Source organism: Vanessa atalanta, chromosome 26, assembly GCF_905147765.1.
Source record: "Vanessa atalanta chromosome 26, ilVanAtal1.2, whole genome shotgun sequence".
Classification (NCBI taxonomy): Eukaryota; Metazoa; Arthropoda; class Insecta; order Lepidoptera; family Nymphalidae; genus Vanessa; species Vanessa atalanta.
In genome coordinates, this window is record NC_061896.1 from 5,813,295 (window position 1) to 5,957,473 (window position 144,179).

At 34.4% G+C, this 144,179-nt stretch overlaps 1 protein-coding gene across 1 annotated transcript; it reads right to left on the minus strand.

Annotated features, from left to right (window-relative positions):
- Positions 1-9,172: 9,172 nt before the first annotated feature.
- LOC125073965 (nephrin-like) lies at positions 9,173-89,826 on the minus strand. The gene is made up of 21 exons (XM_047685096.1): positions 89,574-89,826; positions 60,156-60,288; positions 53,146-53,259; positions 47,886-47,971; positions 46,558-46,671; positions 44,308-44,429; positions 44,045-44,102; positions 31,135-31,286; positions 26,873-27,017; positions 26,155-26,285; positions 25,199-25,352; positions 18,850-18,944; positions 16,872-16,962; positions 15,107-15,220; positions 13,884-13,996; positions 13,246-13,423; positions 12,422-12,550; positions 12,052-12,141; positions 11,284-11,657; positions 10,639-10,861; positions 9,173-9,369 (listed from the first exon to the last, which is right to left on the minus strand). Exons 1-21 carry the CDS (start codon positions 89,668-89,670, stop codon positions 9,278-9,280), a joined length of 2,805 nt encoding a protein of 934 aa, XP_047541052.1. The 5' UTR covers positions 89,671-89,826; the 3' UTR covers positions 9,173-9,277.
- Between the last annotated feature and the right edge of the window lie 54,353 nt (positions 89,827-144,179).

Here is a 144,179-nt window from a genome sequence, read left to right on the forward strand (position 1 = left end):
TTTACACTTACTTTTAGTATGGAAAGTTACGATAATAATGAAGAGCATGCTGACGTCATTATTTTTAAAACCAATATGGTGCACTGGAATCCGTCATATACCTACTTTATAATTTGTGATTGCTGATTACCGACATAAATTACAAGAATTGTCATATAGTATCGTCGTGGTTAATCGCCTGATACCTCCGCTATGAACCCTGTACCAGAAGTTCATACCGACGATCGGCGTTCCGCTGATCTATCGCAGTCGCCGTCATATATTATAAAAACTTTAAAGTAAAATATACAGCATTGTTCGTAATAGATTAACTACTAGTGGTTTTTGGACGATGGTAATCGTAGTTTTAATTAATCTTAATTAAAAACGAATCAAAAGAGCTTGAATGAGCCTAATTAAATGAAGTTTTCAATTATATTTGTTTGAGTTTCATTCGAAGTCATATAATGATGTCCTTGTGAATTTAAAACCTTGCGTACGCCCTGAGATCCAGTTGGATATTTTTAATCTGTGTTAAAAAAAAGTCGCCTTTCCGGTTGTTTATAATCCTGCGATTAATACTTCTATAAGTAAATAAAACAGGAATGAAAATATCGACTTAGGGTTCCGGAGATGTACCAGAAAATAAATTGTTTCGTCTGAATCTTTTTATGTTTGGGAAATTATTGAATATTTTATAAATAAATAAATATTGGACAACATCACATACATTACTCTGATCCCAATGTAAGTAGCTAAAGTTCTTGCGTTATGGAAAATCAGAAGTAATGACTGTACCACAAATACCCAGACCCAAGACTACATAGAAAACTAATGAACTTTTTCTACGTCGTCTCGGCCGGGAGTCGAACCCGGGGCCTCGGAATGGCGTACCCATGAAAACCGGTGTACACACTTCTCGACCACGGAGGTCGTCAACTTTAATTCTTATATAAAGTAAATAGACAAACGGGCTACCTGATGGTAAGAGCTTACCACTGACCCTAGACTTTAGCACTGTAATAAATATTAACCGTCCCATACATCTCCGAGATGACTTAGTGGTTAGAACACGTGCATCTTAACCGATGATTGCGGGTTCAAACCAAGGGAAGCACCGCTAAACTTCATGTCCTTGATTTGTGTATATAATTCATCTCGTACTCAGCAGTAAAGATGAACATCGTGAGGAAACTTGCAGGTGTATACCTGCAACATGTGTATCCACCAATCCACATTGGAGCAGCAGGGTGGAATAGATCCCAATCCTTCTCCTCAAAGGAGAGGAGGCCTTAGCTCAGCAGTGGATCATTTACATTTTACTTGACATCGCCAATGCGCTTCAGTCTTAAAAACTGAGATGTAATATTTTTTGTACCCACTTTTTGGGTAACTAATAAATTTAAATCGTTCAAAATGTGCAATTATATAAAAAATATCACAAGGGAACCATAAAAAATAAATCAAAATAAAGTGACAGTCGACAAAACCTGATTCTTAAAAAGAAACAAAAACTGCGCTACTGCGATCGGAGCACCATGTATAGTGGTCGGATATCATCAATTTCCATATTTAATGTGAAAAATATTCGCTTTACAACCGGTATAATTTTATTTGCTTAGTGATTAAAAGTTCTATAATAACTTAATTTTACTAACCGGTGTAAGTTAGGGATGTCGGACATGGAATTTTACAAATAATAAACTATTTTACATTAGCAGCCAGTAAATTTCCCACTGCTGGGCTAAGGCCTCCTCTCCCTTTGAGGAGAAGGTTTGGAGCATAATCCACCACGCTGCTCGAATGCGGGTTGGTAGAACACGCATGTGGCAGAATTTCGTTGAAATTAGACACATGCAGGTTTCCTCACGATGTTTTCCTTCACCGCCGAGCACGAGATGAATTATAAACACAAATTAAACACATGAAATTCAGTGATGCTTGCCTGGGTTTGAACCCGAAATCATCGGTTAAGATGCACGTATTCTAACCACTGGGCCATCTCGGCTCTCAATAAACTATAGTTCTTTACTAATATTATGTATTTGAACAAACCACGTAACTGATTCTTTATCCTGTACGTAAATTTCTAGTTACTATAACTTTTGATAGACCGATTCAGATGACATAGAGATTAAACGCTACCTTAGTGTAATTTAATATAATGCATTCAAAAAGCCTCTTAACTTAACTTTACTTTATACTACTGAGTTTCTATACTGATTTTCTTGCCGGTTCTTTTCGGTAGAATCTACATTCCGAACCGGTGGTAGCTTTACTTTAAAAAGTTTGTTAAGTGATGATTCAAAAGTGCTTGTAAAAGCCTACTTGAATAAAGTATATTTTGATTTTGATTTTTGACTTTATAGTACACCACACTAGTGTTGCATATCGATAGTCCACTATCGATAGACAATCGATTGTCTATCGATACTGTTGTCACGTGTCAATACTATCGATAGTCCAGCCAGACAGCGCCACAGAGAGGAATTAAATAAATACAACTTAGATCCAGCCTTAATAAAAGACGCGTACAATCTTGGCGACCTTATCGCTACAGCGATCTCTTCCAGGCAAACAACAGCCTCTGTTGCCAAATTAAAAAAAAAGTTAAAGAACGCCTGTACGAAAGGTTATTATACAATTAGTGAGTTTATGATTCAACACAACACCTTGGGACTGAAATGATCGCCTTCTGGCTATTCCTTTTCAAATTAAAAAAAAAACCCGCTGAGTTTCTTTAGACGGTTCTTTTCAGGTCAGGGTATTTTCTTTTCCGAACCAGTGGTAGCGTTAAATTTGACTATCAACAAGTAAATCTAATGCTTCTATATTGAATAAACGAATTGACTGGCTATGTATGGACTATTACCTGGGCACACATTACCGACTAGGGATAGTAGCTGTTTAGATCATTTTATTTTAAAAATTAATAAGAAAATAATTACTGCACACATAGCTGTTCTAAATACCAGCGTTACAGACCACTCTATGATTTTTCTACAATTAAAAAAACTTAAATATAAATCTTCCACTCCACCCACTAAAACGATAATTGATTTTAAGGAATCACTGAACAGTCTCACGAGAAAGAATTTACCGAGCTTGCTTTTATCTAATGACCCAAATATTATAATTAACACATTGATTAGAGAAATTAAAGATTCAATACAAGAAAATACTAAAGTTGTAAATATTCCTAGAGATAAACGTCCTATTAAACCATGGATTACTCCTGGTATTTTAAGGTGCATTAAAAACAGAAACAAAATGCAACAAAGATTGAAGTCTAATCCAAATAATGACATATTAAAAATTACCTATAAAAGATATCGCAACTTTTGTAATAACCTCATCAAAAAATTAAAGAGAGACTATGATAGAGATCAGTTAATTAAGTCTTCTAAAAATTCTAAAATGCTGTGGAATAACATTAAAGGCATAGCCAACTTGACTAACTCGAAGGTTGATAATTCTAATTTATTAAACATAAAACATTCCCCGGATGCATCGGTTAACCATATAAATAGCTATTTCGCAAATATAGGAAAAAATCTTGCGGAGGAATTAGCTGTGCGTAATAATGACAAGCAACAATACAGTTGTACTTTTAATACATCTCGCTCCCAAACATCATCCTTTGCCTTGATGGAAACTTTTAAAGAAGAAGTAAGCGATGCACTTATGAGCCTTAAGTCTGACAGTGCTCCTGGCTGGGACAATATAACAACAAAATTTTTAAAATTAGCCAAGGACGAGATTGTACCTATACTTTGTCACTTATTTAACTTGTGTTTCTATAAAGGTATTTTTCCATCATCTCTAAAACGGGCCATTATTACTCCAGTGCACAAGGGTGGAGACAGATATGATGTGAATAACTATAGGCCGATATCAGTATTGCCTGCGATATCGAAAATTTTTGAAAAATTGTTAAACAGACGATTAATAAATTATCTGAACAAGTTTGGGCTTATATCTAATTCACAATTCGGATTTAGACATGGTAAATCTACGGAAGATGCTGTAGCTGGTCTATGTTCTCTACTTGTCGATCAATTAGACAAAAAACAAAAATGTCTATGTGTATTCTTAGATTTAAAAAAGGCCTTTGACACTGTTTCTGTCCCCATCCTTGTTCACAAGTTGGAGAGGAATGGCATTAGAGGTACTCCATTAAAACTTTTTTCAGATTATTTAACGGATCGACAACAGATGGTAAGGATAGGACAGTACATCAGTAAAGAAACAACAATATCGTACGGCGTTCCGCAAGGCAGCATTTTAGGACCGACCCTATTCTTGTTGTATATTAATGATTTATGTAACTTAGAACTACAGAACGGGCGGGTTTTCTGCTATGCTGATGACACAGCCATAGTGTTTACCGGAAATTCCTGGGATGAAGTTAAAAAGCGTAGTGAACTGGATCTTGCCAAAATAGCTTATTGGCTAAAAAATAATCTGCTTACACTAAATGCTAATAAAACAAATTATATCTGTTTTTCCATAAAAAACAACATGCAGCCAAAACCAGATTTCTCCATTAAAATCCATTCTTGTGGATTCACAGACACGGTAAACTGTTCTTGTCCAGTAATTAATAAGGTCCCTTATACTAAATATCTTGGAATCACTATTGACCAAAGATTATCCTGGCATTTCCAGATTGAACAGGTAGCTGGCAGAGTGAGAAAATTAACATATATTTTTAAAATCTTGAGGCATGTTGCCTCGGCTGAGTTGTTGTCTAAAATATATCTAGCATTGGCGCAATCCATTATAACATATTGCATACCAATATGGGGAGGAGCAGTACAATCCAAATTTATTGAGATTGAAAGGTCACAGCGAAATTTATTAAAAGTAATGAATTATAAGACATATAGATTTCCTACCATCGAGTTATACAAAATATGTAACGTTCTAACTGTTCGACAGCTCTATGTGCTAAGGTCAATATTATCATTACATAAAACAATCAATTACGTTCCAACTACCTCTAACAAAAGAAGAAATATGTTCAACATTCCGACGTTGCCCACAAACACAGCTTTTGCACGGAAGCAAAACTCGAAAACTTCAATCCATTTGTATAATAAAATAAATAAAAAACTAAATTTCTACCCGTTGAAATACTTCGAGTGTAAAAAACTTTTAACTAATTGGTTGAGAGAACTTACCTATGATGAGACCGAAGCCCTGCTTTGAGTGCACACTCACACACACTCAAACACAAACACACACACACACACACACACACACACACACACACACACACACACACACACACACACACACACACACACACACACACACACACACACACACACACACAAATAGCTACATACAAACATACATATAGATATAGTTGTTCCTAAATAATCATTTATTTTTTCATTTTCTTTATTTTGAATTGTTAAACTGTTAAGTAAGAGCTGAATGTATTTTTGATATGGAAGAGCGAGATCTCCTGATACAGGTATTTTGATACTTACTAGGAGATCTCAAAACCACTTGTAACTAGCTCATTAAGAAACGAAATAAAGATTATTATTATTATTATTATATTTGAGTTTGAGTTCGAGTTTGAATCTATACTAATATTATACATTCGAAAGTAACTCGGTCTGACCGTACCAAACCATTTGATGCCGAATTTGATGATATTTGGTATGAAGCAAGATTGTACTCCAAGAAAACAAAGGCTACTTTTAATGCCAATATCATACATACCAACCGCGAAAAAGCGGCGGCAGTAACTAGTATTACATAAATTGTTCCAATACATAATTAAAGTGAGTTAAGTCTCCCTACTTTGTTTGTTACTATTTATCGCAAAAACCACTGAATAGAATTTGAAGAAACTTTATAATAATATTGTTTATATATCATAATAACACATAGGCTATTTATAAAGATAATTAATAAAAAAATATTTATTATTATTATTTATTTATTTTATATTACTCTGATCCTAATGTAAGTAGCTGAAGCACTTGTGTTATGGAAAATCAGAAGTAATGACTGTACCACAAACACCCAGACCCAAACCAATATAGAAAACTAATGAACTTTTTCTACCTCGACTCGACCGGGAATCGAACCCGGGACGGAATGGCGTACCCATGAAAACCGGTGTACACAATACTCGACCACGGAGGTCGATATTGTTTAAATTGTCCAATATATATCAATGTGACAAGTAAGTCTGAAGCTAACTCGAACTTCAAGCAAGGACATAGGCTACTTTTTATGCTTAATACCTGACAACCAAAACCTAAAACGCATGCGAAGCCGCGTCAGTAAACTAGTAAATTATAAAACGAATTCCTTCCGCCATTTCGTTGTCATTGGAGTAGAAATCAAGATGACATATTTTTTCTCCAATAAAACTCTCTGTCTCTGCACCATAGAGCAAAGAACGTGATTACATTTAAATATATATGAAACCAGAAAGTAACCAGTCACGCCGTTCCCGTGAAACATCAATACGGATCTAATATTAAATTCTTTCGTCCTTTGAACAAAAATAGAATGGAATTTAGCCATGTACTGAACCAATGGAAATGCAAACAGCATTCAAAGAATACCAGAAGCTCGTAAAAGGTTTTTAAAACATATGTATGTCACGTCGAATACAAAAGTTATAACCGCGCGCTATTGGGACGAATATTGGTCAAAGTATTTCGAAAATGAGCTGAATGTTACTCTCGAGCGAAAGAGCGTTAACAAAGAAATAAATAACAATAACTGTCCGAGATTGGCAGACAATGGGGTTGTTTTAGTGGACTTTTTAGGATTTTTTCATGTAATAGGTTGGTGGAAAATGGACCACCTGATGATCATCACCGTTCCTACGCATTGGCGCTGTAAGAAATAATAACTATACCACTAAAGCAACGAGACAGATTTCCTCGAGTGCGAGATCATATGTTACCTTGTGGAACTGAGACACGCGAAATCCCCCCGCTAATTGTAGCGTCGGCAAACTCGCGTCAAGGCTCGCGATTTGAAATGACAATCATATTATACTGGAAACTAAACATTCATACACGCTCTTTACATACATTACTTGGTGCTAGGACTTTGTGAAACCCCGTCTGAGCAAATACCGCCCACTCATCAGATATTTGCAAACTGTATTAGTATTGATGTGTTCCGGTTTGAAGGGTGACTCAGCAAGGCACAAGGGACAACTTGGTTCCCAAGGTTGGTGGCGAATTGGCGATGTAAGGAATGGTTTAAAATTCTTAAAGCTCCAATGTTTTTGTTCGGTGATAAACGAAATTGAATTTACTTTAAGTGCGCGCTTATATCAAATTATAGATATGATTTGATTCAGTTAGTTGTCAAGTGGTCTATTTCAAATATTATATGTCAATTGAACAACTATTAATTTCGTGATAACAAACAATTACGATTAAAACAATTTGACAGCTGGTAAACCACTACACTTCAGTTCCAACAACACTCCACTTCCGACGGCGTCAATATTTCCCCAACAAACTCATCAAATATACAAATAAAGATTCGAGTGTAAATCTTTGATTTGAAAATCACTAACTCTTTAAGTTTGTTTGTGTGTCTGTTTGTCCGATGTTATCATAAAAACGAATAAAAAATACAATAATATATTAATATTTCTTCCACCAGATGGCCGATTTCCCTCCCCCTAAGAACGACAAATCAATAAATAAATTATAGGAATAAATATTTTTTTGGATATCAAAAATTAAACAAATATGACAAAATTCAAATCTTTTATTAGAATAAACTAAACATGTTTGATATATAGTTATAACAGAACAAATTTCTCTTGATTTTATATAATTCTAACATTCAATCTTAATTTCTATATGGCAACATTTATTTTTTCTTAATAAAAATTAAAGTATTTAAACATCTCTAACTTCACCCGGTAATGTTTGGTGTTATTAACAAAAATACATGTCGTTTTCGTAATACGAGAATCTGTATTCGCTTTTGATTTTGTATTCGACTTTATTGCTTCACTATAATGTTCGCGCTCCATCTCTCTTTTATAATCTGAGGTATTTACATTATAATTTATATACATTGCAACATTGATAGTTTAAAAATTTACTTTTAATTACACACTTTAGTCCCAACTTTGGAAATTCGATATTAATTTAATTAATATTTTAAATCAGTCTCAATAATTTAGGGCGGAAAAAATAAATTAAAAAAAAAAAAGTTATGTATCAGTATTATTCAACATTAATGTCACATGATAATAAAGTTTTGAAAAAAGATACTTATAAAGTATTGAACATTTTTTTATTACATCCTCTGGAGATAAGGAGAAAGATCGCTTCTTGTATTAAAAAAAAAAAAAAATTATCATCAGATATTTCACCGCCAAGCTGCAATACTTATTAGGGCCGTGTTTCGGTTTGAATGGTAAGTGAGCCAGGTAGCCATCTCCTGGTTACGTCATCGACCGATCGCCGTTACTTTTCATTCCGTTTGAATATAAAACTACCTATTCACACCACAGATACGCCGATATATATATTGAGAACTAAGGTGTTACGGTCCTCGTGTCTGTAGTTCACTGACTTACTTACCCTTCCTGATACCCTGTTTGTCGGTAGAATAGGTGATGAGTAGTGGTAGTGTTGGGCCATATTGCATACCGTCTAGGTAGGTCTGATCATCACATTTTATCATATAACAAAAGTTGTTAGTATTGTGTTTCGTTTAAACAGTTTAACAGTTTAACTACAGGCACGAGGGACATAACATCTTAGTTCTCAAGATTGGTGGCGCATTGGCGATGTAAGGAGTGGTTAATATTCCATACACCACCAATCAGTTGACGCCATTTGCTTGTATGCCAACCTTAGTATTAATAGTTCAATGGTATATGAAGTGTATAGCGATGTGAAGGTCGTTTTGGCTTTACCCAAATCCTAGGGGGATTTGGAGGGGAAAATAAATATCTTAGTAATTCCTTGCAAGGAACTAAAAAACAGCTACCGAGTTTATCATTGGTACCAAAAGATTGTTCATCATTTAAACATTCTTAAAAAGCCGTTTAATTTTGTCATGTGACAATAATTGTTAAAAAAAAAAAAAAAACAATATTCCGTTTCACTTACAGATAATAAATAAATCATTTATCATATCTTAAAATAATAATCTTAAATTTGAACACATTTATCGATTAATGAACTTGCCCCATCACGCGAGTCACTAAAAATCACGCCGAATCTTTCACTAAGTCAATTTTAATACCTTAAAACTTTGTCTCTAGACTGTCGTCAGTTATACCTCATCTGCATTCCGAATCACTGACTATAATCTTAACGTTGCTTACTTCAGACCTCATCGCCGGTCGATTCATATTTAATTGTGTGCAGCTTCCTGTTAAACGAACAGATTAAAAAGTAGTTTCAAATACAAAGAAGGAAATTGAAGTTGCTCTACGATTATTTAGCAGGATTATATATGTGAAAATAAATTCAAAGTAAAAACAAGTTTTTATTTAAATGCGCTAAAAAGAAAAAAATAAACTTTTACACTAAAATTTTTACTGTTACTGCATTTAGTGGGGATGAGAATGTTGAGAGGAATGTGTGGTGTCACGCGAATGGATAGAGTAAAGAATGAGTACATAAGAGGAAGTTTGAAAGTGGCACCGATAGCCGAGAAGTTATGTGGAAGGCGGCTATCATGGTATGGGCATGTTATGCGGAGGAATGAGAAACATATTGTAAAGGTCTTGAGCATGAACGTGGATGAATATAGAGGAAGGGGACGACCAATGAAAAGATGGATGGATTGTGTGAAAGATGATATGGCTGGAAATGTTACGTGTGTGATGATGTCAGATAGGGAAGTATGGAAGAAGACATGCTGCGCCGACCCCAAATAAATTGAGATAAGGGCAGGAGAATGTTGATGATGTTAACGTCATGTCCCATTTGACATAATTTATATGATATAAAAACTTGTCGCTAGATTTAAGTACTCATATTTACTTAAGTTTTAAAATTTTCATCGATACCATTATTTACATCAAATTACTCGTTAATCTACACAAGTAAATCTCGATACTCATAACTATAATCTTGATACCATATGAAGGATCGCTTTAAAAATAAAATTAGTCCGCCATCTTGGATATGCCACCATGTTGGATTTAGACTGACGTCACACAGTTAACCATGCATTCTCGTCCGAACTGAACGTGTATACAAAATTTCAGCTCAATCGTTTAAAGATGTCTGCTTCTAAATTGAGTTGGCAGATTTCACTCAAACATACAAGTAAGTTAGAAGCTTGTAAAAATTCTGTGTGGATTAAAGCTTATATTGCTATTTTATTTATATTAAATATATTCAGATCGTTTGAGAATAATTCAATGAAAATGTTTTCATAAAGTAATGTTAAATCAATTGTAATAATTAATATATATAAAATATATATAGTTGTACGTTTGTATACAATAGCAAAAGTGTAGTAACTTCTGTTAATTTCGAATTAGCTTTGTTTTTTTTAATAATGTAGAAGGAAAATTCATAGGAAAGGAGGGGTAGTACACCAATGACAAAAGTCACGTGAGATGAGAGGAAAGTTTGTTAAAAGTCTAAAATGTTTGGTATTTTCGAGACGTTTCTTAAAACAACTCACCGGTATTTCGTTCTAGAAAGTTCTTGCTGAAGTAAGCGCTATTGCTGTCAGCGTTGACCCGTACTGGGGGCGAAGCGCCGCGATTATTTGTCGCGAGTGAACGAGACTCCGATCTAAAGGGCTCCCGTTCAGGTTTCGGCCATGAACAGAGGGGGTTTCTGGTGATGGAACCGTAAAAAGCTGGTGGATACGGTTCTAGTGGCACACATTGCTCCATTGGTAGCTGAAAAGATGGATCTTTTAGTAAACAATTATACAATTTGAATTAAGCCTGCATCTTGAATGAGCCTATAAAAGTGTACACTTTTTTAAATGTCATAGAATGTGTTCATAGTAAACATTTGACTTCATGATTTAAAAAAAAAATACGGCATGTGAAACCAATAAATATATTTATTAACTATTTTTTTTAAATTATTAATTATGTTTTTTTATGCACATTATATTCACATCAAGATAAAATAAAATATTTCGTTACAAACGGCAGTCTTATCGCAGTTCTTCCAGGCAACTTTATGGCAGAGGAAATGGTCTAAAGGCGGCATATTTGTACGAGTTTATAATATATAACCAAGATATATATTATTGTGAATGTATCACCAGTATATACATATTTATGTCTTACATACATACAAAAATACTTACCAAACCGCTCGTGTTTAAAGGTAAAGAGTTCTTATATTTTAACCAGTTTTCGTAAACTTTATCACACGGCGTGTGGCACTCGTTACCAACATTTGGCATTGTGCCCAACGTTGGTCTAAAGCTGTGTATACTCGGGCCCATGTTGGGCATGTGTAGGCCGTGATATTGGTGTCCTCGGAAGTCCATTGGACGGACTTGGACGTATTGTCCGCAAGGTTCATTACGCTCGTATTGGCGTTCATAATTCATGTCAAAATTTTCGGTATCTGTCTTTGAAAGTAAGGGTCTTATCGCGCTATAATCCGTGGCGGATGATTTTGTAGAACAATTATCACTTATTTTGCTTTCTACTGGTATTATATCTGGATTTTTATCTGAAATATATTGAATACATATACAAATATAGTACAGGAAACTACGAAATAATATAAAATATGGAGACATTGTTTTAGGAAATATTAATTTTAATTAAGAAAACACTGTTGGCAACATTATTTTTTTGGTCAGATGTGATTTGCACATAAAATCATATAAAATATTTTTATTAAAGATTATCCATACAGTTTCATATAACCTTTATTGTATCAGTAAAAAAAACCTGGACATCAGAAGTTGGTGATGTTTAATAATTGAAATAATCCCCAAGCCATCTCCTCTAAAAGAGACCTTAGCCCAGCAATGGAACTTTAACAAGCTCCTACTTTCCCTTAATTTACAATACTAATATGACAATTCAATATATTTTTCACCATTAAGGATATTACTCACCCAGACTATCAATACTTTCACATTCCTTCGAATCCGTAAGCGGTGTATCCAGTATTGAATCCTGTTTTCGTCTTTGCTTTTCATTTTCATCTACAAAATAATATATCTATACTAATATTATAAATGCAAAGGTAACTCTGTCTGTTACGATTTCACGGTTAAATTACTGACGTGAATTTGTATACCTAAAACGACTATCACACGAGCAAAGCCGCGGCGAAAACTAATGATCTATATAACCTTGTGTTCAGTAATATATAATTTTGAACAGAAGATTTATTAAATAGCGAAGTTCAAAGAAGTATTTCTAAGAATAATATCAGCGGTTTAAGTCGAGAGGATCAGCTGAATTAAATGCAAGTTTAATTACCGTTATTTTTGGCGCAGTATTTCCAGCAGAAGACGAAAGCAGACACAGCTGTGAGGGCTGCGACGCCGGCTACGGTGCACAGGACCGTGACTAAAATTGTAGTTAATTCCACGCGAACCGGTAACGTAGCTAAAATAAAATGTTACCAGTATAAAATAATTTTGTAAGATTTAATTTGTTGTTGCGAAATCTTTTAATTTCATCTTGACTGTGTATGTTATTTTATTTTATTAGACCATTACTGCAACACTTTAGATTAAAATCTCTCTATTGATTGGCTAATTAAACTCAAGACCGCCATAATTAGTTCTATGGAGTATTCTATAATATTTTCATAAATTATGGTCTATTCTTTTAAGGCGATAAGTGACTAGTTGGTCTAGTGGTTAGACAAGGCCGCAAGTACCGAGGTTCTGTGTTCAAACACAAGGTCAGGTCGATAAAAAGTACGCACCCGTGCCTCGAATATCGCGTAAAGTAGTCGTTCCTGATGTTCTCCTCTAAAACCTAAATATTATCACAAGCCCGTAACTTTGCATATTTGATAAAAACTGGAACATGGAATAATCTAGAATCTAGAAAAATCTTTGACAGTTCCATAATTGTTATAAAAATTTGGAAAGAAATAACTAACTACTTCTTAACTTAGTGCAAGTGCAAATTTCATAAAAACTCCAGTCGAGTTGTTTGTCCAGAAATTTTATCGGCCCAATCCTGTGTTTCAACCCAAAATCGCGGCATCTGCAGCCTTATAATTTAGTTACTAAACCAACGGCCAATAAACAATTATTATAGAAAAACAAATAAATTTTTAAAATATTAACCCGTTTGTCGCTGTGGGTGTTTCAACAAGCTCGATGAAAGGGTAAAGGGCTCACTGGGCCCCTTTCCATTGTACGCTCGTACGGTCATGTCTACATCGCTGGAAAGACCCCAAACCGCAAATTGTGGTTCTTCGCTGCTCATGTTGCGTAACAGAGAGCCTGTCACCATGTCAAATACCTGATGAGGGTTAATTTTTTTTTTAAATATTTTTTTACTGACAAGGTATAAAGCGTATTATACATCAAAGGCTACTAAGTCTCCAAATAAACTCAGCGGGAGGTTTTATAAATTCATTTCGAATTAGATAAAGGAATACAAAGTTACACCCCTAATTAGACGTTTCGTAAAACAAAAAAATAAAAGTTTCTTGTTTAATTTAGTTAATTTCAGTATTCGGTAGCAGGAATTTAGGAATTAAAATTGTCATATTTGTTGGCTGTTCCCGGATACTACGGCTCAAATCAAAAGTTTAAGAACGAACGGTATTGACCTAAAAATTGTTCTTGTGTCAATAATAAATTGTCAAATATTATCGAAATACTCTAGGGGTAGGACTAGCAACTATAACACCAACACTTAAGACCTTGGGCAAGTAGTTATAGATATATTCTGTATATTTTATTTGCAAATCGTTTACCTGCAGTAGAAAATCTTGCTTCAGTCCGCCATCATGTCCAGCCTCGCAAATGAGTAGCAAAGATTCGTGCGTTACGTTACTTATGGCACAGTTCTTTACTGGAGAAGGTTTTTCTACAACGAAAATGTATTTATTATTTATAGCAGTACATTAAATATGACTACGTGAAAATCTGAAAAATTAAAAAAAAAAATACTAAACAAATACGTTTTATCATGTATTCATATTTTTATAATTTACTTGGTGGTAGGGCTTTTAGCAAGCCCGTCCTGGTAGGTACCGCCCACTCATCAGATATTCTACCGCCAAACAGCAGTACTCTTAGTATTGTTGTGTTCCGGTTTGAAGGGTGAGTGAGTCAGTGTAAATACAGGCACAAGGGACATAACATCTTAGTTCCTAAGGTTGGTGGCGCATTGGTGATGTAAGGAATGGTTAATATTTCTTACAATGCCATTGTCTATGGGCGGTGGTGACCACCTGTAAACGTCAAATACGATACGGATTTATATTGTCGACTCAAAAATAATTTTATAACGATCTATAATTGTGGAAAGGTTTCGATCGGGTCTGTCGTAGACCTGCTCGAAGTTTTTTTTATGTATCTATGACAACGCACATATAAGATAAATATAAAGTTGAGTAAGATGCAATCCAAATAAAAAAGGACTCATTGTGACAAGTGTCGTCCTCACTTATGCTGTTGCGGGTGGTTAGTTGAAAAAGTATTTATATTGTTCTGTTCTAATTGATCTGACAATCGAAGGAAACCAGCCTACACAGGACATATAATAGTGTACAAGTGTGTCCGCAAACTCAGGTACACTCTTTATCCCCTCACTTTCGTAATTCGACAGGACGGTAAATCCGACACAACAGATTAAGTTCAGGTGCAAGACCAACGGCTTTACGTGCGTACCACGGCACAGGAGTCTATATATTTCTAGCTTGAGGACTCCGAGCTGTTACTAAGAACTTTTCGGCAGACAGAACCCATAATTTTTTCCGCCCTCCATGGGATTTGAACCAAGAACCTCAGGATCTGTGGCCTTGATAATATAACATTGTTTAACTAATCGCCTCTTGTACGACACTATAGTTAAAGCCATAAATATTTAAACTATTTACGATATGAAATAAAATATTCTTCGCGATTCTAACAGTAAATTAACTTGACTACTGTGTTGTTGAAAGTTTATACATTTATATAAACCCATACAAACCTGCTGGTACGATGTGGAACAAGCAAGTCGTTGCCTGTCGACCAACTGAGTTCATCCCGGCACATTGCACCCATCCGTAGTCAGTCGAAGTGTTAACCATGTACACGTATCTACCTAAACATTCACATTGTTATAGATGTGCGTTTTTATACATTGTGCTATTTTTTAAGAAAGGTAATAAGTCTTGATGGAAAGATGTTGTAATAATTACATGGAGTTGCTACAACCTTAAAATAATTATTTACATTTTACATTTCTCTTAATTTTATAGATTCAAGCAGGTCAGTTAGTCAATCATGTCAGAGAGAGCCGAGATGGTCCAGTGGTTAGAACGCGTGCATCTTAACCGGTGATTTTGGGTTCAAACCCAGGCAAGCACCACTGAATTTTCATGTGCTTAATTTTTATAATTCATCTCGTGCTCGGCGGTGAAGGAAAACATCGTGAAGAAATATGTGTATTCCACCAACCCGCATTGGATCAGCGTGGTGGAATATGCTCCAAACCTTCTCTTCAAAGGGAGAGGCCTTATCCCAGCAACAGTGGGATATTTACAGGCTGTTAATGTAAGCAGGTCAGTGTTATTGTGTTTCGGTTTGAAGGATGAGTGAGCCGGTGTAACTAAAGGCACACGGTACATAATGTGTTAGTTCCAAGGTTGGTAGGGCATTAATGATGTAAAGGATGGTTAATATATATTTTAGTGCCAATGTCTATGAGCGGTGGTAGCCACTTACCACCAGGATGCCCATTTGCTGCCTATATAAAAATATATTGAAATAGAACTAAAGGGATCTAAATTAAATGATTTGAAAGTTTATAACTAGTTTTCATGTCCTTTATTTCGCGGGTCGTTATCTGTCGTCAAGACAAACATGTAAAGTAATTATTGTGAAGGTAATTAAATAAAATTTATATTAAAATTAGGTATTATGACATAGCTTTATGAACTAAAATGGGCGAATTTCGACCACACGCGATACTAGATTATTTTAAAGTATTAATCACAATAAATTCTAATGAAGTGGACTTTAAAAAACAATGATGAATATCACGCTTTAACAAAGGATAACCTTGACGTATATAACAATTTTATATCTAAAATATATAGCTTTAAGCTTATATTTAAAGTTTATTTGTTGCTGAAATTAATTTTGTTATTTTATAAAAAAAAAAATATATATATATAATTTGCTTGTATATATTTTTTACAACCTAAAGTCATTGTTGTGTGATAAATATAGCTATCATTATTAATATTGTATGTTAAATCTAATATTAAATTCCAGGAAGGAAATATTAACTCAAAGTAAAATGTATAAATCTTATTTAAAGAAAATGCGTATTTTTTTTATTAATCAATGTTAAATTAATAAATATTTAACATTAAGCATTAAAAGAATAAAGAATTAATTCCTATTCTTATTAGCGTAGTGATACATATATGTAATATATACATGTGTACATCTGTTTGTTCCATGTGAGTTCCTTAAACATTCCCGTACACTCCGATAATATGTGGTCTTAGTCCTGAACAATAAATGTTTAAAATAACGCGTTAGACATATTTCATTATATATTAGAAATTAATTATTTATTTATAAAATTAAATACTGCTCATAATATGTCATTGCTCGAGATTAAATAAAAATAATTAATTTATCTTGGAGGTTGTAACAACTCTATGCTATTCTAATCTTCTCGGCAACTTTAGGTAAATTAGATGTACTTATTTAGATCACAGGTTATTTGTGTAATGGCTCACCAAGGCTGCCTAGTTGTTGTGCGCTGAACGCATTAAGCTCATGCTTCGTATGACTCGTACTGTTAAACCACCATTTGTATGTTATAGGTTCCTGGTACAATGAAAAAAAAGGTTAAACATTTTTAACATATGAAATGATACATATGAGTTTTTGAATTTAATAATATTAGTAATTCCTAATCTAATGGTAACCATTATTTAAAAAAAAAAGAAAACATTGTTTTAAATAGGGATGCATCCGATGGGGTACATGTCAGTCACCTCCTCGTGGTGTACCCTGGGCAACGGGGCCGGCTTGAGCTTGCTCGTCGGCCACGGCTAAGACTGGCGGGAGGGATGCCGCGGGGCTGCTCCTGGTACGTCCCTGATCGGCGTCAGGGTGGACCATGTGAGTGGCCTCGTTGGCTAGGAGGGAGTGGGAGGGCTCGCTACTCGAGCCTCCCAGGTGTTTTACACCGGCGGTTTGCGGCGGAGCCTACCATCTTATCCGCCGCAGGGCGTCAGCTTCGTTGACGCCCAGCCTCCAGTGGCGGACTCGGGGGAGTTCGCCACATTTCCGCGTGGAGGATGAGGGGGAAGGCGCGCACTAGGCGCGCTTTCCATGAATATTCAGCCGCCTTACGGCGGCTGCCGCTAGTGGGGTCGTGGTTGCATGCCCTTGGCGATCCCGTGGCCTCACCACTCGGCGGCATGGTGGAAACCCGAGGATGGTTTTAGTGGGTAGGACAGGGCATTAGCACTAGCGTGCCCTGGCACGGGGCATTAGTTCCCGGTTGAGTCCCACATACCCGTCCCGGTCCCCCGACCGGGCGGCATGCGTAAATGCATTTCCTCCTCGTTAAACAAAAAAAAAAAAAGGGATGCATCCGATACCGTCACCGATATATCAGCGATGCAGCAGGTTTTCCGATATATCAGTATCGGCGATATTTTTCTGGCCGATACAACGATACTGTTCAAATTACATGTTTTAAAAAGTAATGTAAACGCGCCTCTTATTTTGTCATTTTCGTTGCAAACGAGATAATACTTTGTTTTTTAAACAAAAATTTGATTAATGGTTTTTTAGCTACTAACTCTTAATACTGAACCTTAATTACTGAGCTTAATTACCAATATTCACTTTCCAAGTCTAACGTTTTATTTTAATATATTTTTTTTAAATAAAAACAATCAATCAACATCTCTAGTTACATTTATTTTACCTTTATTTAATTTCGATAAGTGTATCGGTATCGGAATCGGTATCGCCGATATTTCTCTAAGAGTATCGGTATCGGTATCGTATCGGCAAAAAGGCGTATCGATGCATCCCTGGTTTTAAACTATTAATATGGTTTCTAAGTCCCCAAAAATTATCTATCGACATTGAGACAATTTTTATCGACATCTTTAGCCCATATAAACCTAGATTTCATTGGCATAGATTTTCAAAAATGATTTCATTGTTTACAGGCGTTTAATTTGAGACTGAATATTTTTGACAGTAGATAAGGCTTTTACTCTCTAAATACCTCTGTCTGTAGATATTCATTACAGAAATATTTGGTGACAAATATTGCCTATTTTAAGAACTCAATTCAATTATCGCGATTGCTTTGAATTGTACCAATAGAGCTAAGATTATCTCGCCAATGTTTCGTTGGTTGGAAAACACACGAAATACATTGATCGGTAATAAAAATAAATTTTATTTTGAATACAAACTTAAAAGCAAAAATATATCTTTGTTTAAGAAAAATATAACGTGTCCGCTTCCAGAAGGACGACATTGAAACTAAATCCGTATGTTAACTGTCTTGCAATTGTGTTATATTGCCACGAAAAAGCAACAGACAGATAGAGTTAATATCACATTTACAATATTAGTACAGATGACCGATGAACACAGATTACAAAAATTGACCTATTATATTGATAACTATACTTATTTGGGTCAAGCAAATAATAAGAATTATTTAATTGTACATATACCTACCCGAGGGTTAGCGTCAAGGTCACAGTCGATTTCCAAAGTTTCTCCGCGGCCTGCTCGTATCGTCGCTATTTTATCTGACTTACATTTAGGGCTATCTGTGAATTCAAGATTTTATTAAAGTATATAGAAAATATTAATTATATATTAATATTAAAATTGGATTGGAAGGAATACTTTAGTTAGGGGTGATATGTATCCGGGCCCAGTGGGTAGAACGCGTGCATCTTAACCGATCATTTCGGGTTCAAACCCAGGCAAGTACCACTGAATTTTCATGTGCTTAATTTGTGTTTATAATTCATGTCGTGCTCGGCGGAGGAGAAGGTTTGGAGCAAATTCCAACACGCTGCTCCAATGCGGGTTGGTGGAATACACATGTGGCAGAATTTCGTTGAAATTAGACACATGCAGGTTTCCTCACGATGTTTTCCTTCACCGCCGAGCACGAGATGAATTATAAATACAAATTAGTCTCACTATGAAATACAGCAGTCCCGAGTATATTATGTTTGGCCGAATTATTGATTAATTTTATCTTGGACAGAGGCACGTGTCGTGGTTACGAAAAATCATTTTGTGATACCAAAAAGTATGAGCGTGATTCAAAGCCGAGTATTGTGAAACTATAATAAGGGTCTATATCGTTCGAGAATTTATTTGTTCATTAAAATATTAAGTTAATTTATATGTGATGAGTGGGTGGTACCGTCTGTATAGATACCACCCACTGATCGCAAACCATGTATTTTTGTATTCCAGTTCGAATGGGGAGAAGTTGCTAACTCGTGTAAAGCAAATTCATGTATTTCTACACTTAAATTCAACCTTGAAATCGCTGCGTTCAAAAGAAGTTTTATTTTAAAAAAAGAACAGTTAAAGAATCTTTTTCCATTTACAGTGAGATGTAATAGCTCTAAAAAAACCCACTTCAAAGGAAACTCAAGTACGACCAGAGTATATTAGGTTTACATGAGGCCACTCTAACAGAACAGGGAAGTTGTCACGAGCCACGAGTAAAAAGCTATTGACTTCAGCGGTGCAATAAAAGCATTTTGGAAGTAAATACAACGCGAGGAATGAACGGGAACTGAATGTGAACTCGGTTTTATATATCAGCTAGTTTAAGCGGTATGCTTTTTCCAGAACTTTCGGTAGTTTTCGAATATGGAATTACAATTTTTAACTAACCGTTGAGATGTTTTTATTTCTTGTATGTATATGCGTACCCGGCGCGCGCGCTCAGCGTACGGTCGCGTTGTTGTACCGAGTTGTGACATTATTTGCGGAATAATGGTTCAGTGTAAAAAATGCAAACTTTTTGTCTCACTATCCAAAGATGATATAGTAAAATGTAAAGGTGTATGTGAATCTATTTTCCACAGAAAATGTGTAAACAAACAAATTTTACAAACTCAAATCTGTGAGGAATGCCAAAAAACTAAGCCTGTATGCTCTGCTGAGGATCCCAATACAATAATAAATCCTAATGAGTCATCAGGCGAGAAAATATTGGCCGAACTTAATAAAAAACTGGAGGTAATTTATAAGTTAGAGAAGAAAATAGAAGATCTGACTAATTCTGTTGAGTTCTATGCTGAAATGTATCAAACACTGCTACAATATAAAGAGGATTCTCAGAAAAAAATAAAATTACTGGACCAAAAAAACATCTACCTAGAAAAGTGTAACAAGGCGTTAGAAGAAAGAGTACAGGAGTTAGAAGTGCGAGAAAAAGAAAAAAACATTGAAATACATGGATTAGAGAAGCACAGCAATGAAAATACAGTAGTATTAGTAAAAGAATTAGCTAAGAAGTTAGACCTAAGCCCACATGATATTGAAGATGCACAGAGGGTAGGACAAGATAAGCCAGGCGTTACAAAGCCAAAGACTATATTAGTTACGCTGCGCTCTAAAAGTGCACGCAACATGTGGCTGTTAGCAAAGAAAGGAAATAAGATGACGAATAATACAGTATACAGTAATGGCAGCGATAAACGTATTTACATAAATGAAGTTTTACCGAAGTTTAAACGCCAACTATTATGGAGTGTAAGAAATAAACTAAAACCTAAAGGATATCAATATATTTGGGTTCAAAATCTTAATATTCTAGTTAAAAAAAATAATGAAGAGAAAAAGATTTATAATATACGGTCGGAAGATGATTTAAAAAAATTTGACGACATTAAATAAAAATATTCGCCCATTAGGCAGCGTATACACACAACGTGATTTCCTAACATAAACATTCGATTCTGAAGATATTTTTTTAAATGATTTTTCCTTTAAAAGATATGACAACATAACAACTTTAAACATTGATTTAACCCAAAATATTGAACGCATACATATTTTTCACCTAAATATACGGTCACTTAGAAAACATTTTAATGAGTTACTGGTCTTACTGGATAAAAATTTGTACGAAATCGACATATTAATATTAACTGAAATCAACATAAAAAAGGATGAGCTACTTTTTTATCAGATATCCGGATATAATACATTTATACATACAAGAGAAACATCTAGAGGAGGGGGCATACTAATATATTCAAAAGAGGAATTAAACTTTTACGTTCATAAGCCTTATACAGAAGCCGTAGAAACACTTCATGGACATCTTAGGATCGGGAAAAATGTAACGCATATAATAGGTATATATAGACCACCTAGCACTAATAAATCAGTATTCATACACCAATTAGAGACAATCTTAAAATCAATACCGGGACGCGACAACGTTATTGTGATTGGCGATACTAATATAAACATCTTAAACAACATAGTAAGCCCAACAATAACAAACTACAAAAACACCTTGTGTGGACACGGTTTACAATGTGTAATACCGAGCGACGTAGCAACGCGCGAAGCAATCGCGGACGGCCAGCGTGAGACATCGTGTTTGGATCATGTGTGGGTGCGAGCGAGACGCAGCGAGTGCGGCGCGGCGCCGGTGGCGTACGTCCTTGAGGCGCGCGTCTCCGATCACCATGCAGTGGGATTAGTGTTAGATTTGCTCGCGCATAGCAATAAAAAAATACCAGTGAAGTGTAACGAAGTGCGGAAAGTTATAAGTGACGTGCGTGTTAAACAAAAACTCGATGAGTATGATTGGTCGCAGTTACTCACAATCGAATGTCCTTTAGTTTTGTACAAAACTTTGTGTTTAGTTTTTGAACATATTTATAAAGAAAGTACAGATATTATTAATATGCGAAAGAAAATAATAAGGCAACCTTGGATAGATAAACATTTATACTCTTTATTACTGCGTAGGGATTATTTATTTAGAATATGGAAAGAAGAACCTAAGAATATGTGTAAGAGATTAGAATATACGAAATTTAGAAACAGGGTAACTAAAATATTAAATAATGCAAAAAATAAATATAGACAGATGGAAATAAAAAAATGTAACGGGGACACTAGAAAAATATGGGAAAATATTAATTTATGGCTGGGTCGGAATAAAATTAGTTTAGATGATATTATATTGAGATATTTAGGTAAACAAAATAGTATTAGTCAAATCTGTACAAATTTTTCTAGAACATTTACACAAGAAATACAAAACATTAAACATATATGTAATAAAAAATTTTTAGATAGGAATAATTATGTGATTTGTAGTGAAGTTAGTTTTAGATATAATAAAGTAAGTGCTCTAGATATTGAAAAAATCATTAACGCTTTGTCGTGTGAGAAATCACCCGGCTTAGACGGAATACGGGTGCAAGATGTTAAGTATATACGTAAACAATTGAGTCCTATTATAGCCAACTTTATTAATATGTCCATGTCAAAAAGTATTTATCCCGATGAGTTAAAGAGCGCAATAATACGACCTATATACAAGTCTGGTAGCCATTTAGATTGCGTTAACTATAGGCCTATAGCAATTTTGTCCGTAATTGATAAAATCTTTGAGAAAACAATTGTTGGACAGATAAGTAATTTTTTAGAACACCATAAAGTGTTGACTGATACACAGCATGGCTTTAGGAAAGGGCGCAACACTGTTTCTGCCTTATCAGAATTTGCAGAATACACTAATGAATGCTTACACTCTGGTAAACAGATAATAAGCATTTTTATAGATTATAAAAAAGCATTCGATACCTTAGACCATAATATCTTACTGCAAGCGATGGATGAATGCGGAATACGCGGCCCTGTCAATGATTGGCTCAAAAAGTACTTAACTGGTAGGAAGATACGAACGATGGTCGCCGGTGTGTATGGTGATGAAGCGCCTGTGAATCTCGGTGTGCCGACCGGCTCCGTGTTCGGGCCGGTCGGCTACATTATGCATGTTAACAGTGTGTCTAATATTGTCAATAAATGTCGGGTGTTCATGTATGCAGATGATATGTGTTTAATGTATGCGTCAAAAGATATAACTGAAGTTCAAAAATATATACAGGAGGACTTCGACAATATCTGCAAATGGGCACATGACAATGGAATCATATTAAATAACGAAAAAACTAAATGTATGCATATATACTCGCCATATAATCTGAGAGCTAAGTACGTTGAGTCACAATATCTTACTGTAGTAGGTCACACGTATGATTGTTTACATAACAACAAATTAAACTGCAACTGTATAAAACTACAATATGTAGATAGATTTAAGTATTTAGGCCTAAACATCGATAGTAATTTCAACTGGAGGATACATGTAAATGATGTTTGTAGCAGGTTAAGATCAGTATTATGCAAACTTTATCAATTAAATTCGGTATTAAATAAACATACTTTAAGGATCGTATACTTTGCGCTTGCTGACTCGTTGATAAGTTACGGATTAATTGTATACGGGCGAACGTTTATGACGTATATAAAGGACGTTAAGAATTTACAAATAAGACTGATCAAGTTCCTAGTAAGTAAAAAAGATAAGGATAATTGTAATAAGGATTATGAAAAACTCTTTAGTGTTTGTAAAATTTTACCGATTGAAAAAAAAATTGAATATTTAATAGGATTAGAGTATTATTACAATAAAGAATATAAAATACCGATAAAAAATGTATACAATACCCGGAATGTGGAAAAGAATAAATTAGTACAACCAAAATTAAGAAATTATTATGGAGAGAGATTGTCAGCATATATTGTACCTAAAGTATTTAATAAAATTGATATGTTAAGGAAAAACGATAAAATAAGTAGGCAAATGTTAAAAAGAAAACTTAGGGACTTGTTTCTCAATGACGAAAACCTGTCGTCATCGTGAAACAAGACCGCAGTGAACTTTATAATATTAAAAATAAGTTATAGTGTTGATTTACTTTTAAGTTTTTAAGAAGAAGATGTTATGTTTTATTTTATTTATTTTTTTTAATTTTATTATGAACCATTATTTTTGTATTCTAAACAAAATGAGCGCGTCTCACCGTCAAGCCTAATAGCTTGGTGAGAACAAACAAAATTGCTAACAATATTGTATTATTACTAAGAAATAAAAAAAAAAAAAAAAAAAAAAAAAAAAAAAAAAAAAAAAAAAAAAAAAAAAAAAAAAAAGTTTTAGATAGACCGACGTTTATTTACATTTGCGTACTTTTTATTCTGGACGGATAATATTTAGTGTTTAAGTTTTTAGGCCGAGCCGAGATGGCCCAATGGTTAGAACGCGTGCATCTTAGTCGATGATTTCGGGTTCAAACCCAGGCAGGCACCACTAAATTTCATGTGGTTATTTTTTGTTTGTAATTCTTCTGAGCAAACATCGTGAGGAAACCTGCATGTCTTATTTCAATGAAATTGTTTCACAAGTATACATCCACAACCCGCATTGGATCAGCGAGGTGGAATAAGCTCCAAAACTTATCCTCAGAAGGACGAGGCCTTAGCCCTGCAGTGGGATATATATAAGCTTTTATAATATTTAAAAATAGAACATCACTGTTGAAATTTTTTTTAACTTTTGTACTCAGGATGATGAGATCTAACGATATTTCATACATATACATTCAACTTTGTTTAGACATTTGAAGGTAAGGAGGAATCAAAAATCAACTAAAAATATACTTGATTCAGGTAGGTTTTAACAAACAATTTTGGACCTTCATTTAACAAACCATATTAAGTGAAGCCACCACCGTTTTGGAATGCAGATTCTACCGAGAAGAACCGGCAAGAAACTCTTTTTCAACATTTAAAATACAAAGTTACGTTAGCTAAACAAAATTATATATGTTTATAATATATCCTGCCTTCAAGTCAACAAAATATTATTTTGCAACAGTATTATTTCTACATTATTAAAAAGTAGAAACACTATAAAGAATTTAACACATATATGAGCCTTGAAAACTCTGATTGACATACTTACACTTTACATCCAGCACGAGAGCTTTGCTGGAGCCTTCGCCCAGCGCGTTCCGCGCGACGCACACGTACGCGCCCGCCGCCCGGCGCGACACGCTCTGCAGCACGAGGCTCTGGTTGGCCACCACTATGCCAGCCCCACCTCGAACAGTCTGACCCTGACACGGGGAATCTCATATTTGTTAATTTACACGTGTTCATTAACAGAATAATTAAATTATGATTGTACTGTAATCGTATTAATTATTCAAATAGGACACTAAGTGATATGTAATATAATGTACTACGCGCTAAATGGAAACATTTCCGGTTAATCCTCGCGATTTGTAGCTCAAATTTTGTTTTTATACCTTTTATATAAAAACCTCTAAATTCACCAATGGGCAAAGGGTATTTATTCCATCACCATACACCATACATCACTAGGAGCCTTAACCGAAAATGACTGATTCCTAGGTAAGGAGAATTGAGGTTACGTATGCTTAATTAGTATTTATAATACGCAAATCATTGTAAGGAAATCTGCGTTGGATAAAAATCTGTTACATTTGAATCCTCGAATCTGTCAGTATGGTAGAATAAGCTCCAAAATTATCCTCATAGAACTGGTCTCCTATAGCAACCAGTAGGAAATTTACGGCTGATACTTTTATTTTACATGAAGTTTTCCTCGCAATGTTTTCCTACACAGCTGATGACGATGAATTATAATATACCTAGATCTAACGCACAACAGCAACACTTAGAATTATTGTGTTCCGGTCTGAAGGGGGAATATGCCAGTGTACAGGCACAAGGGATATAACATTTTAGTTTCCAGTTGTCTATAGGCCCTTTTGACCGTACGTACTTATATGGTAGGTGAATAAAAAATCAGGCGCCCTTGACTGGATTAGGTCGCTATCTAACATTTAAACTCACACAACTGATATTAGAAGATAGTTTAATTGCTGAACTTACATTATGCGTGAAATAAACTTGCGTGTGCCACGGATTGGCACGCACCATGCAATCCAAGTAAACGTCGGAACCTTCCACCACTTTCGACGCGTCCAAATTTGCTCCAAGCACTAACTTGACCACGGGCAAATCTAAGAAAAATATATATAGTTACCATTTAAACTGCAATAGACTTATTATTTTGGATCAATTGTTATATTTTTTTATTAAATTGAAAATTGTTACCGATTATGACTATCCTGCCGCCAAGCAACAATGGCACACAACATAACAACAATAGCACAAGTTTGCTACTCCTGTTACTCGACTGCATAGCGTCAATAACTCTGGGGCAGTGTATACGGTTCTACAATGGGATCCCAGAAAGCGTTCAAAATGCCTTTGTTGCCAAATTAAAAAAAAAAAGTTAAAGAACGCTTGTGTGATAGCACACCTTGGAAATGAAATGATCACCTCCTGGATATTACTTTTCATATTGAATATTTGTGAGTAATAGAATTGACGAAATAAAATTGCCCATGAGTTTCTTACACGGGTTCTTCTCAGGTCAGGGTGTTTCCTTTTCCGAACCGGTGGTAGTGTTTAATTTGACAATCAATAAGTAATCCTTCTATATTTAATAAATGAATGTGTGTTGAGTTTTACCTGAAATTGTTGTGTTCCTGTGTGAAAGATTAATGAAGTATCCCACAAGATGTTTTATAAAAGATATCCTTACGTTGTATTTCAAGCTGGAAGCCGTCCTCCCTTACAGCGCGTGGTTGTCCCGGCTGTGTGGCTCGGCAGGAGATCACCCTTCCCGCATCCTCTACGCTGGGCACGAAGCTGAGCGTACTACTCGTCACGTTCCTGTCCAGAGACGTCTGGTGGAACAGAAGATAAAATATTTAAAGCAACAGCTTGTACATGTTTCAGTCCTTAAATTGTGACGCTCTCTGGTTGTACAAACATGCACATATTAATACGTAAATCCGAATTATATTACATTGTATATGCACAAGAAGTAAGGATAAGCTTATATCGCCAAGACTCCGCAAAGCCAATAAATCCTTCTTGGGGCAAGGTATACGTTTCTTTAATAAAAATCCGCTGACATTTTTAACTTTGCCGTTTCATTAATTCAAATCATGTTAAAAAAATACGTTGGTAAAGAAGGTATATTATTCAATACAAGGTTATACAGATGATAAAAAAGCGTGGAGTTAATACTCGTTGACTTCAATTAATTAACTAACATGTATTCTTAGAAAAGAGTTCGAAAAGAGTACGAATTCTTATTCGTTGAAAAAGAGTTTCTTGCCGGTTCTTCTCGGTAGAATCTACATTCCGAAGCGGTGGTAGCTTTACTTTAAATAGTTTGTGAAATGACGATTCAAAAGTGCTTGTAAAGGCCTACTTGAATAAAGTATATTTTGATTTTGATTGAGAAAATATACAAAAAAGCACATACGATACCACTGTGGAAATGTGATCTCTATATGAAACTAAGTCCTTTCTGCTGTCTGTACGCTTGGATCTTAAACTATGCAACGGATTTTAAAGCGATTTTTACTAATAAATAGAGAGATTCAAGTTATTTCATCAATAATAGTAGAGAAGAGTCGAGAATTTCAACTAACTTTCCTAGGCGGAAAAAAATATGATGTTTTTTTTTAAAACGTTTGTTGTTCCATTTAAAAGTTGTTTATACTATAGATACTTATTGTATCCGTGTGAAGCTAGGACGGGTAGATAGATGTCTAATAAACATGTCTAATTGCTAAGCAAAATCTGCCTGTTCTCTTTTGAGGACATGTAGGTTATTTCACCAAGCTGCCCCAATGCAGTGTTGAATACATATTAAGCCTTCCGATCATCCGACATCCGACATTACTTATGATATTTTTCTTTACCGAAATACGTGATGAATTAGAAATATTATTTAAGCGTAAGAAAACTTAGTGGAGCCCCAGTAACTATAGGTACAAGGGCCAAAACATCTTAGTCCTCAAGATTGGTGGCACATGTAAGGAATGGGTAAAATTTCTTGCAGCACCATTGTCTATGGGTGGTGACCACTGACAATCAGTTTTACTACATTTCCTCGGCCACATATTTTATTATAAAAAAGCTTTCCCCGATTTGCAGCCGCAATCCTTTAACCACTATACTATCTCGGCAAATATAACCATTTAAATTTATTTGATTTTAATAAACTTACATTGACGGAGATTATGATTCAAAGGTCACAATATTGAACAATAAAATAACTTTTGGCACATTAAATAAATAAATAAATATTGGACAACATCACATACATTACTCTGATCCCAATGTAAGTAGCTAAAGTGTTACGGAAAATCAGAAGTAACGACGGTGCCACAAACACCCAGATCCAAGACAACGTAGAAAACTAATGAACTTTTTCTACATAGACTCAGCCGGGAATCGAACCCGGTACCTCAGAGTGGCGACCACGGAAAAATGAAACGAAACGCAATCAAAAGTTTAACGGAGAGCGAACCGACAGTAATTGTTTCGAACGACAACACAAAACAACACTCAAATGATGTTGTAAACGAAAATTATCGAAAATTTGTATTGCAAACGTATATCGTTCATTTTAGATGTCAACGGTACTAATATACGTATCTACGAGTAAATTGCGCCACATCGATTTGTCCCTTTCTGTCATTAGATTTATTATATACTAATGAAAAAGACGGAGTTGTTTACGCAAAGTACGTGTGCGTCTCGAGACGCCCGACAAAAGTGATAACTAATCTGAGTTTAATTATTTCAAATTGAAATGGTTTAACTAGAGAAAAGCTGAGGTTATTACTTAAATTTTGTGTATCATAATACGACATTGTAAGGAAAGATTATTTATTAATAAAATCTTTTATTGATTATAAAATATACTTTTTTCTCAGCTATAATTCTTGTATATGTTATTGTGTATTAAACTGATATAACTTTGTATGTCAAATGTTGAAAAAGAGTAACTATTGATTTTCTTGCCGGTTCTTCTCAGGTCAGGGTGTTTCCTTTTCCGAGCCGGTGGTAGTGTTTACTTTGACCATCAATAAGAAAGTGTAATACTTCTATATTGAATAAAGGAATTTGAGTTTGAGTTTGAGAATCTACGTTAAGTACAGGCAAGAAACTCAATAGTTACTCTTTTCCAACATTTGAAACACAAAGTTATGTCAGTTAATTACATATATAATATCTTCCTTACATCTTCCTTACATATATAATATAGCCTTCCTGAATGTCAACAAGTATTATCTTCAAGACTGGATCATCGGGAACTACTCTCATAATCAACGCAAAGTATACTACCGCACACTGACAATATTCAAAGCAGTTAAAGACTTTTACAGAAGATATACCTTCAATTCGTCCATTTTCGAACTTCATCTTACGTACGAAAAAACATCCACAACTACAAAATTTATTTACTGTTGTCAGTAACTGTGTGTTATATTATAACTAAGTATAATTTGAAAATTTCAACCGTCGACGTGATATTGGGAATATATCGAAAGTATCGAAGAAATAGAAATAGGAACGCGAATCGGACACTCGTAAGGAATCGCTGTAAGCATGCCACACGAATATATTGAAAATATTTCAGAGTATGACACACACGTACCATTATATAAATGAGAACTATGATGAGAGTGGTCGAACAAAAGTACGCAGGGTGTAAAATATAAGGATATGTATATATATGTATATATATATATAGTACATTTACATTGGTATATTTGAAGAGCCGACATGGCCGAGATTACAGGTTAAAATCTTGATTTTACTTGGTAGAGCTTTGTGCAAGCCCGTCTAGGTAGGTACCACTCACTCATGCACAAGGGACGTTACATCTTAGTTCCCAAGATTGGTGGCGCATCGGTGATGTAAGGAATGGTTGATATTTCTTACAACGCCATTGTCACTTACCATCAGGTGGCTTATTTGCTCATCCGCCTACCGATACTATAAAAAAAAATATTGGTATTCAGTGGTATTTGACGAAGATCACGGAATTTTCATGTGCTTAATTTGTGTTTCTAATTCATCTCGTGAAAACATCGCGAGGAAACCACACAACAACCAGCATTGGAGCAGTGTCTTGAAATAAGCTCCAAGCCTTTCCATAAAGGGAGGAGACCTTAGCCGAGAGTGGGACGTTAATAGGCAAATTTTAAACTTTCTTTAACACTTCAAGTATTGAAAGTTAGCAGACAAATGTATTAATTTTCACAAATAATGCTTTTCTACTATCCTCGGGTAAAGTGAAGTTTCAATTAACGTCAATAGGGTACGGACTAACGGTTAATGGACAGTTTTAGAAATACGGCTAGCGATTCAAGGTCAAAGATTAACTGAATCGGTTTTTTTTTGTATTTTTTCTCCCCCACAATGAGAAGACCCCGTTATGCAACGGGGTCTTCTTATCACCTTTACAATATAGAAATGTAAAAACAAAAAGTTGTTTTTTGTGTTTATTTTACGAAAGAAAATAACCATATGGTGAAAATCTGAATAAAAAAAAACAGTAGCCATATTTACTGGTTATTGGTGTCTTAACCGATTTCGGCTACGACGGCTAAGGGAGTCTCCCTTAGCCGTCCCTTAGACTTAGTGCACAAGTGTGTGTACAAACACAGGTGCACTCTCTGTTCCCACACTCTCGTTGTCAAATGGGACGGCAAATCCGATCGGAAAGATCGGTTTAGGCACAGGCCAACGGCTTTATATGCTTTCCGAGGCAAGGGAATGTACACACATCCAACTTCTACTTCAAACTTTTATTGATTATCTTTCGATGGAAAACCCACTATTTTCTTACTGGCCAGATCTGGATCTGTGGTTTGAACCTAAGACCTCGGGATCTTTGGTCTCAATCACAGGTAACCACGACATGAATCTATTTCTTATATCTAAATAAAGTTTCTCATAATTATACATACGTTGAATTAGATCCTTAACACTTACCGTTCCTCTAACAGTTGTAAGCCTGACGCCACCTTTCCACCAGGATATGTTCGGTGGTGGTCGCGCGCCGACCGCTTGACACACCAACTCAGCTCGCCGTCCAGCTACCAGGGGACGTTTACCCCCTAACAATCTCACCCATAACGGACGAACTGTGAAAAATTACATATTAAACCTTTTGCTTTTAATTGATTTAAATTTACTGAAACTGATACAAGTAATGAAACTTTTATGGGTTTACACAATTAAATAATAATTAAAAAAAATATATTTAAAACTATTACACAGATATTCACACGCACAAATGCAAAATGAAGCTATTATCGGTACGGTATTTCAGTTGTTATTTTACCATTCAAATTTCATTGTATGTAAATAAAGTACTATTACATTTATATATGTCCTGCCTAGTAATCACATACTATGCCTTGTATATTAATGTTTATTTTTTTGAATGAGCTTTCTTCTTTAAAAAAGATCTATATTATTGCGAACAAACATAATATTTTTTTAAACATACTGTAATGTAAAATAGTTTCATTAAAAACATCCCGAAGGCAGGCTCAAGAATATTAATAGACTTATACATGTGGTGACGAATACGTAAAATAAAAGACAAATGTAGAAATACCTTTATTTTCATTTTAAATATTAACACACGTATTTTCACCGTCTTCCGCCATTTTGAAATAAGTAATTACTTTTATTTCCCGCCTCATACATCTCGGTCACTCATAAAAAATGTTTCATTTCCACATACATATTATATTCTGGCAACATATAGGATACTTGTAATTTATTAATTTACGTTTACCTTAATCGAAGATTAACCTTCAGATCTGGTCAAGCACAACTGAGTTCTGATATTAATTATGTTTATGATAACCTTGGTGGTAGGGCTTTGTGCAAACCCGTCTGGGTAGGTACCAACCACTCGTCAGATATTCTACTGCTAAATAACAGTACTCTGTATTGTTGTGTTCCCGCTAGAAGGGTGAGTGAGCCAGTGCAATCACAGACACAAAGGACATAACATCTTAGTTCCCAAGGTTGGTGGCGCATAGGTGATGTAAGGAATGGTTGATATTTCTTACAGCGCCTTTGTCTATGGGCGGTGGTGACCACTTACCATCAGGTGGCCCATATGCTCGTACGCCAACCAATGCCATAAAAAACACCCATACTCGGCTATAGTGTTTATTACCCAGTGATAGTACCATATCTTTTAAGATATACCACTTATTATACTATATTATAAGATATACCACTTATTATATTATACCACTATTGAATGATATTCGGTTTCACAATATCATATATCTTTCTAACCCGATAGGTATTAAGTGAATTTCTGACGTGCGCGTGCCTTCCGACATTCTGATAAGAAAAATTTCTGACGTCCGATTGGCGTGCATCCGGCGAGTTACAGAAGCGGATGTATGGTCCAACAAATTCCTGACAATCTGTGTAGTACAAAATATATGCGCAGAGTTGCTTCCGGTGTGCACCAGAATTTTCCCAATAGTTTATGAAAAAATTTCGCCTGGTTATAGATCTAAGATTCATTTTATGGAAATATTTCCAAATAGCAATATTTTTTGAAAATCTGTTCCACTAAAGCGGCACTGCTATGACGTCACGCAAACGCAGGATTAACTTTTGAATTGTTTTGATACATAATTGTTTTTAATGAAAGCTTAACCTTTTCGGTTACAGATTCTACAGATAAGGACCTGGAATAATTTCCGTATTTATTACATTTTCTAATTTCATATCTTAGTAATAAATACACTAGTACACGAATATTTTTTTTACTATTTGTTTTAATTAATTTATAAATTTAACGGCACATTGCCATTATCATTATTTTTTGTATGCATCTGTGGCTGCCGAGCGATCGTGGGTAGGCGGGCGAGGAGAATTAAAACCACGTGTTTGAAGGTTTAATAATATGTTAATATTAATAAAATATTAACAGTCATAATGTTGTCTTAGATTTTCGCGATTATTACACATTGAAATAAAACTAGTTTTTTAACGGATTTTATCGCGTATATTAATTATTTTATTTTAACATCCCGACGTTTCGAGCACTTTGCAGTGTTCGTGGTCACGGGCAGACTAAGGTGACATTTGTCTGTTCGAATTAAAAAGAAATATTATTTACAACTACCGCCAACGATTTCTTAATTGGTATCTTGAGTAGCGTTCCGGTTGCACGCAGAAGGCACTAACTGTATCTTTAGGTCTTGCAGTCTGTTGGATTTGGGATTTTAATTTTTTTTTAATAAGTGGATCCCAAGTGTTAGAAAGTCTCCAACCATCTTCTCTATTGAAGTTCGGATGTTTTTGAATTTCAATAGCCTCGCGTATCATTCTAGGAATGAATCTGTGTTCTCTAGCGAGGATCTGTGGTTTATCTAATCGAATAAAATGGTTAGGTTTATCCAGAGCATGTTCACAGACTGCAGACTTTGAAGAACGCCTATTTTTGACATCTCCTATATGTTCCTTGACCCTAGTACCGCTGCTTCTCTTTGTTTGACCTATGTAAGAGCAAAGTGCTCCAAACGTCGGGATGTTAAAATAAAATAATTAATATACGCGATTAAATCCGTTAAAAAACTAGTTTTATTTCAATATTAACAGTCATACAATCAGCACTTTCGATATTATAATAAAGTAACGACGCTCCATCAGGCACGTCTTGCTTACGCGAGATGCAAATGGATTATGATCCGCTTGCCTCTGCGCAGTGCGCACAAAAGAGCCTAAAGTTGCGCCAGAGTGTAGTAACGTCCTTTTTTTTATTCTGGCTTTTATTTGATGAAGTAACGTCAAACCGCACTATTCCAAATGTCACTGTCAAAAGTCATTATCACTTTTGACGTTTCTTGACACTCTCAAAACGCAGTAGCGCCGTCAAATTTTATAAACATGATAATACTAAGGTTAAAGTAAAATTCGATTGATAAAAATCTTCTATTTACATAAAATCAGTGACCGACATTTTATATTTCTAATTTTGCGCGGGAAAACATAGAGAACTGGTATTATTTTTTAAAACCGAATGACGTTCTGAAATCAATTACACTTTTTTTATAAAAACGAATTCAATAACAAAATATGAGTTCATTAAATATATAATTATAATATTAATTTAACACTTACTTATGTAAATTAGTATTTCAACTATTGTCAACTACAAACAATCCGTATATCTTATAAGGGTGTCAACGAATAAGAGCTCGACGACTTTTTTATCATCCATAGTTATTCCGTGTAAATAAATAAATAAATAATGTAATAATAATCATATGTAAATAGATCTCCAGAGTACATAGGAAATTTAGTGACCGCTCTTAACGTTTCAGAATCAAAACCCAGAGGGCGACCTAAACCAGATGGACAGATGAGGTCATAAAAGATCTTAGTTCCTACAATGTTACTGAAAGCGTTACTTCAAATAGTATGAAGTGGAAGCAAAAGACTAGCCAGACCCCACCATCAGATGGGAATAATAAATGCACAGGAAAAAGAGAGAGTTATTTCGTGTAAATAACCTTTTATATTAACGGTGGGTTAACTAAGATCGAAAAATGGACATCGTATAAACTTGATGAAAACCAATAGCATCGTCGAAGACTCGCGTAATTTAGCCAAATCGACACTCAGCCGGCACTTCTTAAATGGGGTGATTCACAATCGAATTACTTGTGATCAAAATGCCGTATTTCCGGTAATAGTGGATAGAGATACCTTTTTCTCAACCGTTGTGTACGAACTGTGGGATTTTTTGTTAAACCTATACAATGGAGAACAGAAACTCATTGAGAACTCGTTTGAACATTCTCAAAGGCTGATGTAAGGTCGGTCGTAAGTCAATAAGTTGTTTTACGAAACGTGAATTCAGTAATATGGTACGATTCATCGCAATGATTAATCTATTTTTTTTTCAGCTATACCTCATCCGAGATGCAAAACAAATTAAAAGAGTTGCTTATGAATGTCGACCTGAGCCTGACTTCTCCAACCTCCTGGAAATCTTGGACAACAATTACTTATAAAGCACACTGTCATGGATTCCAAATAATAACAACCAATCTACTTCTCTACTAAAAGGGATTAGAAGTTTATTTTTACAAGTCAATACGTTCAACTCCGATGGGGCGATGAAAGCTCTCGAAAGTAATTCATCGATGACCTCCTCCATGGATTAATTAGTAAAGGTATCTGTGTACTTCATTTAAGGTGACAAATATGGGCAATTATCGTTTTATTTTTATTCGATAAAATAATTTCACTTACGTTGTCATCGAGGAGCAAGTTATCATAAAAATAAATCCAATAAATGTTAAATTTTCATACCAATCGATTTTCCCACAGCTGGGACACTTCAAGCTACCAAGGAAATGATGTTTTTTTTTAATTATGTCCGGAAAAAAACCTCCATAAATGACCTCTTTCAATGCTAGTTCAATAAATCGTAGGCGTGAACTTAAGTTTTGACCCTTTCAATTAATTGTAGTTTCATTGACACAGTCTATATGACGAGTCTATTTTATTTTCAACTACAACTTCGTGGCTATAAATTGTTTGACTTTTCAATATTATTGTGCTAGAAAATCTGCTTCTACTGGCTTGGTATCAGGTTCATTTACACGCTAAAATAAATATTCAAATCTTCTGACCCCATTCTGAATTCTCAGTAGCAATCAGGAGTTAGGAAGTTGACGGTGTCACGCTTTTTATTATATTTTATAACAGCCGCCATTGTACAAAAGCCGAGATAGGGACGATGGTCGCTGAGATTGGCTGGAATTATGTATATATCAAGATTGAACTCGCTCATGGGTCTGTCTGTAGGTATTTTATTTATTAACGATAAGCCTAGACATCAATTTGTATATTTCTGACATATGTGATGACGAAATTCCATATTCCACTTTCATCCCCCTTTAACCATCTTTGGAGATCAACTTTGATATTCTTTCTTTCTTAGGTAAGCACACCAACGTTCTATAAGGAATTTAAATTTCATCCAGTGTAGGCAGTGCGTTGTATTTATTTTGGTAGGGCTCTGTGCAAGCCCGTTTAGGTAGGTATCACCCACTGATCATATATTCTACCGCCAAAAAACAATATCGGTGTGTTCCGGTTGGAAGGGTGAGGAGCGTGTGTATTTCCCAAAGTTTGTGGCGCATTGGCGATGTAACGTTAATATTTCTTACAGGTGGCCCATTTGCTCGTCCGCTTGCCTATATAGTAAAAAATTAAAAAACATGTAACAAGTTCGATTTCACCAAAAGTTTTTATATTATACCCTGTACACCCTGTATACCCTGATACTGGCTTTAGTCGTTCCTCTCAAGTGCTCATAAGAGTATATTCGTATTTTGTTGGGGCCATCACGATGGCGCGGGTCGATAGTACCCCGAAGAGCAACGCATCACGTAATTATTGTTTGAATAAGCGTCGCATAGTCCGTTATTTCGATCACATTTTTTGATTTAATGTTTAATATTGTTAGAGTCACTTTTTTTAACACATTGTATAACTATATGCCGATTGATTATTTTTAGAATATGTTGTAATGTAACATTTTAATTTTTCACGATTAATACTGGCCGAATGTCCGATATTGGCCGGTAATAAAAATAATGTCAAGAAATCGAACGGGTCGGCAGTGTTTTGTTATAATGCTAATTAGTTTTAAATAATTAGAATTAAAAGGACATTTGGAGAATACGGGATGTATTGTGAAACACGGATTAGTGGGTAAAATAAATGTGAAAATAGTGTTAATAAATGAATCTGGAAGAATATCGTTGTTTAAACTTGCGACCACCCTAAGGATATATTGTAGTTATATTTGACGTATTAAGCAATTTTCCGTCTAATACTTCAAAACAATAAACCTTCAAAACTATCACGTTTCGTGAGCTCGTCTGTGTGTGTGTGCAGTTCACATTTCTAACTATTTAGGAAGAAAGAATAAGCAGTATTTTGGTTGGTAGTTATTTAATGAGATTTACTCCACTTCATTTCCCAAGTTAATTTACTAGAAACACTAATTTTGAAATCAAATATAATTAAGAAGATCTTAAAATAACACATATCGCGTCAGAAGTCAAAATTTGAAAGTCGATATTCTGGAAGCTTCTAAACGTGCTGCACCTCCTGATATAAGTTATATGTGTGTGTTAAGTAGTTTTTTTCAGATATGCATGCAGAAATTTCATACTAATTTATTGGTCTAGATTAAATAAACTATTTGACTACTAATTTAAAAGTTGAGCTGTGTAAAGGTGGGGTTTTAACATATAGTTTCCAACTTCGCAAAGTATTGAACATTCTTGCTCGGGCATGGTATTCGTTTCTATAAAAAGATTCTACAGATATTTTTAACTTGGCCCAGCTATTTAAAATATATAAAAAAATACATTGATAAATGAGGTTCATTACCAGATGATAGGTATTTAGTTTGTTTGTAGAGTTTTGTGTAAGCCCAGAATAGAATATATTTTGAGTGGGTGGTTGTGGTGGTACCACTACCCAAAATTTACTTTACATTATAGTGTTATAGTTTGAAGGGTGAGTGAGTCGGTGGCCAAACATAAGTTTCAATGTTTGGTAGTGCATGAGTGAAGTAAGGAATGTCTATGAGCAGTGGTGACCACTTACCATGAGGTCTATGAGCCACATTTATTTGCTAAAAAAAAATTAAATGCTATATAGTGAATTTAATTGCTTTTAAAACATATATAAGTTAATTGTGTAGTAACAAATGAATTTGTCGCCGATTTTTCACCGAAGAATCAACATTTCGAACTGATTATAACTTTTAATTCAATGAATCTTTATTATCTGTGTGTATAATGATAAATTAAAAGAACATTTACGAGTCTACTTGAATAAAGATTATATTTTTTTTTTTTAAATAATAAAGCCAATGTATCTTTTTATCCAAAGAACCTTTGTTACTAAATATTTTTGTAATATTAATCATCTTGATACAATAACCTCGATTCCTTTACGTAAAAACCCGTTCTTATAAATTTATGTACATTTATAGAAATTCAATTAAAGTTAATGGATTTATTTTTGCATCGCTCATTATAATTCAATTTATAATAATTTCACGTCAAGAATTTTGAATCGAATGTAATGAACATTAATTTTAATTTATAGATAATAATGATTTTTAAAAAATACATCGGTAAAGGCATATTATTCGATACAAGATTATATAGATGATAAAAAAGCGTCGAGTTAATGCTTGTTGACTTCCAGGCAGGAGACATAACATACATATATAATTGTATTTAACTAACGTGACTGTATTCTTAGATGTTGAAAAAGAGTAACTGCTGAGTTTCTTGCCGGTTCTTCTCGGTAGAATCTACATTCCGCACCGGTGGTAGCTTCATTTAATATAGTTTGTTAAATGACTATTCAAAAGTGCTCGTAAAAGTCTACTTGAATTAAAGTATATTTTGATTTGATTCTTTGTACGTTTGTTCTCAATGCGTTTGACTGAGTAAGAAATTATTAAATAATATTAAATGATTATAAAAAAAACGCTTACATTATTTATTGTATGTTTGAATCAATTCTATAATAATAATAATTAGATTTACATTATTTTTGAATTGTATTGATAACATTGATATTAAATAAGACGGTAGTTTGACTTTTCTGTTCAATATTGTGAGTCATGTGATTTGTAGTGACGCTTATATAAGTGATGGAAGCTCCGTACAGAACAATTTTTACTTTTTCCTGGAGCAGCAAGGTGTTAACATTTAAAGTTTGGTATAATTTTGTGATAAAGTATAATTGTATGAATTGTTTTTTGCAATTATCAAGATACAAAGTTAGTATTAAGGTAATATAATAAGGTAATCTTTTATCGTCTTATAGCCTTAAAATATTCTAAGGTAATGTGTTGAGTGATCTATACATATAATAAAATTGGAGTGTCAGTTTTCACGGTACTTATACCAAAATAACATTTTTTTACAATTTTTGTCTGTTTGTTCCGGCTATTCTCTGGAACGACTGAACCGATTTCGACGGGACTTTCACTGGCAGATAGCAGATGTAATAAGGAGTAACTTAGGCTAATTTTATTTTAGAATTATATATAGAATCAAAATAAAATCACGCTACAATATCCAAATAACTTAAATTCAAAAAACGCACACGAAGTCGCGGGCACAGCGAGTTATAAATAAATCTAACACGTTCATAAGCCATTCAACCGATTGTGATGAAACTTTTGGTAAGTTGTATTGCGCCCGCGATGCCAGTAAAATAAGCATATTACCTTACTTTGAACGTTTTATGTGTGCGTATTCGATCCAGTAGTCGGGACTGGTAGAAAGGTCAAAATATTTTTATCGAAAGACTTTATCAGTACATTTTAATACTATAACTACTGTAATTTCAGTAGTTCGGGATGGCAAAATAAAATTATGATGTTCCAATCTCTTTATATTTCTTTACAATCCCCAACAATCATCTAATTGTTTCCCTTATGACATCTCAATCATTTTTTAAAATAAGAAATAGTGTTACATGCCAATATTAAATGTTATTCCATATAAAATAATATTAATAAAACTTGTACAAATTATTGATCAATTAATTATAATAATAACTGTATATATTTATAATACGTAATAATAATAATAATGTGATATTATTAATGATGACATCCTATGACGTAGCACCGTATTGGAAGCTAGGGCTAGTCTCTAACACCACATTTAAGTAATATCCAGTGAGCGTCACATGCAGGTTTCCTCTCAATTATTTCCGTCACCCTGACACATAATGAGTTATGAACACATAAACCTCATGTATATTTAAAAGCGTTTATCCACGTTTGAAGTTTAAACCCACGATGATCGGTTGAAATTCACGAGAACCAACCACTGAGACATGTTTTAAGAAAAATAAATACTTAGAATTAAAAGCGATAAACGCTAATCCCAGCTGTAAGTAAAGATCCCGGCACACATAAAATGTGTACCTTATCTGTCCGTCTGTACGCAGTGGCTTCGTGATTTACTGCTGTCCCTGTTTATCTTCACAAACAAATAAAATTGTCCGTCTATACGTCCCAAACATACAATTAGCTTTATATTAAACTAGCGACCCGCCCCGGATTTGTACGGGTGCAATTAATTATCTCAGATATGTATTTTTTTTAATTGTATAATACGTTTACGAGAACACTTCCTACGTATATACAAATAATTTTTTCTACAAATCTTTATATATTAATTTATTTTATTTATATAATTGTAATAGTGGACAGCCAAGTGGGGTACTTGGTGGTAAGTGGTAACCTACATCTATAAACATTGGCAATGTAAGAAATATTAAGCATTCATAACATCACCCATGCGACTCCAATCATCGATCCTCACTCAGTATAGAATACATGCGCTAAATTGTATCATTGAACATTGACGCTATGATAGGAACATCATAGCTTCTGGTTTCTTAAACTCATTAAGATGATGATGACCCATAAAAGTACGTCTTTACCGAATCGTACGTCGGTCTTAGTACGAAATTTAAGGCAAAATGATCTGCGTTTTCCCCAACTCACATTTAAATTTTAATGGCATTTTAATACCAGTTTATGACACAAAAAATGGTAACTGGGATACTTGTGGTCTTTATAAGCTTTTTCTTTTGCTATTTTGATGGATAATTATTGCAATTTTTTACAAAAAATATCAGACTTTGGTCACTTTATAACTCATTAGTAAAGCTTTAAAATAAGAATAGTTAATTGAAAAATGTATCATAACGTTCAGGTATCAGGAATCAGTATTAGTTACTAAAATAACCAAAATAAAATCTTAAGCCGTGTGCTTGTCACTTGGTCATCAAGAGACTTCCCCTTAGTGGGAACTATTACTGAAAATACAATGAAATCAATAACTAATATTTAAAAATAAGTTAAATAAACATTTGATCATGAGTATTAATGGAAGAAACATGTTAACTCAATGGAACTTAATGCAAATATATTCAACGTCTGCCATTCCAGTGTCAACGTTCTAAAGACCAACTAAAATAATATTATAAAGTCAACAATTGTTACGTCACATTGTCGAAGCGAGCGGGACGTACGCAGCAAAATTTTGCGTTATAAATTTGTGGGGCAGATTGAGTGCCCTAAGGGGCTGGAACAGTATGAAAGGAAAATGAGACGCGATGCAAATTAGTTGAACGTTTAAAGTATACAGTTTACTTGGTCGTAGGGCTTTGTGCAAGCCCGTCTGGGTAGATACCCGCTCATCAGATATCCTACCGCCAAACTCAGTATTTTTGTGTTCCAGTTTGAAGGGTGAGTGAGCTAGTGTAACTACAGGCACAAGGGACGTAACATCTTAGCTCCCGAGGTTGGTTTCGCATTGGCGATGTGAGGAATGGTTAATATTTCTTAGAGCGCCATTGTCTATGGGCAGTGATGACCACAAAAAATCACACTGAGAATCAACATTATTTCACTGACTATATGATACCGGTATGATAACGGTTTTTGGTGCAAAATCTTCGAATATACCGAAACCATTGATAGTCCGTAAATACTCCACTGAAAAGATTCCATTTTCAAGCTCATCTTTATGAGTAGGCTTGGAGCTCCAAAGAGCTGCTCTAAAGAAGGTTGAAAAATACATGTCGTAGAATTTTATACGATCCGAGGCGTTTTTTACACGGTATTTACTTTACCGCCGGGACGAAGTGAATTTTAAACAGAAATTGAGCTTAGTTCGCTTGTTACAACCGTTAAACCATATCGGCTGTATTCCATATATATATAAATAAGCTTCCTTTTATCACTTGTGTTAGTGGGTACGACAATAGCCCAAGAGGTCAGGATGGATGCTGCGACTTTTTACATCGCTAGGCCGCCCGTAAACTATAACGCTTATATATTAAATGAAGTAACTAGTAACATATACACATTGATAAGAAAATTTACTTCAAAAATATATATATATATATCAGAATATACTTTTTTCAAGCACATTTTATTCGTTATGTTACAGAACTGTATTAAATGTAACTACTAACATAAAGTGTTCGGAGTGTATATTCCACCCAAAAAAACCGGAAAAAAAACAGTTCTAACAGAAGTAACTTCCTCATATTTTGCTAATTAATTATGGAGTAGCCATTTCAAGATCATGTTTTAAAAACGTTCATTCAATATTCAACGATTCTGTAAGAATTCGCTACGTATCTCACTCGTTAAATGTCAACAACCGACTAAGAATAATACGCCATTTTGATACGTGTATCCTATAAATTTTATATTTATTAGAGTTCATGTCACAATCTGATATTTTACTATGGAGTTTCGTTCTTTATTACTTCAAATATTTCTAAAGTATGCGTATTATAGAGTAATAAATTATTATCCTTCTCATCTCTCAGCCAAAGGACGTCCATTGCTGGACATAGGCCTCCCGCAAAGATGGCTACAACGACCGGTCTTGTGCAGCACGTAACCAGCGGCTTCCCGCGACCTTCACCAGGTCGACGGAGCACCTTGTGGGGGCCTACCTCCACTGCGTCTTCCTGTTCGTGGTAGTCACTCGAGCACTCGTCGGCTCCATCGGCCGTTGGTGTGGCACTGCCACTTAAGTGTGGCATTTCTTCGGGCCAAGAGTATTAATAATTACCAGTATTGAAACCTATTTTAAGTAGTTGTATTTTGATAATGGCAATATCATGTGCACGTTCTTGCATTCCACACGATACACTTCCGCAATTTCTTATACTTGAAGTCTGAGACAGACTTTCGGACTATGTCACCAATTTTATGATTCAGTTTGTGAAATTGATTTTATGGTGCACAAGTGTGCGCTGCTCCAACACAACTGTATCGACCAGGCATTGGACCATCGACTTCACGTGGTTTCTATAGCACACGAGTGTATCGCTGCCAATTTCCTAACTCCTAGCTGGTACGCTATGTTTCTGTTACTGGCTACTATCTTTTTGGTGTCCGATATTTAAATCCAAGTTTTTTTTATAAGAGCTATCCACAATACCAACGAGGCAGTTCCCTCCAAGACAGCCCTTTCAGTATCTCTTTACTGCATCTATAAAATAGCGAAAATCCGTCCAGTATACCGAATAAACAAGCACTTTTGTGTAATTTAGTGAATTATTAAGATGAAATCCCTCCTGTATTATGATAAATCTCTTTGTTAAGGATCCGTCCTACTTTTTGAACAAAACAAGATTAATCACGATCCAAAATTTCGTTTTCTATTCTTGGATTATTTAAGCTTTTACGCCCGATTTTGTTTGTGTGAAAATTCGCAAAGTTTCGTAAAAAGGTACGCTTCACGAGTTTAAATGGATAAGTTTATATCGGGCATTTCGAAACTAAAAAGGGTAATGCATTTTCTTTCTTTTACGTCCTTAAGCGGGTATTTAGTTACATACTGTTATCTCTTTCTGTCATCAATGATTTGACATTCGAAAGAAGAAGATAGCATTATTTAACTTATAACCCAAGAAATTCTCAATAGCAGTCAGGAACTTGGAAAATGACAGTATTTACATTTTCGTTCCTCAGAAAGCACTTTGGTCTTGCGACTGATCGATCACCTGCGGTAATATCTAGTGTACAATTATTTAAACTATATTAAAAATGGCCGCTATGATGAAAATCAGTCAAGAGGAGAATCCCTAAACTGACTCGTCAGCATCATTGATAGTAGGGCATCTACGTAGATGATTTCGAAAAACATTGGAAGCTATCTAAACACTTTGGAAGAATTTCCGAATCATTCGTATAAAAGCATTATGATTGTTTTAAATAATGGGAACCTATCTTATAGCAATAGGTAGTTAAATGTAATGAACTCACGGTTAACGTTGATCGTCAGTGTCTCAGACAGCGGCGTCAGGGAGGGGTCTGTCACGGCCTGTTTAAAAACATCAATGAATTAAATGTGTTTTCATTAGTTGCTTTGAACGCAAGAATATGTTTTAATTGTTATTAGAGTTTAAGTAAATATTAAACACTCGCTCTATTTACAGTTGGTATTTAATGAAAATCTTTGTTTGTATAAAATTTGCTACCTAAATTCTGTACAAAATCGGAGAATGTTTTTAGTAAATAATATCAACCTGACAAGTGACTTCAGAGCCGTAGTCTGCTCGTCGCAGTGTTAAGGAGACGGTGGCTCGAGCCTCCGAATTGGCGAGCAGTGCGTGTGACTTCCACCAGGATACTCTAGCTGGTGGACGACCTGAAAAAAGCATTCTTTTAAAATAATATTCGTTGTGGTTAGAACGCGCATCTTAACCGATGATTTCGGGTTCAAACCCAGGCAAGCACCAATGAATTTTTATGTGCTTAAATTGTGTTTATAATTCATCTCGTCCTCGGAGTGAAGGAAAACATCGTGAGGAATCCTGCATGTGTCTATTTTCAACGATATTATGCCACATGTGTATTCCACCAACTCGCATTGGAGCAGCGTGTTCGAATATGCTCCATGCGTTCTCCTCAAAGGGAGAGGAGGCCTTAGCCAAGCAGTGGGGAATACAGGCTGTTAAAATAATGTAAGAAAATAATATTCATAAAAACTTAATGAAATACTAAATGCATTAAAGTAATTATTAAACTACACACCTAGTTTCGACTTCGCAAAGTTACTACATCCATCCTGGGGCACTATATTCATTTCTATAATAAGATTCCACAGTTATTTCTAACTTTGCCTATTAAAAATTTAAATTTAAAGCTAATTTTAATACAACATTAATAAATAAGGCATATTACTCAATACAAGATTATATTAAAGATGGTGAAGCGTGGACTTAGTATTTATTGATTTCTAGGCAGAATATATTAAAAAATATATGTACTTTACTGATATACTATGTATTAAAATGGTGAAAAAGAGTAACTACTGAGTTTCTTCGTGGTTCTTCTCGGTAGAATCTACTTTTAGAACTGATGGTAGCTTTATATTTAATTCAACACTGAAATATGACGTCCATGGTCGAGTAGTGTGTACACCGGTTTTCATGGGTACGCCACTCCGAGATCCCGGGTTCGATTCCCGGCCGAGTCGATGTGGAAAAAGTTCATTAGTTTTCTATGTTGTCTTGGATGTTGTGGTACCGTCGTTACTTCTGATTTTCCATAACACAAGTGCTTTAGCTACTTACATCGAGATCAGAGTAATGTATGTGATGTTGTCCAATATTTAATATTTAAAGGTGCTTTTATGAACCTACTTGAGTAAATTGATATTTTGGTCTTTGATTTTACACATCTATTTCCAAGTATTCGTTCACATGTTTCCTTGTTAGATAAATACATTTTGCTGGCTGTTTCCATAAACCAATTACTTTCAAAGAGATGTGACTCAAAGCATTAGCTGCGTAACTTCATCTTTTTCTAATACGTAAGACATATCTTGGAATACAATTTTGAAACGGTATCACTTAACGTTTGATTCTGGATCTGTTAGGTGATATTGTTTTAAAATTTAATGCTGAAGGCTGAATGATTATGTGCCGAAATTATGCACAAGTAACACATAATTAATATAAATTATTCTTTATTCAATTAAATATTGTTTTGATATGAATAATAGTCGAAACTAATATTTTACATAGCAAACATAACTTTAGACCTGCTTACATAAACTCAACTCTATAATTTTCCAAAATACATAGACCGTTAAAACTACCCCCATTACTCAAAAAGTGCACCGGAAGGTTAATTAATTGGTAATTATCATTAAACAACCCTTGAAACTACGGGGGGACACGCAACAAAGGTGCATAACCTTTATTAAGGGTGAGGTTCACACAAGTTGAAAATACCACTTGAGTTTAATTCATAAGGGTGGTTAGTGTAACAGAAGGGATGTCTTTTGAAGCTATGTTCTGAAGTTTTGAATTGCTAATTGTCGTTTGAACCAACTTTATGACATCTTTACTAATATTATAAATGCGAAAGTGACTTTGTCCGTATGTCTGTTCATATTTCACGGCCATACCAGTCAGCAAAATTTTATGAAATTTTGTATGATGCAAGCTAAAATTCGCGAACGAAGCCGTAGGCGACATCTAGTGTTTTATATATAGAATAAAATATATTGTTTCTTAATACACTTAGTTTTTATAATTTTAGTAAACAGATTATTTAATCTATAAGAGAAAATGTTGAATAATAAACTACAAGACTAAAAAATTATGAATGTGTTATATTTTTTACTAAATTAATTTGAATACAAGTATTTGATTCAATGAATTGACGCATATACTCAAATAGTTTTAATTAGAGAGTATATACGTCTGTCAACGCATTAACTATTCAAAGAAAAAATTAACATGGCGTTATAAAATAAGGCAACTTACCTCCCACAGCGACGCAGGTGAGATTGACGTCAGAGCTTTCATCGTAAGGGCCGATCACGCCGCCTTTGATCTCATCGCCTTCCTGGTCAAGGATCAGCAGCCTCTCGGGAGGTACTGTTAATAAAAAATATTTTGAAACAAACATAATTAACTAGACAGATACGAATTGAGTGCCAATAGAGCAGTGGTTAAAGGATCGCCTAGGGATGGAAGTGGCAGGTTCGATCCTGACCCCTTGGGCCATTGCCTCAATTGGAGGGGTAAATAGGAATATTAATAATTACTCCTAAGGCTACTATTTTTTTTAATGTGTGTTTTTTTGTTACTCTTAACTACACAACCGATCGTCACGAAATATTTCATATACGTTTCCAAGAATGAAGGTTATCTAATATTTCTCTCCCTCATTTAGTTTTAATTAAGACGCATTTACGTATAAGTCATAATATTCTATTGTCAAGTAAGCACATTTAAGCAATTTTGAATTGTCATGTTAGAGGATAAGATTGTATTTACAAAGCTACAAGCCACCAAGAAACTCATTTGTAATTTCCTCATATAAAACACATCTTTATCTAAATAAATACAATGAAATCGTCGTGTGGTAGCTTCACATTAAATTCAGCTGTAACATAAAGGTTTAAAAGTGTTTAATGCGCCTACTTGAAGAAAGAATATTTTGATTTCGATTTTGTCATAAAGCAGTTAAAGAATTTGAGTATTACTTTAATAGTAGTACAATCGTCATTTATTTCTGATAAGCCTAAAGATTGTCTGAGAATGCCTTGGAGTTCCTTTCGTATCAATCAAACTATTCTGATGAATATATTTTTTGAATAAATAAATGTAAATTTATAAATAAATAAATAAATATTGGACAACATCACATACATTACTCTGATCCCAATGTAAGTAGCTAAAGCACTTGTGTTATGGAAAATCACACTCACACTACTCGACTACCGAGGTCGTCGAGTAGTATGAACACCGGTTAAAAGAACAGAGAGAGATAGAGTAAGGAACTCACTTCACTTGGTGTTAGGTTGTACAAGCCCTTCTAGGTAGGTACCACCTACTCATCATATATATATACATTACCAGCAAACAGTAATACTAATCCGGTTTAAAGGAGCCAATGTAACTACAGGCCCAAGGGACGTGACATCTCAGTTTCCAATGTTGGTGGCGCATTGATAATGTAAGACGTGCTTAAAATATCATATGGCGCCAATGTCTGTAATCAATGTCACCAATAGTAGCCATAAAAAAAATACTCGTACTTACCTCATAGCAGTAGACATAATCTAGAAATTTGTGAGGATACTTACTAAGTATTGTAAGATTCAGTCGAGTGTTCTTCGTGGGTGACCTGATGAAGTCAACTCGGCATCTGTACTGCCCATCGTCTTCAGCTCTGTAAAATAAAAAGTGTTACAACTTTGTAATCCTGGCTGGGTTTGATTATATTTATTTTTTTGGGTCCTTTGACTCTAAAAAATATTAATCATCTTTCTTGTGCCACCAAACTTGGGAACTAAGATGTTATGTCCCTTGCGCCTGTAGTAACACTGGCCTCTACTGTTGTGTGGTGGTGGTAGAACATATAAATAGTGGGTTGTACTGCCACAAACCCTACCACCAAGTAAATTCTTTCAAATGAGTTGTTTTGATATGTTCGAGCCATTTTTAATGGCTAACGACGGATTGATGGACCACCTAGCTTATGGTTTACTAGCAGCTTGACCGGACTTCACTTCATACAGATAAAATTCATAGGAAGCTCCTTAATGGGAGGCCATTTACAAAACAATAATTTTGAGCTGATCTAAAATTATACAATAAATCGACATATGTCCCGAATTTAAGCTGTCTAGGCTCAATAGGTTTGGCTATGCGTTGATAGTCAGCCAGGTAAACGTTTTTATAAGACGCTTATCCAATAAAATATAAATGAAAATATTAAGAAACTTAAACGGTCTTCAACAGTTTACTCATCAGTAACGGATAATAATGTCGTCCTATCCAATTTCGGCCAATTCGGCAAATCTCAAAGATTAGCCCCCAACGCACCACATATTATATTGCACAAGTGTGTGCGGAAACATAAATACATTCGCTATTCTTGCACTCCCAGAATCCGATGGGAAGACAAATCCGACATGAACGGATAGGTCCTAGGACTCAGGATCTCGAGCCTCTTCACCTCTGCAGCCATATGAGCCAGCAACTAGACCAACGAGACACTCATATCTATTATATCTCTCATTTGTAAGTTATCTATCAATATGAAAATATTTCATACAGAATCGCTTTAAATTTGAACGCCATTGTGATTTCCGATCCAACCATTAAAATAAATAATAAATAACGCCTGTGTAATGTCAACGCTGTTATTTTAACATGTATCGCGTTTCGTGTCCCACATCTCAAACAAATAGAGACAACAAACACAAACTATGTTCTACGCTTGGCTTTTTAAATAAATAAGGCGGTTTATAGAATGTACGAAAAGATTAAATTTAAATTAATTTTCATAAAAACACTTTGAATGTATTCTGGGCACTTTAGTTACACCGAACAGATACGTCGCTAATCTGTGTGCACTTTACCGCCCTCCGAACTTAAGTAAACATCTGTTTATTGAGGAACTCGAACAACTTATTAAAAACACTAAATTATCTAATGACTTGTTTTTGTTGGGAGATATAAACATTGACTTAAAAATAAATAATCCTGTCAAACATAAATATAACAATATGATGTACGGTTTGGGTCTGGTGTGTGGGATTTCAGATTATACACGTATTGGATTACGTAATAATAAAATAGTAAAATCATGCATAGACCACATATACGCGAGATCTCATTCACTAGACATATACACCTCGACGCTCGACACTGTACTGGCCGACCATCGAATGGTTGCCTTAGCATGTGTTGGCTCAACCGCTATACAGAATGATGATAAATATAAAACTATTTTAAACTATAAACATTTGCAACAGCTTTTAAACGATATCGATTGGACACCAATCGATCGTATGACATGCCCTGATGATATCTACATGTATATTAAAAATAAAATAAATAAATGCTATAACAACTCAAAAACTAAAATAAAAATAAAAAACAATCCAAATCGTTCATCCAATCATTGGATGAACAAAAGTATAATCAGAGCATGTAAATATAGAGATGAATTGTTTAAAAAATGGAAGAAAGATATAGGAAATGAAATATTAAAACTTAAATATAATAAAGCAAGAAATTTTGCAAATAAAATAATAAATATTACTAAAAATAACTATTATAAAAGCGAAATATATAAATATAAAAATGACTATAGAAAATTATGGCAAATAGTAAATAGATTAACTGGCAAAGTTAAAAACTCCTTGGATAAAATTATTATAAAAGCTTTTAACAAAAATAGCATCCCAATGAAGGATATTGCAAATAACTTTGCAATATCTTTTAAAAACAGTGTTAGAAATATTATACCCACATGTACAATACCATTACTAAAAATAAATGATTATGAAAGACATGTTAATATGTCATGTAGATTTAAAAAGGCTAGTGTGTATAATGTTTCTAATATTATTAAGTCACTTGACAATAACAAATCTCCAGGCATAGACAATATACGTGTCATAGATCTCAAAAAATTAAATGATAAAATTGCTCCAATAATAGCAAAATTGATTAATGACTGTATAACTGCAGGTAAGTATCCGAAAGATTTAAAATTTGGATTAGTCAGGCCTTTATTTAAAAAAGGTAAAAGTGATGACTACGAAAACTATCGACCTATTACAGTACTACCAACAATAGATAAAATAGTAGAAAAATATATTTGTCAACAAATACAATGTTTTTATAAAGAGAATAATATTTTATCTCATAAGCAATTTGGTTTTCAACCGAAAAAGAGTACCACGCAGTTATTATCTAAATTTACCGACTCTGTCAATAAGCATTTAAATGATAAAAAACATGTAATAGTTGTATTTATAGATTATAGTAAGGCTTTTGACACGCTCAGACATACTGTTTTAATGCAAAAGCTCGAAAATAATGGAATTAGAGGACCTTTGTTAAAATGGTGTCAAAACTATTTAAAAGACAGAGCATACAGTGTTAAAATAGGTGAATCGCTTAGTGATGAAGTATACGTCTCACACGGAACGGCGCAAGGATCGGTACTAGGACCATTGCACTACATAACGTACGTCAATGATTTAGAAAATGCTATTAAAAGCTGTGAAATGTATCAGTTTGCAGACGACACATGTCTCCTGTCAGCGCACAATAACATAGACGAAGCATTAAAACAAATTCAATCGGATTTTGACGTACTTACGAAGTGGTCACATGATGTAGGTCTTGTAATAAATGTCACAAAGACAAATTCTATGTACATTAGTTCAAGTCACAACAGATATAATGGTAGTTTAAAGATCATTGCCCATAGTCATACATGTTTACACAGAAATAGTAATAATTATTGTAAATGTCCCTCATTAGATATGGTTCAAAACCAGCGATATCTTGGTTTAATTATTGATAACCGTCTTAAATGGAAAGACCATATAAATAGTGTCTGTGATAAGTTACGAGCCCTTTTAGCAAAATTTAGTCTATTACGTAATAAAATTCCATATTCAATTTTATTGATGTTGTATAAAACTCTCGGCGAATCTATAATTTCATACGGACTCAGCAGCTATGGTTTAACAGGGAGAACACATATTAATCAAATTTATCAACTGCAGCTAAGATTGTTAAAAACAATTGTACCAAAAAAAATTAAAGACTTATATAAAACTAATTATCACAACTTATTTATTTATTGCAAGGTAATGCCAGTTAATATTAAAATTGAGTTCATGCTACTAACAGACCAATATTTTAATTTTAATGTAAATCAAACAATAAATACTAATAATTATAACATGCAATTAAGAAATGTCAGTAATCAAAAATTAAATATTCCTAAATACAATAATAACTATGGCAAGCGAGTATTGGAATATGTTATTCCTACTTTAATTAATAAAATCCCTAATGATATAAAAAAACAATTAAACATAAAAAATTATAAAAACAAATTAAAAAAATTCTATGTGGAACATGCTGTATAGTGTAGCTATTCAAATTGTAAATTCCTGGAACTAGTTCAGTGCGCGAGCGTCGACCATTATTACAAAGCTATTATTTTAGTTCTACCCTCAATTTTGTATTTCTGTTACACTTATTATTTTTACTCATACTCATTGTTAATTCGTTATCATTTTAATATGTTGTTATCGTCTTTTGAATCCGCGGTGCGCAGGAAAACCGTCTGTGGTTTTTGTTGTACCGTTTTGTGTATTATTAATGTATTGTTCTTTTGGTTTAATAAATAAATAAAAAAAAAAAAAAAAAATAAATATTTTATTAATTTTGTTTGCTATTTCATTTTCGTCCCTATTTGTCAGCCAGCCCGATACTCATAATATATATACATATATATATATTTAAATTCATGTCTTACTAATCACTCATTGGTTAAAAAACATCATAATAACATCTTCGTGTTCCTTATCTTCGTGTTATGATAGAATGAGCGGCTATTAAATAATTATTAATTCAAATTAAAATATCAACTCTATAAGTGTGTCTACCGCTTTAGGGCGGCGCTGTTTGAACTCGTCTACAATTGACATAACAAGTAATCCCATCTTTGTGTTTGGTTGATATTACGTTACAAAGTAACTCGAAAACGTTCTTTGTGAAATTTCTTGATTAAGATATTTATGTTGATAAAATTTATATTGCTTTAAAGTGCAATTTTATGCAATCGAGTATAACGCAGTGTCATTACGGGAACAAGTTCATCATGACATATCGGCTCTCGCGATTGAAATAGCTTTAGGAACATATTAAAGAGCTAATATTTATGAAAAAGTTATAGTCGAACTAATAGATTCATTTTCGTATTGAAAGAATCCAAACGCCAGAGATTGATAAACTTAAATAGCCCGAGGATTGAACCCTGAATTACCAGTTTTTCTACTGTATAAATTATCCACTAAATCAACGAGGCAATCACGTGACACTTACTGCTCTATCAATTATATTCGATCATTAATCAAGAGATCTAATTATGTTTGTGATTAATTATAAAAAAGAATTACTTTGTGATAGGGTTTTGTGCAAGCCCACCTGGATAGGTACCACACATTATGAGAAAGAGCAGCTACTGAGAGTTTTTCGCTTTAAAAACTCAATAACTTTTTAATCTAGACACTAGACCAAAGAGACAAAAACAAATATATATACAATATACGTACATAAAATACACACATAGACGCATATGTAGTTACACACACATGTAAAAATAAATTAATAATGTTGTCTTAGATTTTCGCGATTATTACACATTGAAATAAAACTAGTTTTTAACGGATTTAATCGCGTATATTAATTATTTTAACATCCCGACGTTTGTTACGACGAGTCTGCCCGTGACCACGAACACTGCAAAGTGCTCGAAAATCCGTTAAAAACTAGTTTTATTTCAAATAAATTAATGTTTTGTATTACCTTAGTTTGGTAAGTAATAGAACTGCCGGCTCGCTGTTGGTGCGGAATGTCGCTCGCGTGGACAGCGTCGAGGGATCGGACCAGTGTGACGTCACACCCTCCCGCTTGTCATATCTAATTAATTGAAAAAAGAATTAATACATTAGTTTATAATAAAGATTAAATTACCGTAGACAGTTACGTTCTATTGTGTCATAGTTTTAATTATTTATAGTAGGTACATGACTAAAAAATGCGCTTAGGAGTATTATTCTATTCAATAATAGCATTCCTCGTAATATTTTACATTTGCCTATAAATACATTTAAAACTTATTTAGAAAAAAAAACGTATCGTGTGACACCCGGTTGAAGCAAAGTTGCTTTAGCTATATGTTAGGTACAAAATAAGTAATAACAGACCCAATGGAATAAATTAACAAAGAATTTATTAAATTGTTATTTAAAATCCCATTTGAAGTAAATCAATAGCAAAAGTAAGTCAATATACAGGTTTTTTGGTAATTCGACGTATTCCTGTTCGGAGGTGATAGGGGTAACTATTTGCAATAATTTTTACCCCCATATGCATGATGCAAAAGTGAACCATTTTTGAGTTATGACGTTTTTTAGATTTTTTCAAAATAAGTCAAAAATGCAACTTCAAAAATTTATTAAAAAAAAATATCCATTATAATCTATTACATTTTTGACTTGACTTATTTTGAAAAAAATCCAAAAAACGTTTTACCTCAAAAATGGTTCACTTTTGCATCATACAAATATCACCTATCACCTCCTAACAGGAATACGTCGATTTACCAATAACCCTATATGTGTAAAAATGTTACACATAACCGTATGTAATAGAAAGAGCCGGAGAGAATGAAAAAGGGGGGAAATGCCGCTTAGTGTCTAATGCGACGATTTCTGCCAGTTCACTCTAGCGTAACACGCGTAAAAGAACTTCGTTCCAAAAAATTACAAATAAGACGTACGCTGTTTTATATAAATATTATTAAATATAACGGAAGAGCTCGGAGTTAATATTGTTTGAAGATACATAAATATATTTGTACATTAAACGGTGTAATTGCCGAGTTTTTTGCCGGTTCCGTTTGATAGAATCTACATTCCGAACCGGCGATAAATCAAAAGCACTTGTGAGCGTTCTTGAATAAATCATATTTTGATTTTTGTTTTCATTACGCATCGTCTGTGTCTTTTACAAGCACTTTTGAATCGTCATTTAACAAACAATTGTGAAGGTACCACCACCACCACAGGTTCGGAATGCGGTTACATCCTAGTATAGGGATCAACTGAAATAAACGATGACTTAACTCTTTCTTATATTTATCATGGACCCTCACATATATAGAAACCCTAGCTATTAAATCCGGCTTCGCTCGGGTAGAATAAAGGTCTACATAAAATGTTTATGTCATAAAATACATCTCTATTGGTCAGCATAGCATATTTAAGAGTCAATAGCGCAAAGGCTTAAGAGCCGCCAAGAGATGTAAAAAGACGCAAGATCGATCCTGACTCTTTGGGTTATTATCGTCCCCACTTCTAACACAAGCTTGAAGATTAATTGGGGTAAATAATAATGGCCTATTCTTTTAAAAAAAAACCCTACAACTTTAACTATCATTTTCAATGAGTCGATTTAATGAGTCTTGATATAATATATACCTAAACCTTCCTTATGAAACATTCCATCCATTAGTGAAAGCCGTATAAAATTCCATTTGGTAGTTTTGACTTTATACTAACTGCCCGTAAATGACCCACAACTGGGCTAAGATCTCCTATCCGTTTGGGGAGAGGTTTTTGGAGCTAATTCCACCAGGCTGCTCCAACGCAGGTTGGTAGATTGTAGAAAATTACACACATGCAGATTTATTCACGATATTTCTCTTCACTACCCACTACAATTAAATATAAACACACGAACAATTGAATCTGTAATAATCGGTTAAGATGCACGCGTTCTAACCACAGAGCCATCTCGTATCGCCCTTATTTTATAGGTACATTACATTACACTAGCAGCCCGTAAATGTCCCACTGCTGGGATAAAGGCCTCCTCTCCCTTTGAGGAGAAGGTTTGGAGCATATTCCACCACGCTGCTCCAATGCGGGTTGGCGGAATACACATGTGGCAGAATTTCGTTGAAATTAGACACATGCAGGTTTCCTCACGATGTTTTCCTTCACCGCCGAGCACGAGATGAATTATAAACACAAATTAAGCACATGAAAATTCAGTGGTGCCTGCCTGGGTTTGAACCCGAAATCATCGGTTAAAATGCACGCGTTCTAACCACTGGGCCATCTCGGCTCATTTTTATAGGTAGTGTGTAAATAATTTATAGTTGAATATTTGATTATAGAGCTTTATCTTCATAATTACGTACCTGATCCAAGTATCCTGCTTGTCACTCAGTGTCAGTATTTAACATCTTAATCGAGCCTTAAAAGGCAGCCGTGATCGGAGGATTTTGGGCATGACGAGAGAAATGGTTTTTTTTTTAGTTATTAATTGAATCCATGTATCGTTAACCCGTGCGTTTTTATTTTTATTTCAACATCAACAGCCTGTAAATCTCCCTTTGAGGAGATGTTTTGGAGCATATTCCACCACGCAGCTCCAAAGCGGGTTGGTTGGTTGGTTGAATACACATGTGGTAGAATTTCGTAGAAATTAGACACATGCAGGTTTTCTCGCGATGTTTTCCTTCACCGCCGAGCATGAGATGCACGCGCATAAACACGAATTAAGTACATGGAAATTCAGTGGTGCTTGCCTGGGTTTGAGCCCGCAGTCATCGTTTGAGATGCACGCGTTCTAACCACTGGCCCATCTCGGCTACCGTTCGTTTTTATTTTTATTTATAATTTTTTTTTATATGTGAAACATCTGTTGGCGCGCTTAGGGAGTAATACTGACTCCTATGTCGTGACCCTCTCAGCTGCCTTTATTTAATTGTGTGTGCGTGGCTCGTACAATATATTCGTCGTTGCTATTACCTTCTTAAAATAATCAGAAAAATATATATTTATTTAAAAAACAAGACTTTTCTTAATCGACGTTCTTTTACGCGGCTTAGGAAAAAGCGTTATGCCCCCTCCGGGCGACATTTCCCTCTCTTCCTTTTTGTCTCTTTCTAAAGTATATTTATAATATTATTCAAACCATATTTTCCAATCTAGATTTTAAATAAAATTTTTGTGATTGTCATTTAATTAGTTTCAAACTATATAGATTTATTTCATTGTGTCTGTTATTTACACATGATATATAGCGGAAGCAACTTCGACCGGATGTCCCGCGACACTTAACATTCTATATCCATATTAGTTGATTCTTGATAACAAAATCAGATTCACACCAAAACTGCCCGAAGGAATTGAATAAAATTCATAATAGACGTAGCTCATACTGACTAAACACATAGTTTATCCCATCCAAACACATGACCCTTGACACCTGCCACGTGTAGCCGAAGACGGACTACGCACTGTCAAGCAACTCCCTGATAGAATACCTTAAAAGTTAGATCATTTATATATTATCTAGATAGAGTGCCACATTACAAAAGAACAAAAAGAAATCAGCTATCTTTATTATCTTAGTGTGCGTAGCAACTACGCTAAACACTCCCGATAACTCATACTACTTTACAAGTGTGCGTCTATTGTTGGCCTTAGTTTTTTCGATGCGTTCTAAGCTTTGACAACCTATCTAGGCATATGAATAATCAAAGCACCTTATTCATCTGATAGTACGTGTAGTATCTACCATATGGCTTTTTGGGCTTCAGTCCAGGGCCCCGTGGATTCAAGCCCCAGCTAAGTAAAGTCAAAGTCAAAAATAGACTATAATGCGAAAGAATCCATAGCTTTATTAAATTAAACAGATCGTATGGTTTGTAGCCCTGCGAGTCCTGCAATTAGTCAAACCCATTCAATAAATTTAATTCAAGTCTTTGTTCAGATACGTCTTAGGTGGGTCCCTAAGTAGTGTTAGGCCAGGGCCCTTTATACTTACGGTCCGGCCCTGGTTTGTTGGGTCAAATCTTACAACTGCATATTAAACTAGTTCCACACAACCGATTAAGATGTATATTTGGTGACAAACGACAATACAATCTCGTATAATATATTGTATACGTCGAATGGATTAAATAAAGGCCTGTTACAAAATGTTCTTTTTTAACTTGATAATTTATTACGTAGTAAAAACGCCAGCGCAATCGATTTATGAAACACTATTAATCTTCGGTTTATTATAAACTAGTTTTCGGTCGCGGCTTTACACGCGTATTACAAGAGGTGGGGGGTCAAGTGTTAGGTATCCTATGTCTTTCTCTGTACCCTAAAGGGTAAGCAAAGTTTTGTGACGATCGTCTGCGCAATTTTTTTAAATATTGAACAACATCACGTATAATACTCTGATCCCAATGTAAGTAGTTAAAGCACTTGTGTTATGGGAAATCAGAAGTAATGACGGTAAAACAAACACCCAGACCCAAGACAACATAGAAAACTAATGAAATTTTTCTACATCGACTCCGGACGGAAATCGAAAAGGGGATCTCGGAATGGCGTACCCATGAAAACCGATGATGTTGTCCAATAATAAATTTTTCACCATTACTATAATACTAACAAATTTAAACATTTAAAATTTAGTATTAAAATAATCATGTTTAAATACACTTACAATACACTATTGTACACCACAAACAAAAATACAGAAATCTTAGGGTTAAAAACAAAAAAAAAATAGAAACAATGTTCAAAACAAAAATATAACCAATTATTTTATATGTTGTACAATGGGCGGACTTATGGCTAATTAGCCATAGCTTCCAGACAACCCAATCTGAGAGTTTTTTTAAAACCATCGGACAGGCGACAGTTGTCTATTTCGTGAGACTTGACACTTAGTCTTCTTCGTGTAGTTTCCAAGTCAGGCTGACGCGTCATAAAAAAACAATCCATGTTTTTTTCGTAACGCACCAAAAGTAAAACTTCAAAAAGATTAACAATGAAATCTATGACGTGGATACACGAGGATACATGGAAATATCAATCGACACATGTAAGTTTCCTGACAATGTTCTCTAATCACCAATTTAACACATGAAATTCCATTGGTGGTGTATGTGTCTTAAGCGTGACCCCCCCCCCCCCCAACATGTTTATTGTTAACTCGAATTCATTAGTTTCCGAATACAAAGTTGCAATTCAATTTAACTTCAAACCACTTCAACTAAAACTGATTCGGTTGTAAATTTTATAACGTATAAAAATATACAATTAACGACTCCTCGCGGAGTTCTCCTTCGCAAGCCCTGGATAATAGGTATTTTATAGATTTGCGTTAAAATTTAATGAGCGCTGAAAATCCGGAAATACCGTTTTATTCGCGTTTTAAAAGACCTCGGCTCGTTTTATTAGATATAGATTAGACTATTTGAACATTTTATGTAAAGTTCAAGTTTTAAATCTGTGGTACAAAGAACGATGGTGCTCCTTGAAGCAATAGTCAGTGTTCTGAGAGAAAGTAATAATAGTCTTTCCTTTTTTTTATGATATAGATTGGCAGACGAGTAAATGGGGCACCTGATGCTAAGTGGTCACCACTGCCCATAGATAATGGCGCTGTAAGGAATATTAACCATTCCTTACATCACCAATGCGCCACTAATCTTGGGAATTAAGATGTTATGTCCCTTGTACCTGTAGTACACTAGCTCACTCACCTTTCGAACTGGAACACAACAAAATTGAGTACTGCTGTTTGGCGGTAGAATATCTGATGAGTGGGTGGTACCTACCCGGGGTTCAAAATGCCCTACCACCAATTGAATCTCTATCTAGACTCAACTGTCAGCCGAAGTCTCTGTATTGGGAAACTTAATAAAATGTAAATTATATTCAAATGAAACCGTTTGTTTACGAAAATGAACACTTATTTTATGGATAGCATGCATATAAATGCAGGTTTGTTACTCATATTTGGATTTCAATGGAGTTATTCAACTAATGGACAAAGGCCTCGAGGATACACATATAAGAGAATTTGAGGGTATACAGAAGACCTGCATACGTCAAATAAACCATTATCTTAATCAAATGTATCTTGAAAGTCATGTTGAATTAAATATTTCCAAGATTTTAAAAATAATGTAGAACAGTACTTTATCAAAAATGGATGAATATTTACAAAAAAATCTTTACGTTAATTATCACTGTTGATAAGATCACATCCATACTAATTATAAATGCGGAAGTAAATCTGTCTGTTACGTTTCCACGGTAAAACTACTGAACCGAATTTGATGATTTTTTGTATGAAGCAAGTTTGAACCCCAACGAACGGACATAGGCTTATTTTATATACCTAACACCACATTAGACAACTAGCAACTAACTATCTAGGAAATTTCCATACATTTTTGGTATTTGGTAATGATAATCGTTCATATAAAATATATTTTAACTCTGTATGTATTTTTTTTTTCTATATTGAGGCAACTGCATAAGCTCTCTTGTGATCTGGAGATCCGTTTCGAAATTCGTGTCAAATTATCTATACCTACTATTATTACAAAGAGGTACATTTGTTTCTTTGTATGTAGATTATCCTATCTCGGGAAATAATAAGACAAATCAAAAAAAAAATATCTCGTGTGAAGTTGCACTATATTAATAATAATAATTAATATATATATATAATTATTAAAATATTGCAGCAATGCGAACAGCTGGGTCAGTTCACTAATTGAATAATAAAAATCCTAAAACAATCCAGATTCATAAAATTGACATTACACGTTGCCTCGAAAAGTACGCAAGGCAATTGGTTCCAGTTCTGATAATTCACCTGTCGGGCCGAATTGCCGTCCAATCGGATTCTGTCAGTTAAATAGTATACATTGCATCCGTGATTTCGATTGGAGGATATAATTACACTTTTGGCATGACAGCCTTCTCAATAGTTGTATTCTTACTCACGTGTATATCGGCGTGTCGTGGCCTTGCTTGTACCAGATGACAAGGCCCATGCTGTCATTGGGGAGGGTCGGAGTGACGTCACAAGGCAGCTCAACCGAGGATCCTACGCCAGCTTGTAATGTCTCTATGGACGCTGTAAGCAAACATATGGATATTATTATTTAATTATCTATGGTTTTAGGTATTTGTGAAACGTGGATAGATGCCGTCAACTTATTTATTTATAATACAAAACTGTATACATATCATTACAGGACATGGTTGTCCTAAATCGATATTACAACACGTTTAACAATATTTAAAAGTCTACGTTATATATGATATAGTCCAAGCGGCTATAGTTGTGAGTTCAGTCAAGCTGCAATAAAACATATCTCTACCCTGTCGACGTTGAGGGTACGTAACTTATTAGAATCGTATTCTACCGCCAAACAGAAATACTTGGTATTATTGCAATTGGCAATAGAGAAATAATATCATGAACAGTTTTATATATATAGTATATATATATATATATAAAACTGTTCATGATACTTTTATATATATATATATATAAAAGTACAATATAACTTCGGAATGCGCAAACTTAAATCGATAATTCCATTTTTAAGCTATTTAAGCCCAACCTTTGAGGTTTTTTTTTTAAATTTGCAGTTTTATTGAAACCACGGAATGCTTTTGTACTATTTTATGAGCGGTCGCGCAGTGATTGATTTATGTGTTGCTCCGAAACTTGTATTATTTTATCGATATCGATATTATTTATTGTTATTAATGTTAATATATATACGTAATTATTCTCTTATTTGCTAGTATGTTTACGCATTTTGATCGATAAAATTGATTGGTTTTATAATTAATATTCTTAATAATTTATCAATACACAATTGATTACAAAATTTTATTCTGTTCATACTTCAGGTTACCGTAATTTTTCAACCAAAATACGATACTAACATTATATATAATCTTAAAAAGAAACAACTATTTAATATTGATAAAAAAAAAACTGATATATCGATAATATTATAAATAATAACGCTAAACACAACACTAATTTTCTAAACAAAATTAAATAATACAAAAGTCGCGCAGGTAACACACATTCACAACACTATAACAAAAAAAAGTCGTACGCCAGGTGTTCCCAATCTGATCCAGAATCAACATTTAACAACGCGTCCGTTCATAATCCAAGCGTTCTCGAATCTTAGATAATCGAGACACGGGAATCGAACGAATCATTAGGAATAATAACGAGATGCCTTTGACGCGGATACGGCTATAAAAAAAAAATGAGGCGGGTCTTTTGAGCGTTCTATTTTTGAGAACGGAAATTTACATTTTATAAATCATTCGGTCATAATTTAGAGCCTTTCAACATACACAAAAGCTTGCTTTTTAAAATTGACTTGACGTATATATTATGTTTTTTTTTTTATTAAAAGCCGCGATTGCTCTTTTTTAAGAACGATTGTGGGTTCTAATCCGGACAAGGGAATTTGCATGTGTCGTATGAAATGATGACACGTGGTATATGTTCCAACCCACAGTGGAATAGCGTGATTAACGCTACAGAGTTTTGTCTTAACGACATTAACAAGCTGTTAATTTAATTTTAATCAAAGTGATTGTAAAAATTGTACAAAGAAATACTCTTTTGTTATTGGCTATTCAACTTTACAGTATTATATGAGCGCAGTGTTACAAGTGACATTTTTACGTTCGTTGCACACACGAGATTCATTGAAGTGAAGGAGAAACGAACGAGCGTGCATGTGTGTGTATTGTCCTTTATTTTTAACCGACATAAAAAAGGAGTATCTCAATTCAGCTTAAAATTAAGATTTTCAATTCAAGTTAATCTTACATCATATTCTAATTAGTTTTATGTATGCGAAAATGAGTGTTTTTCTTACAATGACATTTTTGTTGTTGATAAAATCCTTTTTGAATAATTAAGACACTTTAGTGTCTAGATCAATCATCAATCCCATTGAGGTAAGCCAGTCAGAAACTAGTATCAGAAATTTGACCGCTCCTTTACCTTAGTGGTTTTAAAATTGCACCCACAAATCAATTCACTGGAGTTATAAAAACAAATGAATATATTATGACTAATATCTTCATTTGTTTTATACTGTCTACTGACTTACAGAGACAGATTATACAAGGTATGCAATAATTTGCGTCAGGAATGTTTCTCTCAAACGTTACATCGAAAAAAATTGCAAAATGTCTGACAAATTCGATCTTGAAACTTACCATGAGGCAATAGAATTTAGTTACACGCAACTAATTGCAACGCAATATTAAGAATTTACTTATAATAATGAATTAATAATTATTATTAGGATAAATATAATTTCTCCTTTTTTTCGCCACAACTGTAACGCTCACTCACAAATTTTTATATTCACACTTTATATTTGTAATAAAATAATCATTGTAAAATACGATGAGGTGTGAAGTTGTCTATTTGGAGCGTATTGACACCTAATTGGTAGTTTAGCTTTACCTTAGTTTAGATTTAGTTTTAGTTGAACCGAGATGGCCTAGTGGATCGTGCATCTTAACCGATGATTTCGGGTTCAAGCCCAGTCAAGCACCACTGAATTTTCATGTGCTTAAGTTGTGTTTATAATCAATTGATCTCGTACTCGGCGGTGAAGGAAAAAATCGTGAAGAAACCTGCATGTGTCTAATTTCAACGAGAGCCCAGCAGTGGGAAATTGCGGCTGTTAATATGAATGTTTGGAGCTTGAATTAGAGTGTAAAAACTTGACTGTGAAAAAATCCGACGAATTATATCTATTTTTCAAATGAATTGTGCATTTTTGTCCTGAATTCCAGCACACCGAACCCACCTTACATCTGTTAAGGTATTCTATGAAGCCGTACAACTGTTCGTAGGAATGGTTTGTTCCATTTCTCGTTACTATTGAAAGGCCTCGGTCAGGACGTAATGATCACGTGACTATGTTTCTTGTTATCTGTATTAGGGTTAGGTTAGACTTCGACTTGTTTTTATTTAAAACTAGCTGTTCAGCAGCGTCTTCCTTAGGTAAGTACCTTATGCCCTAAATTGGAGTTCAAGCCAGCTTCATACAAAACTTGGTTCAGTGTTTTGGCCGTGGAAGAGCAGCAGACAGATATAGAGTTACTTTCCCATTTGTAATATTAGTATATGTAGATAGGCAGACTGGCAAATGGGCTATCTGATAATAAGTGGGAATCGCCCTTAGATATCTTAAACATCTTACAACAACAATGCGCCATCAACCTTGGAAACTATTGTTGTTAAAATGTGATGATCAGATAGTACCTACCTGGAAGCCTGCAAAATGGCCCAACACTACCTCTACTCATGACATATCCAACCAACAACAGCAACAATTAGTATTGTTGTTGAAGATTAAATGAGCTAGTGCAAGTACAGGCACGAGTATCGTAACGTGTCATTCCCCTATATATGTATATAGGGGACTAAGGCATATATCGGGAGTTAAAATTAACGGCGATCGGTCGGCGACTTAACCACGAGATGACTGCACGTCTGACGTTCCGCCAGAGTAGCATTCACAGTAAAGAGTTCGCAAGCAATAACTAAAAATGGATAATCTCGATCAATGATATATATGAACATGATGAGGTATGTACATGATATAAGTACACTAGGAACTCGATTATCCGAACTAATTGGGACCGAGGCTAGTTCTAATAATAACTTTGGATAATCGAATTTCGAGACAAGAACAAACAAAAACAACACCCATTCACAAAAAATCAGCACGTTCTATTAAAATTTTACATACATATATCTATATATGTAATTATGTACGATACTTATAAACCCAAATGCAATACCATTCAAATTAGATCGAAGCCAAGCTTTTCCTGCCCTAAAAAAATGCAAAATAAACGTCACTTACCGAATAGTTAGTATCGCCATTAATATTATAAGTTTTATAGGCAATTACAAGCAGTTAGGAAGTGGCACGTGAAAACTTTGTAGAGGCATAAAAATGTTTTATGGTAGCGAGTTTAGGGGCTCGTAAATATAACCGCCCTTCAAACTTGGTAATGTATGATTCAAGTGTGTCGGTTTATATTCCTTTTTGTGTATGATGTTATGTAAAAAATGTATTTTTATTGTCCTCTAAAATCTATATCGGACATGTCATACGGGAAAGAGTTCATTTTTAGCGCCAATTTTTCTGTTTTTTAACTGGTTGACATTTTGTTATAGTATCGGTCACGAGTCCTTTTTTTATGAAATAGATAGAGGGGCAAATGGGTCACCTGATGGTAATCGGCCACCACCAACCATAGAAATTGGCGCTGTATACCTTGTTACCCATTTCCTAGATCACACTAATGCACCACCGCTTTACCAAGCGGCAAATATGTTATGTCTCTTGTGCCTGCAGTTGCACTGCCTCGCTCACCCTTCAAACCAGAACTCGACAATACTTATTATGATTGGGCTTGCACAATGCCCTTCTACCAAGAAAAAAAGTACCAACATACTTAGCGGAGGCAAAACGCCTAAAAGTATTCTTCTATAATATTTATTTTATTTGATTCCATTAGACTGATAAGTACATATGAGTGCATACATATGTATGTTTGTGTTATATCTTATCTAGATATACATATAAAGGCAGATTATCACTTCTATCACGATACGCCATTTTTATTATATTTTTAAAAAGATACAATATTACAATATAAAAAAAAAACCATAAACAATAAAGGTGAAACGAGGACGCGCTTGCAATTGACTACACCACAGTGTGACGACGTTCAACATTCCCGCCAATCAACTCACTGACCAGCTGTCAAATCTTGTTTCCCCGTAAATTAAAAGATGGCGCTAGTGATATACCGTCATATATAAATGATTATTTAAAACGCTCACCTTTACCGTCGCTAGACAAATTTCTCTACACCGAGGTTGACGGGAGAGATCGGTCAGCGATAAGACAACTATTTGTATCGTCTATTATTTTTATCCGACTTCAAGAAAGGAAAAGGTATATTAGAGTTTATGTGTTGCTTGCCAATGCCTAATACTTCCAAAGTCAATTTGTATATAAGTTTTGATCTATCTCCTCGGGTTCAGGTAACGTTACACTATCGCAATTCAGCCATTTTGTACAAAGTATTTACAATTTATATATGTTACCGGAAATGTATGAAATCTAGGAATTGTAGACAAATCCTAGGAAATTTATACAATTCCGGATTAGGAGCTGTATAAAATATTGTTTCAAAAACTATTTAACACATAAATGTCCTAGGTTATGTGTACAATTCCTAGGAATTGTATATAATTCTAATACCGTATTAGGAAATAAATAAAAATAATGCTTTCTGTAATAAAACACGTTGTTAAAATGAGAATAATATTTTTTATTAAAGCACAACAACCTTCAGTTAACAATCATTTCGTAAAATATCTATCTAGTAGCTTTTCAAATGTATTTATCACAAAATCGACTTATATTATTCTTATAAAGTCAAACTTTCGTTAACAACCCTCCCCTCGCCCCGCTATCCCCGCGGACCCATTGATATCTCAAATGTTTCACATTTCCGATTGCTAGATAGGAAATGTATAGATTTCCTAGGAAATGTGTCGAATATAATTTATTTTACACATTTCCGTGCGATTTTAGGAAATACATACATTTCCCAGGAATTCTATACAATTCCTAGATTTCATATACTTCCGGTAACATATACGTAAACTTTTCTAGTTTACTGCTCTATTAGTGAAAACCGTATCTAAATCGGGTAAGTGGTTCAGAAGTTAGCGGAAGCACAGACAGAAATGGAAATTGATTTTGTTTAATATTATTTATAGATTATAGATTTAGATTTATAGTAATGATAGCATATTCAAATCGAAGAAAGAATAAAAAAATCTTAGATACATATTTTTTTTATGATATCGGTAGGCGGACGAGCAAATAGGCCAACTGTTGGTACCTAAGTTGTCACCACCGCCCATAGACAATGGAGTTGTAAGAAATATTAACCATTCCTTACATCACCAATGCGCCACCAACCTTGGGAGCTAAGATGTTACGTCCCTTGTTCCTGTAGTTACACTGGCTCATTCACCCTTCAAATCGGAATACAACAATACTGAGTACTGCTGTTTGGCGGTAGAATATCTGATGAGATTTACGTATTCCATGCAATTTGCTAGCTCAGATATATTACTCCTAACCTTCTCCTCAAAAGGAGAGGACCTTAGCCCAGCTGTGGGAAAGTGTAATGTAAAAAATCCGATGTGTATTAAAACAATAACATAAAATATTTTTAAATTATATTATATAGAACCTTATATATGTAATAAAAAGAGACAGAGATATAGGTCATAGGGAGAGGTCATAACACTTTTTCATTACGTGAAGATATCTGCCAGTTCACTCTATTGTAAGGCGCGTAAAAGATCTTTCGTTCCAACATTACATCAACAGGTGTAGCTTTGCTTTATATAATACAAGCAGGTCTGGCCAAGCAAGGTTGGCTATGTTATACGTTGAATTATATTTTATCATAATGTTTTACTAGAAACTTCAACTGAAACACGCTAAATATATATGTACATATGTATTTAAAATAGATAGGCAGACGAGCAAATGGGCAAACCGGTGGTAAGTATTTACCATTGTTCATAGATATTGGCGTTCTAAGATATATTAACCAATCCTTACATCGCCAATGCGTCACCAACCTTGGGAACTAAGATAACTTATGCCTGTAGTTACACTGGCTCACTGACCCTTCACCGGTGTGAACACAACGTATCATAATTCTGTGGTATTTGTATGATGCGTTAAAAAGAAACAGCGATATTTCTATATAAGTACATAGATGAATGAGTAATTGTTGTCTCGCTTGCCCGCTCAGCGGTGTTCGATCCTTAATGGTGACCACGTACAGCTCATAAATTTACGTCGACGTAACGACCCCTCGTTACCACCGTCCGGACGGGATCGCCGTCAGATTATTAAGAAAATAATATAAAAAATATTTACGACGTTTAGAATACCATAATTAAGATATTTACTTTTTAAAAATTTCTGTACCTGTATGCCATGTTTGAGCAAACACGATTGCTATCCTTTTTAAAATCCACACATTAGAAAGAGATAAGAAATGTGCTGTGTTTGTCATGTACTCTAAGAACTAATTTCGCACCTCACTCACTCAATAGCGACTTATTGTGATACGGTATTATAATATTGTTGTTGTCACTGTTGCATATCATTATCTTCAACACGATCGCGTTTTGCAGTGAGTTTAGAGTTAATTCTTACCGAATAACTACTCTATTCAGTACAATATTTAGTAGATACAATAAAAATTAGAGTCTCCGTCCCAGCGCTGGTAATTATCCTACGTTTTTCTTGCTGGGAGGGTAATATTAAATATGAATTACTATTATGCAATTATTTTAAAAAATAAGGCATTTTCGAGCCCGTCTACCTGGTATCTACCTGAGACCGGTATGACGTGACCAATTTCAATATTTGACGTCACACAACTCATAATGCTACCTGAACGTAATTGGGCGAAACGTTTACGTAAAACTTTTCTGGCTTAAAAAATTAAAATAAGGTGACAGCTTCTAAATATTCCACTGCTGGGTTTAGGTCTTCTCTCTTTTTGAGGCTTGGAGCTTATTCCATCATTCTGCTCCAACACCGGATTACACGTGTAGCAGATTTACGTAAAGGTTGCATCACGTTGTTTTCCGCCAAGTACGTCGATAAATTTTAAGCACAAAATAAGTACATGAAAATTCAGTGGTGCTTGATTGGGTTCAAACCCAATCATCACCAACTCGGTTAAGATTCAAGTGATCCAAACACTGGGCTAAATCGGATCTTCTTAGAACACACTTTCTTGCACTAGCTTTAATTTATTTTAATAACTTTTTTTTTTCACAATCCCACAAATTATATGACAATTATTATTTTTATAAGCCCTGTGAGTGTTATATATAAATATAGAGTCATAAATAATCCTAACAAATTTTAAAAATAGAACAATTGTCTGCTAAGATTTGAGAAAAGCCTACTAAAGGCACGGACAGCAGATCTCTGCCTCTGGTCTAATAATTGAGTACACAAAAAATACGTTAAATGCATATCGAATTAATTCAAAGAAAATTATGAAATACGTAAGAGAGATACAAGGAAATCTCGTTAGCGTGTTATATATTACCTCGCAGTTTAATAATAATAATTAATAAATATTGGACAACATTACATACATTACTCTGATCCCAATGTAAGTAGCTAAAGCACTTGTGTTATAGAAAATCAGAAGTAACGACGGTACCACAAACACCCAGGCCCAAGACTACATAGAAAACTAATGAACTTTATCTATATCGACTCGGCCGGGAAACAAAACCCGTGACTCGGAGTCGCGTACCCATGAAGTGTACACACTTCTCGACCACGGAGGACGTCATCTTTCAATCAGTCAGTTTAAACCGTATATATACTGAGTATACTGAGTATGTATAAAGTATGCATTTTCATTACCTTGACGTCACAGAGTATAAAAATCAAAGAATTTTATAATACAGTCGTATAGCAACAGACAGCTCTATTAACTGACGGCGAGGTTCTACACCATAAAGGTTTTACTGCCCACAATCTTGAATAAAAAAGATGTTACAATCAGTGTAGGAGACAATTTATGAACCCTTAACCGAGATGGTTGGGAACATATTTTTTATTACACTAGTTACTCGTACCTCTTGCTGATACGATTAAAAGTTTATTAATAAAACAATATCCTTTGGATTGTTTCCTTTGCCTTTTATCGGAAATTATGTTATCTATACTAATGTTATAAATGAGAAAGTAAGTTTGTCTGTCTGTTATTCTTTCGTTGCCAAAACTGCTGTACCATATCTAATAAAATTTGTTATAAAAACCTGACGATCAACAGCTAGTATATATATAGAAAAGACAAAATAGTTCAGTACTTTATTCTCGTCTGTTTTTCAATCGATTTTCTCAATTTATTTGGTTGGTGTTGTTGAGCATTACTATCATTAATATAAAAATTGAAATGATACTACTATTGCTACTACTTGGTGGTAGGGCTTCGTGCAGGCTTATCTGAGTAGGTACAATCCACTCATAATATATTGTACGGCCAACAATCAATACTCAGTATTGTTGTGTGTGTTCAATTATTTGTGTCTGTGTATAATAATATATATCGAAAGCAAATTCGTTCCAAACGGATGTCCCACAAAACGTCAGTTTTTTTTTTCAATTCAAATAATATAAGGATAATGTACACTGCTGGGCTTTTGTCGATCTTATCGTTTAACGAGAGTTCGTCCTTGGTGTCCTCCAAACAAACTTTGACTCCCGAAACGACGTAGTATCAACGTTTTACAAGATTACAGACTAAAACCAAACTTAAAGTACTTTTTTTTATATTATTTATTTAATGTACTGGAGTACCTGAAGAGGTAAACTTGAGGTATGTCACGTGATAAAAAACAGATATCAACACGCATTTAAATCATGCAAACAGTTTATGAGATATTTTAAAACATACATTCAAGGTTAACTGTTTATATTTAGAGGGTGAACAAAAGGAACGAAACTTCAAGTGATCACAACGATAGCGCGATTCAGGTAATTTAGTTAATTTGTTGTGTTGCTGATATAAATTGTAGATATTATTATTATTGATTCAGGCCCTACTTAGTATTGAGTATTTTTGTGTTCCGGTTTAAAGGCGAATAAGCCAGTGTAACTACAGGAACAAGGGACGTAACATCTTAGTTCCTAAGGTTGGTTGGTGACGATTTGGCAATAATGGGTTAATGTTTCTTACTTATCACTTACCATCAGATAGCCTATTCGCTCGTCCGCTTATATCATAAAACAAAAAATAAGGAAGATACTCCACCCATTTCCCACTCTTAAAGTTTAAAATTCCAATAATCCTTTCTTAGCGGATGCTTACGTTTTTCAATTTAATCTTTATGGCACGTTACAATGCGTTAGAATCAGTAAATTTGGCTTTGATCTGCATCAGTCTGAAGAAACAATTTTATAAATATAGATTCTTAGAGCAAGCACATGAAAATTCATTGGTCTTTGTACGGATTTGAACCCGCAATCTTCGATTAACACTCTCACATGCAGGCGAAGTCACGAGCTAGCAATATAACGAATACAACGCAAACACATGCAAATAAATACAAATAAAGCTATTTTAAGACCGCCCATAGTTTAAACGTACGGTGCTTACTTACGTGAAGTTTATGGGTCGATTTGAAATATAAAAATAAACCAGCGGGAATCTCTTTATCTATCTATCTATTCTATTATAAGATCAAATGGATGCTTAAATTGTTCTTTGAATGTTTCCAGTAGGGAGTCGTACTGTTTTTAAGTAGTGTCATTACTTTTAGGTTAAATTGTTCTAATAGATCGTAATGAGATAAAACAGAGGCTTTGGTGTTTATCCATTAATAACTGTAACTGTCTCGTTGGTCTATTAGCTTGTTTTAGCCCTGAGGATGGCCTCGTACTATCATACGCACTAGCGTGGACTGCGTATGGCAGTGCGAGATTACACACGCCCCTTGCGGAGAGCACCGCCTTGCCAAGAATGGAGAACAGCCCGGAAGAATTTCCAATTCGTAAGATAGTCATAGCAGTGGTTTTAAGGGTAACAATCCCAGATAACAACTTTATGGGAGTGGCTTGTTATAAGGCTACATATGACGTGCACATAAAAAATGACCTTGTCTTTCTGTCAAGTCTCAGTGATAAAAAAAAATCTCGCTGAGTTTCTTCGCCGGTTCTTCTCAGATCCGAGGTGGTTTCCGAACCGGTGGTAGATTTTTGACTATCAATAAGCAAGTGTAATCACTTCCATATTTAATAATGATTTTTGACTTTGATTGATAATTAAATAATCAACCAAATTAAATAGACACCCACCGAAAAGACGGAATACCAGTTAATAAACTAGCAGTACCCTGATCCCTGGTTTATTAGCGGGTATTCGGCTGTACTAGGGCGCACTAGACGGTGAGTCCCACATACCCCCTTCACTTCACGTGGGAAAACGCGTAATGGGTTTTTCCAGTGAGATAAAGAAAATAAGTGATTACTTAAACAAAAATACACTCATATTCCAAAAAGACGAGAATACCGACTCGACCACGGCGCGGGAATATATACGTTGTTAAGGTATGCTGGTATTAAGATTTTTTGATCTAAAAAATAATCCAAAAATTTTTTGAACCAAGAACTGTGAATTTTACGGTATCCGACACTAGACCGACAGGCAGATTATAATGAATACGGTAAAATTAATAATATAATATCTGCTTGATCAAAATATACTTACAAAACTATTTCAAACATGTTCCGTATAATTACCATGTCAGCCAAATTAATTAGATCTAAAGGATTTAATTAATATTGAAAATGGATCTAAAATTGACTGTATTTAATTATGTTCCGTAATAAGCTTCCACATTTGAATATTTCCTACGTGTGTCGTGCCTTATTAACCGAATTCAGTATACTGGTATTGGTGAAAGGAGAGTATTGCTTAACGAATTTTCTATAATAGTGTTCGGTTAGTAGATGATATTCGACATTAAAATCGTGAACATTAAAATTTTGAATTTGAATTTTTCGTAAATATTTTTTGGACTTTTATTTCTAAGTTTTCTTTATTGATGACACTAGAACTCGTCAAAAATCAAATGACGAACAGAGACAAAAAAATAAACTGAACTGTTTTATTTTTTGTCTATTTACGCTTCTATTTCTGACTGACACGTTTGGTCTAGCGGCTAGATATAAGACAGATTCAGAGGTTAATGTGTGATGGGGTTTTTCTGACAGCAAGTAAAGCCGTTGGCTCTTCAAAATCAAAATCAAAATATACTTTAATCAAATAGGCTTCTGCGCCTGAAGTACTTCCGGTAGTGTCGGATTTCCTGTTCCATTGAGTTGTAAGAGTGAGGTGTGAGGCCATAGAGTGCACCTGTATTTGAGCACACTCTTGTGCACTAAAACATATCCTACGTAGTAGGCTGTTGTCCTTTGAGATTGACCGTCGTGACCAAAATCGGTATATTTACTGATACCGTGACGTCATCGAAAGTAAAAATGGCGGACGCAGATTCTGAATTATAATGATGTCTTCTGAAATGTGTAGTAAATTATCATTACAATTATACAGTAGCGTAACAGATCAATACGGTGTGTAAGTGAAAAAATTATCTTTACGTGATAACCCATGTGAGTGAAAGAGATATAAGATGTCAGTAGAAGCAACTTGAAACAATGTACTATTCGTTAGTATCCTGTCAGTATGTTAGTTTATTTTATAAAGTTCAGGTCCCATATAAAAAAAGAAAACAGTAATTAATTTGCTTTTCATTGATTGGAATGGTGGAATGGTGGAAAAGAATATCTACTGAGTTTCTTGCCGGTTCTTCTCGGTCAAATCTACTTTCCGAACCGGTAGCATGACGATTCAGAAGTGCTTATATGAACCTTCTGAATAAAGAATATTTTGATTTTGATTTAAATAAAAAGGTCATTAATTTTTGAGGCAATTTTGCAATATAATTTTAAACACATGTGATAAATATTTGAACCCAATTCGAACTTACGATCTTTCAATAATGATCAAGATTACTAACGAATACTACCTCATAGAAAAAAGTAGTTCAGATCACCCACTAATAGATCAACGGTTGAACTCGAAATGATTAATCAAACACCATTTGTTTTGATTGTAAACAGAACTGGCGCTGAGAACGAAGATTTATTACTCAACGGAGATGAAAACGACACGAAATCTCATTTGATACACTTGGATTACATGACTGACTGATTACCTCGTTGATCTAGTAGCTAGCCAATAATATTACACATCTCAAAGTCCTGAGTTCAAGCTTGGTGGTAGGGCTTTGTGCAAGCCCGTCTGGAAGGTACCACCCACTCATCAGATATTCTACCGAAAAATAACAGTAAACTGTATTGTTGTGTTCCGGTTAGAAGGGTGAGTAAGCCAGTGAAATCACAGGCACAAGGGACATAACATCTTAGTTCCCAAGGTTGGTGGCGCATAGGTGATTTAAGGAATAGTTAATATTTCTTACAGCGCCTTTGTCTATGGGCGGTGGTGACCACTTAACCATCAGGTGACCCATATGCTCGTCCGCCAACCAATGTCATAAAAAAAAACTCCTGAAGGAGGGAGTGCAGTATGTGGAACTCACTAATGCCTAGAAGGTACGCCTCAGCAGACTGAAATTCCAAGTAAAAAAACCAGCGGTACCAAACGCTCTGTCTCTTCGAAGGTATCACGTGATCTATTGTGCACGTTACCGTGGCAAGCGATGGGTCTGGCTACTGAAATATTATAAGGGTTTTTCTGCCCTCAATTCTGAGTATCAGCCAGAAGTTTTGAAATTGGTATTAAAACTCTCGTGCTTCAGAACCTGTTGGCCTTGCGCCTGAACTCGCTCCAATCGTATCTATATATTTTTTCATATATATTACTTAATACTTTATAGTATTATCTGTTTCATATCAAACACTATTTTATAAATGTATATAAAAAGACTCAGTGGCTGAAACATGTGCAGCATATCCGAAAATTGAGGGTCCAAACCAGAGCAATCGAAAGCGAATGAATTTTCATGCTTGTTTGGCGGAAAATAATCGTGTCAGATATAATTCTGCAATACGTCTATCCATGATTGGAGGTTATTGCGAAAATTTAAGGTCCAAACCAGAGCAATCCAAAGCAAATGAATTTTCATGCTTGTTTGGCGGAAAATTACATATTTGTTTGTTTCTTTAATCTATTTACATAGTTTTATATACATAACGGTTACAGCAGTACAACTTAAAGGAACATCGTAAATTAGATTTTCTTCGAATTTAAAGGGGTGGTATGTCGAAGTATAAAATTTTTAATGAAAAGCAAATCATCAAAATATTTTTGTTTTAAATAAAATTTGCATGAAAAGATTTAATAATTTCCTGTCTAGAAGCCAATTAATAATATCACCCATACCATAAAGAAACTTCGCCGATATAGATCTAAATTTTCTCTTTAATAAACCTCCATCTATAAAATTATGAAAAAAAGACTGAGACGAAGCTTAAGCCGTGTAAATTATAAGCTCGTGTAAGCTTCAGCTTATATTGACACCTCATTTATCATTTATATGACGCGTTTAAAAGAGGGCGAGAATAAATAAACATTATATAGAAATATATAATACTAGCTGAATCTGCGGCTTTACCCGCGCGGAATTTGTAAAACACATACTTCTAACCTCCGTTTTACCCCCTTAGGGGTAGAATTTCAAGTTCGTAGGTGTTATGGTTTCTGAGATTTCATGATTAATCAGGAAATGGTATTTCGCTTTTACATATATAGATATGTGTAATCTATTATAAACTCACCTACTGATTCATTCAATCGTAAACTATAAAAGTTATGGCCATGAGATTTGGTGAGTAGTATCGTTTTATTAAAGGGACACCCGCTAATGAGTTTTAGAAATTCTACCCCTAAGGGGGTGAAATAGAGACTGAAAGTTTGTATGGAATTTTTGAAATTAGAAGCGTGAAACTTTATTTTTGATTAAAAACTTTAAGTTATAGTATATAGTAATATTTTAAGTTAATCTATAAATACATTCAACTTATAAATACTACAATAGCCAAGATGGCCCAGTGGTTGGAACATATGGCTTAATCTTTGATCGATGTAAGGACTTTGCGCAAACCCGTCTGTGTAGGTTACATACATTAGGTTAAGGTAGGCAAGGTACATCACTCATTACGTATTCTACCGACAAACAACAATACATAGTATCGTTGTGTTCCAGTTTGAAGCGTGGCTGAGTGTTGCTAGAGCCAATCGTTTGAACTAAGACGTCAAGTCTCCTAGACAATCGATTGGACCATTGGCGATGTAAAGGATTGCTTTACATTTCGTACATTATTGGTATTGTACGAAATATATGTCAATGGGTCGTGACGACCTACCCTAACGGACCCGTAAAGTGCATCAATATTCAAGATGATTGAAATAAACATTTTAACCAAATATTCAAACCTTTTATAAAAATTTAAATTGGAATCTATAGTTTAGTTCGTTAACTTCGTAACAGCGTAGTATCATATCCTTAAGTGTGTCTGTATACTAGAGAGGACCATTCAATTTTTTGAACAAAAACGAAAATTGTACCAAAAAATTGTTTTGATTGTTTTATTGAAAAATCGGTTTTCACAATAAAGAAAAAAAAGTTGAAGCACAAATTTTTTGTCCTTTTAATTGTATTGCGTCCAAGCCCTTATTACAGATTCTAATCGGTGCCGCATAGATGTGATGAGGGTTATTAAACGGTAGGTAGGATATTGTTTCATTCTTGTGAAATCGCTGTTCTTAGTGCTGCCACTGTTGCTTGCACAGAATTTCTCGTAAATGCAGCTTTTTTAACCAATCCCAAACAAGCTCAATGGGATTAAGATCCGGGCTGCATGCAGGCCAATTCATTATACGTAACCTCTTCGCAATATTGTTGAACTTTTGCAGCGGCGTGGAGTCGCATTATCCTGCTACTCCATAGGATTTTTTCCCAGAAGAGATAAATTTACAGATATGTTGTAACCGAGATGGGACAGTGGCTAGAACAAAAGAATCTTAACCGAGGATTCCGTATTCAATCACAGACGAACACCACGGAGTTCTTGACGTGCTTAATTAGTGTATTCATGCCGTTTTCTGAAGTGAAATTTTCTTGAAGAAACCTGTATGTGTCGGATCCACCTATGTATACAATAGCATGGAGGCAAAAACTCCAAACTTTCTACGCAATAGGAGCATTACTTTTATAATTTTCGTCGCATAATTCTTTCTGATTTTTCATAAGTGTTCTGCTATGAGCCCCAAAATAGTTCTCACAGAGATCTCTATAGTTCTTTCTGTAATATTATAAGATATGAGACGAGACGAGATGGCCCAGTGGTTAGAACGCGTGTATCTTAACCGATGATTGCGGGTTCAAACCCAGGCAAGCCCCACTGAATTTCCATGTGCTTAATTTTTTGTTTATAATTCATCTCGTGCTCGGCGGTGAAAGAAAACATCGTGAGGAAACCTGCATGTGTCTAATTTCAACGAAATTCTGCCACATGAGAATTCCACCAACCCGCATTGGAGCAGCGTGGTGGAATATGCTCCAAACCTTCTCCTCAAAAGGAGAGGAGGCCTTAGCCCAGTAGTGGGAAATTTACAGGCTGTTAATAAAATGTAATAAGATGTTTGTAAACGAGCTTACAATAACGACGGGGCTTACTGTAAGACGTTAAGCTCAGGCGGTTAAAACCCTGGATGAAATATTTATTTTGCAATTATTAAAACTAAAACTTATTATTATTATTCAAAGCAAATGGATTAAGCTTTAATTATAAATAAAACCTTCATTGTACCAAAGCTAAAAATAAAGCATTTTATATAGATTGTCTATACTAATCTATACCTGGTATCACTTAACATTTGATTCTGGATCTGTTAGGAGATATTTTTTATTTAATTAATTATTGAAGGCTCAATGATTATGTGCCGAAATTTTTCAAACACTTTTGAACATTATAATTAATAGAAATTGTTCTTTATTCGATTCCATATTGTTTTGAGATGAATGAAAGTCGTAACTAACATTTTACTTTCTACATAAACTCAACTCTACAATTTTTCCAAAACACTCAGATCGTTAGAACTACCCCCATTACTCAAAAAGTGCACCGGAAGGTTAATTAATTGGTAATTATCATTAAAAAACCCTTGAAACTACGGGGGACACGCAACAAAAGTGCATAACCTTTATCAAGGGTGAGGTTCACACAAGTTGAAAATACCACTTGAGTTTAATTCATAAGGGTGGTTACTGTAAGAGAAGGGATGTCTTTTGAAGCTATGCCCTGAATTTTTGAATTGCTAATTGTCGTTTGAACTAATTTTATGTCATCTTTACTAATATTATAAATGCGAAAGTAACTCTGTCTGTCTGTTGCTCTTTCACGATCAAACCACTGAACCGAAATTGATGAAATTTGGTGTGAAGGAAGTTTGACCCCAAGGAAGGACATAGACTTTTAATACCTATCACTTAACAACCAATCTCTGAAAAGGGAGCGAAGCCGCGCGACAACTAGTATAAAATAAAAATTAAACGTCACTCGAAATAACGAAATCAAAAATTAAATTTTGAATGCACATTTAAAAAAAGCTTTATATAACTGAGAATAATAATTCTTGCACTGCGGGAGGTCACCTCAATAGAGTCTTGATAATATGATTCCAAATAAAAAATGAACAGCCAGAACAAAAGGCAGTTTTAAGAAAGACCCTATTTGGAATGAAGCATTGCAGTGCGCATGCGTGGGTTGTTATTAATCTGTGGGACTATTCTGTAATAACAAACTCGAAACTTGAAGGAGATTTCAATTGTTGAAAAAAGTGATACGCGACATTGATTGCAAAAACATGTGATGTTCGACCGACGTTTTTATGATACATCTCTATTGTAAGTAAAATGTTTTATGTTAAAATCTTTATATATAATATAAAAGTTACTCTATCTGTCTGTAGGTCTTTCACGGTCGTACGACTGAAAAGCCACGAATATGATATCATTTGGTATAACGCAAGTTTGAATTCCAAGGATGGACATTAGCTACTCTTTATGCATAATACCTGAAACGCGAGCTAAGCCGCGGTCGAGAACTAGTATATAAATATGCAAAGACAAAACAGTTCAGTACCTTTTCCTTGTTTGGTTTTCAAATATATCTTTAACAATAAAAATATTTGGAAAATTAGAATTGAAATTCTCTGTGTTTGTTTTATTGTTAAAATGTTTTACTAAAATTTTAATCACTGTGCAAACAGTATAAAATCTTTTACAATAAAACTGTGTGTGTTAACGCACACAGCGTTCAACAATCTTTCTTACAAAGCTATTGTGTAAGAAAGAGACATCACGACCCAATGACAAAATTTTAAAGCCAGATTATTATTTACGTATCTATTTCTATTGTAGTAAATTATACTTACTAAAATATAGTCTCGTGTTCTAAATTCTTATATCACTTTTCGAATTTGATCTTACAGAATAGCTCCACAGAATAGATTTGCTGTTCATCCAGACTAGATATGACATTTGAAGAATATCTTCCAAATCAGTGGTGTGAATCATATCGTCCACAACACACAACCTATCACAAGAAATAGTTTGAATAATAAATGCTATTATTTATACGCTTTGAAATTAAAAATAAATATATTCTATACTAGTTTTCGAGCGCGGTTTTACTCGCGTGTTAGGGTGCGTTGTCAAGTATTATTCACGCAATGTCTTTATTAAATATAGCATATGTGTTATTCTGATATAAAGGTAAATTATTGTAAAGTTTAATTCGAATACATTCAGTATTTTTTGCATGTAAATGTTTTGCATTTTCGCTTATATTTAAATTTAAATATTTAAATATGGGACAACGTCACATACATTACTCTGATCCCAATGTAAAGCTAAAGCACTTGTGTTGTGGAAAATCAGAAGTAACGACGGTACCACAAACACTCAGACCCAAGACAACATAGAAAACTAATCAACTTTTTCTATATCGGCTCGGCCGGGAATTGAACCCGGGACCGTACCCATGACAGCCGGTGTACACACTACTCGACCAGGGAGGTCGTCGAAAAAAAAAACTATGTTCTGTTTTTGTTTCGTTATTTCATTTTTAAATTTGTTTTTGCTTCTTTAAATGACTCTGCTATGCATGTATTTAATGTTACTTTTAATTTTCCATTAGGCGATGGACTAATTATCCTTAACACAGGTTACGTAAATAACCCATAAAGAATAATAAATTTCACTCTTTGTAAAGTGCCAAACCACATGTAAATAGAGTACTTAGCTAATAGTAGTTTAATTTAATTATATTCATATTTATTTTGTAAACTCATACATATAAGGTTATTTTATATACATACGAACTTTCGCCTTTATAATATCAGTAAGGATAAGCATAGGTTCTAATGCCCTAATTCTAATTTTAAAAAACTTCCTGATCGCAGCGCCACCTGCAGTTCCAACCTAAGACAGGCAAGCCAAAAAATATCATCATTATTACCAACTTATAAAGAACATTTAATTATTTAAAGGTTAATTATGTTTCATCATCATAAGGATTAAAATTAGATAGGCAGGCAAATAGGTAGTGTTAGTAAGTGGTCACTACCGCACATAGACATTGACACTTTAAGAAATATCAACTACCCATAACATACGCCACCAACCGTGGGAACTAAAATGTTATGTCCCTTTTGCCTGTAATTGTACTACCTCACTCACTTTCTTTTACTTTTGAATGAACTTCTCAACAGAACGATCAATCTAGGTTTAGAACCCAGGACTCGCAGCTTCAGCTAGCCGCTACGCAAACGAGACAGTTTAGAGAAATTTTCACAATCTTCTAAAACGTGTAATTATTACTTACGACTATTTGCATCAAAATTTGTAATGCGAATAATTTATCTTAAACTAGTCGTCGCTCTCAGCTCTCTTCGCTTTAGAGGTTGGTCGTAAGGTTTGGAGCATAAAAAGTAGCTTGTGTAAAGTACACAACTTGGGCCCCAAGCTTGCTTCATAACAAATTTCAAAGAATTCCTTTCAGTTGTTTGGCCGTGAAAGAACAGCACTCAGCCAGACAGAGATATTTTCGCATTTATAATATTACTATAGATGTGGATTTTCTTGCGAAACGAATTGTAGAATTGTTGTAACTTCAATTAACTCGGTAGAATCTGCATTCCGAACCGGCGGTAGCTTCACTTAATATAGTTTGTTAAATGACGATTCAAAAGTGCTTGTAAAAGCCTACTTGAATAAAGTATATTTTGATATAAATATGTGGCAAATTATTATAACGTAAATATCCGCTGCGAAATTCCATTTTTAGACCGAGACCCACTTCCCTTTATAAGAGAAAGGATACTGACCTTAATCCACTTTGCTGTTCTATTTCGGATTGGAAGATATACATTAAACATGTTGCAGAACATTTAGCATGCAGCTTTCGTATCGATCTTTTTTTCTTTACCGAGATTTAGCATTTGGAACACATTTATGCCAAACTTTTAATATTCAGCTACCCATTGGATAGAACCAAATTTAATAAGGCCTATTTGAATGTAATTGGTCACCATTGTCCACAAACATTGGCGCTATAATAGATTACAGCGCCAATGTTTGTGGACAGTTAACTTTTCTTTACATCGCTAATATGCCACCAACATTGGAAACTGAGATGTTATGTCCCTTGTGCCTGTGGTTACACCGGTTCACTTACTCATTCAGCCGGAACACAACAATCAAACTGTTTGGTATTTTATATGTGATACACTTAAAGCACCGTATTTTCTATATTAAAGGCAGGCGAGAAAATTCATTCATGTGAGTTGTTGCCCATTAATATTGGAGCCGTTAAGATTTTTTTTACCATTCTTTACATCGCCAATGCATTACCAACTATAGGAGCTAAGATGTTATGTCTATTTTGCCTATAGTTAGAGTTCAAACCGGAACACAACAATTCCTACCCAGACGGTACAATTCCCTACATTCAAGTAAATTTAATGATTTTTAGACGTGATGTAACTTAGTCAAAGAAATGTACGAAAACCGCAAGTGAGGTCAACAAAACTCTAATAGGTAATCGTTTTTTAATGAGTCACGAAGAATTAATGCCAGTTTTTGTCTTGGAATAATAGTTTTGGCTATTCTTAAAAATATGTTTTGGCAAATATCTGACCAACCGCGAACGGTGGATTCGCGGTGGTAAAAACGGGTTCAAATCCAGACGACCAACAAATTATTTTAATGATGTTAAATAATGGGCACTTCTAATAGCGATACAGATTCTACTTGAAAAAATATTTAATACTCAAAACTCAAAACATGAGCGGGAAATGTCAAAATGTAACATTTGAGATTGACTATAACAATTACAAAATTTATAGGATACAAGTATCAAAATGGCATATCACCGTTGTCAATATTTAATTGAGATACCGAGTGAATACATAAAGAATATCACTGTGGAACACAATTATGCAATTGTACTACCAACAAATCATGAGTTATATGGAATGTTCGAGAATAATTACAAAGTCACTGTCCCCAGGAAAGAGACAGAGAATCAATCATCTTCAATTATTTAATTCATGTCTATAACTAAAAGCATTGGAGCGTGGCAATAAGCTTCTCTTTCTTCCTTCTCTTTATTTACTAATAGTGGTGAAGACGAATACCATGAAGGTGTTAGATCCTATTTTCTCGGTAATACCATAAAAAAATGTATGTATGTTAACCTACATCGTATAAAGCATATCCTCTTTTTCTACAAAAATAAAAACAATTACATGTAATTAAATCAATCTGCAAAAGTACCGTCTGATTTTTTGAAGTGATAACTTCTTATTAGAGGGTAAACCGCTTCGTTACGTAACGCGTTACGGCGCCAGTTTGTCTGGCTTCCCTTTCTATTACGCATACGGCAGCGGTAGGAATGCTCCTCCTCTCTCACTCTAACCCACAGCGCTAGCCGTATGTCGGCCAGTTTAAATTATCACTCTGTCGGGCGTCCCGAGATGCACACGTATTTATTTATAAATTATTTTTATTTCTTAACATTGAAATATTAAGTACCTAATATCATATTTTACTCGAGGGGGCTTGCAGTTGGGTTGCTTTTAAGAAATGAATACGCTCTTTCGTCTAACGCCCAAGTCGTATCGAAAAATACCCGGCGCAAGCTGGCTCCAGAAATTACCTCAGTGGTTGTCCGAGGCAGAAAATGCCTGAAAATTGCGCTGTTACAGGATAAAATTAAATTTAAAACTACAGTCGGTTCTGATTGTTATTTATATCAAGAAAAAACCGTCTAGAAACTCTTTTGTTACTCTTAACCACCAATTAAATTAATAATAATAAGCATTAAAGTTGTTCAACCTTTTATCTCGAAAAGTTTAACTAATATAATAAAATATGTTTTAGTATTCCATTGTTATGTTTGTGTCGAAAAATAATTTACTATGCAAAAATTTCTATGAAAACAATTAAGAGCCAGTTTGAAATCCCTTGTTAATTGCACGTCTGTCGAGCATCTGTTTTCGTTTTGATTTTATTCACGACGGCACAATCAAAGGTGAAATTCGGAAAATTTTCTCTTTGATAGTTGAAGTTTAATTTCTGGATGTTGATGGATTAAAAAAACAACAAGAGTCGCCAGTATAGTTACGTGATTTTATTCTGTTTTATGAATAATAATTAATTTAAAGCTTAAAAGTGAGAGGAATTAATACTGTACGAGATTACATCTATAATAGCAAATTAGGAGACTTATTATGAAATAGGCAGGCGGACGATTAAATAGGCCATTTGATGGAAAGTAGTCACCATCGCCCAAGACAATGGCGATGTAAGATATATTAACCATTCCTTACATGACACATGCCACACCAAACTTCTGACATAAGATGTTATGTCCATCGTACCTGAAGTTACAATGGCTCGGCTACCCTTCAAACCGGAACACACCAAAACTGAGTACTGATGTTTTGCGGTAGAATATTTGATGAGTGCCTACCATGACGTAATGCCTAGCGAAGAAATACTGTACCAATATAAATATTTAGGTTTAGTATATAATTACATTTAATTTATATACTTTACACTTTAATATATATTCAAACGTATTTTAGTTAAAAAAGCGGATTAGTTCAATTATCTTACTATAAATATATAATTTTATCTATAAATAGATTATTTAATAACTAATTGAGCGAATGATGCTTAAATATATATAATTTATTGTCGTATTTTAGCGTGACTAGGAGGTAAGACTGACTCCTATGCCGAGACGGAAAACGGCACGTCATTCTCTTAAATAATAATCAAGATCGAAATCAAAATATTTTGAATCGTCATGTTACAGTTTTGACCGGTTCGGAAAGTAGATTATACCGAGAAGAACCGACGAGAAACTCTTTTCCACCATTTCCTTACTAAATTACGGTTAAAGATATTTTTATTCCCATTAAGACACTATTATCACTTACATGAGAATTACACTTATAATAAAACATTTATGAATATAAAGTTCGACATTGCACTTGTATAAAAAAAAATAAAAAATGAAATGACAATGAGTAATTGTTTCAAATATTATAACGCTTAACTGAGTGTCATTTTTCTACATTAAGTACAAATTTAACGTATTGTCTTAGTTTTAAATATTTATTATTTAAAATATACTTAGCGAGTTCTTTTTTAAATACGTTGAATGAGTTTACATTTTTTATATCTGTGGGTAGTTCATTATACAGTTTTGCATTTTCAAAGGTGTATTCCTTCAGTAGAGAGTATATCAATAAAGTACTCTTAAATTTATATATATCCTACCTAGAAATCATCATACCCTCATAATATTCCCTTGGGTTCGTGACTCGTATAAACATAAACTTAACAAATAACGTTATATTATATAACTAACATTTATTTTAAAAACGAAAATCTACATTTTTATTTATTTCGCTCTACATTAATATTAGTTTTCTTTAAATCTAAATTCTTTCTTTCTAAATGTATCACATCTGCCTGCGTTCTGTGGGACCCAATTTTGTAAAATTATTAAGCTACTAGCGACCGGCCCTGGCTTTGCACGGCTGCAATGCTGATACTAAATATACTACAGAATGTCTTTATATACAAAGCCTACAACTTTTTCAGTCAGTTCAGGGCCATATTGATCGATATTAAATGTATTTAATGTACTTAATTGGATAAGGATTAATGCCTTATTGCTTAAAATCACATCGTTAATAAGCCATTATTTCTGGTAAAAAAAAGATTAAAAATGGTTATTGTGGGTTATCCCTAAGACATAGACATATACCATCGCGGAATTTTTTGTATACCTTTTTAAGGTGAACAATAATGTTTGTACTACATTGTTTCATCACATCAGAAACCTCTAAAATTATCAGTGTTTCTCGACTATATTATGCATGACATGAATCAATTTTGATTTCTTCTATCAATTAAAAAAAAAACCGCATCAAAATCCATTGAGTAGTTTTAAAGATCTAAGCAAACATAGAGACAGACAGACAACGGAAAGCTTTGTTTTATACTATATAGTGGCACTCATCGAATACACCAAGTTATTTAAATGAAAATAAATCGAATATTAAGGCATAACAATAAAAATATACGAAGATCATAACACAAATCGTATACGTAAGAAATCTTAGCGCGTAAGTAATTTATAATAATACTCAACGTATGAATAATTCATTCCAATACTAATGTTACAAAGTCAGCGGAGTCACACATCGATTTCAGACAAGAGCAACGATATGGCGACCAGCCAGACATGGAGAGCACTTATCACTTAGTAAGTTCCAATTATTAATACAGACCGCAACTTTATCAACAAGCCTCTTAATCAGTAATTTATTTCTATATTACTGATCGGCATATTTTCTTTCTTTGATCGTTATGACCCAAACACCACCCCGACTCATCTCAATTATTATATCTACTTAGAAAATATTTCATTTTAGATAAGAAAGGATAGGAAATTGAAGCCGACACTTGATGTATATTCAAATCAAATTTAAAACGCGACCGTACAAATCATAACCGCGTCTTACTTGTCAAGAATGATAGCAGCATTTCCCGATTTAGTCGCAATTCCGATTTATACATACATACATACATTAGCAGACCTTAAATTTCCCACTGCTGGGCTAAGGCCTCCTTTTTCTTTGAGAAGAAGGTTCGGAGCATATTCCACCACGCTGCTCCGATGCGGGTTAGTGGAATACACATGTGGCAGAATTTCGTTGAAATTAGACACATGCAGGTTTCCTCACGATGTTTTCCTTCACCGCCGAGCACGAGATGAATTATAAACACAAATTAAGCACATGAAAATTCAGTGGTGCCTGCCTGGGTTTGAACCCGAAATCATTGGTTAAGATGCACGCGTTCTAGCCACTGGACCATATCGGCACTTTTCCGATTTAATGGGCGACAAATGACCCAAAACCTTATGATTTATATAATATTGAATCTTTAAGGTATTGTAATATTGAACACTATAGCCGGGTATGGGTTATCACATAAATTATATCAGAACTCAGCTGTGCTTGCCCAGATTTGAAGCGTCAATCTTCTCTAAGGGAAACGTGTAATGGTAATGAATAAAACGTAACGATCCTGCGAAATATATGTTTTAAGAATATTATATGTATGTGGGAATGAAACGTTTTTATGAGTGAGCGAGATGTATGAGGCGGGAAATAAAAGTAATTACTATTTCAAAATGGAGGAAGACGGTTAAAATACGCGTGATAATATTAAAAATTAAAAAAACGGTGTCAAGAATATTTTTTTTATACATATTCGCAATCACATTTCTAAGTATGTTTGTTTGCTTGTTTGTTTGTTTGTTTGTTTGTTTGTTTGTTTGTTTGTTTGTTCGTTCGTTCGTTCGTTCGTTTGTTTGTTTGTTTGTTGTATCATGGAGCTCGGACACCTTTCGAAACTTGGTCTATTAAAAAAATTAAGCCTTATGTCAAAAAATATTGATAAATAAGACGTAATGCAATATGATATAAAAAACAAAAATTACTTATATATATATCAATTGAATAGTACTTAATTGACATACTATATTGTAATTAAAATGGTGGAATAAAGCTACTGAAATTCTTGGCGACTCTTCTCGGTAGAATCTACTTTCTGAACCGATAGTAGCTTTACATTAAATTCAACGCTAACTTTAGCCTACTTTAATATTTGTACCTAATAATATTGAATTTTGAATTTTAGAAGCAATTTTGTAATATCATTTTCAATGCATGAGATAAATATTTGAACCCATTTCGAACTTACGACCATTCAATAACGATAAAGATTACTAACGAATACCTCGTAAAAAAATTGTCTAGATCACCCACTAATAGATCAACGGACCTCGAAACGATTAACCAAACACAATGTGTGTGCATCACCTACTTGAATAAAGAATTTTGATTGATTAAAAAACGTCAAATTTAAATTTGTCAACAGTCAACGTTAAAATATATTTAATATAGTATGTTATCCATTTTTTCATATGAATTAAACGTCTAAGCTCCATATTCTCAATTGGATGTTCCCTAGTTAACAACGGACGCGACCAGCAGATTACATCATTGCATTTAACTCTCTCAATTAACGTGCAAGCGTCGAACCGTTTATAATAGTACGCTGTTTAATTATTTTATCGTTGATATTAACGGAATACACATTGTTTAAATGTATTTATAATTATCATAATCCGTTTATCTTGTTAACTTATTCACAACGCAAAAAACTACATTACGAATGCCGACAATTTTGTTCGCCCGCCAATTGGAAGAGATGTTGCAAATTTTGACGATACGTATCGGTTGTGGAAGAATTCCGTGACCTTTGATTATTAAAAAGAGATATTTAGCACTTTTACGCATCTCGATGATGAACCCACTGCGCAAGAAATTAAAGTGCACAAGTGTGCACGCCAGCATATTTTACTTGGTGGTAAGGCTATTGAACACGCCCATTTAGTTTAGTGCCACCCAATCAACGGGTATTCTACCGCCAAACAGCAATAGTTACTTACTACTTACTTACTAGTTACTTGACGACCTCCGTGGTCGAGTAGTGTGTACACCGGTTTTCATGGGTACGCCACTCCGAGGTCCCGGTTTCGAATCCCGGCCGTGTCGATGTAGCAAAAGTTAATTAGTTTTCTATGTTGTCTTGGGTCTGAGTTTTTGTGGTACCGGCGTTATTTCTGATTTTCCATAACACAAGTGCTTTAGCTACTTACATTGGGATCAGAATAACGTATGTGATGTTGTCCAATAAATGTTGTTTGAAGGATGAGTGACTCAGTGTAACTATAGGCACAAGGGACTTCTTAGTTCCCAAGGTTCGTTGTACATTGACGATGTAAGGAATGGTAAACATTTATTACAACGCCAATGACCACTTACAATCCGGCGGTCCATTTGCACTGCCGACTAAAAAAATACTGGTAACATTTTAATTCGAGGTTCTAAAAATTAATTGTTTGTGGGTTAAATAATTAACCCACCCTCCTGCAGTACATTGCAATCTTTTATTAGAATACAATAAAATACATACAAGCTACCACTAAGCTAACAAGCCCAAGACACCGAAAAAGAATAAAAGAGCAGAAAGTAAATCATAAACACAAATTAAGAAAATAAAAGGTCCATGGCTCTTGCCTTGATCCTGTAATCTTCGGTACAATTTAAGTGAGCAATCTTAACTTTAAAATTCGAAGGCATGTATTTATCACACGCACAGCTGTAGAGGTTATTAAATTTTGAGATTGGAAAGTTCTAGATTGCCTAATATTTAGGCTTACTACCAAAAAGGCCTTACCTTACTAATATTTTAATAATTTTACTAACAAATGCTAAAGTTTGGATGGATGGATGTTACTCAATCACGCCAAAACGGCTGACGGATCTGAATAAAATTTGGCACAGCGATAGATAATATCTGGAATAGTATATAGGATACTTTTTATTTTTATGACCGCGTGAAACAGTAGCAAGAATACAAGCAATATATCCCTGTTGAACATTTTACAAAAAGGTCCGACGTCCGGGGCTTAAAAGAGGTGAGGGCCTCACGGTTCCTATTTCAGGTGGCCCTGAGGAGGACGGCAGTCGGGATGGTCTCGTGCTGCAGTTCGTACTAGCGAGGAGTGCGGGGGGCGAGATCACTTTCGCACCTTGAATAGAGTTCCGCCGAGCCACGAACGGATACGGGAGGCCGTGCCAAGAACGACCACCGCAGTGGTTTAAATGGATAGGAATCTCACATAACCATCCAACCTTCGGGTACTTTTCTGAAGTTTTCTACTGCGTGACGACCTATCACAATTGAGGCAACAAGACGAGGTGTTATATTTTTAATAAAGGTTTTTGCACTATTACTCCAAGGTCCAAGTGTTTTGACGGCAAATGTAACAAAGTTGTGATTTGGAAAACTAGACGAATTTAAAACATAAATTATGGGTATCTATCAGAATGTAGAGAAAAATCACCATGAAACCGAACTGAATATAATGTTATCAGACGAAGGCGCAGAAAATCGCTACAGTATATGTACAAAATTGTATCTTTTAGTTCATGTTTGCTAAAAGATTTTCCATTAGAGCTAATGATTTAGAGAAACTTTGTAGCGAATGAACAATTTATAGTCTTTCAATTTATTTTAAGCTTGTTGTCGATCGCGATTTCGCTCGCGTTTGAAGGGTTAGTCGTTAGGTGTTAGGCTTTTGCTCTTTTTTGTAGTTCAAGCTCCTTTCATATAAAATTTCATCAAATTCGCTTCAGTAGTTTAGCCGTGAAATACCAACAGACAGACAGAGTTACTTTCGCATATATAATATTAGTATAGATGATTTGATTTGTAATTTGAATTAACTTATTAACTTAATTAAAAAAAAAACTAAGAAGAATTATCAGTAGTTTAGCTATCAATAAAGGACTGGTGTCCTGATGGATAGGGTCTATCTTTGTCGTCATCAGTCTCCGCAGATATATGATATATGTTCTTTTGCTATTATAAAGTTATCTGAACAGTCAGAAGCTAAGTTGGATTTAAATTTCTCGTTTTTTTTAACTTTCATAAAGTTATCAATCATCATGCCTTAATTTTCAGTGTCTTGAAACGTCTCAGTATATTTTTAATTCAATATAGGTATTATAATTTGTTTATTCGTAATTTAATATAATTTTTGATTAGTTAAGAAATTTATTTGGATAGTATCTTTATTTTAGCCGAGAAATAAAAAAACGTAACGTAATGTAATAAATTTACCACTCACTTAGTGGTAGATCTTTGTGAAAGCCTTTTTAGTACCACGCACTCACTTTATATTCTGCCGCCAAAGCAATACTTAATTTTATTGAGTTCAAGTATGAAGGGTGAGTGAACCGGTGTAACCACAGCCAGAACATTTTCAGTCCCCGAGGTTGGTGGCGTATTGGCAATGAAAGAAATAGTTAATATCTCCTACAGTGCCAACACTTATATCTGATGGTGACTTCTTAACACGATGTGGTTTAAGAGCCTACCAAGTTTTAAATGAAAACAGGTTCCACACTAACCTAAGCTTATCCTTAAAACACGAGAAAATAAGACACAAAAATGATACTTACATGATTCCTCGATGAGCACTTCTTGCTGTGTTCGCACGCAACACAACAGTACGCATATTGCGACTTCAAGAAGGAAATCTATACGAAACAAATGCATTGTTGTAACACACTTCAATTCATCGACACTACATTTGATTCAAACAATCACATCACTAACATTTTATAATCGTTTAGATTACTTTTACGAACTTAAGTATATTTTCTTTTCTACACTTTCACTTATAAATACACAAAAGAAAAATGTATAAATTTATTTTGTAATTAACTAATAATTACTATTAATCTATTTTACAAGTTTTGCTTGGTAGCCTCGATCTGAAACAAAAAAAAAACATTATTTTTAAACAATTTCATTTTGTATGAGTCAAAAATACCATACATTATTTATATATGCGTTTCTCCTGATATATCTATATATGGATATTAATATATCTGTTTAAGATTAATTAGTTTTCGGGAAAGAATTCATGTTTTTTTTATATGTATTAAATATAGGTAGACAGGTCACCCTGATGTCAATTGGTAACCGTTGCTCATAAACATTATCCATTCTTTGTACCAATGTTCCACCATTTTTCTTTTCTATGATATAGGTAGGCGGACGAGCATGTGGGCCACCTGATGGTAAGTGGTCTCCACCGCCCATATACAATAACGCCAATCTTGGGAACTAATATGTAACCGGTACACAATAACACTGGATAGTCCTGTTTGGCGGTAGAATATCTGACGAGTGGGTGTAACCTACCCAGACTTGCTAACACAAAGCCCTACCACCAAGTGTATATATAACATTGGGAACTAAGATGTTATGTCCCTTGTTTAATTGGAACAGGCTTTTGTTAAATACATTTTCATAGCTTTTAATGACCCTATATTGTTAAAATTTCATCTCATGTTCGGATATGAAGCAAAACACCGTGAGTCAGCCTGACAGAATATTACACATATTTATCCCCCAATATGCAGTGGAGCAGCATCGTAAAATGGACATCAATTCCCCACTTAAATGCTTCAAGTTATTTACGCTCTCGTTTTTTAGCGTTCCGAATTTATTATTTTCCGAAATTAATTTCCGAAACAGCGAAATGTTTTCGTTACCGAAACTTTACTAATTTCTATTTTGCATTATTAAAAAAAGTATAAAATCACAAAAAGACGATTGCATAAAATATTGCCGTACTAGTACTGTCCGCGGTTTCGCTCGCCTTTGAGAAGAGGCGTTAGATACTTTGCAGGTGTTAGATACTTTTATCCTTTCTATTATATTGGTTGATTTGACGTGAAGGCGATATATACAAACAAGCTCATTTATTATATTAGTTAGAATATCTTGGTTTTAGTAAATCCTTGTCTCTTTATTTTTTCAGAATCCATTGTATGGCTGTACAGGTTTTATTTGTATAAATTATTTTTTCCTGCTTAGGGCAGTCCCTCACCGAGAGCATTCATTTAACGTGAGACACGGCTTCGTAAGTGACTAATACATATGGACTGCCTCATGCATTAGCAGCCTGTAAATTTTCCCACTGCTGGGCTAAAGGCCTCCTCTCCCTTTGAGGAGAAGGTTTGGAGCATATTCCACCACGCTGCTCCAATGCGGGTTGGCAGAATACACATGTGGCAGAATTTCGTTGAAATTAGACACATGCAGGTTTCCTCACGATGTTTTCCTTCACCGCCGAGCACGAGATGAATTATAAATTATTAAGCACATGAAAATTCAGTGGTGCCTGCCTGGGTTTGAACCCGAAATCATCGGTCTTAACCGATGATTTCGGGTTCGGAACGCGTGCATCTTAATGCACGCGTTCTAACCACTGGGCCATCTCGGCTCACTGCCTGCCTCATGGCTAGATTATATTTACTAGACCAACAAGGCTACAGATCCGAGGTTCTAAGTTCAAACTGCAGCTCAGGCTGATAAAGTATTATTAAGTTTTTATTTCGAAAAATTCTTCAGCGCAGCCCGGAGTCTAGAAGTTGTGTACACTGACTTACCTCGGAAAGGCGTTGAGCCGTTAGTCCTGAACTCTTGCCGGTCGTGTAAGATTTGCCGCCCATCGGATTGTAAGAGTGTACCTGTGTTTACGCACAAACTCATGCACATAAATGTTCTGCGTAGTTGGCTTGTCTCCCTTGAGATTTGCCGTGACCGAATTCGGTCAGGACGTCACCAATATATACATTGCTAAAGCTAATTTATATAATATTCTTACATGATTATTTTGATAAAAACTTTAACAACATGTATTATAAATATTGATAAATGAAATTCTAATTTAAATAAACCAACACAGTTTATAAAAAACCGTTCAACAATAAAACATTACGGAGATACATTAAAACAAATATACATTCAGAATAAGGAGGAAGATATTAATGATAACTATCGTTGTATAAACAAGGCTTAAAGTGGAGTAATATTTTGAGTAATAAACGTGTTCGGAGGTCTGTAAAAGTAATGGACCACCCAAGTACAATAGATAAACTTACATACAATGCTGCCAACATAAAAAAAGATACATCCAAAGAACGTCCAATCATTTGTCAAGTATACTGATAATGGAATATGCGGCGCAATGTTGCAAGGAGCAAAAAGTATTTATTGTTTTTTTTTTTAATTACGAATATTACTTTGTGACTCAAAGGTGTCTATTATATACAAGTATTTTCGACGTTTTATTGTTCCTAGTCGGAGTTTGAATAAAGGACTTTAGGATCTAGCTGACTAGACGAATAAACAACATAATATATACTCACTAAGAATTTTTTTTCATATCATAAATAAGTAAAAAAATAAAGAGGTGACGTATCGTCGGACATCCGTTTGGACCGACTTCGCTTTCGCTTTTTATTATGTAATATCATATATATTAAATAAATTTACAATATCTTGGAATAATTAAATGTTAGAAAATAAAATTCAGCTAGTTCACTCTAATTCAGTTCACTCTACTGTAAGTTTCGTAAAAGAAATTCATTCCAAAAATAAAGAAGAGCATTTAACAATTAACATAACTGCCGAATAAAATTTATTTTAAAAGTAAATGTCAACATTTCGCTATTGGATAATAATTTTAGTTCATAAAGCAATAAGCAAGTATGAAATAAATTTTAGTTCATACACACTATCTCGCCACTAAACTAACTTTGGACAGAATGATTTAGGCATCTAAAGCAATTAAGGTATGAACTACGTCCGTAAATTTTTGGTATAAACTTAACAGTAGACATCCTAGGCATAATTTAATTATATACATGCAAATGTTTGTAGCTTGTTGGAGAGAATATTCCAAATTCAAAATACATTTGAATTTGGAACATTACAAAAACGAACAGAAATTGCAGGATCTGAAGGAATGATAGCGGATTAATATCCAGTCCATCACCAAAATGTTTAATGTTTTTAATGTCCTTATAATTATGAATTAATTAATATGGAAATTCTACCGGTGTCTGTGTTTCCTGAATACAATAAATCGTGATTCGTATAGGTAAGAATGAATAGGCATCTGCTAGACAAGCGTGTTCCTTCTTCCGCATCAATACTAACCAACAGACATGTTTTGGTTTAAGCGAGTGTATGGCATATTGGTAGGTGGTATGGCGCATAGGCCACCTGTTTGTTAGAGATCAACATTACTCATAGTAAGTTAAGAAACATTAATCGTTTCCTATATCACCAATACGCCAACAACCTAGAGAATTGAGATGATATGTCCCTTGAGGCTTTAGATACACTGGTGCACTCACCCTTCAAACCGGAATACAACAATACCAAGTATTTTGTTTGGCAGAAAAATAAATGACGATTGGCTGGTATCCACCCTGATCGACACACGCCAAGCCCTGAGTGAATTGCATACACAAACTTGCATGCATTGCATAATATCATCCGTCAATATTATGACAGGTGTGTGATCTGCATTGGTATTCATATCCCATTTCATACATGTATTAACACTAGATCAGATCTTCGACTGTCATTCGCTTTGTCCTTTGACATTGAAAGGTCATCTTAAGCAAATTCATATAGTACTCATCTCACGCATACTAAGATATCTTGTAAACACAATCATCACTCACACTGATACACGCCTTCGTTAGTAAGACCTATAGTGATGAGTAAAGCCAATTCTCAATTTTCGGATATTTCAGCGAAAACTTTTGTAAGATATTTGAGCATTATTCGAGTATTTTTTTTAACTTGATTAAAATTTTGCAATATCGTCTAGTCGGTATTGTTTCTTTAGAACTGATTAATATATTAAGTAAGCAGTTCTTTAGCTAGCAAAATATATTACCTATCCTTTCAATCAGTCTGAGTAGAAATTTTATAAGACTTAAAGTTTATAAGATTTATTTTGAAAGCGTAAATCTTTTGTTATATTAAATTCTTTACTTGGTGGCAAGTTTTTGTCCAAGCCCGTTGTAGGTACCACACAAACATCATATATTCTGCCGCGTCAATGTCTATGGACGGTGGTGACTTCTTACCAACATATGGCTTATTTGCCAGCTCACATAGGTATGTATATCATAAAAAACCTAATTTGCTATGTACATGTTAAATAAATCGAATTCGAATAGTATTCTCATAGACAAATAAATAAATACAATGTTACGTATATAAACAATGTTGTTTTGATATATGAACATTTTGCAAATTTATCTACCGATGTTGACCTTATATTTACTAATAGTAGGTATTCGCAAATATCTCTGCCTATTACTTCACCACAAGTGACGAAAATAAAATATAACATAAATGAAGCTGGATATTTGTCTCGGATAAGTAAAAGGGTATATAAATTATAAAATACGAGATTTACGAGAAACAACTAATGCAGTTGAAGTCGCGGAAAACAACTAGTTCAATAGTAATATTTGATTGTAGATAATCACTAATTATATCTCAAATTTAAACTAATGAATAAATGAAAATTATCCATCGACTATGATAAGAGAAACAAAAAACATACAATAGATATCTTATTAAAATATATCAGAAATTAATTGTTTTGTCATAAAATAAACTTCTAAGTTTCTTGCCGTAGAGTCTACATTTTAAAAAAACGTAAAACGACGATACACAAATGTTAAATGAAATATATTTCGATTCTAATAATAAATTTATGTTATTATATTTTCTTGGAGGTAGAGTATTTGTGCAAGCCCGTCTGGGTAGGTAGTATTGTTGTGTTGCGGTTTGAAGGGTGAGTGAGCCAGTATAACTACAGGCACTAAGGACATAACATCTTAGTTCCCAAGGTTGGTGGCGCATTTTCGATATTTCTTTCAGCGTCATCGTCTATGGGCGATGGTGACCACTTACCATCAGGCCACATTTGCTCTTACGCCTACTTATATCATAAAAAAAATATATATTGTTCGGACAACTGCACGCGTGAAGCTGTTTCTCGTAAAAAAAGTGAATCTATCACTTATAACCAAGAGCAAGAACGACACGGGCTTCGATTTAAATTGAATTCGTGTCAACCACACAGAGTACCTTCTTCACAGTCACAACTGATTCTTTTAAAAGACAAATCGTAAAGACGTAGAGTCAGAGTGAAAAAATAATAATAAGTCTACCTTCGATAATTTAATACTTCTTAACTAAACGAATAAACTTTGATCTTTGATGAACATTTGAATTGTCATATGCTTAATTTGCTTTTATAATTCATCTTTTGCTGACGGAAAACATGAGGAAACCACTACCAAAATAAAATCTCAAAGGTGATGCTGATGAAGTCTCCTACCGATTTCGGTAAAGACGACAAACCTCAAGAGAGACCAGCCAAATAGATTAAAATAGCACACTGCACTTACATCGATAGGACGACAAATCCACCACGACCAGAAATTTTGGACGCACGACTAATAGTTTTACGTACTCTCCGAGCACACACACTCACATTTACAACCTTCAAAATCCGGGATGTTACTGAGAATTTTTCGACAGAAAAACTCAATAACTTTTTAATCGTCCGTACTGAGTTTTGCCGCGGGAACGGTGGCCTCACATCTCGCCACTACACCACTAGACGAGGCAGGCTTGCATATGTGCCACAAGTGTATCTGCTTTCTTAATTAGTATCTGTCTTTCTTAAGAACGAAAAGACGCTTCGGTCTAGAAAAACATTTACAGAGTATTCTGACTTTTATCTGCGTTATAGAAACAAGATATAATTCATGTAGTAAAATCAAGCTTACACAAAGTTAAGCGTTCAAGCGAGTGTTCAAGATAGTTTAATACCGAGAAGGTACCAGCAAGGTTAGGTTAGCCTTCATATTAGACGTCCAATTTCACCGCAAAGTCCTGACCTATATCGCTTTAAGACAAAGGCATTCTGCGGATAAATTCCGACCACTTTAAAATGAAAATGAAGCAATTTAATTTAAGAACTGGAAATAATTCTATTTCTGATTAGTTATTCTTATCTACGTTCTTATCTAGTTAGAACGGACTTCGCACGGGTAGATTCATGGACAACCTTTATTTTAAATTTATTAAAGGTAAGTAGACAGACGAATGGGCTATCTCAAGGTAAGCTATCACGCCAAGACATTGGCACTGAAATAAATGAGACTAAGATGTTTTGTCACTTTTGCCTGTATTTGATTATTACTATTATTTTAAGAATTTGATTTGGTGGAATAATATTTGAATATGAGTGGATGATACCTACCCACACGACCTTGCGGAAAGCCTTATCACCGAGCACACAAAGCCCTTATAAGCGTCTATATCGAAGGTCAATTATACAAAAAAAATCTAGTATTTTTTGGTCTGAGCTTTAGCTGGCGTAAGCGGAACAGTTCATCAGTTTCATCACAATCGGATGGATAGTTTAGGAATGCAGAGGACAGACATATAGACATACATTTTTATAAACACATATATGAGCCACGATAGAAAATTAACACCAATTATAATGCTTAATATCGTTTTCAAAATAATTTTGTTAGTACATATATTAAAAATATAGAAAATAATCAGATGACATATAGACAAGCTAAAAGGTATTTTTATTTTAGTCGCTTTATAGTTTTGGATTCAACATTATATTCAACTACATAGATACCATTTCTAAAAAACACCATGTAGATTGTATTGGAACATTTTTACTCAATGCTTTTGAACTGTTATTGAAACAAACAACCAACAACAACCAACCTCGCACAACCACTCTGTGGAACCAGCTTTCGCCGGCGGTTTTCCGAACCGATACGATTTGGGAACCTTCAAAAGAGCGTACTCCTTCCTAAAGGCAACGCACATGCAACCACCCTGGTGTTGCAAATGTCCATGGGTGGTGGTTATCACTTTCCATCAGATGAGCCTCCTGCTCGTTTGCCCCCTATAACATAATTAAAAAAAAAAAAGAAAACCATAATATTTGAAGACTTACGAAGTATAGAAATCAGCCTTGCAATCATACCAAATCCAACAATATCGATAGTGTTGCTACATTAAAATATAACGATATAACATCAACACATAAAGACAGCCCGGTTTTTTTTTGTCCGTGCCAAGTCTATGAAGACCCTTAGTTTCCATAAGATCAACAAAAATATAAACTGTATCGGCTTATATATAGACGATGTAGATATAACTTGTAGATATAAGCTGACACAAATTGATATCGTCAATAGATAGATAGAAATATGTTTGAATCAACTTATAGATAAAATATAGATTTTTCTTTATAGAATAGATTATCAATTGTAATCCGAAATATAAGACATTGAAATACTATAATATTACAATAGTTGTTTGTGAGTCAGGTTGCGGTTTTCCTTTGTGATATCTTCACTTGGGATGAAATCTTGTAAATTCAAATCCTATCCTTTATTCAGATACGTTGGATATCTTATCCGGTTATGGAGTTCTGTTTTGAATTCCGTACTGGGTCAGACAAATAAATATTGACCATTTTGCAACCGTCAATGTGACGACTAAATTCTTAAGATAATATGATGAAAAAGGTTTCGTTGGATACCCAGTTGGTTGGAGGTTTCGGTATATATTGTGATGCTTGAACATATTTCAATGACAAGAAATAAAATTGTCATTAAGAACTAAAACATCAACAAAAAAAAATAGTTTAAATAATATTATACGTATAAAATAGTATATAATAGAAAGAGACAGAGAGAAAGGAAAGAGTGCGAAAAGTCGCCTGGAGGGGGGGGGGGGATAACGCTCTTTTCTCACGTGACGATTTCTGCCAGTTCACTCTAGTGTAAGCCGAGTAAGAGAACTTCGCTCCGAATACAAATCAAATAAAAACACGAAATGTTTTGAATATGTATAAAACGGAATTTTTACTATCCACGACTATTTATATTTTAAATGGTTTAAGGTTATAATACATTTTTGAAATGAATAAACACACAATAAGTTCATAATTTCCATTGAATATTATTATGTAAAAAGTAAAAACTCACCACGGAACTCGATTGCGAAATGTCAGAAAGTGACAAGCGACATAGACTTAATAATTGATTATAACATTTAAAGAAAAAACAAACTATAAGTAAATAGGTTAGATCAAGAATTCTTTTATCCCTTATCTATCCCTGGGTCTTTTTTATCCTACAAACAAATAAACTACTTTTAGAACTTAAAACAAAATAATATTACAGATCCATTTTAAGGTTAATAAATGACTTATGTGCCAATTAATAAAATTGGTGAGACAAAATCCTGGCCTGAGCATTGCACGATTGAGATACGACTCAGTTCCAGAATAGCACTGCAGAAACGGATTGGCCAATAAGAATTCAGACTTTGGGACCAAAGATACTAAGAAGCTCCGCGACCGGAGTAAATAAAATCTACTTCCATAGATAATGTAATTCGGTTGAAGTTTCAAATGCATGAAAATAACTGAATGAAAAAGAATTCCTCTTGAAAAATTGGAAATTGCGTCACGTAAGTAAGGTTGAGAATGATTTGATGGTTACTATAAACATATATTTACGTACATAATGTACATCGCATTAAAATTATTTAAAAACTCTTCTCTCATTTGACAAAGGCAGCTGTCCTCACGATGTTTTCCTTCACCGTGAAAACAATTTGAATTATAAACACAAATTCAACACATTTAAATTCAGTGGAGTTTGTGGCCTTGATCTGACTAAACTTTAAGTGACTACCTCGTTAGTGTAGTGTTTAGTTTAAATCTTGAGTTTCTAGGTACAAACGGATAGGTCCATGAATATTTATTGACTTTTTTGAGCATGGAGTTTAAAAATGGATAGAGTTTACACTGTCATGCTTGCAAATTCACGAAAATTTTGGTGCCATCTTTCTCGACGTATCGGATTTGTCATCCCATCGTGTACGTATACATGTTTACACACCAGAGTCGCCTGGTGTAAATCCAAGGTAAAATACTGGTAGAAATTTAACCAGTACTTTGCATGAGAATAATACATCACTCAGGAATTAAAACATTCATTAATAGAAGCGGAGAGCAAGTAATGAGTTATTAAAACAAACAATTGAAAAAAATCCTAATCGAATTTTAGCCTGCTGCAAAAGGCGTGTACCATTCTATACTAGGTAGTGTGCCTTTGTATAGTGCGTCCAGATAGATACAACTCACCCATCTCGTACATAGTCTGTGTTCCGGTTTGAACGGTGGGTGAGTCAGTTTAACTAAAGGCTGGCATAATATCTTCGTTCCGAAGGTTGGTGACGCATTGACGATGTGCAATGGCAAAATTTCTTACAACTCCAATATCTCTGGGCAACAACTTTCATGAAGGTGGATTTGCCTGCCTGTCTACGATACAAAAAACGGCATTTAAATTTAGGGCCACGAGATTTGCAAACTTATAATGTAGCCACTAAGCCAACGAATAGCAAACTATTAATCACATACGGTAAATAACAATTCTAGTAACCCAGTAACTTCGCACGTAATGGATTGTTTAGATAGTCCTAATACCGTACAATAATTATATTTAATTATTCAGGTTAGGCGTATTACAGGAATGCTTTGTTAGTAATGGCTTTCACGAGCCAAAGTAATTACTGACATATGTTTAGTCCTCAAATGTTCTTAAGATAGAAAGGAAAAGTTGGAAATACGTCACTAATATGTTTTTTAATTTTTGGTATGAAATCTATTGAAGAGTCTTGGGAATGAGACTCGTATGCCGTGACGGTCAGCGGCATGTCTCTTCTCTAAAAATCCGAGATGGTCCAGTGGTTAGAACACGTGCACCATAACTGATGATTGCGGGTTCAATACCAGACAAGTACCTATGTGCACCATTTTCATGTGCTTAATTTTTGTTTGCAATTCATCGCCAACCCTCGTGGTTGACCTGTTGAAACCTGCATGTGTCTAATTTTAATGAAATTCTGCCACATGTGTATTCCGCAATTGGAACAAGCTCCAAACCACCACTTCAAAAGGGAGAGAAGGCCTTAGCCCAATCGTGGGACATTTACAAGCTGTAACTTAACTGTACTTTTACCTCCTCTTTGGCGCCTATATATCTATATAGTGTCGCAATATAAAATAACTAAAACGAACGAGCCATCTTTATTATCTTTGTGTGCGTGTCAGCTATGCTTGACACTCGCCAAAAGTTATACTAGTACATACATAGTGTGACGAACTGTTGGTAACTATTTTTGTCTACGAGTTCTTATAATAAATCATATATGAACGTTATTCAGCCAGCAGCATTTCATTAAATTTGACGCAAAAAATTGGACTTATATAAGAAGAAGAAAAAACAACCTTTAAGCTACGATTCCATTATTTTCTTCCACTAGATGTAACTTGGACAATTCTTCTCATTTTCCAACGTTATCGCCCGAACATACCTCTATCTGAATATATTACCCGAGTTACAAGTCGAGCTCAAAGTGTCGTGCGCGGCTGCAAGGAATTTCAATTAAAAATACATTCGTTTACAAGGAAAATAGTGGACGAGAAATAAAGCAATAAAATTTTACGTTATCTGTTTCGCCGAGCACATAAGAAAGGCTTCTCTTTTACTATACATTCGATAGCAGGAAATAAAAGGGATCGAAGCCTAATGTTATATTTGATTGATATAAAAAGCTGATCTTAATCCAAGACTCTATATTTGGTGACGTATGAAGTTTTCCATTTGAAAAGACTTGGTCTTTTTTTAGTTTTATCTATCTACTGCGGGTAGTAAAAGATAATATCACTGATTTAAGATATCTATTAATGCATTTAAGATCTACAACGTATAAGATAAGGTTGCCGTAATAAGAATGATACTCTTAAGTGATAATGAGATTCTGAATTCAAGTTTAAATGTATACACATAAGGTTGATATTAGTATATACTGATATTACGTCATTTATACCTTCGTCCATAAGGAGGAATCGGATTTGTTCTCGACCTGTGGTGAAAATTATTCGTATAAATAATACTGTATACAAGTAGACGTCTTATATTGTCATTTTACAATCTGATTAATTCCACTGGGTAGGGCTTTGTGCAAACCAGTTTAGGTACGTACCAGCCATCCATCAGATATTCTACCGCCAAACAGCAATACATTTGTTGTTTGGCGGTAGAATATTACAAATTATTTATTTGCCTGATATGTATTAACTTTTTGTATGAAATAATCGGGTTTGGTTTATTATTAAAAATAATAATAATGCTTTTCTCTTCCGTCGTAACAATTTATTAAACGTTTGGTGATATCAAAGAGCCGAGATGGCCTAGTGGTTCGTTTAGATGATTTCAGATTCAAACCCAGGCAAGCACCACTGAATATTTATGTGCTTAATTTTTTTATATAATTCAATTCGTGCTCGGCGGTGAAGGAAAACGTCGTGAGGCATGTGTCTAATTTCAGCGAAATTCTGCCAAATGTGTAACCACCAAGCCGCATTGGAGCAGCGTAGTGGAATATCCACTTCTCCTCAATGGGAGAGGAGGCCTTAGCCCAGCAGTGGGAAATTTATAGGCTGTTAATGTAAAAAAAAATAAAAGTACCTAAAACATTAGCATAATATTACATACAATGTATATCACTACAAATAAAAAAAATACATGATTAGTATAAAATTATAAATAAAAATTGGAAAACGAACATAAAATCTTTTTAAAGTGATACCTTTTTTTAAAACAACTTCACGTCAAAATGCTTCGATCATTCTTCTATTTTAAAGCCAGGGGCTTCTCACAGCTCGAGAGAACAGTTAAAAAAACCTTTAAAAAATCCAAATAGAATCGTAACTAATTGCAATAAGACTGTACGAAACGAAACTTGAGAAAAAAATCGCTTTAACAATGGCTAAATGAAATAAATCTTATGCCATATGCCAAAATCAGAGTAAAAAAAAAAATTGGCGCGAAACATTAAGATTTGGAGAAATGCCAAAATAATTTCATAAAGAAAGATAAATTATGTTACGCATATAAGGAAAAACGAGATTTTTTGTTCCTTATAAATATATATAAAGTAAAATAATGAAATCATATATTTTCATGAAAACAAAACCATCACCTACGATTAAACATCCGTGTTAGATGTGGCATTTTTAAAAACTTATATCGATATTTTGTAGTCTGTATTTTTTCCATAACAGATAGGTTTTTGAATAACATAAAAAAAAAAAATCTTTTTAATTACATTACATATCGTATCAAGAAATATTATTTATGTCTATTGGAATCAATTGCTCATTTTGTTAATCGACTTTTGACCGAGCTTATATTTTTTTTTTTATCCGTGGAAATAAGGTCTCGGTTTCGACAGATTTTAAAGAAGGTAATTTTAATAGTTGCATGCAGTACTTTTATTAAGTAATATTTTAATTATCTCTTATAATGTAAAAGTTAATTTTAAAATTCCAAGCTAAGTCAAATTCAGCGTCAAAAAAACGACCAATTAAAATGCGACTTTGTATTGATAGAATTTATATATATCATTATCATTAGCAGCCCGTAAATATCCCACTGCTGGGATAAAGGCCTGGGAAATTTCAGTGGTGCCTGCCTGGGTTTGAACCCGAGATCATCGGTTAAGATGCACGCGTTCTAGCCACTGGGCCATCTCGGCTCAGAATTTATATATAACTAATAATATTACAGAATTTTCCCAGTTAGATAACAAAATCAAAGGTAATCTGTCCATAATATTGTACTAACCGAAAACTCTATGCAATCGTAATATCACTAGTAAGAAATAACCTCACCGATTTTACGATCACCTAACGACATACCCAATAAAAGGACAGCTATCTGTCACTATGTCAACGACGCTTACTACTTAATTTGTAACGTTAATCTCGACCGCATCGATCAATCTCCTTTTATTTTACGTCGTTAAATAAATGGTGTAAATTAAAAATGGCTGCAACATAAGCCTTTGTTTTTACGTTTCCATGTTATAGTTTAGCTTTTTTGCTACTAAGTTATACGAATTATCGATTAATTGAGGATTTTATTATAAAAAACTTATACATTAAAATTATTAATAATTATTATCTCAGTATTTCTTAGCAAATATATTCTTGCAAGAGTCATGATACCCTAGTGATTACAAGACGTGTATCTTAACCGATAATTTTAAGCTTAAACCCGGAGCAAGCACAGCTTATTTCACGAGCTTAATTTGTGTTTATATTATAATTCATCTCGTGCCCGACGGTGATGGAATACATCGATCTGCAAGCATTGGAGCAGCGTTGTGGAAAAAGCTCCAAAGCTTCAAAAGGGAGACGAGGATTTTGCTCAGATTTGGGACGTTAAGTCTGTTTTAACTTTACTTTATATTCTTCCAACGACGATAATTGAATTACGATAAAACTTAGCGTCACTTGACATAAATTGAACCGGCAACCATCGTTAAAGACAAATGTTATCGACTAAACTTTGGTTCTTAAGATTACCCGTATGGATTATTTCAAAATTACACACAAAGACATGTGTATCAAAACAATTTCATTTCGTTTGCTGGAATAGAGTAATTTAAACTTTCTTGTCGATTCTTAATAAGTAGTTTCTAAGGGTATGAATGGTTCAATTGGTATAATTTAAATATAGTTTCAATTTATGTAGTGTTTGTCTCACGCTATAAACTCAGAGTATCGAACAATGTAGTGACGCAACAAAAGCGAATACAAAATGAGAGCGAACGTAAATTCCCGGTATTGCAAAACGACGCGTCTAATTGGTTAAAACTTTCCCTAGGTTAAAAATTTTATTAATTATTGACCAATTAACAAGTTTTTATTTGTTGCTACCGGGAGTGTGCTTTGGCTCTTGATTATGATGTAGGTACGGCGTGATAGATTAAAGAGATGAGAAAAGATTTTTAATCCGTATATTAACACATTCGAGAACGTTCCAGAAGCAAGTGAGAGAAGTCAATTTTAAAACTATACAGTTAAGGAACATTCTTTAAGACCCAATTATTAAGTATTTACAGAGTAAGTTACAATAGACATTACGTGAGACCTAATTCATAATTATTTTCATATGACATTGCGTTTATAAAGACAGCTCTAATACGGCGGAGGGAAGGGTGAATTTACCGAACTGGGTCAAGTCAAACAGCTCCGTAGAAACGACTTCGAGAAGGAATCTGATCGAAAGAATAGTTTGGAAAAAACTAGATTGGAAGGACCTGATTGGATGCGGAGGTCGGAGAGGAGCTTTGTCGCACTTGGGGATAGACCTATGTCCAGCAGTAGATTGTAATTGACTAATGATGATGGTGATTTGATTTTGTATTTGTATTGTTCCATGCGCTCAATCTGGCTTTTGTTTTATAAATATGTAGTTATAAAATATATAGTATATTATGTTTGATATAAATATGACCTACATTTTAACTTATTTCTGTTTCATTCAGAAACAACCTGCCTATTGTTCGCTCAACCAGGTTAGAAGTTTATTTTATAACATTCTATACAGTTGGGTTACTAAAAATTTAACTTTTCGCATCAAAACTCGAGCTCTATTAAGTGTCAGTTTAAATTTTTAATTATGAATCTCTAGATAATAAATAATAAGGGACCTATTGGGGTATATATAATGTTGCCAAGAATCCTTCCAACATTTCGGCGTTGAATTGCAATTCTGATCCTCTAGACAAAAAAATGAACTAGAACTCCTGTCACCAGTAGAGGCAATAGGGCCAGATTTTATACTTTTAATGAAGGTTTTTGTATGATAACTCCAAGGTCCAGTCTCAAATGCGAATGGGACGAAAATATCATTTGGAATAAGAGACGAATAGCGTTTGTTCGCTTCATATAATATATGACAACTAACTATATAGTATACTCGCCACACTAGGGACTGGAGAATAGAGTTGGAGACGGGGTATGATAAGAGAGCATCATGCCAAGATAGTTTCACACAAGGCGTGTCAGTATACGTTCCCCTTGAATAACTGACCATATTTACAAAGACGGGGTTACATAAAGCCGTATCACAAGATTGATTTCATTGAATAAAACTCCATCGAAGTTGATTTCATGTAAACGTGACGTAAAATTTCCCAAAAGTTTTTCCCTTTTTCAAAGTTTCACACATTCATTCAGTACTGAGAATCGATATGTTGTAGGAACTCACTACGTATCTCATACGAAAACCGACTTTCAGTGACATAATTATACTTAAAATATTATTATTATTATTAAAGTCAATGTCGATTACCACTTTCTGACATTTCAAGGTCGTATTCCCGCTATGAGTTTTCATCGTTTCAATCCGTCACCAGTGACCAGTGATAGATATTAATTCGATAAAGTATTCGCCCTGAACGTCACCTGGAAATTAGTACATAGGTACTCATTATTATAGAAAGCCCATTAAGCCCAGTCACAATTGTTGAGTCGAGATGGCTCGGTGGTTGAACGCGTGCATCATAAGTCATAACCGTTGATTTCGTGTTCAGACCCATACCAGAAGACTGAATTTTCATTTGCTTAATTTATTTTTATAATGCAACTCAAGCTAGGTGGTGGAGGAAAACATCGTCAGGAAAACTGCATATGTCTTATTTCCATCAATTCACATATCCACCAACACGCATTGGAGCAGCATAGTGGAATGAGCTCCAAATCTTCTTCTCAAAAGGAAGAAGAGGCCTTAGCCTAGCAGTGGGACATTTAAGGAGCACTTCCCTTATATTATTAACTAGAACATGAAATTAACGCTTGTCACTGAAACCACGCTGCGTTTTCTGGTATAAGTTTTACCTAAAATAGTTTAGTAAAGAAACTCTTTTGATAAGGTTAACTGACTTATTGCTAATTAATAGATTGCCTCGTTAGTGCAGTGGTTGACTCATAAAAAGTTATGGGTTCAAACTATGGGCCGAATCAGTAGCATATTTTTTTATGGAGTAGGTGGTAAACGAGCTGGAAGTTCAGTGGAAGTTCCCACGGCCACTCATGGATATCTGCAATCACGGGAGCCTTTGAGTGTGTTGCCGATCTTTAAGAAATATTGAAAGTTCCCAAGTCATATCGATTCGGAAAAACGGCCGGGGAAAGTCATTAAGTATTTTTTGGGATTAAACAAAAAATTGGTTGGTTGGTAACCCACACTGAATAGTTAACTTTTCTGCAACTCCATTTTGAGTCACGTGGTCTCTACAATATAATTTCCAAGGTATCTAAGTAATATCGTAAGAATTTATGCTATCATGCCAGACATGCATGTCTGTCAATCAATCAAGTTGCATGAAACCTAAGTAAATGCTATTACGGATTAAGTATTTTCATTTAATAACTTTAGCAAAATAGAAATTCAGAGTTAGTCTTCTAATGAAACTCTGAACATTTTAAATATTGCTCGCTGTTTATTGGAATCATTTCAGTCTAGATTCTCATTAAGAAATTGCACTCTTAATAAATTAAAGTTGAATAAAAAAGAATTTCGTTTAAAAAATATATATATTTTTAAATAATTAAATTGGCGGTAGGGCTTTGTACTAGCCTAGTCTGGGTACCACCCACTCATCAAACATTGCTCCAGTAAACAGCACTACTTATTATTATTTCGCTCAAGCTTGGCTGCGCTTTAGTAATATTTTTTATGGTCAATATATGTTTTAGAGTTAATGTCTACGGACAGCGATAATTTATTGGGTGGAAAATTTTACAGTAGCCCCATTTTATAAAACGGACAGGTACAAAGCCCTACCACAAACTGTCATGTGAGTAACAATTATGCCGTTTTATGTAAGTAATGTTTATAAAAATACAAGTTTCGGTATACTTTATGTAATATAAAACCTTTTGATTAGTAAAGTGCGCGCAACTGCCATCCTTAACCCAATTCTGTACATTCCACTCGCTAAAATCTCTACCTTATTTCGAAGAGGTGTGATAAAGTTATAAAGGTACGTTCAAAGTAAAATACTTTTAATGTATCTGTGCTTGAGACCAATGTACTTCATTTTAGTTTGTGCATCTTATACTCGGTGAAGTTAATGTTTTGGATGAAATTCATCCACACCATCCTTCGGTCCATTTATCTGCATAAAGGCTTCCTATGCTTTTTCTCAACTATGGGTTGATAGCCTGTAACTTTTTTTAACATTAGAAATACAAAACAAAGGGTATCAGAATCGAACTGCGTGTTTTACATCGCTTTACTCATAGACTGCGCAAATGAAGCACTTTTGGACTACCGAACATTTGAATTTCACATAAATTAACCCAGTACATTACCCAGTACTAGGAAATCTTATATTTGCTTTTTTAACATGAATCCCAGCTCATTATAATATACTGAACATTTACGTCTGTATTATTAACGGAATTAATATAGCATGGATAAAATTACTCGCAGTATTATTATAACCTTTAAAACCTTTTACATACACATTTTATTATCCTTTATTCATATAGGTACTCTAAGTACTATTGAAGTCATGTTATAGGATTAAATTAACAGTAAAACTAACACTTTACAATATTTATATAGGTAAAGAGTGTCGCGATACAAAAAACCAAATCAAACGAGTCAACTTTATTATCATGCGTGTGTGTGCGTGTCAGCTACACTTGACGTCAAACGTACTACTTTTCTAGTGTGCGTGTACTTAGTGGCTGACGCGTTCTCAGTTTGAAAGATTATCTGGACACATCAAAAACCAAAGGCTAACGCCGTCTTTAAGGGTCAATCTACCGGAGATTTAAAATTCCTCAGTAACTCTTTTTCTTAACAAAAAGTATTTGTTTTTCAACAAATATGAACTCATTTTTATCAACTCGTTGCAAAGATATCCCTCTCAGTTGCTTCCTAAAGTTCAAATTTTCAAAAATCTTACACACGGAAATGGAGGTTATTTTAATCTAATAGTTATTTGTATTGTCGTGTCCAAAGTCTGAAACATACAATAATAAAAGCATCCCAGTAGTTGGCTGAATAATTAAAATAGATGAAAACTAAGTCACGCACAGGTCCGTGTGTATTGTACGTTCACAAATATTTAAATGGCTTTTCAAATTGGAATTCAGAATTCAGGTAAATTATTGTGTATCATATTTAAGTAGTTTTCGTTAGGTAAATGTTACATTACATGATAGAGTATTAATGAAAAAATACGAAAAAATATATATATTTATCGGATCATCAGAAAGGCCTTTAAAATGTTCCCGGCTGTCCTCCTCTCAAATCCTCCATGGTGAGCGTGATAATGGCGGAATAGCAGAAATAAAGATGCCTTGTAATTGTTCAGTACACTAGTATTTAATTTCCCAGTACAAATACACAAAATATAATACGGTTAGGTCGATTAACTTGGATTGAGAGCCAATAGTTTAGAAAGTGTCTCCCTCGTGTGGCGGTGACAAGTTGAATGAATCAGCTGTCAGCACGTTTTACTAAAACACTACCCTATTCGGGACTACCCGCTCTTAATATAAATATTCATTACAAATACACAATTTGCTATCATCAAAATCACAATAATGATTATTATTAGACTGAATATTAACAATTGATCACAAACAACGCGAACGTCATTAAACATAATCAAACTATGATTAATACAAAATCTCCCTCTGAAATTATCAACGCAACGTCATATTTATATGTTATTTCGTAAAAACGTTGCTAGATGCTGTGGGTAAATTTATTATGACAAAATTCCTTCCTTCTCTCGACTCAGTTTGAAGTTGATTTATTTTCACGTAAGTTAACCGCATCTAATGATAACATCATTTAGAAAGTATCCTTGCCCTTCTGTAGTTTGGGATATGGCCACCGCTCATCGGCAATAGCACTGGAATTAACCCTGTCACCAATCTTGGTTACCAAGATATTATGACCCTTCAAACGGGATTACAATCAATGCTAAGTATTACTGTTTGATAGTAGAATAAGTCATGAATGAATGGTACCGATCCAGACAGTTGCACAAAGCCCTACTACAAGTACCCATGTGTACATTGTACATACATTTAACCGTACATGTACATTTAACCATACCTATTAAAACATGGATCGAATATTGAAGACCTTAAAAGAAGGATAGCATAAAATAATTGAAGTCAATTAATTAATAGCCTGTAAATCTCCCACTGCTGGGCTAATGCTTCTTCTAATTTTGAGAAGTATTTTGGAGCTTATAACACCACGATACTCCATTACGAGCTTGTGCATAGACATCATAGATTTGGATCCAACACATACAAGTTTTTACATGACGCGACTGACCTGAGCTAATTTATAAGAACAATATAAGTGTGCCAGTAACTGGCCACTTGAAACGTATTCTAACAAAAGAGCTGTTTAAAAATTAATCTATGCATATAATAAAATTGGAGTGTCTGTTTGTAATATTAAAATAACCCATTTTTACTAAATGCATATGTATACATGGTACATATACCAAAATAACAATAATTTTTGTCTGTCTGTTTGTTCCGGCTAATCTCTGGAACGGCTGAACCGATTTCGACGGGACTTTAACTGCCAGATAGCGGTTGTAATAAGGAGTAATTTAGGCTACATTTGTTTTAGAATTATATATAGAATCAAAATAAAATTACGCTACAATATCCAAATAACTTAAGTTCACACAACGCACACGAAGTCGCGGGCACAGCTAGTTTAAAATATAATATAAGCCTATTTCATTGACAAACATAACGTAAAAATAAACGGCTGTTCATTTACATCGTAATTCTTGCTAAGCCATTACACATACATTGTAACTTTAATTTTAAAAAGGATTTAGCCTTTAATCCGTTCATTTACAAAAAATAACTTTTATTTTTCGACCGAAAATATAAGCTGCACTACGCTGAATTTAATTAAAACTCCATCTGGTATTTTCCGCGTGACGGACTGACAGCTATTATGTGTTTTCGGTTTGTATACGTTCGTGTATAGCCTAGACTGGCATATCAAACCGCGATTGGTCTAAAGACAGATGAACAACATTGGGATTGAATTTACGCGATATCATTGGTCGAGATCTGAGAAAATAATTTCGTTTTGAATGTTGCCGAATTTTATATTGGAACTAAGGAAGTAAAAGAAAAGAAAATAAGTGTATTGCTGCAGAGCGATTTTAAAGGAGTTCACTACGTACTACGTATGTTCATATCACTCTTGAAATTAACAACCGACGCCAGTGATACGCCATTTTTGCCGTGTGTATTCTGTACATTTTATAATATGTCATTCAATTTCTTATATTTTCTTTTTTTTATGGCATTGGTTGGCGGGCGAGCATATGGGCCACCTGAAGTGGTCAACACCGCGCATAGACAAAGGCGCTGTAAGAAATATTAACCGTTCCTTACATCACCTATGCGCCACCAACCTTGAGAACTAAGATGTTATGTCCCTTGTGCCTGTGATTACACTAGCTCACTCACCCTTCTAACCGGAACACAACAATACAGTGTACTGTTATTTCGCGGTAGAATATCTGATGAGTGGGTGGTACCTACCCAGACGGGCTTGCACTAAGCCCTACCACCAAGTATTATATTTTATTTTCTTTTATTGTTGCGCTTTTTTGGTAAGGTTTGTCCATATTTTTTTTTAAATTGTGCCGTGACCTAAAAAAACATTTCTTTCGTTATCAAATTCTGACATTACATGCTCGTCTTCTACGGTGAGTTTCGAGTTTCTTCTCACAGAATATATCTACATCTACTAAATAGTGTTGTCATTTGAATAAATATATATTAATCAAGCACTGTTTGTAATGCATAATAAAGTAGAGCTATTAGTAAATCACATGCATAATTATGTAAATCTAAGGTTTATCTTAGACCTCCCCCCCCCCATAAAGTTAGAATAAGCTATAATGTGTTCGTATTTAGAAAAACCGAATAGAAGATTTATTAGCAATCTCCCATCAAAAAATATACATTTATATAAAGACGGATTACGGGTAGTTTTTAATTATTGTTGCCAACACGTAAAGGCACAACACGCTTCAAATAAAATTTTACAACGTTCAACACCAACACATTGGCATGTAGAACCATCGTAGAACTATACAGAAATAAACGCAGAGAATCATCGTAATCGGTTCGGATCATACACAAAAAAAAACCGCTGTAACAAAATTAAAGTGGTTGAAATAAAAAAAAAATCCGGTTGGAACGAAGTTGCATTCGTAATATATATTAAATAACAGATACATTAAAATAAATTAATAACGTTTGATAATAATAGAATGACAATGACAAAATTGTTATAAAAATACAAATATAACAAAATTTTTCTCTAGTATGTATAGTAGTATGGATAAGAAGGGCCGAAGATCGGGCTCGGTGGCGCGCCTTGGCGGAGGCCTACGTCCAGCAGTGGAATAATACAGGCTGATCATGAAAATTTTGAAAAGTAATCTTATATAATAGAAAGAATTCATAATATAAGTGCTCAAATATATACAAATGTGAATTAAAAATCTGAATTATCTTGACCGCGTGGAATGTTGGCAAGAATGCTAGCAGCATTTCCCCGTTGAATCGCAATTGGGATCCTCTGGGCTAAAAACGAACCAGCCCTCTTATCAGTGGAGGCAATAAGACGAGGTGTTATACTTTTGATGAAGCTGTTTGCACCACTACTCCAAGGGCCAAGTGTTTCGACAGCAATTGGGACAAGAGAGAGAGAGAGGTAGGGAAAGAGAAAGAGAGAGAAAGTAAAAGATCGACTGTAGGGGCATGACGCTTTTTCTTTACGTGACGATTTCTGCAAGTTCACTCTAATATAAGCTGTGTAAGAGAACTTTGTTCCAAAAATATAGACGAAATGACGATCTGCACCTTTTTTGAGGTCAAAAAAAAAAATAAACAACGTCTGACTGTATTTGAGCTTAGGCTATACACAATGGCTGTCATAATATCACGAAACTTTGACAGCGGCAATCTCTTCAGCTGAGACGGCTCAATTTCGATACATTGTCATCGTTATGATCTGTTATTGGCCTCGCTATTCGGTTGTGTTGATTTTTTTAATAAATGTTTGAAATATCAATTAATGTTTATGTTGTAAATAACTAGATGGTATTGTGACCATGAAGTCTGACCTAATGAAAGGACGTTTTGGAAATTTCTAATAGACTTAATTAAATAATTATTTTAAATAGGTATTGCTGTTATTGTGTCGACTTATTTTTTTTTGCATTTCACTTATTAATCTACATCGCTCGCGGTTTCGCTCTTGTTTTAGGGGGCGTCCTATCGACATAAAAATCCAAAAAGGAAGGAATTCCTCGGGCTTCAATTTTGCTTCAAACTAAAATTTTATCAAATTTGGTTCAGTGATTTGTGAAAACGTAACAAACAGACAGAAAGAATTATTTTCGCAATTATAATATTATTATAATTTATTATCAAACAGTAAAAAATCAGGACAATGAAATGAAAGGTTGGCTAAATAGAACACGTGGATTTTAAGCGAAGTTAAAATACATTAACTAGCCTAGGAGTCGAGATGGCCCAGTGGTTGCCCAATGTTAGAAAAAAGAAATGCCTAGGAGGTATTGCAAATGAGAACTAGGATTTTCCGTCCTTTGTGCCTGAGCCACACTGGCTTCAATGCATTCAAATCGGAACCAACAATTAGTACCTTTAGACCAATCAAAACGTTGAATTCTATATTTGAATTTATTCAAATTGAATGAAATGTAGAAATAAACGTAAATACATAAATGTGTGTCCAGTAACACAAAGCAGTGGTTTTATTTACGTTCAACTTTGACGTATCCAAGTTTCTACATTCATATAAGCACAAAGGAATATTTCAATAGACTATTTTTTTTTTTCAAATCATTTTTGAACTTCGCAAAGGGAACGTGGATACATATTTGGTGTTGCAATAAAATTTTTGACATGGAAGAGACTGGTGATTCTGTTATATTAGTAACTGGTCGACCGCAGCTTTGCTCGCGTTTTAGGGGCTAGTCGACTTTACTTATTTTGTTATGTTACTTTTTCATAATATGGATATAGACTAGTTTCCATCCGTGCGTGGAGTAGCAGATTTTAGGTATCCTAGGGATTTTGTGTATCTTAGATTTACCCCTCCTTTTAAGCTTATCACTTGTGTTAGGATTGGGGACGAATAGCCCTAGGGTTCAAGATCGAACCTGCGATTTTTTACATCGCTAGGCGGTCCGTAAACCATTGCGCTATTGACGCTTCACAATTGACAACACGTGTGCAAAATGTCATGATAATTGATTGAGTAATTAAGCCATCACAGCGTAACAAACCAACACACAAACGTGCTCTCTTTCCCATCTATTATATGGTAATAAAGTGTGTGTTGTAAACTTCAAAACAGTCATATAATTTTTTTGCTATTAAAGTCGGAAGTCTAATACAATAGTACATAGAGTTTACATGATAAGAACAAAAATCAAAATTATTAATCATAAACAGACAATATACGAAAAAAAACTATAACAATTAAAAACGAGTTATTATTTATTCTACCGTTTAAAACGTAAAATTCTTCTCCAAAATAGCACCTCTTTTAGCGCGGCTGAATAAATGTGGATCATTAACTTTTATAAATATAGGAAAGAAAAAAAATTCGTCTAATCAGAAGAAACCTAATAAATCCGTCCAACGATAAATTCTACCCTAAGTCGGTCATGTGTCAAGTCGCGTCTCAACACATCCCCAGAGTTATCTATGACCGGGCTGGTGTTGATATTTAGGGTATTAAGGGCAATGGATTTCAGGAAACGAATGTCTTTGGCCCTTAGAAATTCTGAATAGGTAAGATTCGTATATTTTCGAGAAATTAAATACGATGTAATAAACTATTATTGAAATTGAGTTTATTGTGGAAGACTAAAATGAGGTTAATATAAGGCTTGATAAGATAACATACATATTATATTTGTGCTTTAATTTTTTTTTTTATATTTTCGTATGCGGGAATGAAACGATCGCCTCCTGGCTATTTCTTTTGATATTGAATATTTGAAAATAATTACAAATGGACCAAAAAGAGACCCTTCTCAGAGCATTACATTACATTAACAGCCTGTAAATTTCCCGCTGCTGGACTAAGGCCTCCTCTCCTTTCGAGGAGAAGGTTTGGAGCATATTCCACCACGCTGCTCTAATGCGGGTTCAGCTGCTGGTGCGGCTTCTCAGAACAGACAGTATTTTTTTCCGAATAATTCCGTTAATCATGTTTAATTTGGCAATCAATAAATAAGTGTAATTGCTTCTATATCAAATAAAGCTTTTTGATTTGATTTGAAATAGCATGTTATTACTTTTTATTAATTTTAGTTTTATTACTCACGACCTCCGTAGTAGTGTGTCGGTTTTCATGGGTACTCCACTCCGAGGTCCCGGGTTCGATTCCCGGCCGAATCGATGTAGAAAAAGTTTATTAGTTTTCTATGTTGTCTTCGGTGTGGGTGAACGTGGTACCGTCGTTACTTCTGAATTTCCATAAACACAAGTGCTTTAGCTACTTACATTGGGATCAGAGTAATGTATGTGATGTTGTCCAATATTTATATTTATTATCCTAATGATAATTATTTATTCTACTGAGTCCGAAAGCTTCTCATATTTGCATATTCGTACAATATCCTTTGATTGTTCGAACACCTACCAGAAAAAGGTCCGTCACATGCCCATCGCACGTGACGCAAACCCTTTTTTCTGGTTCATGTTATAATATCCAAGTTTTTTCATGTGAAGTGAAAACTTAGTTTGTACTGTTTGAACGGGTTAATACCCGTTCCCAATATCACAATCGTTCCAAAGACTTCCAAAAGGGAATTTCACACAGCTGTCTCAGTAGAAACTAAATGTAAGATGTACTGTTATGTAGTGCAATTCAATTCTCGTTTGATGTTATTATTTACACTTCCAACTTTATGGTTCCAGCTACTGATAAAATCTCAATAGAAAAAATTAATAACCCATTGACTTTAAATTGTTTGACCCGGGATTGAACCTAGAACTTTCAGACTGAGGTGTAAGATAATCGCTAGTCCAACGAGTCAACTAACCACTGTACCAACTCAATTTAAATATTACTCAAAATAAAGGTACACTAAGCTCTTTTCTGAATACGCAGCCGAGAAACAAAGTTTTATTTGTACGCTACGGGGAATTTTCGTTGAATTTAAGATGAGGTTGAGGACTCCCAAAAATCTGCTTTATTTAAGGTAACGTTACCTTGAGTTTGAGAATAACTTTTAATAATGTGTTAGCGTGACATACACGTTGAAATTACATTGGGAAAGTAGATTTTACCGAGAGAAACCAGACGAACAACAGAAACAGTACCTTAGATAAATAGAATCAAAAAACCCCCTAATATTTCTTCCTAACAAGGAAAACCTGCGTCACGGTCCGGATACACGTACAAACGTCTGTATGGCCTAAACAATTATTTGCCAGGAGCGCGAACCAAAACACTCAAATTAATTAATGCTTCCCCCCTAATTTTAGTTTATCTTATATTTTGAGTATCCGCCCGTTTTTTTATATATCTGATAACCTTATATTTAACGTAAACCATCTGCGTTTGCACTATACTATACTACCTGCCAGACTTCTTACGAATAATACAAAGTTTTTTTTTTATATGTTCCGAGTTGGCAAATGATACAATCAAATTTCCGTCTTGAAATTCCCAAAAAATTCTTTCTCAGTGAGCGTCTACTTCGCGAAAGTAGTGACTAGACTAAATATCAAGCCAATGAGACCTATGCTTTCGAAGAACACGTGAAAGTCATTGGTATTCCTCTTATATGTGTATAGGTACATTCTGCGCCAAATTTTAAACTAAAGTTTAAGCGTCGTTGTTAAGATCATTTACGTTTTCGATAATTAATTATGACAATCTCAAATTTTTAAAAACTCAACTGCTCAGCCTAAATTGGAACTAAAAGTTAACAAACAGAGTGTCGTGTTATATCCAGTTGGAACGAAGTCACTTTAGATGTATATTATTAATAAAGACATAATAAAATAAATTAACAACATTTGATAATAATTTAATTACAATGTCAAAATTGTTATTAAAAAAAATGTATTTTAATAATATCAAAGAAAAATAGCGTATAAAATAGAAAGAGATAGATACATACACTTCCAGGCAGGATACATAACATACATATATACCTAATTGTATTTAACTAACATGACTGTATTTTTAGATGTTGAAAAAGAGTAACTACTGAGTTTCTTGCCGATTCTTCTCGGTAGAATCTACATTCCGAACTGGTGGTAGCTTTACTTTAAATAGTTTGTCAAGTGACGATATAAAAGCGCTTGTAAAAGCCTACTTGAATAAAGTATATTTTGATTTGATTTGATACATACAATACCAAATAGACAACAGTCGGTGTTTGTCAGGGGTTCGTTTCCAACGATACCACACATCCCAATCTGTTCAGGAATTTACAAGTTAAGGTTGAATAAAGAAACTATACCATAGCGCGGGTGACAGCTGCCTACATGACGTTGACATCTGTCAGTACCACATGACTAGGGATGTGATGTTATGTAATTAATTTTTATCACTAACGATATTCGCAGCATAAATCTAGTTCTCGTTAATAATGTTAATCATGAAGCCTGAAAACATTACACTCCTTTTTTGGACAATCGTGTATAGAGGACGTATTGGGTCATCAATAATACTCGAAAAACTATTTATAATAACCACTTAATTCGTCTTAAAAAATTTCAAAGTGCACGTTGACACTTAGAACGTTTTCCTCTTAAACGTTTAGTAAAATAACAGAACCCATTCACAAAAATAACTCGAGGAACCGAACGCTCAGTTAAGGTTCGCTAATAGCATTTTTAACGGCATTACGGCTGAGATCTACGAGTATTTCAACCCTGCTATTAAATCGCGTTAAATATCAGGCATTAAGAGTGAAATTGCCTTGAAGCTATTCCAGAAATACACGAGATAAGCGGAACGTTAATAGATCTATTGATAAGGCTAGGGTTGTCAACTTTAGATTTAAAAAAACACATAATATACAGATTCCAATTATGAACGACGCATATTCTTCCTAATATAACGGGTCAATTTGAATGAAATTATAAATACACTAATAGCTTAGTAACCTAACATAACATATTATAAACTATCGAAACTTTATACACTTCATTGTAAACTAAAAACAAAAAAGAATAGAACTCAAAATTTGTAAAACTAAATATATTGTTTGGTTTAATTGTAATAGTTTGTCTGTTTCTAGCGTAATAAAATAAGATGTATGGTATATATGTATGTAATTTACATAAAAGTATGGCCGTCGCGAGACAAATAACAAAACAGATATAGCTTCGGAACAATGATTATTATTAAAGTTTCATACATACAGTAAATATGTCATTTTTTTTATTTTAATGATTTACATACATAGCAACGAAACACAAGGGAATGGAAAAAGATGACGGTGTGAGCGTATGACGATATAAAATAGCCCCATGCTATTGACAGTTACAACGGACTAGTCGATCTTATCCCCAAAACGCGCCAAAAGATTTTTCACATCAAAATCAACATACATACATAAATCCACCCGTTTGAGCTGAATCTTAAACTAATCCCAATTCGCGGAAACCCGAATTCGCAGTGATTAAGTGAAACTTTGGGGGTTAGCACATCGAAGTGTTGTTAAAACTTAAACAAGATAACAATTTTAAGACATGTATGTATACAAGCGACGTGCCCCGGCTTCGCATGAATTTAATTAATACAGACATATAAGATTTCAATATAATTTGAGAGCCGAGATGGCCCAGTGGTTAGAACGCGTTCGTCTTAACCGATAATTTCGGGTTCAAACCCAGGCAGGCACCACTGAATTTTCATGTGCTCAATTTGTTTTTATAATTCATCTCGTACTCGGCGGTGAAGAAAAACATCGTGAGGAAACCTGCATGTGTCAAAATTCAACGAAATACTGCCACATGTGTATTCCACCAACCCGCATTGGAGCAGCGTGGTGGAATATGCTCCAAACCTTCTCCTCAAGGGGAGGAGGCCTTTAGCCCAGCAGTGGGAAATTTACAGGCTGTTAATGCTAATTAATGCTAATAATTTATACCCTATATAATTATTGTAATTTTTAGAATTGGATCTATAGTACCGCTGATTACCCCCTACATGCAAACTAACAAATTTTATCTCTCTATAATATTAGTATAGATTTAATTTAAGCATTGTATACACGGCTAAAACTTTCAGCTGATAAAATCTGTGTAAAAATAAAAGTAACTTGATAAAGTCCCAATGTAATAATATTTTTTTTTTTTACTTTAATAATATTTATATAAAGATAGATTATCAAATCTTAGAACGCGTCGAAAGATACAGTGACCAACAGTTGGCTAAGTACACGCACACTAGTAAAGTAGTCTAAAGTTTGGCGAGTGTGAAGCGTAGCTGTCACGCACACCAAGATAATAAAGTGGGCTCGTTTACTAGGTCTTATGTAGGGCGACACCCTTTTTAGATATATATATATAAATAATCTTAGACTCAAGTCATCACAAGGCAATGAAAATGAAACTTCAGTGGCGCTTGCCTACGTTTGAACCCATGTTCGTTTAAGATTCACTTGTTCTAACCTAGTGGCCCAGTGGCCATTTCGGTGCAGTTATTGCTATTAACCAGTATAACGGTTAAATATTTATACCGTTTATTTGTATTACAAATCAAACCATAATTATCTTCGAAATATGTCTATTAAGGGACAAGCGATAAAAAAATCAATTTTCCATGTAGTCATTTAAGCAAGCATTGGGGGAAAATAAACAAAAGATCGTATTATTAATGAGTTCGATTCTTCGAAATTCAAAACCCGGCCGTTAAAATATCTCCAATTACAGAAAGCGATGTCTTTCAGCCCTTATATTGTTAGAAACTTAAGAAAAATAAAAATAAATTGATAAGTAGGTAGGTTTGACAATTATATCAAACTCGTGTTAAAAATGCCTAGGTTTGAAGGTACGGTGGGGCTTTATATGCAATAATTACAACAATATTTGTTAGTCAAAGTCAAAGTCAAAAATCTACCACTGTTGTTGGTAATAAAAACCGTTATAATTGTAGTAATCGTCATCCTTTTATCGTCGAATGGCAAAATCGTAAAATATGATCATGACAATTTTAATTTAATTTATTAAATATAAATTATTACTCCAATTAAAAACTACATTTAAAATGCGATTAATTTAAGATTATAAAATTTATTAATTTTATATTAAATAATAAATGAATAATTATACCTATTCATAAATCATAATCAATTGATCAAGGTTAATCTATAATTTGGTCGGTATTTTGTTTCCAAAATGATACACTTTTATCAAAATACTTACTAATTATGTAGTCGTCGTTTAAATATATAAAATTAACGTAAGTTAAGGAATATATTTTTCAATAATATTTCAGTTCAATAATTTAAAAAAAAAACTTTTTTCAATAAGATTTTCTCAAAAGAACATTTCGAAATATTAACGTACCTTTAATTTAAAATACACGCAATCCTTAATTTAATCATTTTCAGTTACAGTCACAAGAAATCCCATTAATCACAATCACATCCACTCCACATTTGCTAAGTATTTAATAACATAAATATTACGACTCGGGTAACCGCGACGTAATCGGAAATCAATACATCCGCTACACATCCAAACTTGACGGTCGCCGACGCGCAACTGAGTACTGACGCCCGACGCTTGTTTAACCGTTTATTCTGTCATTCGAAATTCGAATTCATTCTAACTTGAAATAATACATTTCAGAATTAATTTATTGCTGGTTTTCAGCGAATTTGGATGTTTAAATTTAACAAAGCTATTAAAATATTTCATAAAATTCAAATAAGATATTTAACTTAACCTTAAGCCATATGTATTGAGTAGGTATGTAACTATTGGGCTGTTTAAACTTCGTTTTTAACACGAAACTCATCTACATGTAAGTCAAGTAGTATACATAGGCTAGAATTGAAGTTTTTCGATAACAATTTACTTTAATTTTGTTTACGTTTTATATATTTTTTTCTTATACTTAAAGCTGTAGTACCGCTCTCTAACCGGCCAGTAACTTTTCTCCGATCTCTAAAATTATTTTATTGTTAAATCGTAACAATTTATTCAATTGCAATCAAAAATCCTCTTTCATATTCTGCACATCTACGGCTGGAGCGCTCCAAAATGAGACCATAAACGATTTTTTATGCGTAGCTATCGTCTCATAATCATTGGGACAAAATCGGTTTACGCTATTAATATATAAGGTAACGTACATACTTACTAATTTTATTTATTAATGTTATTTGATGTCTAATAAAACAAAGACAGCTACGAAAAATCGTCGTTATTATTTTTTTCAATTAAAATTAGCGCAAATATAAATTGTAATTCGTTTCTTTGACATCAAATTAATAAAATAAAAAGTTCTGTAAATATTATTCAGAGAATAATAAAATAACGTTATTCATAGTACTCCTTTTACCCACCCACCATTACTCAGTAGAAAGCTACATAATTATTTTCAATGAATCATTTGAAATTACATACATGTTTATTATTTGTAAAAAGTAAATATGATTTATTTATTTAGTATAGGAGTATTATTATTTTATTAAGACGGGATGTAAGCAAGCGGGTTCTATTTTTAAATTATTAATACCGTATAGCAGAGCTTAAATGCAAATGTAAATCTTACGATAATTTTAAAACAAGATTTAATATAACCTTAATATGTGCATATTAAATAGTAAATATATCGACGGGTGGTCATAAAATATTTGTAGGCAAAAAAAACTATAACACAACCGATACAGGCTTAATAATATTTTACCTTAGCTTAATATTTAATTGAATGCTTTTACTATTAAAAAAAAAAAAGGTATAGTCTAATCCTTTACTTGGTGGTAGGACTTTGTGCAAGCCCGCCTGGGTAGGCACCACTCAATCATCAGAAATTCTACCGCTAAACAACAGTACTCAGTATTGTTGTGTTCCGGTTTGAAGGATGAGTGAGCCAGTGTAAATATAGGCACAAGTGGTAGAACATCTTAGTTCCCAAGGAATTGTTAATATCTTTACAGCACCATTGTTTATGGGCGGTGGTGACCACTTATCATCGGGTGGCCCATTTGCTCGTATGTCATAAAAATGAAAAAAAAAATCGAAACGAAGAAGGAATAAAGATAAACAAACCTTAGATTTACGTATGCCACGCGATTTCCTAATAGCTTAATATATCGTGCACTAATAACCATTCTAGAATAATTATTAATTATTGTTTATTTATATAAGAACACTATTCCACTAAATTACTTATATCCACTTTAATATGACTTCCAATGTCCCGACAACAATGTCTTCGACGTTCATAACTCAAATTTTTCGTTAATCCAAAATGGATATCATAGATTATTCAAGCTCTTGGCCAATGATATTGCGTAATTCGATGTCAAATTTTATTTATTTGGCTTTTGTCCTCTTGTCTATTCCAACCAATAGACTATAAACAATATGGCGGTATACAATTACAAGGATGTAATATTATTGAGATGATAATAATTTTTATGCAGGATATATTATGTATAAAATATATGTTTAATTTTAAAATCATTATGTATTTAATGAGCCGAGATGGCCCAGTGGTTAGAACGCGTGCATCTTAACCGATGATTTTGGGTTCCAACCCAGGCAGGCACCACTGAATTTTCATGTGCTTAATTTGTGTTTATAATTCATCTCGTGCTCGGCGGTGAAGGAAAACATCGTGAGGAAACCTGCATGTGTCTAATTTCAACTAAATTCTGCCACATGTGTATTCTGCCAACCCGCATTGGAGCAGCGTGGTGGAATATGCCCCAAACCTTCTCCTCAAAGGGAGAGGAGGCCTTTAGCCCAGCAGTGGGAAAATTTACAGGCTGCTAATGTATGTATGTAAAATGTATGTATTTAATTTAATATAATTATAGAATTCGTTTCGTTAGAATCTGCTATTGGAACCCTTGTATAAAATTAATTTGAATACCAACAAGAGTCTTTTGAAATGTGTACGGTTTAAAAAATTCCAATTTGCAATTTCGAAAATTTGTTAAAGTCTGGCATTTATTCAGCACGATAATAATTTATTTCTGTATCAACTTAATATACTTTTTACTCGGCAAATTAAAGAATTTCAGGGAATAGTGCAAGGGCTGTTTATGCGTGTTAAGCGTGGACGACAACAAGAAATATATTGCCACTTGTATACAAAGAAACCATTCAAGTTGCGAGTAAAAATAAATAAGGAATAAATATTTTGCCGTCGCATACGATTCAAGAAACATAAAGGTTCGTCTCCACCAGATAAAATTGACTAAACGCCGTAAGGAACTTCGACCATTCCCTACATTGCCTACGCGCGGTCGACCTTGGTAAAAAAGGTGTTATGTCCCTTGTGCCTGTAGTTACACTACTCACTCAAGCTTTCAAACCACAAAACAACAATACTGAGTACTGCTGTTTGGCGGTAGAATATCTGATGCCTACCCTCGTCTGCGATGTAAATTGGCAAATGGTGTTGTAATATGTGGTAGTTAATTTATGAAGTAGAAATATCTGATGAGTATAGTTAAAAGTTAAGTAAAGTATTTTGATAAAATATAATAACAGTTTGTCATTCAAAACAAGTGCTTACGTTATGAATAACTCAACTGGCTCACTCACCCTTCAAATACCAAGTTTGGCAGAATATATGATAAACTAGTGCGTGTACAGATATTGCCAACCATTTCAGTGTAGACGCGCCTTTACACGTTATTGTAAACAGAAAATGGCTGGTACCGTCAATTACCTTTCGCGAACAGAAAAAAATGTACTCGTGTAAAATAAACGGCGCCAGTACTGAAGGTCAAAAACATACACATTCGAAATTTATTTCGTTTTTAGGTCTGTAATATTTTTAATCTGTTATCAAATTTTTTTTTGTAATCGTATGACGTAGACGCAATGCTTTTTAATTTTTTATCTACGTATTGCTACATCAAACTTACCTAGAATTTAACAATTAGCTAGATTTAAAACAAAAAATAATTCAAACTGCGAAAGAGTGGGCGAAAATTCATAGAACCTAATGTTACGTCTACATTTTCGAACTTAATTTAAGGAGCACTATACATATCTAATTATTCGAAACTTAAAATAAATCGACTCTTCGTTGTTAGTAAAATAAAATAATTAGCATTTTTTTTAGCATTAGCAGCCTGTAAATTTTCCCACAGCTGGGCTAAAGGCCTCCTCTCCCTTTGAGGAGAAGGTTTGGAGCATATTCCACCACGCTGCTCCAATGCGGGTTGGCGGAATACACATGTGGCAGAATTACGTTGAAATTAGACACATGCAGGTTTCCTCACGATGTTTTCCTTCACCGCCGAGCACGAGATGAATTATAAACACAAATTAAGCACATGAAAATTCAATGGTGCCTGCCTGGGTTTGAACCCAAAATCATCGATTAAGATGCACGCGTTCTTACCACTGGGCCATCAAAATAATTAGACGCATCGTAAAATAATAATACTTTCTTTTGGCATCATACCGCACCTTGCAGTAACACGAGGTAAAAAAAGAATGACATATACTTAAACTTCTACACTTAAAACAGGTTATGAAGTATTTACGAATTATTCAAAATACAGGACGATTTCAAATACAGGAAAATTTAATTTTTACAACATTGGACACTAGTGTCGAAATAAGAAAATATACTAGAGAATCAACATGCCATGGACGCAGTCATGTATATATTCAAGCCCTAATGTTAATAATTCTTACGTACAAAAAAAACTTATCAGAATTTTTTTTTTTGTTATATGCTATAGCTGTAATTGTATAGAAAAATATTAAACGAAGGATTCTCCTCGTTGTATATATATACATAGATAAAATCGGTTTTTTTTTTATGAAGGTATTGTCAATGTAAAGTCTTGACCTATATTCGCCGGGCTTGTTCGGAGGTATAAATGTAAAAAAAAATAAGTAAAAAAAATATTCGTTCGATTTTGCTTTCCTCGTTATTGTTTTTATCTGTAATATAATAACGAACCAATATTTGTCAACTCACACAAACTCATGAGTTCCTTCCACATCCAGGTTCCTACTAACTGATTTGAGACTTGTTTTAGAAAAATGTAATATTTTTATTGAAATAAAACTAGTTTTTAACGGATTTAATCGCGTATTTTAATTATTTTAACATCCCAAAAATCCGTTAAAACTAGTTTTATTTCAATGTGTAATAATCGCAAAAATCTAAGACAACGTAATATTTTTAATTTGTTCGCCAATGCGTTCGAGCTAGGGACTTCTAAACGTGTCGGACTTACTAGTCACTAGACCAACGAGGCAGTTAAAGGGGTTCAAAATTGAGAAAAAAGTTTAAAAAGAAGGGTTCACACTACGTTTTACACTATCAGACGTTCTATTTCTCTTCTCGTTTTCACGAAAGCAATTCCTCACTCGTGTGTATTCAATACAATTACACTGAAAGGTTCGGTCGTAAGTAAACATCAGTCGGATTTCCGTCTCTCAGAGCGCGTCTATACTCTTAACGATTTCCCATTTGGTTTGTGCTCACATTTATAAATAATTCAACCGGCATCGTTACTTCAACACGTATTTATACACGATTTTTGACCATGCCGCAATTTTCTTTGGAATTTTCCGATAGTTTCATAAAATTCGAAATAAGATACGAATTCAAATTTCGATATTCGAACAGTTAATAACCTATAAATGCGCAAAAATCCTCTCTCCCTTTAGAATTTAAGGTACTTAATTTATTAACATAAGAATTGATAACAATAAGTGCTTAAATATATATACAAATATGAAATAAAAATAGTTACTGTATAAATCTTGACCTCGTGGAATGGTGGCAAGAATGCCACAATTCCTCTGGGCTAAAAACGAACCAACCCTTCTGTCACCAGTGGAGGCAAGAAGGCGAGGAGTTATACTTATGATGAAGCTTTTTGCACCATTACTCCAAGGGCCAAGTGTTTCGACAGCAAATGGGACAAAAAAGTAATTTGACATAAGACACGAACATTTAATATTTATTCCTCTTTAAAGGGGAAAATAAAGTGAACCATTACAATTGGTAGTCAAAATAAATCAATCAATTAAAAAATGCAGGCCTGAGAAAAACGGACGATTAATCCAGTCCCCTTTTCGCAGTAAATACTGAAGAATGAGGACCATCTTGTGAGAAAGGTTTTGAGAATCGATGTGGATAGATATAGAGGTAGAAGACGACTAAAGAAACGATGGATGGATTGTGTGAAAGACGATGTGGTTAGAAAGAATGTTACTTGTGAGATGACGTCCGACAGAGAAGTATGGAAGAAGAGCACATGCTGCGCCGACCTCAAGTAAAACTGGGATAAGGGCAGGAGGATGATGATGACTGGAATGGAAAAGGAATGTTGTATAAGTCCCGTTGTGTGAGTAACCTTTTGCAACAATGTTTCTTTACTAGAAACCCAGGTTAGGTGTTTGCACTACGTAGATTAAGAAATGCTCTTTTAATGTGGATATCAAGTTGCTAAAGAATATGTAGCTATTTCGAATTGCGTATTTCCAAGTTTCTATTTAGAGCAACAATCATCGAAGTTTTTCTAAACATATTTGTGCATTACCTTAGTTTGTGTGGCTAATGGACCTGCCATTTGTATAAGTACGGCTCACTCACCAACCTCTCCAGCGTTGAATAGAAATGCTTTGTATTGCTATGCTCCGTGTTCCGGTTTGAACGTTGATACCAGTAATTACCAGTAAAAGGAATACCTCTTAGATCCTACTAGTGACCTGGCCGGGTTTCGTACGGATGCAATTTGTTAATGAAGAGAAATTAAAAGTAAGTTTAGCAAGAGTATATTAAGTTTATTTCATAACGTTTAATTATTACGAATAATAATCCCACCACCCACTCATCAAATATTCTACCGCCAAACAGCAGTCCTCAGTATTGTTGTATTTCGGTTTGAAGGGTGAGTGAGCCAGTGTAACTACAGGCACAAGGGACATAACATCTTAGTTCCCAAGGTTGGTGGCGCATTGGTGATCTAAGGAATGGTTAACATTTCTTACAGCGCCATTGTCTATGGGCGGTGGTGACCACTTACCACCATGTGGCCTACTTGCTCGTCCGCCTTCCGATATCATAAAAAAGTCATAAATGGTCAAATATATATATGTCAAAATTGTTTCGAGTCGTAAGTCGTAGATGATTTATTGCGTAGGAAGGCCAAGGGGTATGAGCCAACATTGTAAATGGTTATCATTAGCCATAGATTGTTATTTGTACAAAATGTTTACCAATCCTCGTTTGTCGCTCTTTCTAGTAGTGAAAACCATATCAAAATCTGATGAGTGTATGGTATATACCCAAACGGGCTTGCACAAAGCCCTACCAAGTAAATATACCAGAAGTTATATAATAAGAGTATAATTATCGTGAAGGTTAACACTTTTTAACATTTCAAACGTAAAATTAACAAGAAGTTCCTAAAACGTTATTATTCTCTGTGAGATAATAGCGGCATTTTTTATGTATTTTTTAGATATCTGATTAACTTAATACTTTAGAAAACTGGGCTGTCCAATAATTTAGACTGTGGGCGTTTTACGCACGAATTCGTTGTAAATTATAAATAAGTTAAGAAAATATCCTACGCTGAGCTATTTCGTAAAAAATTGTGATTATAACTTAAAATTATAATTTTGAGAATTCCGCATTGAACTGAAATACTGTTTGTAACGTAAAGCAGTCGTTATAGCTTTCCTCGAAATGTATTTCATAAATATAATTGTAGATATTATTGCATTTAAATTTATTTCTCTAAGTAACTCTGTATGACTGTCTGTATGTTTTTCACGGCTAAGCCACAGAACCGAATTTTATGTTATTTGATATGAAGCAAGCTTGAACCTTGAGGACGGACACAGGGTTTTTTATTCCTAACACCAGACGATCAACCTCTAAACGCGAGCGAAACAGCGGACAACAGCTAATACATTTATTACACATAAATACAAATTAAGCATCTGAATTATATGGTGCTTGCCCCGGGTTTTAACTCAGAATCATTTCTTAAGATACACGTTTTGTAACCACTATACAATAACGGTTAACCAAGCTAATATTTTTATAAGCTTTTATTTAACTTGTAATATTAGTTTACTTAGGTCAAATCTTGCCTAGGGCGTGACGGTAGCCGGGAATCCGGAGAGTATTCCGGTGTATCGCCAACATCTTGGGTACCGGCGAGTTCCACATACTGCCACAGTTCCACGTCGGGGAAACGAGTAACGCGTTTTTCCAGCTAAAAAAAAAGGGCGTCACGGTAGCATGCGAAACCGATCCGTGACGCCCTGAAGAGATAGAGAGTGTACCACTGATTTTTTTAGAGTATATTCTAGTGTACTAGGTCGTACTAGGCATCCTGGGCACTGGCGAGTCCCACATACCCCACTTCATGTGGGGAAAATGTGTATTCTTCCAATGAGAGCAAAATATTGAACCACTTTCTGCTAACCTAGGGAATTGAATTTTTACTAGTTGATTCATTTCTGGTGAAAATGCATTTTATGGGAAACATGACCTGATTCTGTCTCTCTGAGTCTCCAGATAAAGGAACTCCTACACAATCAACAGCACAATAATGATAAGAAGGTTTTCTACCAATTTTTTTTTCTACATGTATCGTATATGGCAAGTAGTGGATATATATGAATGAAACTGTCCTGGTTATAGCGGCTTTCCGTGTTATTTAGAACATTTTCTATACGTTAAAATGAAAAGGTTTCCAGAGCATATTAAAACCGTTCCTCAATGTCAAAACATTTTACACGAGCTTAACTAGTGGCCTTTGAAAACAATACAGCGTTTTTATTTAATATGCGGTTAGGTGGTTAGATTTACTGCGGATATCTATATTTGTAATTCTATTCAAAGCCTTGTGCATATAACATGTGGGTTAATGTTTGAAGGTCGTGTTAAGCATACCTGGGATTTAATCCCGTGATAAAAGATGCAAAAATACGAGTGTTATAAATTGAAGTGTGTTTTTGTAGCATCATAACACCCTAATGGATGGACAAATTTCATCTAGAACATTCTTAGCCGTAATTGATGGATACGTTCTGTTGTTTGGGAAAAGTTTGTTTAAGGCATGTGATTAACTTCTTCTGATCTATTTGATTTAAAATTTGGTATCCCGTCACGTTAATGATATCACACTGACATGATAGTCATATTCTGATGGTGAGGCATTGTCTGGAATGAGCGGGATACCCAACTAACTACGTTACAGCAGAGATATCATGTTTATGCTCAAGGAATGGTCACAATGTGTAGGTTATATGTATTTATTTTGGGTATTTTAAGTCGTTTGTTTCTTAATTTCGCTAATAATATCATGATATTAATATTATATTATTTCGTATTATACAATATGTAGTTAGTGGGCATTTTAGGAAATTTAATTAATAAAAAGTAGGCATTTAGGAGGTTAAATCTTGACACATTTTTTAAGATATTAGAGTATTTTCCTAATAATTGTAGGGCTTCCAAGCGAGTTTAACGCGTATATTAGTCAGGGACTGAAGTCACGTTAAGCAAAGTCAATTGCAGCATATACATATGCCTGACTATACAAAACTATTCGATATTTTGGTAGCTAATGACGACCTTCTGTTCTTTCAAATAGAATAATCTTGTTAAGATTTAAAAAAAAAATGATACATGGAAATTCAAATATTTTCCGAAAATTTCCAACAATGATTACCAATTTCGACCACTGGAGAGACAATAATTTCATTGCTTTCGTTTTCTGCTTAATACCAACGATGACTCGCTCACTCTTCATCACGTTACCACTTGAAAAATCACTCGGCATAACTATGGTAGAGCTATTCTGCCAAGACCAAAGTCGAAGCTCACCGCAGAAAACAATCGTTAAATATCCGAATGTTATATGCGACATTTACTGTAATAACAATAACATTGGAATTCACGCGTCGGAATGACGTATAACCACAAGTCAGTTACAAGATTTCATGGGAAGATACGTAAGTTTACCAGGCTTTGCAATCACTGGGCGTGTCGGTATAGTTCTATCTATTGTGGTTGTATATGGACATATAAACCCTTAAAGAACCCTTTCGCATTACCGACCTTATTTATTGTTTTAGACTATATTGTGACATCATTCTATAAATCTATTCAATCACGAAGACGCGCACCTCTATGTTGAATTATTGTCGGTGTTCATTAATACACTCGTGCCTACAATATGTCTTTGTGTGCGTGTGTCAAAGAGTAAGGAAAGCATAAAAATACAAATGAAATCATAATTGTTGAGTTTATTTTATAAAAACGCTGGTAATTTAACGTGGAGGGCGCGCCTTTATGACATAGCAGTGATGTTTAATGTAGGATATCTTGAAAAACTGAGTTGTTTTACCATTATAATATCACTTCGTTGTCCGTCTGTGTCTGTCTATTCATTAAGAATCTTTTTCTTAGAAACGCGTTAAGGCTAAAGGTTAAAATTAATCATATAAAAAGATATGGGCGATTATGTCGTATTTCCCATGCGTACGCAAACGGAATCAAAACCTATAGGGTACTTTCCATTGACTTAGTATCATGAAGTTTAGCAAGAAGGAATATCGTGTAGCAAAATCCGAAAACTGATAAATCTTTCAATATTGTGTATCACCACACAATATAACACGGAACCCGGTTTTTATTTAATTTGAATTTTTTTACAATTTTACACCCACAAAGTTACATTATTAATTTTATACTAAAATTCGTTCCGTGATAAAAAAGTTATAGTTATTTTATTAATATTTCAAATAGTATGAGTGTCGTAAGTCGTACGTCAATTTATATAGTGCAACTGAGAATCAGGGTTGGTCCTAGAGAGCTCGATATGGCTTTTAACGCTGCCAACGTAAGCTCCTCTGTTTGTGACGTCACACTTCTGAGCAAATAAAATGAAAGCTAGTTCTCGTTCTTTAATAAATCACTCCCTTAATAGATTTTTTAATGGTTTGTGTTACCAAATAAAGAGATTGTTTTTTTTTCATCTGCTCCTCCTTATAAAACTATTCATGCTGCTTAGGTTTTGGCTTAAGTTTTACAGTCGGCCGCCTACCTGACTCCAACCCTCCTTGCTAGCTGAATGCTATTGTGGTGGTTTACCCGACGCCGCGCTGGTAGTCCAAAGTGCAGGTGGTATGCACTTAAATAACCTTAGTCGGCTCTTACGACACCCACGGGTAGATTGGGGAGGTCCTATTCTAAAACGGGACATCACCAAAGAAACGATAAATGGATTATGTTATAGAGAATATGGCTGGAAATAATGTTACTTGTGAGATGACGTCAGACAGAGATGTGAGAAGAAGACATGCAGCGTCGACCCCAAATAAAATTGGGATAAGAGCAGGAGGATGATGCTTCACTTTATAAATCTTTTTAAATTATACAAAAAAAAACTTCTCATCATACAAATGCAGAACTAACGAATGGAAATCCTTTGCGGCGCTAAGTATACCATTCATGAATATTTAAATGCGTTTTCCTGCAAATTCGGTCGCATTATGTCACAGTGTGGAATAAAAGTCGTATGTTGTATTTAATTGACATTATCTTGACTTGTAACTTGTGTGGTTTTATTACCATATAATCCCATTGTATTCTTTTAAAGAGTTTACTATCGCAGGTAATAAGTTGTACTTTTTTTTTAAGATGTTTTTATACATACCTGGTACTTTCAAATTTTGTCGTGTAATCGTTAGGGATACTATCCATACTTATTATAGTTATATATTTGAAAGTTCAATGAACTTTGATATTTCTCTAATAAATTTTCTTGACCATAGGTCCAGTATTTGTATAAAATAATACGTTTGTTTGTTCCTCTACAAACAAACGTATAAAAGTATAAACGAAAAGTTCAGTGTTCGTTTCATTTTATTTTTTATTGCTTTTGGGAACTGCCTCGTTGGTCCAGTGGTGAGTTTCTAACGGCCGAATACTGAAATGTCATTTAAATATTTAAGTCCAACTTTGAGATCCCGTTAAATTAAAATTTCGCATACTCAAACGTCAACTTTGAGCATCACTCAAATTTGAGAGTGACTCAAAATAAGTAGTCTTTAAACACCACTCAAGGTAGGCAGTAGATCTTTAAGTGCTCCAATCAGGCCCATGAGCCAATGTTAGTTATTTCCGTATAAACATTCTTAATACTGGTGTTTCGAAATTAGCAAGAAATTTGACGACCTTTGTCTGAAATTATTCGGTTTTGTCGTCTATACGATTTGCACTTGTACCTTTTTTTTAGACACTTCCATGTGTGTGTGTTCATACACAATGACAGTTGTGTTTTATTGATTTATCGAATTATTTATTTTAACTTAAGTATATAAAATAATATTTTATTTAATAATGGAAGTTATATGTTATATTATACCGTTTTTTTTTGCAGCACTGTTGTTCGTATGGTACTCTATCAGAGGGACTTTGAAAATCAGCGTTACTCTTTGGGATCCGTGTATGCTTTCAATTCTGATTCTAGATTAGATTCAGTATAAGTTGAGTGAGCTTCCTTTTTGTGTTTTTGCGTAAGTACACTGTTGTGTTGACATCTTATTATAATAATATGGTGTGTCATGTTCATCATTTGTTTATTATATCTTTTTCTGTAGCAATGGCAAAAATAAAATTATTTCAATTTGAATTTCAACTGTGGTCAAATTTGATCAGAACCGTCAAAGCTCTTTGTTCGCGCCTACGACTACTAATTTAGATGTATATATAATACAGATCATTGATTTAATTTTAAATAGTATTAGTTGCTATATAATCAACCTTTTTTTACAACATTTTTATAAAAAAGAATGTGTCAAAGCGAGTGTGTTGTTTTCTTTCTTTTATTTTTGTTCACTTACTCATTAGCTAAAGATACAAGTTGTACTAGATTACAAGAATATATTATAATAGTTTTTGAAGCAAGTTTTGTTTTTATTGAGTTCGGTATCGGACTCCAATGTCTAAATAATAGACACTCTTCATTATTATTATTATATCAATAGATGCCCTTCTCGACTTTGTAAAAGCAACATTCAAATTTCAAGTCCATCGTATATTATCAGAAGTTTTGCGATGTGTGGATTCAACCTAGTTTGGATTTTCTATACTATTTATGATAACAAAAACGTTACGAGTTCACTTGTTTTCGGTCTGCCTCTTATTAAGCCATACTGTAACATATTTTAGGTACTTAAAGATGATTTAGAAGTAAAAATCCTTTTTATTAAAGGTTTAAAATAAAAAAATTGCAAAACTTTTTTTTTGTAATAGACTTTCAGACCTGATGGTACGTTAGTCACCACCACATATAGAAATCGGCGCTGTTATAAATATTAACCATCCCTTACTTCGCCAATGCGCCACCGACCTTGGGAGCTAAGATGTTATGTCCCTTGTGCCTGTATAACACTGGCTTACTCACCCTTCAAACCGGTACACAAAACAACCAAATATTACTGCTTGGCGTCAGAGTAGGGCTTGCACAAAATCCTATCCAAGTAAAATCAAAAGCGAATACAAATTTCCGGTAGTGTACGTGTAACATTAATATTTTGTTAACACGTCAATAACAAGGCGTTTTGTTAAGGCGTCGTTTTGCATTACCAAGAATTTGCTATACTTTTGACCTTATATCTGCATTTGTTGCTTCCTCCCCATCTAGATAATATAACATAGAATATATTTATATTATATTTTAATTCCGATTCTGATGGTTCTTTACCCAAATGCACTTGGTGCATCTGATCTTCGTATACACATTTAGCCTTGCAGTACCTAAACAATTTAAAACTTATTTTATTTCGATTACAATCTGGTTGCGTTTAAAACTTTATTTATTGGCGACAAATGCTACGTAATATTTTTTTTATCTCCCGCCACGCCACTGAGATTTGTTAGCCTTTTATCTTTTTGATGTCCTTTATTAAATTTTATAACACAGGCTAAAGTCGTATATCACCGTTGCGAATTAGACCACAACAGAACGAAGCCTTATCTCGAGGATTTATCTGTATTATGTACTTTCGCTACACCAGTATTGTTGAACGTACTTTATTTATTTTATTCGCTCATACAAGGCACACGATAACACAATCGGCGTATTCACAAAATAAACAAACGAATTTGGACAATACTGGACAGTACAGTGTGATACAGCTTTTACAACAATACAATCAATAGTGGCTCGATCTGTCCTTTGTTTTATGATCTGACGGCACTAGACTCAACTTACCGTAATTAAGGTGGAGCGAAATCGCCGAGGTCTCGGGTTCGATTCCCGGCCAAGTCCATGTAGAAAAAGATCATTAGTTTTCTATGTTGTCTTGGGTCTGGGTGTTTGTGGTACCGTCGTTACTTCTGATTTTTCACAACACAAGTGCTTTAGCTACTTACATTGAGATCAGAGTAATGTATGTGATGTTGTCCAATATTTTTTTATTAATATTTTCACTGAAAATGTCGAGTGTCATGTATGATGTCATTATATGTGCAAAAGTTTAAAATATATTTTTAGTCAATTAAAGAGTGAGATGTAATTAAAGTCTGTCTGGGTGTATTCTACTGTCAAATAATAATGTTCAGTATAATAGTGTTCCGGTTTGAAGGGTGAGCCAGTGTAACTACAGGCACAAAGGCATAAACTTAATAGTTTATCCTCAAATTGCAAGGAATGCTTAATATTTTTTACGTCGCTGATGTCTATGGATTCTGTCTACTTATTTTATATAATAAATAGGAGATCGATCAAAGTATATCCCAGTTCTTTTGTTGATCATATCGTCAGGTTAGGTGCTTTTACAAAAATCACGGTAGCATGCGAAAGCGATCCCGTGGCGCCCGTTGAAGGGACGGAGGGGTAGTATATGGATTTTTTAGGGTATTTATTTGTAATAGGCGACCCACATACCCCCCACTTCACGTGGGGAAACGCGTAATGCGTTTTTCCAGGAAAAAAGTTCTTTTACGAACCGGTTGTGGTTTTTTAGTAAGTATAATGCTTCTGCATTGAATAAATGAACTTCAATTATAGTTTCCCATAGAATCATTTATATCTGAGAATTTACCTAGCAGCCCGTAAATGTCCCACTGCTGGGATAAAGGCCTCCTCTCCCTTTGAGGAGAAGGTTTGGAGCATATTCCACCACGCTGCTCCAATGCGGGTTGGCGGAATACACATGTGGCAGAATTTCGTTGAAATTAGACACATGCAGGTTTCCTCACGATGTTTTCCTTCACCGCCGAGCACGAGATGAATTATAAACACAAATTAAGCACATGAAATTTCAGTGGTGCCTCCCTGGGTTTGAACCCGAAATCATCGGTTAAGATGCACGCGTTCTAACCACTGGGCCATCTCGGCTCTTTACTTTTATTTACTAAGATCGAGAGAGAATTTACCTAGATCTGTATGATATCTATTACTCTAAATCTATAGTATCGGAAACGACAGCGTGTTCCTGGAACCTCAAGGAAGATTAGAGGAAGCGGCTTTGATCAATTTGATACGGCATATTATTTTATACAAAGGCTTTAAATTATTAAATGACTGATGCTTATGCAAAGTTTAAAATGTACAAAGCATAGAGTCATGTGCACAATAAGACTTTATATCGTACTAGTTGTCGCCCGCGGCTTTGCTTGCTATTTAGAAGGTAGCCCTTGTCCTACCTTGGACTTCAAACATGCTTTATACCAAATATACAGACAGACACATAGAATTACTTTTAACATTTATAATATTAGTAATAGAAGTAGTATTAAGATTAACTACTGAGTTTCTTGTCGGTTCTTCTTGGTAGAATCTACTTTCTGAATGTAGGTACAATGTAACATGACGATTCACAAGTGCTTTTATTACTTGATTAAACAATATTTTGATTTCGATTTGAGTATATTTTCCTAGATAAAGTTCTAAAGTTGAATATAATATCTTTGAAGGAATAGTCTTTTTGAATTAATTCAAGTCTATTCATGTGAAGATAAGGTCAAAGTTATGTATCCTGGATTCCAAGCTTGCGATGTATAACATGTAGCATGGAAAAATGTGCTGTTCAATATGACAATAACCTGAATATTTCATGCAATATCAAAATCAAAATATACTCTATTCAAGTATACTTTTACAAGTTCTAAATTTGTAAAAGTTTAGAACTTGTAAAAGTCTACTTGAAAAGAACAGAACTACGTTCAAAATATTGAACCATAAAATATTGAAAAATACGTATAGGTACTTTACCCATAAAGACAATAAAGTTTAAATCCACGCATCCGTTTAAATTAATAAAACGAAAAGCAAACCCTAATGTCGCTCTATCATATTAAACACAGTCCTTTTTGAAAATAGAATTTTATTCCTTAAAGAATAGATTATAAAAGGACCATTGCAAGACATTTATCAATAGTTCATTGCTTAAATCTTCCAAATCAATTAACCTGCTCTGAGAAAGCTGAAAACGCATGCGAAAATAAAATAAAATATACTTATGTCATACTTATTTATTTTACTTATTACCTGATTAAAAATAGTCATCATTCATCATTCATTTATTAGCAGCCTGTAAATTTCCCACTGCTGGGCTATAGGCCTTCTCTCTCTTTGAAGAGAAGGTTTGGAGCATATTCCATCACGCTGCTCCAATGCAGGTTGGCGGAATACACATGTGGCAGAATTTCCTCACGCCGTTTTCCTTCAACTTTACCAAAAATAGTCGAAAATCTGATATTATTCAAACCGTATCTTCTATAAGAAAAAAGATACGGAGTATCTCACTCGTGAAAAGTCGATAACCGATTCACACAGATATGACGGTTTGATACGTGTCTTAAACATATAATTGACGATGTATTTGTGACATTTCACGATCGTGTTCTGCGGAGTTTGGAATTTATTCTCAGAGAATACTACTGCTTGAAAACAATGCAGATATTTCGAAAACATCAATGCATCAACGAGTTATCGAAATCGTTAAAACTTTTCCAACTGCAAATAAATTCTAACTAAGTGTATTTATGTTACTTCAAACTTCACGGCAAACAAGCTGAAATTTAATAATTTGAGCGAGTTTCCGGAAGAGAATGCGTAGTCATGTTAGTACCGCCAAATAAACTTATTCATTGTCACTTGCAAACTGTTTGGAACTAGTTTTAGCCATCGCCTTCATCCGTATATGAGGGCCCTGATAACATGAACACACACTTTCATCATGATCCGAAGAATCGCTGAGCACAATGAACGAAAAAACAAATTTTCTTTTGCATTCATAATATAAGTTAGGATGAGCAATAATAATCGTCAACTCAATGAATAGACCAAGATTAACAAATACCACGGGTTCGGTTTCAATTTCAGGTTTATCAGATGAAGTAATTTCCATACATCCAATAAATCTTGCTACAGCGTCTATGTTTACTCCAAGTTTTTCTAAACGTATTTATTTATTATTTATAGACGATTATATTAAAGATGATGTCTTCCTGGCCTCGACGTTCATTACCATCCTAAGCTAAGACTGAACCAACTTTAAGTGAGACCTGCCAACTGCGCAGGACATATTATATGTGTGCGTAAAGTGCACTCTGTGTTCCTTCAATCTCACAATCCAATGGAACGCCAAATACGTACGATACGATAGCTTTGACACGTTCGGAAACAGTTCTGGCACAGGATCAAAGGTTTTACATGTTTTTCAAGACACCGGGGTATAAAGCCTTTTTTACTGGCTCGGGAGTTATACTCAGTCTTTAGGATATGCTATATAAGCCACTAGACGAAGAAATGACATACAACAGTATACTGTTATATATTATTGGTATAATAATTAAGCATTATTTTAATTATATATGAAGGATTCTGAAGCAGAAATTATTTTTAATTATTAAACCAATTGTATTTAGTTCATTTAAAAACAATAAAAGTACAAACTATATGGAATAAAATAAATAGAACATCAATCAAACAAAACTTTAATACTAACAGTATTTAAAACGGGATATTTACCGTGTTTTTTATTAATATTTGGTGGAGCTCGTGAACAAGACATTCGTAGATAATGTCGAAATATCGAGCTCCACCAAATAATAATAAAAAACATGGTAAATATCCTGTTTTAAATACTGTTAGTAATAAAAATAACCATGTTAATTTAAAATCTAAAAACTATAATATTTTATATCAGACTTAACAAATTAAAATGAAAATTGTAATCTCTCACAAATCGCGTCGACAGCTTCCAGTTTCAGTACAGAGCCAACGAGCAAAACGCCCCTTATTCGGGTGTATTTTATAGACTTTAAAACATTTTCTGCCTCGCACAACTTCTCTGTGGAACCAACTTTCGCCGGCGGTTTTTCCGAACCGATATGATTTGAAAACCTTCGAGAAAAGAACGTACTAATCGAAAGCCGGCAACGCACCTGCAAGCTTCCTGATTTTGCAGATGGCCATGGGCTATGGTAGTCACTTTCCATCAGATGAGCCTTTTGCTCGTTTGCCATATGTAACTTAAAAAAAAATATCTAAATTTTTGTTTTGTTTACGAAGACAATATTCATATAAATCCATATATTATTTAAGCTTATTAACCTAAGATTTTTTTATATTAAGGCCTGTATACTTGGTTGTAGGGCTTTGTGCAAGCCTTCCTCGGTAGGTAACACCTTGTATTTCGGTTTGAAGGGTAAGTGAGCCAGTGTTACTACAGGCACAAGGGTCATAATAACTTAGTTCCCAAGGTTGATGGCGCATTGAAGATATAAGGAATGGTTAATGTGAGTGCCATATTTGTCTATGGGCGGTGGTGACCACTTACTATCAGGAGGCCCATTTGCTGGTCCTCCAACCTATACCATACAAGATTATAGGTACAACACACAATCCATACATTTCAGTAAGATTTGGTTTATAAAATATATAATCATTTTATATATTCAAACTTATAAAGATAAAATAATTGAGTTCATTGATGTAGTCTATATCAATTTCATCTAGACTTCATAACCCAATAAACTCAATTAAATTATGAAACATTATAATTAATAATAAACAATTCACTAATGAATGATACGTTGTCAAAATTAATTGGCGTGAAAACATTTATAAAGTGTTAATGCAATGAAAAATTCATCTCCACCGAGCTGTGAACTCGTGATCACCGGTGGACTTCAACGGGCGCGTGTTATTTGGCAGATTTCCAAACGACCAACATTTAAAGCCAACCCAATGACGATCCTTTACATTTTTCGTTTAACATTCTTCAGCTTCTCCAGAATGTTCTCGAATTCCAAATTAATTTTAAAAAGATGCGTTTTAATGGTACTATGACCTGTTATAAACTTTTCTTTTTGGATTGATGGAATTTTAAACTATTGTAGGTAAGATATGAGAGCCGAGATGGCCCAGTGGTTAGAACACGTGCATCTTAACCGATGATTTCGGGTTCAAACCCAGGCAGGCACCACTGAAATTTCATGTGCTTAATTTTTTTTTTTTTTTTTTAAGGACAACATCACATAAATTACTCTGATCCCAATGTAAGTAGCTAAAGCACTTGTGTTATGGAAATCAGAAGTAACGACGGTACCACAAACACCCAGACCCAAGACAACGTAGAAAACTAATGAACTTTTTCTACATCGACTCGGCCGGGAATCGAACCCAGGACCTCGGAGTGGCGTACCCATGAAAACCGGTGTACACACTACTCGACCATGGAGGTCGTCAAAATTTGTGTTTATAATTCATCTCGTGCTCGGCGGTGAAGGAAAACATCGTGAGGAAACCTGCATGTGTCTAATTTCAACGAAATTCAGCCACATGTGTATTCCGCCAACCCGCATTTGAGCAGCGTGGTGGAATATGCTCCAAACCTTCTCCTCAAAGGGAGAGGAGGCCTTTATCCCAGCAGTGGGACATTTACGGGCTGTTTATGTTATGTTATGTTATGTAGGTAATCAATGAGTGAGAAATTTTTCATCGTCATCAGGATGAAACGTTAATAATTATTCCAGTCGTCTTTGCTTTACTATGGTTGTACATTAAACAACGAATAATTATATAACAATAAAACCAAATTTATGAAATGTAAAAACTAAAAAAATAATAACCAAATCCAGCCAATGTTCGGAAATCCACAATAGCGTGGTTGTTAAGGCATTTCGCATTCTGCGGAATCAACTTTCGCCGTCGGTTCGACCAAACCACTATAAATTTGGAAACAAGAAAAGAGCCTATTCATGATTCAAAGTCCGGTAACCCACTAGCAAACCCTCTGGTGTTGCAGAAGTCTATTGGCGATGGTAGTCACTTTCAGACAGAAGAGTTGTCTGTTAGTTTGCCGTCTATTTCATTAAAAAAACACTCCTGATCATAAGCGTCTTCCATGGTTTTTTAAGAGTCTGGTTTACTTCTTCAGGTCATCGATCCATCCAGATGATCGCAGAATTTAAATATGGATTTCTTATATCCAATAGCTACAAGCAAGAAATAATTTGTTTTGTTTAATGATGGTAGAATTGTCTACGAGGCGTAATTCAAAAGCGAATCTATAAAGTCATTTGACATTAACGGCTCATTCGTACTTAAATATAAGAACTCGTCGTAAGTATACCCCTTGAATAATATATATCGCCTACAAAGAATGAAAGATATATGAAGCTTTAATGGTAATCTCATTGATTACAGCACTTACACTTGTTAAGTGAAGTAATGTGCTCTCGTAAATAAACGGTAAATGCATTACCAATATATACATGAACAGCCTGCAAATTGCTGGGCTAAGGCCTCCTCTCCCTTTGAGGAGAAGGTTTTGGAGTATATTCCACCACGCTGCTAGAATGCGGGTTGGTAGAATTCACATGTGGCAGAATTTCGTTGAAATTAGACACATGGAGGTTTCCTCACGATGTTTTCCTTCACCGCCGAGCACGAGATTTATTATAAACACAAATTAAGCACATGAAAATTCAGTGGTGCTTTGCCTGGGTTTGAACTCGAAATCATCGGTTAAGATGCACGCGTTCTAACCACTGGGCCATCTCAGCTCTTTTATTACAAGATAATCAATTAAATATTATCAATAATAATTTTCTTAGACAAATTAATGTTATACAAGATATTTTAATTATTATTTGAGAGCAAAATTGCGTTGTAGGTTTATAAATCTAATTATCTATGTATACTTTCCCGGGTTAGTTCTGTGAAATATACAAAACAGTTGAGGGGTATTCTAAGAAATTCTTGAAAGTACGTTAACATTGATTAAACCGAGTAATTGGGAACAATTGATAGTGTTGAGGATCTTATAAAGAGAACTTAAGCTGTAATTTTCGTCGCGACTCTAAGGTTATTAATTTAGCCTATCAAGTACATTGAATTCCGTTATGTCTCTCAAAGTTGTACTCTTTCAAACCTGCCTATGTGTGTTTGTGGTGACCAAACAATGGAACAGTATTCCAATTTACTCCTGACAATGCTATTGTATTACGTTATAATTGTAGAAGCCCTATGAAATGTTCTACCTCTTCTCAATACAAAACCAAAGGAATGTAGTACATTTTTCACTCCTTATCCTATATTTAAATTGCATTTTTGAAACAAGAAACTCTCGAAGATCTCGAATGGCTTAGCATATCTTTACATTACCAATTTTATATGCTTAGGACCAGCGCCTTTATTGACATCAAGTCTCAGATTTTTTTCAATGTTATCTTGCTTTTGGAATATGTTTGCTGTATATGTTTCGGGTTCTATCCTATTCAGCACAACTGTATGATTTTCATAAATCGAGTTGAAGTGGATTGCGAATAGGTTTAATACTTTCGTTTTTGTAGTAGCTTCTTCAAAGCCTAATGACATTTTTGATAGGTTGGAACAATTATTCCTGCGAAATAGTGTTCTTAAAATATATTTTATAACATTCATTGATTCAATCTTCGCAATCATTCCCTAGACATTTAAACTTATCAAGGGGATTATTATTATTTTTCACCTTACACGATATTTATTCTTCAATTTATTATTGAAATGCGTATAGAATTATTGTAAAAATATTCCGAGTACAATCAGATAATTCAATAATATTATTTGAAGTACTATAAAATTTGCTTGAGATAGCGTTGACATTATCGAAACAGTTTTAAAATCCAATCCAATTTAAGTTGTCTAATAAATTATATTTTTCATAATCAAATCTTTTGGATGTGTTTGGATGCAATCAAATGCAAAAAAAACCATCTTACGTTTACGAGTAGGAGTTTGTCATTCTTCAACATTCGGAATAATCTTGTAACCTTAGTGGTTATTACAATATTAAATATTTTCTCTTTCATATTTTAACTTGTTGAATTTAAATTCATAAAGCCAAGTAAGATTAAGAACGAAGTTACCGTCATACTTACTAAAAGAACCAGAATCATATCACAATACCAGGCAAGTTAAAATTCCCAACAAATAATATGGAGTTGGTACCGTTGCACATACAATTATTAATGTAGTTCGCCTTGTCCAAAATACTTTTCAACGAATACAAATATTGAGGGTATTGGCAAGTTTATCCGTGCGTATTTGTATTGAAACCCATAAATCTTCATAATCACTGAGAAACTGCCCAGTCAGATATACGACAAGAAAATTTTTTTTAGAAACTGCCTGAAGATCTCCATGTCTAGTTTTTGTGACATGACATTAAACGGGTTTAATGATCACGTCGGCTTAATTACGAAGAGATTTAAGCGATACAGCAGTAATCCTTATCCACCTTAAATAAATTAATATTACATACATTTAATGTAGATCAATATGACCCTTTACAGCATGTAATTTAAATAAATATTTTAAAAGATATTACAGATTTAAAATGCAGAGACGTTGAGGTTTGTATGGTCTAATGACAAATCAGCTGTGAACGTTGTATATTATAAAGACATTCTGTAGTATATTTAGTATCAGCATTACCCGTGCAAAGCCCGGAAGGGTCGCTAGTATGTAATAGAAATTCAGTGTAATTTTGTTAATAAATAAATAATAAAATAATAAATATTGGGCAACATCACATACATTACTCTGATCCTAATGTAAGTAGCTAAAGCACTTGTATTGTGGAAAATCAGAAGTAACGACGGTACTACAAACACAACCCAAGACAACATAGAAATTAATGAACTTTTTTTACATCGACTCGGCCGTCAAAGTGGTGTGTGTACCCATGAAAACCGGTGTACACACTACTCGACCACGGAGGTTGTCGTCGGAATATTGTTAATACAAATTAAATAACGATTACTATTAATTAATTACCTTTCTGATCTCTTAAATTATTATAGATTGGTGAAATAATAAACATAATTAAAAAGTTAAGTTTAAATAATCTTTCTTAAATAGTGATAGGATTCTCTCGTCTGGTCATGTCCTGGGATATAAATGACTCGATCCCCGCGAATAGTTTACGGCCTACGTGACAGATAATCGAACCCGACAAATGGATTACTTACAATTTTATCTCTTACTTCTATATTTTTCTTATTTTCTACATTTTTTTATTATTTTTATACATATTACCGTTTTGTGGATTCATTTTATTGGCTGCTGCAACAGCTATAATGACCGTATTAATGAGGGGTACAGTTAAAATATGGTAATTTCCCATTACTAAAAGTACCTATATGATTAGGGTTTTCTTTAAAACATTTATTTGTCCGATGGAAATCCCACTCTAACGGAGAGAGAGTCAACATTGGCAGATTCTAAGCTGTCTTAGATTTTCGTGATTATTACACATTGAAATAAAACTAGTTTTTAACGGATTTAATCGCGTATATTAATTATTTTAACATCCCGACGTTTCGAGCACTTTGCAGTGTTCGTGGTCACGGGCAGACTAAGGTGACATTTGCCTGTTCGAATTAAAAAGAGATATTATTTACAACTACCGCCAACGATTTCTTAATTGGTATCTTGAGTAGCCTTTCGGTTGCACGCAGAAGGCACTAACTGTATCTTTAGGTCTTGCAGTCTGTTGGATTTGGGATTTTAAATTTTTAATAAGTGGATCCCAAGTGTTAGAAAGTCTCCAACCATCTTCTCTATTGAAGTTCGGATGTTTTTGAATTTCAATAGCCTCGCGTATCATCCTAGGAATGAATCTGTGTTCTCTAGCGAGGATCTGTGGTTTATCAAATCGAATAAAATGGTTAGGTTTATCCAGAGCATGTTCACAGACTGCAGACTTTGAAGAACGCCTATTTTTGACATCTCCTATATGTTCCTTGACCCTAGTACCGATACTTCTCTTTGTTTGGCCTATGTAATATAAACCACACTCACATTCGAGTTTATAGACTCCCGCAGTTTGTAAAGGGATATTACTCTTGATGGGTCTCAAGAACTGGCTCACTTTCTTATGAGGCTTGTAAATGGTTTTAATCGAAGCTCGCGTCAAGATATTGCCAATCCTGTCTGTAACTCCCTTCACATATGGTAGAAATGCAGGTTGTCGCTCAACTGTGGGTGGCTTGATATGGCTTCTGCGATGCTGGCGAGGCACGGGCAGCTTGTTCTGGTGGAGTGCAAGCTTGACCTGAAGTAGCTCGTCCTCTAGGTGTTCAGCATCGCAGAGATGGTGGGCTCTCTGAAAAAAAGATTTGCCAACGGTAGCTAACTGACTAGGGTGGTGGTGCAAGTCACCATTGAGGTATTTATTAGTGTGTGTGGGTTTCCTATAAACTGTGTGACTTAATGTATTGTCAGGATTCCTGATAATAAGGATGTCAAGAAAAGCTTAAGAATTATTTGCCTCTAATTCCATAGTAAATTGAATGTTTTTATTTATAGAATTGAGATGTACTAAAAATGCAGATGTCAGATCACTAGGTAGTATTGTGAAAGTGTCATCTACGTACCGCTTATAAAACCTAGGTGTTATTGGTCCGGAGCGAAGAGCCCTCTCCTCTAGGTCTTCC

Coding starts and splice junctions, on each gene's coding strand:
- LOC125073965 (XM_047685096.1), bottom strand. CDS start 89,670: ATGCATTTGTTTCGTATAGATTTCCTTCTTGAAGTCGCAATATGCGTA. Junction 26,286..26,872: donor CTTCCAGCTTGAAATACAAC/GTAAGGATATCT, acceptor TATTTTTCTTAG/ATTTGCCCGTGGTCAAGTTA. Junction 10,862..11,283: donor CTTTAAACACGAGCGGTTTG/GTAAGTATTTTT, acceptor CCATCTTTTCAG/CTACCAATGGAGCAATGTGT.